Raw genomic sequence first — 140,432 nt, 5'->3', positions numbered from 1 at the left:
AGCTTCATGTATTGAAATCATGTACCGCCTTTTCAGTATACATGTATATGGCAGTGGTCCGATGCAACAATTTCTGCGTGATACCAATATCAGTAACACAAGGGATATTTTGCAGTTTCATTGAACAGTCTGTGTTGAAAGTGGGTTTTTTATTTAAAGCAAAAAGTTGAAAAGCTGAGATTCCAGTACTGATTGTCCAATAGTCTTCTTGCATGTTACGCATCCTTGATTTCCTTGATTGTTTGTTTCGTTTTGGAAAAGTGATTTTGTAAATTCTCAGATCTATGGGGAATGTATTCACGGTATACATGTGCATGATAATTATGTAATTGATTACTAGTAAACTGCAGGTGCCCAAGGGCAACAATCTAATTTGCATATTACGCGCGGCAAACCGCTCCAGTGTGCACAGCGTGCCGCTGCGGCAGAGTTTAGCGGCAAACCGCCGCCGCTGCCGCTGCCGCAAAACCGCTCCAATGTGAACGGCCCTTAAGACGTTGCGGTTGATGTGTACATAAACATGAATGCATCACACATACAACTAACTTCGGAGTTCCCGCATTACCCCGTTATCATAGAGGGCGCTGCTGCAGTCTATCCATTTGTATGTCATCGAGCGATCCGAAGTTTCCTTCATGATTTTTTTTTTTCTTCAATGATAATTTTCCTGTATTGTGGATGTAAAGCGGGAGAAAGAATGCAAACATTTTCAAGCAAACAAAACGAGTATATTCTCTTCGATTGTGTCATGGGGTGAGACAATAATTCATAATTGCATACCCTCCCCTTTTTATTTTTACTTTAGTTTTTTTTTTTCTCGATTAACTAAAATTATTATTGTATGTATTAACAGAGTGTTATCGCAAAACGAGCTAAATCCATTCTTGTTAAGTTGAGATATCCAGTGCGGATCCAGAAGGGGCGCACCCGGCGCACGCCCCCTTTATTTTTCATTAAAAGCAAAAGAAAGAAAAAGAAAAAAATAAAGGAAACCCGGAAGTGGCACCAAAAATATTAGTTCGCCCCCCCCCCCCCCTTTACAGAATTTCTGGATCCGCCCCTGATATTTGTGATTAAAGCTGCTAAAAAACAAAGAAATGATAAGAAGATACATGATATTCAATCATAACTCCTATAGAACATTTATATAATATTGACTGGCCCTGAGGGAGGTACCAGAAAATATTGCCCAAACTGAAAGCATATTGCCCGAGTCGAAGACGAGGGCAATATGTTTTCAGTGCGGGCAATATTTATCTGTTACCTCCCGAAAGAAAGGCCAGTCAATATCATAATTATTACCTATCCCCCTAGGGAAATTAAGAAAATATGTAAATACGGCTATACACTATATATGACACAGATCAAGCCACATTTGACTACCTGTATACACCATCAATATGTTGAATAATTGCAAATTGATTGTTCATCAATGTATATCATTCAACTCCAACTTCAAAGATACATGTAGTTGTAACGGGCAAACTTCAAACTTCTGAACGTTCTTACATTTTATTTTTACTTCTCTGTTTAAAGTTTGAGAGTTGTAAAACTGATGGTCACTGTGCAATTACTGATCACAAATGGACTAGTCATTGCCTAGTGCTGCTGTAAGTGTTCGACCTTGTATGACATGATTTATCAGCGTTCTTCTGCGGTGCGTGTAACTGACACCCTGGACGTCCTGGAATGTTTTCTTTTCGTGGTCGATCGGAATGTTTACGTTTAAAGCAGGGAGGTGGAGAGAGAGATTCCACTCTTTCTCTTCCCACCTCCCCAAACCGGAAGATTGCACTGTTTGCACATACTGTTACTGTTACGCAGCGACGTGGCGAAAAAGCATATTGACTGCTGACCTTTAACCCTGCAAAATAACAACTCCTGACCTTTAACCCTGCAAAATAACAACCGGAATTGCCTCGCAAAACTCCCTCGTAGAGGTAATAATCCTTGTTATGTTACAAGTGAGGTATTACTGGAGGTTTATTTTTGCTCTAATGGGCCGATGATGGACTTACTTTGAAATGTTTAAAAATGGCGCTTAGACCATTTTGCAATAAAACTCTTCATATAAAACAATATCGATGATCTCGTTCTATATGATGTATTAATTTCATGTAGGCCTATTGTACGATATGCCGGAGGAATGAAAGAAATTAGAATTTAAAACAATAAGAAATGCCTTCTGAGTTCGTTAGGGCTGACGTTCAATTTCAGAGCCCCGACAAGATACTCTTTGGACAGTTTGACGAGGCAAGTTATATCTTTTCGACATTCATTCTTGCAGACAGGGAAAAGGTGTGTGCGATTCATATTCCTGTGACAACACTACGAATATCTGCGTATTGACCTGTCCTTCGAATCATTCTGAAAGGGCGTTAGATGTTGCGGAAATGATTATTGATCGCATGCAAGAGAGTGTGGCGGACACAGCATCTAGGGGCGTTTCATCAACGAGTTCGTCGGAGGTTTTCACCGACAAATTTGCTATCGGCCAATCAGACGTAAGGATTTCAGTAGCTTTTAACAGTTGTCAGTGTAATTCACCGACAAAAAGTTTCTTGAAACACCCCCCAGGAGTGAAAATCATGGACCAGGACAATCAACATGACTTTCCGACAACCATTTAGATGTGCGGACAACACGAGGGAATAAAGTAAAGCCTTCATTTTCCATGGGATTTTTCTCGTCATAGTGTGGTTCCCCCTCCTCCACCTCCTCATGGGCACTATAACCAGCCTTGGAATGGTCAGGCATCAGGGCATCCGTCACCTCCACGACGCCGCCTCGTTCGAAGTCAATGTTGCTAGTTCCTGATGTGTCTATACGTAACTGTATAAAATGTCAATCATATTGATTAGTTCAAATAATGTGTGAAAAATCTTCAGTGAATGAAACGACTGTGTAGAGCAGATTTGCTCTTCAATCTCTAAAGTGAATAAAAACTTCGCAGGAGCTAGACTCTTGGTGGTGGTCTGCTTCTTCTTCTTTGTGGAAACTGTGGACAAAGAATCTCCGATCTTCGGACTATGGTTTGCCCCAGCCCCCAGGGAATGTTGACTTTCGCCGGTTCATCATCAGGGCCCCATTTCATAAAAAGTTGATATGATAGCAACTCTTGCTGGAATGACAATTGTAATAGTAACGACAAAAATCCAGCTTCCTGATTGGCTGTTGCTATACTGGAAGTTGCCATCGTCCAGCAAGACTCTGAGATTGAGTTGCCATTTTAACATCTTTTATGAAATGGGGCCCAGTTGGTCGGATGCAGGAGGGATTCTTGCCCTCACCCTCTATATAAACCCCCCCCCCTCCCCCATCCCCACCTTCTCTGACTTCGATTGTATTTTATTGGCATAAAATAAATGAGGTTCAAGAGATGGGAGTTCCAACTGGCTATGACTAATTCAAATACTAGTAGCTGTCAGTTGTATGGAACCACAAAAATGATTCTACACTGGTGCATTTGTGCCGTTTTAATGATCGGGGTTCAATGCCGCCATCTTTCTGAGCAATTTGAAGTTTCATTTATAACGCTTAATACACAGGCTGCTTTGCATGTATCTATATCAACTGCAGTTAAACTTCACCATGGATTAAAACAAAAGTCAATCCCGCGTCCAAAAGTAAACCGTGTGCAAAAGTGTACTCTGAGCCATATGTAGTGAAAGTGTTTGAAATAGTATACCTTTCTGGAATACCGATTTTTATCATTAAAGTCTTTCCCGATTATTTCCAACGAATTGAAACTGAAATGGTGTAATCTTCAAGTATAGTTCTTTTTTATATTTTGGCTGAAAAATCAATCCTCTAGTGATTGGTTGAAAAGCTTGACGTGATTATATGTATTTTCAGCTATTGCAGATATTGGTCTGTTTTTACATTGCACTCGAGTCCACTGTATAGGCCCTACTTTGGGAAATGACGTCACTGTTTGTGACATTTTCCAATACATTGTAGTGCACTATTTATGAAATTATGTCACCAAGCGATTGTGACATCACAAAGCAATTCTGACATTGCGCACTGCTTTGTCAGCCACTTTGTGCAATGGCACAAAATAAGCATCTCGCGCCTGCATAATTATGTTTCACGAGTTGGGCGAGGGTGGGGGGGGGGGGGGGAGCACTAGGGACCTATACCGGTTGTTACGTCTAAGGAGGCACAATCAATTCAGACTTTCATTTCATTTCTTTTCATTTTATTTTATTTTATTTTATTTTATTTTATTTTATTTCATTTTATTTCATTTCATTTCATTTCATTTCATTTCATTTCATTTCATTTCATTTTATTTTATTTTATTTCATTTTATTTCATTTCATTTCATTTCATTTCATTTCATTTCATTTCATTTCATTTCATTTCATTTCATTTCATTTCATTTCATTTCATTTCATTTCATTTCATTTCCAACAATGCAGAGCATTTACATACACAAAATGAGAAAATATCAATGTATAAGTGTAACAAAGAAAAACACGAGAAGTTAACATTACTGAGCATCACGTTCAGATGAGATTGAATTAAGATTAATTGCACGGAAATGGAGGAGACGTGATGAAAAGCCAAGCTTATATTTTGCAGTCTCCTTGTGGACATTATAGGGGCCTAACCGCTCAGCGAACAAAGTTAATACGTGTAGCACTAAGGAAGCAAGTTGCTTCGATATATGTATTGAAAAAAAAGCACGTACACACACATACATTACTTATACAAACAAACACAAAGATGGACAGTCAAACACAAGTAAGCTCTCTTGTTAAAGAGAAAGAGAGAAAAAAAAAACCCAGAGTGAAGAAAAAAAAAGGAATTGGAAGACTTTGAAAGTATAATGCATGTACTATGAAGACAAAAAGAAGTGGCGTAGATATGCCTGCCATGACTGGAGATACTCCTTTGTTCAAAAATTAAGTCAAGATTTGATCCTTACCCATCAATGATAATATTTATAAACATAAATTGCAGTATGAACCCTTTCTCTCTGACTTCTCTCGGTGTCACCGAAACTGCACATGGCATGGGTTTTAGCAGACAGGAAATGATGATAATAGTATCAACATAAATGTGGAGGTGTGGTTTACATCGATCTACACCTTAGTATGCCTACACTTGCAGTTCACCTGCATAAATGGCGTGTTTGATCATATGAATCTATGATGTATGAATGTTTTAGAATGTCCAGTTTTTCCCTTGCTTGTCATCATCATCATCTTCTTCTCCTTTCTCTTTTTGCCTTCTTCTTTCCTTTATTTCTTCTCTTTTCTCCTTCATGATCTTATTCTTATATTCCTCTTTCTTTTCTCTTTCTTCTTTCTTCTTCTTCGCAGTATTGTTGATCTCTCGTGAGGTTTTTCACTTCATGCATAATATATGATTATATATATATATATATATATATATATATATATATATATAAATATTTATATATTTATAAATATTTATATTTATATATATATAAAATCAAAGGTATCGAATTCTATGGTTCCAAGTACATGATACCTGACGCGTCCACTCGCCCCATGATGTGCCAGTGGGATGTGTCGCTCCAGCCTCACTCAGTGCTGGCCGGCCTGGCCGGCAGGCCTCACTACTAGTATTTGAAAGACGCCCTCTTTTGCCCAGACAGCTTGAACGCGAATCGAGAATGTCTAGTGAAAATGGCTGCGTCCTAGTGATTCACTCCGTGGCCCTGTGGCGAGGGATTGTACAATCGTCATTCATCCAGGTAAATATGCTTAAAAATGTTTAGTTCATAGTGTCATAACTTTTTTTAATACTTCATCATTTTACTAGCGTGAGTTTTCTTTGCAAATTGCTCCCGTCTGATGAGGCCACGTGATTGTACGTACAATGCTGCAGTAATCTTGAATCCCTTGCCTTCGTTTGTACATCGTCGTCGCATCACTGCATGCAGGGCGGCGCGTTACCAGCTACAGCACACCGCCCTGCACAGCATGTAGCACACACAGCAGCTCACACTACCACAGCACAGGGAGGCACATGCAGGCACAGCACAGCACAGAAAACTACGGTAACAAACTCAAAACTCTCTCAAAATCCTTTCTAAATCATCATGTTAGGCGCTAGTGTACTTTCACACCTGTTTGTCAAATGATCTCCAAACATGCACAATATCCAAGTCATTCCAATCAACAGTCCGGGAAACCCGCTCATGAGGACCGCCCCCGCGTACGAGGATGGTCCCTCCTCATGAGGACCTCCCCCCGCCTCATGAGGCCCCCCCGGGGAACGCCTCATGAGGCCCCCCATTCACTTCTTATTCATCTCCCATCTGACGTATAAATTGTCGCAACTTTGCACGGTGATTTTTTGTTACACACACATGTCCACTATCCATGATGAAAAGAAGAAAAAATCCTGTCTGTTTTTTTTTTCAAAAATCGAGTTTTAATCAACCGATGCAGAGCGCCCATCAAAACACGGGCGCCAGCGCGTTCGCACAATGCAAGACTGCCGCACCTAGCGGCCTGATCCGACTAAATATTTTCGATGCTTTTTTCTGCGGCTCTCACCTCTCCGCGCACGAATCAGCCTCGTGAAGCTGAAGTCTGACATCTTTTTACACAAATTCGTAACGAGAAAAATTAAATCAGTACTAACCTGATCTTGTCCATATATTCCAAATTACTATTCCACACTGATAGAGTAGGTGGGTAGATGACATACTCCAGTTTGTTAGCAAAATAATCACTTTGTAGGTATGACGAGTTCACTTTCTTCGTCAATTCCGCCCACGATTCCGCCGTTTGGGCGCTTTTTCTGGAATCATCCCGCGACGCGACGTACGTCGCATCACATCACGCATCCAGCACATACCAGACTGGTATGTGCTGGATGCGTGATGTGATGCGACGTACGTCGCGTCGCGGGATGATTCCAGAGAAAGCGCCCAAACGGTAAGCGGGCGGCGGAATCGTGGGCGGAATTGACGAAGAAAGTGAACTCGTCATACCTACAAAGTGATTATTTTGCTAACAAACTGGAGTATGTCATCTACCCACCTACTCTATCAGTGTGGAATACTAATTTGGAATATATGGACAAGATCAGGTTAGTACTGATTTAATTTTTCTCGTTACGAATTTGTGTAAAAAGATGTCAGACTTCAGCTTCACGAGGCTGATTCGTGCGCGGAGAGGTGAGAGCCGCAGAAAAAAGCATCGAAAATATTTAGTCGGATCAGGCCGCTAGGTGCGGCAGTCTTGCATTGTGCGAACGCGCTGGCGCCCGTGTTTTGATGGGCGCTCTGCATCGGTTGATTAAAACTCAATTTTTGAAGAAGATTTTTTCTTCTTTTCATCATGGATAGTGGACATGTGTGTGTAACAAAAAATCACCGTGCAAAGTTGCGACAATTTATTCGTCAGATGTGAGATGAATAAGAAGTGAATGGGGGGCCTCATGAGGCGTTCCCCGGGGGGCCTCATGAGGCGGGGGGAGGTCCTCATGAGGAGGGACCATCCTCGTACGCGGGGGCAGTCCTCATGAGCGGGTTTCCCGGACTGATCAATGTGTCCAACTCAACTGGTCACAGACAGCCTCGAAATGAAGAACGTTACGTCGTTAACGTTAGATCTAACGTTAGATCTATTTCAATTTCGTGAATTTGCAACCGAGTGAGATTTCAAGTGCAGTAACACTAACAGTTAGAAAAGGAATTTTCACTGTTTTGCTTTTGACAGTTTTACAGTTGGTCAGAATATGATGATCACAGCCAGTCCACTCTGCATTATCTGCACAGCGTAGCACCAGTTGTGCACAGGAGCAGATAGCGCAGCACGGTGTACTTAACACGTTCATGGCGCGGCAGCCAGCGTCACGGCAGATCCGAATGCAGCTATCTTTTTATTAGAACTTCACTTCATAGTGGTCAGAGCAAGTTCTTCTATGGTATCTTTAAAGAGATAATACTTTTTCCGCCTTTCTCTCAATCTCAGCTTGACCGAGTTGCGGTAGCGATTGATTGAGGATTTGTGTTTGTATTGTGTGTGTGTGTACATGCATGTGTATGTGTGAGGGTGTGTGTGTGTGTGTGAATGAAAGAAGATTGTGAAAAATGTGGTTGTAAGACAATGGTGAAAGAATCCATCAGGCTAGGAAAAGTGGGAAAAGGAAATAAAAGAAAAGATATTTAAGGACAAGTTCACCTTCATAAACATAATGCACTTGTCAATGTAATGACGCACCCCACTACCCCCGGACATGGGTGCGTCATGGTCATTTTTTGACTGACCACACAGGGTTTTTGACGGACACCACAGTCACTTTTTTGACGGACAATACGTTGAAAGTGACGCACACCTCTGTCACTTTTTTGACGGACATCCTCGGTACATTTGACGCACCCCCGTAAATACTGAAACGATTTTTGCATACGTTTTATTCAAGCAATTTCGTTTTCTTTTGGTTCGTACACATAATTTGTAAAAGTTTCGGCAAGTTTCCCTTACCATGTAATCACCGTATTGTCATTCACCGTACATCACGCTGCTGCTACGATATTCCGTACAGTAGTATGTATTCTGTGCATGCAATCCATACATGACAATCACATGTATGTGTGCAGAATGCGATGTGTGTGCGCGGCCATTGCTAGTGCGGTGGATGCATACTGCTGCATGCAGCGCAGGTAGGTACACACCACGCCACGGCATTCATATTCCCGCTCGAGTACTGCGTAACTACAGCCTAGTCGCGGTACGTAGAGATTCGCACAGCTAACAGCGTCGCGCGCGCGTCTGGCCAGCTGGTCGGGCTATCCCGCGAGCAGAAAATGGCATGCGGCAGGCAGTTCTTCTGCTGCCGTTTCGACAGGAAAGATTGAACTAAGTTGTTACATCGCTGAACAGTCCCTGGTTTGAGATTGAGTATGCATGATTTCATGGGTTTGTTGGAGGGAAAATGTAAGGAGAAAGGGTGGCTTTTAAATTCTTTGCTTGCCAGATTCTGGCAAGCATTTTTTCCTCTTATTCCAAAACGCTTCCCGACTTTGATTTTCACTTGCCGCTGGAAAGCGCTCACTGTAATTTCACTCGCGGTACGTGTATCCGGGACCGGTAGTGTGCAAAAATGCGTGCAGTTTTCCATAGCCAAGTAACGTACCATGACGCACCCCTCGGTTCAAAATAATGCGTGTTATTTTCCATAGCCAAGTGACGTACCATGACGCACCCCTCGGTCAAAATTTTGACCGACAATGATGGGATTTTGACGCACCCCTCGGTCAAAAATTTGACGGACAAAGCTGGTAAAGTGACGAACACCTGGGTCACAAATTTGATGGACCAAACGAGGAAATGACGCACCCATGTCCGGGGGTAGTGGGGTGAGTCATTACATTGACAAGTGCATAAGGATTGAGAGAATGTAGCAATATTAGTAGAACACATTGAAAGTTTGAGGAAAATCGGACAATCCGTTCAAAAGTTATGAATTTTTGAAGTTTTTGTGCAGTAACCGCTGGATGAGAAGACTACTGCAGTGTGTGAATAACTCAGATGTCACATGCGTACAAGAATATAAGGAAAATATAAATAGATGAACTTGCTCTGATCACTATGAGATCGCTAAATTCAGTGCTGCGGTGAACATGTTTGTCTGTTGAGAATGAGAAGGGCGTTAAGTTGTCTTGAACACTATGGGTTTTGTGACAACTTAACGCCCTTATCATTCTCAACAGACGAATTGTTTAGTATACCATGCTGCGCTGTCTGCTGCTGTGCAATGCAGTTATCGCAGAATGAACTAGCTGCGGTTGGCATATTCCAACAAGTGTAAAAGTGTAAAAAATGGTGAAAATTCCGTTTCTACTGGACTTGAATCTCACTCAGATGCAAATATTCATGGCTGTTTGATATTTAGAGTGAGTTTGTGCATGTTTTGAAGATCAGTAGATGAAGAGGTGTGAAAGTACACTTGTGCCGAATGATGTAGTACTACAGCTTGCTCTTGAGAGTTGATAGGACTTTTCTCACATTTTTTTTCCCCCATGACATCTTCAGGCACACTACATTGACAAAGGGTGTGGTTTCCTGCGCATCCTTGGGAACGGATAGCAGCCATGTTCCTCTACTCCCTGACCCTGCAGCGAGCCACTGGCATCGTCCAGTGCATCCATGGCAACTTTGCTGGCTCCAAGCAGCAGGAGCTGGTGGTTGGGCGTGGCAAGCTCCTGGAGCTGGTCAAGCTGGACCCCAACACCGGCAAGCTCTACACTGTGCTCAGCCACGAGGTGTTTGGTGTCATCCGGGCACTCATGCCATTCAGGTTGACCGGAGGGAGCAAAGGTGATTATTATACTGAAAAGTGCTCATGGTACAGTATTGTTATATATATATATATATATATATATATATATATATATATATACAGTACTGTTATAGCAAACATAATTGTAATGAAACTCTTGACAAGGAAGTTAAAATTAAGGTCCCAAAATTTTTATCTGTATCATCTTTATATACTTTATTGTCTGGCTATTACAAAATTTTAGCATGTAATGAATGAAGGCTGTCAGCCCGAGTATTTCATTATGACAATATGTCACCTGTAGTGTATTTTCACTGTTTACTTTTTATGTGCTAATCTGTTGCCACATGTGTGTAATGTTCCTGTCTTGTGTGTATGATTTCGGTACGACAGTGAAAATGGAGTTGAATTTGTGACTCATCAAATTGGCAACCCGAGATGATGTGGCAACGTTTGTTTAAGCACATGTTGTGTATTGAGGGCAAATGGTGTATCATATAGTGTGCTTTTTTGCTGAATGTAATTAAATGTTGGAACCTGGAACCTAGTTGAATATACTTCAAGATGACAAAGTAGATTATCTATATTAGCTGTGGATCATGATCACCTGAGAACCAGAAATCTACCACATTTTTTTTTTTTCATACAGAATATTTGGAGTTCACACCCCACTGTTTCATTATTGTTTTGAAGATGCATTATTAGTAATGTATCCATATACAGGTGAAAGCCATTATGTGCATAACTAGTTGAGGTATGGATGCATGATGTCACTGGTTTTCAATTTTACAGATATGTCAAGAAATAGGGTATGGTTGCAAATTTGCAAAGCATCACCACAATAAAACACAAGCCCAAGGTAGCAGTATTTATTGTTTGGAAATACCAGAGGATGACATCTCCACAAAGTCAATTGAGATTAGATTGTTATTTCTGATGCTGATGGCCTCACTTTCCTCTTATTGTCCTTTGTCCTCATCTATACCTTGCAGACTACATTGTTGTTGGCTCAGATTCTGGTCGAATTATTATCCTGGAATACAACCCATCAAAGAATTGCTTTGACAGGGTAAGCATTTTATGATGATCACATAAGGTACATTGATGACAGAAACACTACACTGCAGACTTTATCAGTAGCATGAAAATGAATAAAAAGTGATAATTTCACCATGATTTTTTTTTTAACATTAAGGGCACTCTATATTAAATATAATATGTTTCCCAGCTTATTACAAAATGATGCTGTAAAGGTGTGTGATGATCTTTGTTGTTTTTAATGATCACATAAAATAAGTCCATGACAGAAACACTACTTTTAATAAGACTTCTTCATTCTTCAACAATAGTGTTAAGATTGATAACTAGTGGTAGTTTCACAATTAATTCTCAACATATAGTGCCTTCTATTAGAAATAGGTTTGCTCAATGTTTTCCTAGCCTATAACAACCTGATGTTGACAAGATGTGTTAAAAATGTGAGAAGAGTAAAGAAAAGAAGAATATAGATAGGTAGACAAATATGTGTGCAGAAAAAAAAGAAAAGAAATTACCATGATATGTTCAATCGCATTTCTGCTGACTCAACCAACCAAAGACCACTGACAAGAATAGTTGGTCTGTATAATTAAGATTCCCAGGAAATAACTGCATATGCATGCAGAGATATCTGCCACAGCTTCAGTGTCTACATTGTATGTTACTCTTCTTTACTACCTTTAATAGATCCATCAGGAAACATTCGGGAAGAGCGGCTGCCGGCGCATCGTGCCGGGCCAGTTTCTGGCGGTGGACCCAAAGGGCCGTGCCGTCATGGTGGGGGCGCTGGAGAAGCAGAAGCTGGTCTACATCCTGAACCGAGACGCCCAGGCAAGGCTGACCATCTCCTCGCCTCTCGAGGCCCACAAGTCCAACACGTTCTGCTTCCACATCGTTGGTGTAGATGTCGGCTTTGAGAATCCCATGTTTGCCTGCCTCGAGATCGACTATGAGGTAGTAAACGTTGTAGAGTTTGCTTCTGAAACTTGTGTATTTTGAGCTAGTTTTTTAAAACACACTGAAAAACGATAAGAATTCAATCCAAATAAATTTTGAAATACAGAGATTAAACCAGTAGGCTATGAAACTTCCATTGTGTAGGACTTTCATCATTGATGAACAATTTCCAACAGAATTCACGGTGTATTGACTAGTCTACTTCAGTGACCATTGAAATAAGTTTGATGATTGTTAGTCTGAATAACTACAAGTAACTTTGAACCTTCTGTGTTCCCATGAGGTAGACAAGAATGTGATTAGACAAGTCCTGATTTATTGAGCTGAAGAAGATTATCTGGGGAGTAAGAAAGCAAGTACATCAGCATTAACAGAAATGCAGCATCTGTTGACCGGTGCCTGTATCTATGGAAGATGCTTACCGGTATGGGTTTCATCTTGTCAAGGAGAGCCCGTAAGCTATAAAGACTCTAATTCATGTGCATTTTTATTTATGCCATAAAATCCTCCATGTTCCTATGAAGTGCTTCAGAGAATGGTTGAATGTGATTTTAGTTTACTCTGCCTTCTGTGAACATAGTCTCATCTTTACTGTTACATAAAAAGTTTAAGTGGACATTGACATTAATAGTCATGATTTTTATTTTCTTCCATGTTCACCTTATGTCCAGGATGCAGACAGTGACCCCACAGGGGAGGCAGCCTTAGCAACCCAACAGCTCCTCACCTACTATGAACTAGACCTTGGCCTGAACCATGTCGTCCGAAAGTACAGTGAACCCTTGGAAGAACATGGCAACCTTCTTATTGCAGGTAATCTGCTCTATTTTTTTGCCAGTGCATGTAAGTGCATGTGTCTGCTCTTAAGGTAGCACTTAGTGTGCGGCTGCACTTGAAATATGTTTGAATGGTGATCTGGTTTCTTTGTCTTGAATGCAAAGTAATCTTTGTCAGTTGGGAGTGAATATGGTTTTAAGGACCTGGTAGTGTTGGGAGACATGGCTGGTCAGGTTGAGTCCATCTTCATTCGCTGTCCACCGGGGTACATTCAAAAACCACGAATAGAGCCCGTCAGCAACATGCCTGCAAATATATGCATCAAAGTGTACATTCATTGGTAATATTTGACTCAAGTCAAGACTTTTTATTGTGTGTATACTTACATAGAGATCAGTGATAAATCTGTACATAATTTGTTCCAGTGATTCTCAAATACATCTGAGCTGGGCCAGCTTTCTCACTTCCTGGTATGCCTATACTACTGGGTCTTTAATGTGGAAACACGTGTATGAGATGATGATAACCTCATGCGTGTCATTTGAGTTCTGCTCTAAGTGTCTCTGCTCTGTGCTCATCTTAAGCGTTTTGCTCAAGGTAGCCAGACTGGGATGCTGCAGTTGGACATATGATACAACATGGCATCTGATTATTTAATGGTAGTTTCCACTGGTGGTACATCAAATATGTAAGATTTACCCAGCATGCTTTAGTAATATGAGAAGAGCTATCTGTTTTCATGTGAATAGTAACATAAGTGTGTAAATGTCTGCCTTTTCATGGACTTGGTAAGTGAAACAACTTTTTTTTTTTTGGGGGGGGGTGTGCATCAGACCTACCAATGGTGTGTAAAACATTACTTTTTGTCAGTGTTCTTGGTGCATTTCATGCCTTAGGTCTTGTTATGTAAATCACTGTCATAGTCCTTGTGTTAACATTGTAAAAGACCAACAACTGTTGTCCCGAGTGCTTATTTATGGCAAGGTAGACTGAAGTCTCGACAAGAGAAGCTAATTTTTGGTATCATGTTTCAGTGCCTGGAGGCAGCGATGGACCGAGCGGCGTCCTCATCTGCTCCGAGAATTACATCACCTACAAGAACCTGGGAGACCAGCCTGATATCAGGATGCCCATCCCAAGGAGAAGAGTAAGCATCGGATGTTTCAATGTAACAAAGACCAATGTCATTCACATACACTCTGTGCCATTTGGCTACAGAGTAGCAGGCTGTGGGACATAGAAAATTTGATTGCTGGATGTGATGCAGATATGATGTGCATTATGCTTCCGTGTTTCAGCTGACTTCTTGTGATTATACCATCTTAGCATGCTGATCTGCTCTCTCTCCAGAAATCTTGTAGACAGCTTAGCTTTCTCATCATGTAATTGGGTAGATTTTCATTCTTTATCTATTAGAATTGGTCAATGAAGATATTAGATTCACCTCCCCCCCCCCCCCCAAAAAAAAAAAAAAATGGTAGTAGTCATTGTCTTTGCATCAGAGCAATAGATAAACACTCATAGTTACAATATCTTTCATCATAGAATGCTTGGTTTGTTTGGTTTTTCTTTCTTTCTTTTAATGCATGCTATATTTGAGTGATTTCAGAGAAATTCCAAAAATGTTACAGGGAAAATACTTCGCTACTGCTTCCTCGAATAAAAATTTTGCTCATCTAGTTTTTGAAATATGTGAAGATTTTTGTGTAGATTATCATGACATCTGGCTTTCTTTTCCATGTCCTACCAGATTACAGCTGCTACAAATAGCTTTTCTCTTCTCTGCTTTGTTCTATAGAGATATTATACCATGCAGCAGATTTTTCTCTCTACTGCTTTGCTGCAGAAATATGAAAACTGTCAAATCAAAGCCATCCTACATATCCATGCAGCTACAAGTAGCTTTCCTCTTCAATACTAGTTCAAGTATACATTTTTGTTTTGTTCTGCATGCCTTGCCTAAGCAGTTAAGCAGTGACCCGATATAGTACTCTGATGTAATTTGCTTTATTTGTTGATCAACATGCAACAAACATATTTCAAGAATGAAAAAAAGTAGCATATGACTGTAGATACTGCTCATACAAAAAAGAAAAAAGAAAATAAGAATTGTGTTGTTCATAGAAAGTGTTACAAGTGTTCATTTGTGTCTCCATACCAGAATGATCTTGATGATCCTGAAAGGGGTATGATCTTCGTCTGCAGTGCAACACATAAAACAAAGGTGAGTAATGCCTTGTGGGAACCTTTAAAGAGTTAACAGAGTGATCAAGTTGCAGCATCGGGCATCATGTTACCTTATGACCATGGTAACGAATGTATTTCAGTGCTGCAGAAATCAATACGATGCCAGTGGCATGAATGCATTGCCTTTTATCTCCTAGGCTTGCATGTGTGCCACAGGTACCAACACATCCCCTTGATATTACCCCTGAAATACCTTTGAGAAATTACAGCAAATTACCCTGCCTCCTGAATCTGTTACATGTACCTGTATCTTCTTTCTTATGTGTAACAACTTTAGCCCAGCATTTTGCTGTATTATCAACAATAAGTAAACTTTTTCCCATGAGGGGTACATTATTTTGAAAAATTCAATACTTTTAATGGCATGGAGGTTCACAGATTCAATCCAAATGCATTTCTGTTTCAGGTTTTCAATTCTGTCAATTACTCATGATGTCATACCTTTGCTGTCACATTACTTATGGTAAACTCTGTATGGGTGGGGGAGACGTCAAATCAATTGCAATGACTCAATCCACTTTAGGAAGCTCGTGTCAATCTTGCAGATGCAGAATGACTCTATTTAGTGTTTTTTTTTTTCAAAAATAATAGCAGATGTAGTCCTGAAAGATTTTAGGCAGTAGTCTCAGTTGGAGTAGCACCCATCACATGCTTTCTTTCTTCTCATCCCGTAGTCGATGTTCTTCTTCCTGACCCAAACGGAGCAAGGCGACATCTTCAAGATCACGCTGGAGACAGACGACGACATGGTGACAGAGATCCGCATGAAATACTTCGATACAGTCCCCGTGGCCACGTCTATGAATGTGCTCAAGACGGGGTTCCTGTTCATTGCATCAGAATATGGCAATCAGTGAGTATATTCTGCCCTGTGAGCCACCAAAGGAAAAGGCTGTATTTCTGTAATTAGGTGTGTTTATGCATTGTGAAGCTATGGACCATCTCTGTTGCACTCTATCAAACATCGCATGCTTCTATTCCCTGGCTTTATAGGAGAAGTGATGTAACAAATAAAGAAATTAAGCGGGAATAAAATGGCATAGGCTTTGTCAGCATTTTCCTGAGTGTGTTAGCAAGTCCTTGAAAACAAGGAACCCTGAACTCTGACTAATCATACTGTGCTTCTGCTGTGGAGACATTACCTTGTTATGAATCCCATATGGCAATATGATGTGATTGTATTCAGGGTTTTGATTGTGGACATACATAGTAATAATTTGGGATGAGACATTCTGTTACCTATTATACACTTTAATATTTTTTTCCCTGTTTATTTGGAGACTAGTGTTTTTCAGTTGTGATACAAAATCCACTTGATGTGTATATTTTTCTGATATGATAATAGTGTGGCTCTTGGAGAATAGACCAGGTTTTGAGAGTGAATTGTACAAAGGGGTTGTGTGGTAAGGGAAACACTTTCTTTCTGTCGGAAATAGATGCTTGTCCATCTCTCTGTGGTCAAAAACATTAAGGTTAATCCTTGTTGATGTTGTTGTAATGCTGTTATGGTCCAAAATACATATCTCTGTACCCTACTCTTTTCTCCAAACCTCTGGTTTACAGCTACCTCTACCAGATTGCACACCTGGGAGATGATGACGATGAGCCAGAATTCAGTAGTGCCACACCCCTGGAGGAAGGGGACACATTCTTCTTTGCCCCACGACCCCTCAGGAATCTGGAGGAAGTGGATCAGCTGGAGAGCCTCTCGCCGATCCTCAACTGCCAGGTACAAGACTTATACAACCCACTCACAGGCTGATAGAATTCTCATTTTTTAAGGGTACCCTCTCGTTTGAGTGGATTCTTATTCTAAGAGTGTTTTATTTATAAAATCTGTGAAGGTAGCTCTATGTTGTCTTGAGTTGACACTTGTATTTATCTGTCTGGACGAAGTCAGATGCTAATGGTCTTGAAATCATGTCCGATGGCACAATGTTATTTGAAATCATTTCATTAGATTACCAGGAGATGCTGGCAGAGAGTCAGAAGGATCTATCATTTGTAAAGAATTCATGTTTCCAATGAGTTTGGTGTCACCATGCACTCTTTACAAAGTGTACATATTTATCTATACTTGGCTCATTTTGTTAGAGAAATGATGAGGAGCCCATGAGGGAAATTTCATGAGGTAAAACATTAGAGTTTAAACTTTAGGAAAGCTTCCAACGTATCGTTTAAACTTTTAGGGTTAAAACTGAGAGACCTATAGTTAATGTGGTCTCTGAAGACAACTCTTCACTGCACTACATTGCATATTTTGACTTCCTCAGATTGTTGTACAAATCAAGCTTAATCCGATCAAATGTGTAATTGATAGACCTGCAAACTCCTCTTTCACTAACTTTTGTGACAGATAGCTTTTATTATCATTTTTGTGTGTTTTAATTGTTTTATGTCCTACACTAGTGGCTGATTGATTAAAACGGTGCATAGTTTTGAGAATGAATGGTCTTTGAATCTCTACAGAGGAATTTCAACGACGTTGCAAAATAATTTCTTGACATCAAGGTGGAAATCTTTTGAACAAGTTAATTCCTAAATTTGTTGCATGAGTTCTTAGAAATGGATTTAGGACTTATTCTATGTTGTTTTCACCAATGGTAGACTGTAGCTTGACATTTTCTACTTACCATTATTTGCCTCTTTTAATCTCCTAACCAAATCTGTCTCTTTCTGCACCAGATTGCTGATCTTGCCGGTGAGGACACGCCCCAGCTGTATGTAGCATGTGGCAGAGGTCCTAGGTCATCCATGAGGGTACTAAGGCACGGATTGGAGGTAAGTGGCCAGTGACCATCATTGGGCAGTTCAGACTTTCCTGCCAAAGTGTATATACATACAAGTGTTCATCAAACACATACTTTATGACATTGAGTACAGGGTCCACCATGTTTATATGCTGTTACTGTCTACATGTTTTGTGAGATACAAACAGTAATTGCTATGACGTGGTGTTGCAAGCTCTTCAGTACGAAAGTTATATTTATGCCTCCATTTTGTCTTTCCTCTGGAAGCAGGAGAGCTATATCTGTAATTAAGTGGGAAATAAATTTTAGGAAAGTGAAATATTCCCCCCCTCCCCCCCCCCCCCCCACCTAACATATAAAGGAAGTTATGAAAACGTAAGAGACCAGAAAGTCTGTATACAAGATTTCACTTTCATCTTGTCTTTCAGTGGAATATGCAAAAGTCCACTTCAGCAAGGTTTTTAGGTGCAAACTACAGTATAATTCAAAAGTGAAGTCCTAACTTTGGCATTACCACCAGGTTTATAGCACATAATGTCAATGGCATTTTTAGATAGTTGGTTGTGAGATAAAAGTCACTGTCATACTTCTCAGTGGCATTGCCGCATTCGGGCATCATGTTACCTTGTCACTGTGGTAATGTATGTGTTTCAGTGCTGCAGAAATCAAACAGGTAGGGAGGGATCCATTGCTTGCTTTTATGACTGAGCTTGCTGTTCTCTGCCTACCAACACACCCATCTTAAGGGGGATAGGGCAGCATGTTAATTATGTAAGAGAACTTGGTAAAATAAAGAACCTTCTTCTTTATTTATGCAATGTACTTACATTTCGACTGAAAGTATTAAGTGTGAATTTTTGATTATGTAAAGATATTAAGAGTGTCCATGTTCTCACTGCAGGTCTCAGAAATGGCCGTCTCTGAGCTGCCCGGTAGCCCAAACGCTGTCTGGACTGTAAAGAAGAAAGCAGATGGTGAGTGGAGCAAACCTCATCAAAAGAACTGTATACCTGTATAAAGATCCTTTTAGAAAGCCACACTAAATGACTTGCTAATATCAAAATTTTCACAACTTCTAAAGTACTTTTTTTTTTCCCCCTGCAAAGTCGCTCATAAATGTGTGTTAATCTACTTTGTTGACAGGACCTATTTCACCAAAAGCCATCCCCTCTTTGGGATGAAATGGCTTGCAAAGCTACTTTCACATTGTCAACTCCTCATCATTATGTATTTCAGATGAATTTGATGCCTACATCATTGTGTCCTTCGTCAATGCCACCCTGGTTCTGTCCATCGGTGAGACTGTGGAGGAAGTGACAGATTCCGGTTTCCTGGGAACCACGCCCACTCTGTCGTCCTCTCTTATTGGTGACGATGCTCTCCTACAGGTTAGATGGAAGAAATAACTTACTGTAAAACCACAAACAGTTGGGACATGAAACTTTCGCAAATTGGGGCTGATGGGCTTTTTTATGGCATGAAGCTTTTACAAATTGCCACTAGCATTCAATGCATTGTTGTGACCAAAAAAAAACTTTCACACGTATATTACTTCGGAGAATCTTGCCTCGTGCACATGTAAATCCCTGGTTTTACAGTAGCTCACAGTGAATAAGCTTATTTTTGTGTGTTTTATATGTTATTCTTTATTGTCTGATGAGGCATGTATGTGCACTGTGCTAAGTTAAGAACACTTAGTATCATACAGTGCATATATCAATGTCAGAAGCAAACTGTCATTGTTCCCCCAGTAGCTTTAAGTTTGCACATCTTGTTGATAGGGTGGCTTGAGGAAGCAGTCCTGTTTTGCAAGTCTCCCTCCCCAGTTCCACCCAATCACATGTGAAGATAAATTTTAGAAGCTGTTTGAGTCCCATGTGTCCAATTTGACATCAAACTAAACGTTTAAAGTAGCAGCTGTATGGAATTCCATTAACTTTCTATTAGAACTTAAATGAGGCAGGCATATTAGATCTTGAAGTTACAGCATCGAAAACTCTACAATAAGTGATGTTTGAACATTTATATGTATGCCATGTTAGTCATCTTTGTAAGTCATATTTCCCCCAAGTTTATTCATGATCCTCCCTCAGTGTTTCTGCATGAGGCCACCTACCTTGAATGTTCAAGTAATGATTGTCACATATTTCCCCATCCCTTGTCAATGTGTGGTCTCCCCCCCCCCCCCCCCCCCAAAAAAAAAAAAAAAAAAGCTGGATGTGATGAATGCATGTATACTCGCGCTTCGACTGAAGTGTATTAACCGTGTTGTGAAATCGCATGCACATTTCTGATCCACATAGCTATGTATGAATGTAGAGCACTGGCACCGAAAGAACAAGCTTATCCAACTGTACAATGTCACTGTGCTTACTGCATGTCATATTTGAAATAGGACAGTTGTAGTTTCACAGTATCCCAAGAGTTCTGAAAGTTGAAAGTTTGAATAAAGTTGGTAGTGTCACTGCATGGTGAGCAGTAGGTTCCAAGATCTAATCCCTGGCTAGTTCCTTCTTTGTCATGTAGGCCATTGTAAAATGGATTGAACAAGTGAACTTACAAGCTACAATAAGACCATCTATTCTTAAGTCAATATTTTTTTGCCTATTTCTCCTCTAAACTGGGGGTCAGATCTACCCTGATGGTATCCGCCACATTCGGGCTGACAAGCGTGTGAATGAGTGGAAGACACCAGGCAAGAAGTCCATCGTCAAGTGTGCAGTCAACCAGAGACAGGTGGTCATTGCCCTGACCGGTGGAGAGTTGGTCTACTTCGAGATGGATCCAGTGAGTGGACACTTACATTGAATCTGTAGATATGAAAACATTACTTGAAGCCTGATACACACCAGTTTGAAACACAGTCTTTACACTCTTGTACACAAATGAACCTGAAATTTTGAAATTGTCACCCTGAAAATAATGTTAATGAAACTGTTCATTTTAACATAGTACTAAAGAAGAATCTTTTGCATGATCATCAATTAGTGTTGATATAGTACACTAAGAATGTTTAATTGTTGATTTCTGTAAGTAAATGGCTGTGTGTTTTCTTTCTACACAGACTGGTCAACTGAATGAGTACACTGAAAGGAAGGAGATGAATGCCGATGTAAAGTGCATGAGTTTGGCCAGTGTGCCCTCTGGGGAGCAGAGAGCCAGGTTCCTGGCTGTGGGTCTGGATGACAACACCGTCCGCATCATCTCCCTGGACCAATCAGTAAGTTTGCTTCTTGTATGTCATCTCTTTGCAGGTAATGCTGTATCTTCAGGCGATGCCCTCCAAAATATTGGTTCCTGTTTGCTGACATCACAATAGTATATATCCTGACACTTTTTCTTCATACTACTTCAAGTGGTGTTTAAGGCCTTCCCTCAATGTTGGTGTTTAGTTCTGTTTTTTAGTTTGTTTGAATAGTATATATCCTGACACTTTTTCTTCATACTACTTCAAGTGGTGTTTAAGGCCTTTCCTCAATGTTGGTGTTTAGTTCTGTTTTTTAGTTTGTTTGTATAACAATTTTAATTACCCACTGATGTTATGTTACTAAATTGTTAGTGAGCTTGTAACAGCCTTTTACCTCATTAGACTCTTCCTTTGTAATAAAACACAGCAAGCAAATCCATATTGTTTATGTGCTTGGTGCCTGTAATGTGTATAGCAATGATGTTCTATCATTATCTGTCAATCCACCGAATGATATTGTGTGGATAACTTCATTGATACCTGAGCTATGCACAATAGGATGCTCCAATGGTTTATTGGGAGAATGCAAGAGTACCCAGAGCAATTATACTTTATTGATGGGCGAGTGACATAATGTTGACACTGGTTTGAATTGGCAAGCTGCATCTGTAATGGATTCATTGCACAGTGTTCATGTGATAAAAAATAAAGAAATACAACCCAACTCAACTACATGTGAGCATCTGTTGTGTCAACTGTAGTGCAGGAACTGCTTGCAAATGTACATACACCCACAAATTACTGAAATATCTTGTTTGTTTCAGCCAGATGACTTCAAATACAGGAGTTGCTTGCCATTGCCACTTGACTGATCAAGTATAATTGTTTGACACTTTGGATGTATTCACCACATGTCTCATATCAAACACAATGCTTCATCTTGACTCAATGGGTATAGAATACGAATGAAAACATATATTAGGAAAACAGAATGCACTGTTCATGTAGCCCAAGAATAATGTGGCAACATTGTAGAAATCTGATGTTATATGGTATAAGTTATGTAGATATTTTTATAATAGAATTATCATTAATAGAGATCCGCCACTCATATTGTTTTGCCCGATTAGATGACATATTTTTATCTGATGTTAAATAATGTAATACATGCTATCCTTGACATCTTGTGACAGGACTGTTTGCAGCCCCTGAGTATGCAAGCCTTACCAGCCCCTGCTGAAGCCCTGTGTATCATTGAGATGGGTGGGGCTGAGGCTAGGGAGGATACTGGAGAGAGGGGCAGCTCTGGGGGACTCTTCCTCAATATCGGTCTACAGGTGAGTGGAATTTAAAATCATAGTTCAGAGAAGTGAAGCTATTTTAGTATCCCCTGTGATTTTCCACATAAATATGTTCATGTAAAGATACGGTAAATACACTTCAGAATTGAAGTCCCTGTGAGCGCTTATAAAGTTCTCTGCATGGAACCTGTCCCATTTTCAGTTTTAGCATGAAAGAAGTATATGTCTCTTTAGCAAAGATTTTATCAGCCATATTTTAGGGTATCCTTGCCACCCATTGTGGGTTGAGTGTCTACTTGGAAAACTTTCTGTGTGTCCAATTGAGGAATTGAGCTCAAGATCTGTCAATGTCATAGTTTGCAGGCCGGCTGTAACATTTCCATCATTAAACAGCAAATATTGATCAGTCTTTGAATTTAGGACTTTCTGTCGTAAAAACACTGAAAGAAATATGAATGCATATACAGCTCCTTCACTTTGCTTATGATGAATCCATTTTATCTCTTTCCTCATGGAATTGTGAAGTACAAAGTGTGTTTTACAGATAGTCTTTTACTTAAGTGTGAATGGTGCCAAGTCAGTCATCTTGGTAACCTCAGATAGAGCTGTGCTTAGAGAATAGTTTGTGTTGTGTGCATTTGGTATGGTGTTGCCAAGTGTTTGGTTAATGTTTCATCTTGTTTGCATGCAGTTTACTGCAGTAGTAGGCATGAAAATCTGTGTAGTGCAGTGGAAAATGATGTTTGTACCATTGTGTTTTGTGGTTATGTACTCACATTGTTTTGTTATATAATAAAGGGTTTATAGTCTGCACCTTAGACACATGAGCTCCAATGTAGCTTCTTCACACACACACACACAAAAAAGAATAAAATTAATGCTGATAAAATCTTAGTGCATTACAAAGAGTGTGTCACAGCTTTCAGTCACATTACAGCTCTTGTCTTATGATGTAGATGTTTCAGCTTTCATGTAAATCCCCTCCCCCCCCAAAAAAAAGAAATGTAACTAACCCAGATGTGATGAATGCATGTATACTCGCGCTTCGACTGATGGTTTGTTACCAGTGTTGAAACAAGGCATGCACTGTTCTGATCTGAGATTGCCTATGTGTTGTGGCATTTCTTGATGTGATTAACAGTTTGAATTAACAAATTGTTGCAAAACAAGACATTGAAATATTCGTGTTTCTGTGTAGACAGGGCTTAGAATGATGTGCAGTACTAATATATTATCTTCCTGTCTTTTCTTCCTTCACTCTCTACATTTCATTTCATTTCATTTTGTGTGTGTGTTTGTGTTTGTGTGTGTGTGTCTCTCTCTCTCTCTCTCTCTGTCTCTTTTTGTGTGTCTGTGTGTGTGTATTATGCTACTTGTCACCCATTTCTCCATATCTTCATTTCTCCTTTCTATCATCCTCATCCCTCTCATTTCCTGCTCTCTCATTCCTCTCTTCAATCTCAATGCTATCTCAATCTCCTATCGTCATCCAACTCTTTTCACTCCATGCTGCTCGGCTTGATTAACTCCAGAATGGTGTGTTGCTGAGGATGGTCCTGGACTCGGTGACTGGTGACCTCTCGGACACCAGGACGAGATACCTTGGGTCAAGGCCGGTGAAGCTCTTCAGGATCAACATGCAGGGATCAGAGGCTGTGAGTGACCGACGCAAATTTGAAAAGTTGTCTCTTTCCATAGCCCAGGATGCTAAAGCAACAACTGGACTGTAGAATTTAATCTACCTGGCTGCAGCTCTTGAAATTAAGAGTCCTTTGCAATCTTGTTTTATGCTCAATCAAAAGTGCACCAACCCTTTAGTTTCATGAGTTACAGTAACATATTTTTCCCATGACAAATCAGTATGTGTGTATGTATGCATGTAAATCACTCATTCTTTTTGCCAGCAATATAAGCTGTAGTGATGGTGCTACTGTATAATGTTTTTAGCACAGCAGACACACTGTACATGCAATAAGTGTTTCACGTTGGTTGGGAAAAGAGACTCAATCACCTTTACGCTGACTTTCATACCTCTGCTCTGAGGTCATGGAGGATAATGATTCAAATCTCTCTTTAAAGCATTTAATAAAGCTGGATGTATATTTGCTACAGTTTTTGCGAATTGACTTTTTTTTTTCTTAGACAGGGCACCTATAGGAGATCCTCATATCTCCAAAATCTTTGGCAATAGAAATTGTTAACTCGACCTAGTTTAGTGAATATAGAAAATGTTGGTGCTTAGCAGTGATGTATATCATTATCTGTCAATCCACCGAAATCATTTGTGTGGATATTTTCACCTGATACCTGAGCCATGCACCAGAATAATTCAAATATGACTCTTTATACCATATTACACAAGATTTTATTGTCAAAAAATCACTTAAACAGCATTTCTTTAGCACACAGACTGGCTCTCTTTTGCCAGTACTTTTTTGACACCAAGTCATCTGAATATGACGCAAAGAGGAACCGAGATGTAGGAGCAATATTTGGAAAGCACTAGCACTATAGTTCAATCAAGCACAGATTTCATACCTGTCATTATTTCTGCACTCTCATATAACTTGTGTCCCATCATGTTGATGTTTTCTTTGCTGTGTATGGTTTCCTTTTGTTTCATCCACCAAATCCAGGTCCTGGCCATGTCGAGTCGATCGTGGCTGAGCTACTGGTACCAGTCCCGCTTCCACCTGACGCCGCTCTCCTACGAGACGCTGGAGTTTGCTTCAGGCTTTGCCTCGGAGCAGTGTCCTGAGGGTATTGTGGCCATCTCCACCAACTACCTCAGGTGAGGATTGGGGCCTCTCTTCTGTCTTTCCTCTAGTAACTCTACCACATGACACCTGGGGGGCATTTCATGAAGCATTTTTGTCCGACAACTTGTTGGACAAATTTGCTCCTAGCCAATCAGATGCAAGGATTTCAGTAGCTTTTAACATTTTGTCAGACGAAATATCTGACAAAATGCTTCATGAAATGCCCCCCAGATGTCGTTTCAAGGATTGCGACCTTGGGGAGTAGGCACTGCCCTGGCGGTCTTAAGGTTGCTGGTTCAAACTCCTGCCAACTTTCTCTTGGTGTGGTGTGTGCATTTTTCTTCAGAATGGGTGAAGACCGAGTCTTGTGAAATATGCCCAATCACAGTGTGAATAGAAGGAGATGTAAAATTCTCTCGTGGTAGTGGAAGTGATGCACACACTTTGTACCAAGTGATTACTGAAATACTATTTAAGTTATAAACCAAAAAACACAAAAACCCCATGTATTCTAGATGATATGATACAAGAGATCAAATGTATTATCATTGTAGTTGTTAATGTCAGGAGAAGTAATGACAGGAGTATTAACATAGTAGTATCATCATCAACATCATTATCATTTTATTACTATCAGATGGGGAAGTGCTGTTAAAGTGATTTTTGTTTTTTAGTCATTATTACTACATGTATTTTTCTTATAAATGGATTTGTCAGTTTTAGTGAAACTCACTTGTGGTTTTAATCATGCAGACAAGGGTATTTCTGCAGATCTTTTAACATCTGTAAAAAAAACCATATATACTTGTTGACAGTATGTGCGCTTTGTAGTTTCAATTTGAGCAATGATACAAATGTATTTCCTTTGTTTAGGATTTTGGCACTGGAGAAACTGGGTGCAGTATTCAATCAAGTATCTACACAGCTGAAATATACGCCAAGAAAATTTGCCATTAATCCAGAGAACAGCAGTGTCATCGTCGTGGAAACTGACCACAACGCCTACACAGATGCAACGAAGGCACAGCGAAAACAGCAGATGGCTGAGGTACAAAAACATTAAATAGATATTTTACGCAGTAATTTTTATTCAGATGTTGTGTGTCAAATTCTGTGCATGATAGAAGTGATAATTGTCATGTAGATACTTAAGACAGTTTGCATGAATCTGCTGCGTACAATGTATATGTCTAGTTTTTACTTGTGCTGGAGGACATTCTTAATCATTTTATTGGCAAAACAAGGCTTATGTCATACTGTTTTCAAAGCTGTTGCTCTCTTGCGCACTTCGGAATGTATGTATATAATCTTGTCGGGTGTGCATCTGTCCCTTTATATGAAGAGACTGAATTGAATGTGGTCTATGATGCTATAAACAAGCATATGTCTGAATTCATTTGAATGTCATACATGGATCCTGAGACCACAATGAAATGCATGCCCTCACAGGAATGATTGTTGTGCAATGATTAGTATGTCAATGCAGTTTCAATGTCTCTTATTACATACATACATACACACATACATCATAAATGAATAAGATACATAGATAGATAGATAGATGGATAGATAGATAGGGGCTTTGAAGACAAGTTTGCGTGTGGCTAAATTTGTAGACGAGAGCCACAGCGATGGAATTGTAAAGTTTAGCTGAGTGAGCTGTTTATAGGTGTCAAAATTATAGCTTTTTTAGCAAAAAAAAAGTGTTTGGATGAGATTGTCAACATTATGATCTCAAAGCAGCTCATTATCTAAACATTACTCTTACAACTCTTGTTATCATATTCAGTGTATTTCATATGACCACGTGTAAGTAGTGCAGGCTTGCATTTTTGCTTTGTTTGTTTGTTTGCTTTTTTAGCTTATAGAGTAAAATATCCCGTTTGCGGCAGTTTAAGCATTGTTAATAGTTTTTCCAACTTGTAAACAAATCAGGCAAATTATTTTCAACCATTTCATATATCATAGACAAGATTATTCATTAACGCAATTGTTTTCATGAAAGAAATTTACCATTGACCAACGCAGTTTTCATGATTTACCATGGCAAAACCCGGCACAATTTTCGCCGATAAGGGCGATATGCGACGTAGTATTTCTGCTTGCGGCACGATGTACAATCCCTATGCAATACGCGCGTGCTCCGCGATCTTTAGCTGAACGCCTTCACATGTCTCGCGAACATTGCGTAAGCGCCAATTCCCATTGCGAAAGCACGTGAAAATAGCGTGCGCACATGCATTGGCCGCAAACAAGATCGCAATTCTGGCGGTGTTGTTGATGTCTTTCTCGTGTTTTTCTCATTTTTTTTCGATGGTAACATCCACTTTCCGAAAAAAATGGCGGCCCACATCGGCTCGCGAAAATTCTATTTTACGTGAGGATATGTTTTCAAAATCCATGAACATCGAGAAAACGACAAAAAATCCAGTTTCTTGGACCATTGTTTCTTAACTGTTATGTTAAGAAGTACCGAAAATTTCATTTTGGATGCGATATGTTGTCATTTAGGTGAGAAAATTTCACTTTCGTCAGAGATCGTGCCCATTTTATCGGTTGGTTTTTGTTGATTGCTAGTGTGTTAGTATATGTGTAGTGTGCATGTAACAGTGCAATGCTGTGTTTAGCTGTATATTACCGTGTATGTTGTACCTGCCGCGAACGGCTGCACGGCCGCTGACTGACGCAGTTACTCTAGTGTGTTTCAGTGTAAGTAATGTTCAAGACATTATTTCCTCCCCCCATGTCAGGAAATGGTTGATGCAGCAGGGGAGGAGGAGAAGGAGCTAGCTGCGGAGATGGCAGAGGCTTTTCTCCATGAGGAGCTGCCAGAGTCGACCTTCAGCTCCCCCAAGGCGGGAGCTGGCATGTGGGCCTCCAACGTCCGGGTCCTGAACCCCGTGCAGGGCCAGACTCTGGACCTGGTGGAGCTGGAGCAGAATGAGGCGGCGTACAGGTGAGGCCCAGGGCTGAGAGAGTGAGCCCGCTTCCTTTGCCTGGAGGGATTGTGTGCTTGATGATGTCTTGATGCAAAGGAACTCTACTGCATACTCAAGTTTGACTTTAAATGAAGCCAGGTAGACAGTCAAGTTTCATCGAAATCAGACAAGTTTGCAGAATTTCAAAGTTTCACCTGTTTCCATGGAGCAATTATTAGTCACAATAACATATATAGTTAGACAAGGCAATAATATTATCTCTTTAGAGCTCTTACATAGGTTTGTACTTGATTTTGTTTCACTCAAATCTGCTAAAAGTGATAATTCCCAAGTATTTCTGATAAATCTTATCTCCTTAATCATAATAACTCTAGAATAATTTGATGGAAGTGATACATCTCTTTGAATTAGTTTCACAAAGGGTATGAAGTGGAGACTTAAATGGTAATGTGAATATATCAAATTTTTAATAGGAGAGCATTTTTTTTTTTGTTTACCAGTCCAAATCTTGCATTCATTCACAAAATTTTGTATCTTCTTCCGTAAGAGCTTTGTGCATATTTCTAATTTTGCCAGGAATGTATCATAACTGCAAACAAACTTAGAATACACAAGACTTACCTGCCATTGATTTGATATGATATGATATGATAGTTACTATATGTTGAAAATAAATACAACAGTCAGTATATTAATCATTACAAACTGGACATGAAGACATGATCAGCAATGTTGCGTAAAGAAGGTCTGAACTGGTAAATATAGGTCATCGCAATCTTTCAATTGTATCTGTAGCTCCAATTATTCTGTTCTTTTATCCTCTGTCTACCAGCCTGGCAGTGGTAAAGTTTGCCAACAGAGAGGGGGAGACACATGTGCTGGTTGGCACAGCTAAAGACGTCACCCTCAGCCCCAGGACGTGTTCAGGGGGATCCATACACACGTACCTTGTCAAAGAGGAAGGAGCCAAACTGGAGCTACTTCACAAGGTTCGTTTTGTCTTAGCACTGTCCTGTCTGTCTGCCTGTCTGTCTGTTTTAAGTTATGTCTCAATAATAAATTTCAACAAAGAGTACAAATGTGAAGTGTATGCACTTCTTGAATGAAACATGACAGATTATGTGCATATTATGTTACAGTTGTTTGGTCTTGAGGTCCCTTTAATTATATGTGTGTCGTAAGAATATTCAAAAAAGATATTGTGTTGATGGTGTGTTCTGAGAAAGCTCTGAAATCAGCTACACCTCATTCCCTTCAACAATGCTTTGTAGTCAAGTGTAACAAATGACCATATGTCAAGTAAAACAGGCTTGTACTTTGATGGACTTGATGCAATTCTGGGAAGTGTCATAGAATGACACATCTTAACACATGACTAGCTGAACAGGGACTGTCTACTGTGTATTGAGACGCTGGTTTTACCGTGTGCTTTGGTCCACTGTCATAGATATATTGTTTTGTGGCAAACAAAACTTTTGATTGTCCCATTTATTCAAATATGTGTTTGCTGCAGACGCCTGTAGATGATGTCCCTTCTGCAATATGTTCATTCCAAGGGAAAGTACTCATCGGCATCGGCAGGCTTCTCAGAGTGTATGACCTCGGCAAGAAGAAACTTCTCCGGAAGTGTGAAAACAAGGTGAGCGTTGGTGTCCAACCACGTGAAGCTGCTGTTCCGTCCCACCAGAGAGGCTTGTCCATTGCACAGTAGAGCTCTGTCTGAATGAAAGCTGGATGTGATGAATGCATGTATACTCGCGCTTCGACTGAAGTGAATTAACCGTGTTGTGAAATCGCATGCACAGATCTGATCCATCAAGTCAGCATTCAGATTGTACTCACTAATGGACATCTGACTCCCTTTAACAAATCTCTCCTCCACCTTTGAAAAAAAAATGAATATACAGCTAACAATGGCAAAGAAAGACACCCACTGCAGTCTTGTTGTACCCATATCAATGCAGTGTAGTACTAATCCTAAGCTGTAAGCTGTAGAAATATGCTTTCCTGCACGTGAAAAAGTGTGGTCATGCTTTGTGCACAAAGTGTAAGAAATATCTCCATAAAGATTGACAGTCTCATATTACAAGTTGTGTAAGTGCCTGTTAAGTTGAAAACTTGTCTTACCTTACAAGCTTGATGTAGCAAACACTTGTTTTATTATCATTGTGCTACTGTTACTTGAAGTTTGTCGTGAAACTAGTGCACTTTCTGTAACAAGATAGCATTGAAATAACAATGCACATAGAATGCTCGGGCTGAGTGTTATAAAATATTTATCAGTACTCATGAAAGCTATGCTTAGTGTGCAGTGAATTAAGAAGGTATGCATGAATAATCATATATTGGCAAAAACTTTTTGTGACATTATTGTTCTTTTTAAGCAATCCTTTGGTGTCTGATCTAAATGAAATCAAAGACAACATTTGTTACATTCCAACATTTTACATTTCATTGGTTTTCAAGATTTTGATTGTTCTACTGTTCCTGTACTAGAAACCTTTTTCCTCACAATTTTTCCCATTGTGTATGTCCAGCACATTCCAAACTTCATTACCAACATCCTGTCATCTGGCAACCGCATCGTGATAAGCGACGTCCAGGAGAGCCTCCACTTCCTCAAGTACAAGCGGCCCGAGAACCAGATGGTCATCTTTGCCGATGACTCTAACCCCCGCTGGATAACGGCCACCTGCATGCTGGACCACGACACCATCATGTGTGCGGACAAATTTGGCAGTGTCTCAGTGGTGAGTAGGCTCCACTCTGTATGGTATTTGAAATATGTTTCGAGGATGGCAAACATTCAGTGAGCAGTCGTAGTGTTGTAATGCGTTTTCTTCCTGAGTGACTGGCTTAAACTCGGTAAGACTTAGGATCTTCTTTGCTGCCTCATGATTGTTTTGTTCATATGCTTCTACTGTGTAGGGCATAGTATTCTTTACTTGAATTTGAGTTAGTAATAGCGTAGTATGTAAGATAACTGCCATCACCAGCCTCGGTGAATGTATGTCAACTATGCAATATTTTTCATCCTTTGTACATGTGATGGTAATGTCTTTGATTTCAGCTTATTTTGCTTCCAGAGATAGTAGTCATGTGTAGGCACTGCCATAGTGATCTTGTATACTATATTCATATCAATTTACTGTATACAGCGAATATTTCGCGAGGTTTTTATTTTTGCGAATTTCGCGAGTCGGGTGCTATTCGCGAAATTAAAGACAAGCAAAAATATTGACTCTAATCCTGATATGAATGTGACGTGCATGTATACATTTCTCCATTCAGTAGTGTGCTGCGCCATCCCGAATTTAACCACTTGCGAAATCATCGGGAAGTCGCGATTCGCGAAAATTTAGACTCGCTAAATATATGGCGTATACAGTATTCTGGCAAGAGGACCTCTGCTGCACGGACTCTTTACCATAGAGCTGAACATACTTTTTTTTAGAGCTTTGGTTAGCACACATTCCTGGCTATTAGCACACTTCTTTGCCCTCTAGTTGCCACTGAGGATGCCATAACGAGAATGATATTCATTTATGTCTATCCTTTGTACAATGCTCCGTCTCAAGTTTGGTTCCTCAGAACCTTGCACATCAGTAACATCAGACAGAATGTAAGGTAACCTGATTAAAGGGAGAAAAGAAGGATATTTTGCTCTATCAGACAAATGTTGTAGTATCGGTGAAATAACATTATGTGTTCATTGCTATACTGTATATGTAATGGTATTCTGCATTTTTCTCTGGGTGCCCCTTCTCTAGCTGCGTCTACCCACGAGTGTCAATGACAATGTTGATGAGGACCCAACAGGCGTGAAGGCCCTTTGGGACCGAGGCCTGCTGAATGGGGCCTCCCAGAAGACGGACGTCATCTCCAGTTTCTTTATTGGAGAGACGGTTCTCTCCCTGCAGAAGGCCACCCTGATCCCTGGAGGCTCCGAGTCGGTGGTGTACACCACGCTCTCTGGGGCTATCGGTGTTCTGGTGCCCTTCACCTCACATGAGGTATGAACCTGTGGTCATTTCACTGTCTGTACATTACCCTTGCATGTTGATGATGATGATGATGATGATGATGATGATGATGAAACAGCATTTATTTAGCACCATTTGTCTGTAGAAACATTCAAAGGTGCTCGGCTGCCACAATGTGTCATACATCATTCACAAAGTTGCTGTAAGTCGCCAAACTTTTTTTCATAGGTGCTGGCTTCATCTCCCCCCAAACTTAACTGAAGTGAAAGTTGAGATAGCGAGCTCAGATCAAATTCATCGACCATTAGTTGATCTGAGGCATTTGTACTGAGTAATGATGGAAACAAGCCAGCTAATTCAGTGTGCCGTCTGACCAACAAAGCAGAGGAAGTGTTGACCCTTGAAGGGCTACCAGGCCTCCCTCCATCCCATCTCCAAAATTTCTTCAGCTACCTTGCAGTGGCTCTGGCTGTAACATTTGCCTTTGCATGACTTTTTTTTTTCTGTCTGAAGACTCCCACACATGATATCTTGTCCCGATGTCAGAATAGAATAAGCAATCACAGTCAGTTAAAGTGTACTTGGTACATTGTATGTGTATACTCCTGTGTTATTTGCAAAGCAGTGCTTATTTCAAAGATTAGTGCCATTTCCAGTTGTTGCTTACATCCATTTGGTATTATTTCTCTACAGGATCATGACTTCTTTCAGCACCTGGAGATGCACATGAGGTCAGAATTCCCTCCCCTCTGTGGTAGAGACCACCTGTCTTACCGCTCCTACTACTACCCCGTGAAGGTGAGATGCTCTCCTGTAATAACTGATCTTCCATGAGATACTTTCACACTCTAGCCCCTTAGATCATGTGCTCATTTACTGTAGATGTGGTGCTCATTTACTGTAGATGTGGAGCGGGGGTCATGGTAAATTGATCCCCTTTACAATAGAATAGTTTCTTGGTTCTGTACAACTTGTATTGATTGAGAATGTGTGTTTTATATTTCATATTCATCTTGTGCAGAGTTGGGGGGGGGGGATGTTCCCCATTCTTTATTGAAAGAAATATGAACATACCAAAGAAGTTTGAATGCATAATGTAGTGAGTGAATTAGAAAGTAATGGTGTTGCAAGACTTGCATTGGAAATGTGCTGGATATATATGAAGTGTTGCTGAACTGAAGTAAAATTTATGAAGAACAAATTCCCCTTGAAGTCATTGCCATTTGCCGTGTGTATTCAAATGTAATGAGGATTTGTGCATCATTTTCTACTACATCCCACACAGAATGTGATTGATGGTGACCTGTGTGAGCAGTACAACTCAATGGACCTTTCCAAACAGAGAAGCGTGGCCGAGGAGCTGGATAGGAATCCAAGTGAGGTAGGCATTCTACTGGGCGGTACAAATGCACAATTGTTTGCTTCAGAGGAGTCAAAGATATAGTATGCAGATATACCAACTGTAAACTTTTTTGCGGTATTTTATACTGTTTTTTTTCTTTTCAAAATACTCTTTTGTCCCTATTGTATTGGCATACATGTCTGTTGCAGGAAAGGCAGAAATACTGTTTTTCCACCAAAACTTCACCTCTTTCAGCCCTCAGATTACTGCAGTGGTGTATACAAAGTTAGCATCCGTGAGTATGCTTCATTTGCAAGACAAAGGCAAGGGTGCGGAGATCAAGTATCATTGCATTTGATAAAGCAAGCATGCTGCAAAGAATAAGTTCACGAAAATAAGGTCATGCTGAATGATGAGTGATGCAATAATTTGGTTTGTATAGTTTTTGTTGTTTGTTTTATGATATTGTGTGAATGTGTGTGTGCCTTTGTGTGTGTATGTGTGTATTACTAGTAGTTGAGGGGAATACTGACCATGAATATACTTACTGGCAGTGCACACCAAGAGCCCCGTGCAAGGTTTCATGAAACCTAGACCACTCTGTGTGGTGCAAGCACCAGCGTGTCTGCAGTACCAGTAACATTCTTTCATCACGTTGCATAGCATGGACATGGAGGTCAACCTCCTCCTCCCCCCCCCCCCCCCCCCCATGGTTTCATGTTACTACATAAAAGTGTGGGTAGTGATGGAGTATGGAGATTGCTTCAAGTTGTTGTCTAGTTAATGTTTACATACATCGGACATGATACCAAAAGATATGACATTGTTGCCATTTCAAAGTTTGAAAAGAAATGATTGCCCTCAATGGTCAGTTCGTCGATAATGAATGTCCAAATACAAGGTAGAGATTTAGCTACATGTATGACATTTTCAATGGATGAGCCCCAACATGCCATGCTCTATTTGACCATTGTAAGTGTACCAAACTGACCACTCTCCCAAATGTTCTGAAAATATGATGAATCTGTTACTTTGTGTGGCAACATGATATTTCAGCTCAGGTAAACGTGTTTTGAAAAAAAGAAAAGAAAAAGTGTACTTCGTGTTTGTGGCATAAGTTGCTAAATTAGTTTTGAACCCTTGAAATATAGTTTGGCCCCAATCTTATTGGCCAACACCCTGTCATGTTATGACATTATACAATATGAAAACTTCTATCATATTCCCTGAATTATTGTTTGGAAAGTGGGTAGAATATCACAGTTTTGCCAGAACTTTGAGCCTATGTTTCTTAATATTATTAGTTGCGTTACATTTCATACGAAGCAGATTGTACTTATTGAAATATGCTGGAAATAAAATCAACTAAATTTCATGTCCATGTGGTTGGATACAATTCCTTCATACACTATGATTTCTCTGTTATCTTGTCAAAAAAAAAGAAGAAGATACTATGTGAAATGGACTTCATGGGCTAATCTATTATTCCATTTCAATTCTTTTTTATTTTGTCCTTTTTGTCCCCTCCTTGTGATTGATGTAGATTAACTCTCCGAGATATGTTTGTGCTTTCTTCCAAAAGTTTTCTTCAGCTTACTCTGAACTAGGTTGTAATGGGTTTCATATCATTTATTTCTTGCAGGTATCTAAAAAGCTGGAGGACATCAGGACAAGATTTGCCTTCTGAGTGATACGGTCACTGACAATTCTGTCCCAGTTTGGTGAAATTTTGTATGTGGTACTCGAAGCCTGAGGGATTTCCCCCGATCACAATGACCAACAGACATCTAGCAGTGGTTGGAAGCTCAATGAAATCATGAGTGAAACTATGAGGTGATCATGTAGGATGGAATGGCACATCTGTGGCAGTTGGTGTCAGACGGCTGAAGCAAATGATATTCCAGAGAACTTTTTAATGAGGAAGTTTCTTGTTAAAAATTGTGAAAATCAGAAAGGATCTTTTCTGGACTGAAGGTTTGAAGGTAAAGAGTCATGTTCTGGATGCTTCAGTATTTTTCCGTCTTTCCTGTCCCAAGCTCAGCAGTCAAGACTTTGAGCGTTCAGTCATGACAATGGAGGCAAACTCAGAGGATTGTTTGAAATGCTTGCCTGTGTATTAAAATGTATTGTTGCAAGTCCAATTGATCAAGGTGTAAGAGGCACCTCCAAATGCCCACCATCGTCTTGTGTGTTTGTTTTGTTGTTATTTTTCAGCAAGCAAATAAGCAAATACTTTCAAGCCTGGTGAAATGCAGTCAAAAAGTGCCTGTTAACGTAATCATGAGATATGACCTCTCTTATATGGCTACTGTTTGTTTCCTTGTTTTCCTGATATAATTTATCATCCAGCTTTTTCACATAGTAGCTTCTGTTGAAATCGTTGATTCATTTCAGAAGTCGAAGTGCCATTGTTATTAAATGAATGTTTGGAATGAATTAATGGAAGTCACTGAAAAACATTTACCCATCAATTTCAAGCTGTTGAAATGAGAATATTTCTGTTGAGATTTTGAGTTATATGTAGAGAGAATGTCAGTGGCATAACATTGTGGGTCTTTGCAAACTTAAGCCAAAACATAGTTTTCGTATGCTAGGAGAACTGTTGATTATTGCTATCAAATGTACACTTATGCATAAGAAATGTGTGAAATAACGTAATAAAACGATTCAGTTTGGGATTGATGAAATGCAAAATATTAGCCAAAAAGGTTCGCCAGAAGTCCACAATCTCAGAGCTTTCCCTATTGTGGTTACTACTTAATTTTTCATAATCAATTATCAGTAATCGACAAATAGGGCTACAGGATACCCATCGATCTTCTGTGCTAGAGAAGATCGCATGCAGCTTGTTGAAAAATATGTTTGTAAGGGCACGATTGATCATCACATCATGTTCTACCTTTCGACAATGCTGAATGTGGGGTTAACGGTGAGGGCTTTTCTGGAATAAAAGTTGTGTACTACGATCAAAATTATTCTTCACTTTTGATCTCAAAATACTCCAAAACAACTCATCATCCTGGCTAATTGCATTGGCCAGGTAAGTTTCTTGGTAGACCCTTTCGGTGTATTGGATGCAAATTCCAAATGATGGAAGATGAGTTTTTAGCCCCTCTGAGAACTATGTTTTGGCTTTAATCCAGACCCAGGGTAAACAAGGTTGACATGATGCCAGTCAAATGTTAGGATATTTTTCTTCATAATTTGTATTCATATTACCTTGAATATTAAATGGTTACCGTCTTTTTGTCAGTGCAGAAAAGAATGTGAAGATGGGAACCTGCCTTCTAATGAGAGTATCTCGATTATATGCTGGTCCCAGCATATGTGATATCAGACATGCTCCGCTCTGTAGGAGCAGAATGTTTTCCTTCAAAACATATTGACCTAAAAAATGTGGTGACCCTGTAGATTTACTTCTGCATGACTGCTGAGACGGGGGCAGTGGGAATGGTAACTAGTTTCTTTGTATGCCCTTTGCGTGCGGAGTGGAATCAATCGAATGTGTTAATAGCAGTACTTAAAGCGGTCATGTTCAGTGATTGTGAAAAGAACAACGTTCTTGTGAATGGTAAATACTTGGTGACAAAAGGAGTATTGATTTCAGGCAATGAATGCAAAGCATAGCAAGGTTTACCATGTATGCACTTTGTGTAACAGGTGTTTTTCTTTTAAGTGTGGAACCTTCTGTATTCACACTTTGCATAGATCAACCAACCCCCTCCATTGAATTAAATATACATGAAAGACATAAAATCAGGCTGGATCTAAACCTGCACTACCTTGATGGAACTTCTCATGCCTTTTACATCCATTGAGCCAGGCAATCCCAAGAATGTCTCTGATGTGTGTATATACAGTATTTATGTAAAAAAAAACCAGAAATTAGTGTACAGTATGATGTCAGTGAATTTGCACATTTTTCAGATTGTGCACATCTGCTGAAAATTTGTTGATGGACATATGTTTTTCTTTTATACATAGAAAATAAATTTGTACAAAATGTGTACTCCTGATGTTTAATTCTTTTGCTTCATGTCCATGTGTGTACTGAAAGTGGTCCTGTGTTGCATTTGTAGCCTTTTGCAATACTTACAGTTACCTTTGTAGCAGCTGAAATACTGTAGACTGGAAGACATCTTGTTGTTGCCACAGTAAGTGCAGTTGTTGGACAAAGTTGTTCAAGAAATCAGAACCTTTAGTGTCAATGTTCAATTTTTGTGAACAGTTCTGCTGTGATGTTGTGGCTGATTGATTCTATGTGAGTGTAGAGTAGCAGCTAGTGCAGTTATGGTGTGATATTTCTCCAGGTTAAATTTTTTCATGGTTAGCAGTTGAATAAGCTTGTTATCACACAAATCAAACATCATTTTTGCCGTAAGATAAATAACTTGATCTCCAATAAATTAAATTCAAACAAATGTATCAATTATGAACAAATATCAGCGAACAGACTTCATAAATCCAATTGCCTAACAATCCACGGAAATAGACATGGCCAATGTTAATCACGACATAAGTACATACAGTGTACATATAATATACAAATGATGCACAGGGTAGAGTGTGTTAGTGGACACTAACGCCACGAAATAATCCTGTGCATCATTTGTTTTATAAAATGGGTCGAAAACTAACAGCATTTTTCACGTACCTTTGTGGGTCAAGATGTCTGAAGATGTTCATCCCAAACATTTACGCACGTCGCCCTCGGAAATCCCGCACATATAAGTACTGTACGTATAAGAGTATACGTACGCCACACATGTTATGCACAAGAAAGGCCGGCCAGCCGGCCGGCAGCCCGAACTAGAAGTTGTTTACAGGATTGACAGCGCGTATGCATGCAATTCAAAGGAGCCGCCACGCGCACAGACGATTGGCAATAGGATTTAACACGCAGTGCAATGGGACTAAAATAACCAACGCACACGTGACTCATTTCAGCGCTTCCTATTGGCTACATTCTTGAACCCATTTTTTATAGTCTATCTATCCACTTGGGTACAGAGTATCCCATGTAATAAAATGACACTTGTCATTTTAAAATTTTTGATCATGAAGAGGAAATTTTAAAGCAACTCCAAAAATAATGTATGTCTCATTACTAGATGCAATATGCATGGCAGGCTTCAGACAAAATGTGCTAGACTCCCAAGAGGCCATAGGAACGCGGTCAAGTATCTTGAGGTTGAGAGGAAAACGCCAAAAATATTGTCCTTTTTTTTTTAAATTCCCGTGCTCAAAGTCATCAGACACAGAGGACATGTGAATGAGATATTGTTGCACAGGTGCATGTTGCTGGATACGAGTGTGATTCAACAAGATATATGTATATATATTCAACAAGATGTATATAGCAATGTAAACACTTCTCATCTGAAGAGAAGCTAGCCACTGCCAATCATAGCAGGTGAAACAGTTTTCTCTAAAATGAAATTCTACACTTGTACATTCAGACCACATCAGAGTGGGTCCTAAACAATCCTCATTTTCCTCTTTTTCACCCAAATGTAAGATAACCACCATCATCCTGCATGCACAAGTGAAAGATAAACGTGTGAAGAATTTGTTCGCAAAAACTGATAAGTCCATTTTTGAAGATTTTGAAGTATGGTCTATATCATAAAAATAATACCTTTTAAATGATATATTGGTCACTTCATATAAAGGTACATTTTTGAAGTTATGGTCAAAAGAAGCAAAAATTTTCTTATTATTCTCTTTATTTTTCTTGATATTGTTGGTAGGTCAGACAGGGTAATATCAAAATGTGCTACAAGTACATCAAGTTTTTTAAAAAAAGCCAGCATTTTGGGTTACATAATTAAACAATATACAACAGAGATGCTTTTATAAGTATACCTTCTATAGTAATTTTAGATAAACCTGGCCCCGTCTTATAAAGACTTGTGATTTGTTATTTATACTTGTAGCCGAAGTAATGGCCTTGAGAATTAAGCAGAACAATCATATACAGGGTATCACTGTTATTTCCGGCAACATAGCTCAACAAAAAGAATTTAAAATCTCACAACTGGCTGATGATACTGTTATTTTTGTTAATTCGATAGAGTCTGCTAATATAGCACTCGGGGAAGTTAAACGTTTTGGGCAAATTGCTGGACCAGTTTTGAATGTCATGAAAACAAAAGCAGTAACAATGAAATTTCAAGAAAATAGTGTAAATGATTTGAATTGGACTAGTGATCCTGTGAAATATTTGGGTGTATTTTTAACAAAGAACAGGAAGGAATCTGAACAATTGAATTGGTTTTCAAAATTAGAAAAGGCCAAAGCTATTTTAAAGTTCTGGATAATGAGAAATTTAACATTGTATGGTAAAGCGGTAATTGTCAAATCATTGATCATTTCACAATATGTGTATGTAGCCTTAGTACTACCATTTCCAGAGAAGTTCATTATGGAATTGAATAAATTGATTTATAATTTCCTTTGGAATTCTAGGAGAGAAAAGGCGAAGCGATCTATTTTATTAAATCCTATTGAAAAAGGCGGTTTGAATATGTTTGATTTACATGCTCGATTTCAATCCTTGTATTTGTCGTGGTTCGCAAATTACCAAAATTGTCATCCAGACTCGCCATGGAAGTTTATGTTCAAATTTTGGGTCGAGAAAATAGGTCCAAGTCCTCTGATAATGAAAACGAACTGTTCATGTAAAGATATGTTAGCACTATGCAAGAAGCATAAACTACCTCGTTTCTACACTCATTGCTTACTTTCGTGGTGTGAATTAAGATATATTGATTTTCTTCATGTGAGCAACATACTAGATGAAGTATTGTGGTATAACAGTAATATATGCTTTAATGGAAAAACCTTGTTTTTTGAAGAATGGTACAAGAAAGGTATCTTGACACTTAATGATGTAGTTGAAAATGGATGTTTTAAATCTCGCAAGTCAATTGTTGTGCTCTCAATTGTGATAATTTATTAGTGGATTTTAAGTATTCAAAACTTAAAAAGGCAATTCCAAAGATATGGGTGGAACATATATTAGAAGTAGATCAATGTGAAAATGCGCACAAAGATTACGATATTGATTTATATGCAATAAAGGACAATGAATATATCAGATTATCTAGAACATCGTCGAAACAATTTCATAGTTTTTTATGTGAGAGTAAGAAAAGTGATCTAACTATACTGTTATATTGGAAAGACAGATTTGATTTGAGTACTGATTTTGATTGGAATACTGTTTTGAAACAAACATTTCGGAAACTAAGGAACAACAAAGTTAAGCAATGCTACTTCAAGACATTACATCGTATTCTACCTTATAGATATAATCTCTTCAAATGGAAAATTGTAAGTGATAATTTGTGTTTATTTTGCTCTGAAACAGAAACCTTTAGTCATGTTCTTTTGGAGTGTCCTAAAGTGTCTATGTTTTGGAAAAAGATTACTGATTTTATTCAGTTCGCTTTTAGAGAAACAATCTTATTAAACGAGAAATTATTGATTATTGGAGTGGAATCAAAGAGTCCAAATGTAACGAATATAAATAAGATATTGATATATGCGCAGTATGCAATTTATAAACAATACATGATGCATTTATTTCAAGGGCATTTATACAATAGTTTGAAAATATGGATTAGTTTTAGAAATGAAATATTGTTAGATAATGTTTCTGAGATTGTAACAAACATGATGAAATCATTTATTTGATAACCAATGAAGAATCTGTACTTTTCGAGTATGTGCTCATTCATTGTTTAAAAAAAAAGAAAGAAATCGTTTGATGTAAAGCTTTGGAAATGAATGAATAAAGTACATCTGTAGAGGTTAAAAAAAAAATAAAGACTTGTGATTGATTCAAATCAATCACAACTTTACGATTGAATGCAAATCCATCTTATAAAAAAAGTTATGATTGAAATCAAGACGGAGAACTGCAATCGATCAATCACAGGTTGCGATTGATTGCAGCCTTGAAGAGATTTTTGATTGATTGATTTCTGTCACAAGTTTTATAAGACAGGGCAGTCGATCTACCATTTGAAATGCACAGGTCATGATTTTTACACAGCTGGATTAGTCTCAAATCATAATTATTGGTACTTCTTCTTCTTCTTCTGATTAAGTCTGCCTCCTTCAATAGACTGAAGATTCTTGCAGACTGGTGCTATTTACATTATAATACAATTTATTTACAGATATTTACAAGCACATAGACAATTTGACGAAAATACTAGCCACTGTGATCAACCGTTAGACGGTTTCGAAATGATCCCACAGATGGCGCTGAAACAATTTCTGACGACAGGGAATTCCAGTTCCTTACAGTTCTTGGGAAGAACGAATGGCGATGCGATTCAGTTCTCGAATATGGTACCTGATAGGAGTGTGGTTGCGAGGATCTCGTTAACTGAGTAGCCTGTTTGATGATATAGTCCTGTGCTGAAAGAGGAGTGAGATTATTGTGTATTTTGTACATCATAATTAGCCTGTCATTTTCTTTGCGCTGTTCCAGAGTGGTCCAATTAAGTTCTTGAAGCATTCTGTTCTGGTACTGGTAACATTATGTGAGGATTTATGCTGTGACTCAAAATCAAGAGTATCAGTAGTCTCCATGTTCTTGACAATCATTCTGGTGAAATACATTCAAGTTCCATCATGAAGCCACATCATACAGTACATCAAAATCATCTATTTTCCAGCCTTAGATCCAAGCTGGCCTGTCCAATCTATGAGATCAGTAATATCATTCAACAATTCATCAACTACATTTTTGGAAGAGATTCATGTGGAAAATACAGAAGGCAAAATAAAGCCTGGAAACTAATTACTTTCTTTACTATATGCTGTAGAATCATAAAGACATTATTCACAATTATCATCAACACCTTCATCAAAAATATTATTGACATTGGACAAGTTTGTTTCTGGATCTGGATCTGGATGAATACGCTGAAAAACTCTGGATAGAGTATCACTCAGCACTGTGGTGTGTGATGTGCAGCTAATCACAACGGAGGTGACGCTGGAGCGCTTCTTTGAATGTGTCAAATTTATGAATCTGCTTTATGTTACTCGGCAGATTATTCCAATCCTTCGCTGTTCTATGGAAGAAGGAGTTGGCGGGAGCAGTTGAGGAACCGTGTAGAGTAATTATCCGGATGATAACTTCGGGTTGTCATACCTCTCGGTGCTTGAGCAGGACTGATATAATCCTCGAGATTTAGATCAATATTGCCGTGCTTTATTTTATGAAATGTTGATAGCCTTAAAAGCTTGCGTCGTTCTGGGAGTGGATGAAGTTTGAGATCCTTTATCATTCCGGAGACGGAAGATTGCCACTTGTAATCATTACAGATGAATCTGGCTGCTCTATTTTGTACTGCTTGAATCTTGGAGATGTTACGTTGAGTGAAGGGGTCCCATACTGTACAGCAATACTCCAAGTGGGGACGCACTAGGCTCTTGTATGCTTGTAATTTAACATTTCTCGGTGCATTATGTAGATTACGACGGAGAAAGCCAATCATGCTGCTTGCTCTGGCTGTAGTTATATCAATATATCTATTCCATTTTAAATTGTCTGATAAGACAACTCCTAGGTATTTGTGACTGGACACTGTTTCTATCTGGTGACCGGCTAAGGTGTACGTGTGATGAATGGGACGAGACTTCCTTGTGAAGCGCATAACGTTGCATTTGTCCAGCTTGTATTTCATTTGCCATTTTTTTCCCCAAGCCTCTAAGGTACGTAGATCTTCTTGAAGTATGACACAATCTTTATGTGTCTTAATGGGACGGTAAACTACACAATTGTCTGCGAATAGGCAGACGTTGGATGAAACTTGTTCAGGGAGGTTATTAATATATGATAAGAAAAGCAATGGGCCCAGAACAGTGCCTTGGGGCACTCCTGAAGAAACATGAACGGGTCTTGAGGATGACCCTTGGACTACGACTGTTTGTTCCCTTTCTGTGAGAAATTGTGAAATCCATGAAAGTAATGAGCCCTGGATTCCAAGATACTTGAGGCGATGAAGGAGCCTCTGATGTGGTACAGTATCAAACGCTTTTGCAAAGTCTAACACAACAGCATCAACTTGCTTAATGGTTTCGACAGAGGAGAAAATATGATGAATTGTTGTAATCAGTTGGGACTCACACGACCGTCTGAATCTGAATCCATGTTGTGTGTTACTGAGGATATTGTTATCCTCCAGATGGCTCATAATGTGGCGATAAATGATATGTTCTAAGACTTTGCAGCAGGTGGATGTGAGGGATACCGGCCTGTAGTTGGCTGGGTCGGATCTACTACCATTCTTATACAGAGCATTTATATTAGCTTGTCTCCAATCTCGGGGTAGCGTGCCAGTCCGAAGACTTTGCGTGAATATGACTTGCAATATAGGTGCTACTTGTGCAGCACATAACTTGAGAAATTTGGGAGAAATGCCGTCTGGGCCAGAAGCTTTATTCACATCTAAGTTCTTAAGAAGTTTCATAATACCTTCTGTAGAAATAATCAAATCTGATATTGTGGTAAATGGAAATATGCGGTCTGTTATTGTTGCGTCAATGCGTTGAGGCGCGTTGTGTCCATGCCAATGGCGCAGTGTGCGTGTGGTTGGCATGGGCACAACGCAGCTTTTATTTTTCATGTGAATATAATGACGCAGATTTGATTGATTCTTGATTCTTCACTTTCACTTGAGAGAGAATGGACATACAAATGTATTCTCTACGAGCTCTGCTATGTTGAATAGTTAATAGGCCTGTATCTGTTATTCACTCTGTATTCGACATGTATATAGCTGAGGATAATGCGGATGATACGGAGTTTATACATGTATCAGCAGACTGAGACTGTTTGATTTGTTCAATAAAATCTATGCAACGTCAACTGGAGACTGTCAGCGTCATCATTAACCCGGCTTACAACAAAATGGTGTCAGGAGTGGGATGATGACAGCCTGGCGGATTGCGACGTTCATCCAGTTGAAGAACCCTGATCGACGAAGAACAGCCTCGAGTATGACGGAAGAACGATCCACGTTTCGCTCCGAGGAGACCTGCTGTTTTGACTACACTTTGGTGGCGGACAGGAGTATGCAGGAGTGATCTTGGTGTACGTTGATCAGCCCTGGTAGAGCAACGCTGCTCTGTGAGGCAACTTCAAGATGATCAGGCTCGTCGGTAGCAGATTGAAGACTGGAGCAAACGGTGCATCGAGAGTTTGCCGTAGATGTCTATCAGCGCGAGTGTACCACAGGAGCAGCAGAGTGTATATCACAGTCGAGCAGCAGGACATCGATCAGGATGTGACAGTTGGAGCTGATGGCATCTCACGCACTGAATAAGACGGTATTTGATAACTTTCGTTTAAACCGATTGGACTTCAGGCAGATTTTGACCTATGATGCCATTTGGGCATTACGTTTCATGTTTGAAAATGACGTATCTTAATTGGTCAGTTTAACTGCGTAATTAGTCATGTGTGAACAGTTTGTTTATAAGGATGTGCAAAGTGATAATTGCTCTTCGTCATCATATCGACAGGCAATAGATTTGTGTGTAAATCTCGCTCTAGGCCATGCTCAGATTGAAAAGTTTAGTGGGTATTGTGAAGATGGTACTGAAACACCTTTTTCTAACTGGATGGAAGGATTCAATTTTATTATTGAACCTTTCCATTTCAGTGATGAGGAGAAGGCTTGGGTTTTGGTGAGCAACCTTACGGGGCCAGCAAGAGAGGAGATTCTTTATTGTCTGTCTGACGCGAAGCGGAGGAGTTTCACAGAGATTGTAAAAGCTCTCCGTCTGTGTTTTAGTCGAGAGAATTCTCACTATTTGCGGTGTTTGTTCTATAAACGTGTTCAACGTGATAATGAAGACTTGGCAGACTTCAGTAGGGCTCTCATGCGTCTTTATGCCAAATTGGTAGATGCTGCAGACGATGAGAAGGAAGCTGCGGCTCTGAGGCAGCTTAGGGATGAAGCTGTGTCAAATCAGTTTGTCAGTGGAACACGGGATGAGAGAGAACGAATTTTGTTAAGGCGTTTGCACATGAGAAATAGGGGAGACCGATTTGAAGTGCTTAGGAGAGAGGCATTGTTAGTTCTCCGTGAAGACTGTATGCTTGAGGGAGATGGGCTGAAAACTGGGAGTGCTGATACTGGAACACAAGGAGTGTTCACTGACCCGGTTGCTCAGCAGCTAGATCTTTCCTCAGACATGTCAGATACAGCTGGACAGGAGAAGGAGGATGCCATATCTACTCTTTTGGATGGGGGATCGCAGATTCTGGGTTGCGTTGATGTAGATGAGGGTGGTGCAGAAATTGATGCTGGGGGACATGGACATGAGTCATGTGATGAACAGGTTGATGCAAAGGATTTAGATGCTGGGGTGCTTCTAATTGCACAACCTGTAGGAGAGGGTACCAAGAGGGTTCCCGAATTATCACTTGAAGGTCAGGATGTCCAAAAGCATGCAAACGTGCAGCCACAAAGAACTAACGTAGCGCCAAAGGAGAGGTCAATTCCAAAAGGGGAGAATATTTCTCATGGTGACATTGTTGTCAATAATGTAATAGCAAGAGAGGCATGCATACCTAACTGTAACGTGTGGAAACATGGATGTCATGTTCAGGAAACGGTATGGGGGCCCTGGGAGTCAAATTGGAGACCGGATTTGGGGTTGGTCGCTGCAGGTTAGAAACCCGCTGTCCGTTCATGCAATTTGTTGTGAGTTGATTCGCTTACAGTGTATACGTTCATGACTGCAGCTGAAGCTTGTGTACCATCTCAAGTAGCAATGGATTTAGGAACTATGCACATTTAGAGATGCAATATCAATGCGAGAAATGATTATCAAGATATTGTTGTTTTATTATTGATATGTGATTGATAAGAAGTTTTTAATGAGATATTGGAATAGTGATATGAAAGTATTTTAAATCACTATTACGTGGAAAAACGAAGGAACTATATAATAACCATTGTTTTAATTGTTTTGTTGGCAGCTGAAGAACATGGCATTCTGACAATATTAGTGGTTGTTCAGTGAGTCAGGAACGTTTGATAATGAGATATAGTTAGTCGAGAATTCATGCTTTGAATGATTCCTTAATTTGTAAATGAGCAAATCGCTGACTGTGACGATATGACACATAAAGCGGGGAAGCTTATTTTTGTTAGTAGTGAATTCTAACATTCTGTGACTTCACTTTGTTTCAACTGTGAATTTCGTGGTATGTGTTATATTGATTCATTGAGAAATACATTACTTTTAGGAAATCGATTATTATCATACGGGTCGTATGATATAATCGCGGGGAAGTTGTTGTGTTGTATGCATTTGGCATGTGTATTAAGAGACTTGTCTATATATTGCGTCTCGATAAATTTGAACTATACACATTGATGTATACAATGTATAGGACATGTTCTGTTACGGCATGTTTGACGGGTTTTTATGCATTGTTTTCTCGGATATACATAACTGACAATGTGGGACCGCTGAGTTCTACATCGAAACGGAACTGAAGAAAATTGTAACATATTGATGTGTTATTCTCTTGGCGCGGAACATTTATGCCATGTATCAAATATGAGTTTGTATGATTTACTGTAAATTTGGAAGATTCAAGAGTTTCGGCTCTTGGCAGATTTCATGTATAAAGTTCAATCTTTTAGTATTTCGACGTTTGTATATTTGACCGGAAAAGCGGGGAACACGCTTTCCTGAAGTATATTTTTGTATATGTGCTGTTAATCCGCTCTTATATGGAATTGCTGTAAAGTGTAATGATTTGACATGAAGAGCGGGGAATTTTTTGTTATGTATTATTATGTATAATGATATGAAAATGATATGATGTAATTGGGATTATATAACCCATGGTTGTGTTATATAATCGCGGGGAAGTTTGTGGTAAATGGAAATATGCGGTCTGTTATTGTTGCGTCAATGCGTTGAGGCGCGTTGTGTCCATGCCAATGGCGCAGTGTGCGTGTGGTTGGCATGGGCACAACGCAGCTTTTATTTTTCATGTGAATATAATGACGCAGATTTGATTGATTCTTGATTCTTCACTTTCACTTGAGAGAGAATGGACATACAAATGTATTCTCTACGAGCTCTGCTATGTTGAATAGTTAATAGGCCTGTATCTGTTATTCACTCTGTATTCGACATGTATAGCTGAGGATAATGCGGATGATACGGAGTTTATACATGTATCAGCAGACTGAGACTGTTTGATTTGTTCAATAAAATCTATGCAACGTCAACTGGAGACTGTCAGCGTCATCATTAACCCGGCTTACAACAATATTGTTGGGATTTGTCTCTGTCCCATATGAGGAATATTAATCAAATCTTCTATCTATTTCTATCTATTTGTATGCTGCCCTCTCAAGACGACTTTTCCTAAAGGTTTTGTAAGAATGACTCTGATTGGGCGACACACCACACTTGTTAGCCCATCCACCAATAAAAAAAGCGATCGATATGTTCCATAGTTTTATTATGTTGATTCTATCTCGTCGCACTGACTGTACTGAAAAGGGGAAAGCTGGCTGTGTGTGTATGTAGTCCATGTTATAGAGGTTCTGTTAGGAGCCGGTAAATCGGTACGGTAGAGCCGTAGCTAGACGATACGGCATCGCATCTGCGGCTGGCTAGCTAGCTGTGTGCTGTCAACGGATGTAGATTCTACGACGTGCTGGTGAAGGATCGAAGATAAGTTGATAGCGAAACCCGAAAACCTGACGGGTGTGTAGTATTGTATACGGTGGGGGAACCGGCTGAGGTCAACTGTTTCGTATTTCAGACCGTGCTAGTATAAATATTGCATATTTTCAGGGAGGAGAGGAAGCAGAAGTATGTCTTAAACAGCAGATAGGTAAGATCCTATCTTGACGCTTTCAATCTTCTTTCCCGCACCATGAGTGGGGCATATTTCAAGCACAATCATGACGCGAAAATCGTCGGCCTGTACGACCTGGAGGAGACGTTGGGACGGGGGCACTTTGCCATTGTCAAGCTCGCCCGGCACATCTTTACGGGTGAAAAGGTAGCGGTGAAAGTCATCGATAAACTCAAGCTAGATGAGGTGTCGCGAGCTCACTTGTTCCAGGAGGTAAAATGCATGAAACTAGTGCAACATCCAAACGTAGTCCGTCTCTATGAAGTCATCGACACACAGACGAAATTGTACCTGATTCTCGAATTAGGAGATGGCGGAGATATGTATGATTACATTATGCAGCATGAAAATGGACTTGACGAGGAGTTAGCAAGAACTTACTTTCGCCAAATTGTCGAGGCCATTTCATACTGCCACAAACGGCGAGTTGTCCATCGAGATTTGAAGCCAGAGAATGTGATATTTTTCAAGAAACAAGGAGTGGTGAAATTGACAGACTTTGGATTCAGTAATTGCTTCAGGCCAGGTGAAAAGCTAGAAACATCATGTGGAAGTCTAGCATATTCTGCCCCAGAGATTTTACTCGGAGATTCTTATGATGCACCTGCAGTTGGTAAGATTTGTAACCACATAAAACCAGACATTTTTGCATGTATGAGACTGTCGTGAATTTCGCGAGGAGCCAAGAAAGAAAAACACACACAAAAGTTTTTGTCTAGTCTCTAGAGACTGTACTACACAGTGTATCATTTGAATGCTAGTCATCGATTTGCAAAAGTTTAATTCCACAAAAAAGGCCATCGGCTCCAATTTTGCAAAAGTTTCATGCTGAGAATCATACATGTATTTGATTTCACAGTAATTTCAAGATAGGTGCAGACGTGCTGGGGCGCTGTTGGATGATACTGCTGATCACCGTTAGCATGATATGAAGATTGCTGAAGTTGAGCTGTCATCAAGAGTAAAGTGTGTACATGTGTAGGTGTTGCTAGGTAACATTGCCTTCGTTGTCTTCTGCACGTCACGCAGTCTGTTGTGATGCCAGGGTGGGCGCTTCTTACTTTTACATCGCAGAAGAAGTTTACTATTTAAAGCTGTCATCATCAGCTGAATCATGAACCGAATTGTGATCGGACCACTGACTACAGTGGATCAGACTTCTTTGGACTCGTGGAAATGGGTCACAGTGTAAGTGCTAAAGAGGAGTCGATAGCATACAATTGTAGGTCTCTGTAGGAAACTTGTGCCGTGCGCCCGCGTACGCATTCGACTAAACCACCGGGTCTATGTGCCTTTAACTGACTCAAATCAAGCTCCAGAACACTGTCACTGACAATCAGATTAATGCAAGCAATATTGATCAAAATGATCAATCCTCAACACTTGTGACACACTGTTGCCTGCACACGCTGCGAAGTTGGGCAGAAATTGACAAAAGAAAAAAAAAAAACCCACTTAATTGCATTTTGCTCAAATCAAAATACACGTACAAAAAATGCAGACTCAAAATCATTGAAATGGATGATATTATAAAGAAGAATTGAATTGCCACAAATGTCCTGACTTTATGTCCATAATTCTTAATTTTGCACCCAGGCATAGATTTTAATGTGGCCATGTCTACTAAGTTAATGTACCATACTTTCTACATGTGACTGTTGCATTGTTTTTCAGCATAGGCTATGCACATACACATGTACAAGTGACTGGGGATGATGTGCATCCATAGACTTGAAGTTGGGTCTTGAACATACAGTAATTGTAGAGGCAACGCTAACACCAGCATGGAATCAAACTTTATGATTTATCAGGGCTGGTGTATGCCAATAGGTGAAAAAACAAAGCATTAGGAATTGTCAGCAAGAAGACTAAGAGCGGAGTTCAGTTCAGCAGACGACATTCAGCACCAGACCCAACACTACTATAGCCATCAGACCTACAACGTACCTTCATGTACAAAGTATGTCACAATTTTTAGGTTAACCAGCTACAGACTGATTACAAGTTCCGGATTATTGCTGGTGCTAGCATTGAGATACAGTAGCACTTACAAAACGTACACCAGCACGAGTACCAAACTTGAAATCACTCGTGTTGGAAGAAGTTGACACCAAAGGGAAAAGTGGTATGCGACAGCATGAATTTCAAAGCACCCCTCATCTGCAATTGGATTCTATATTATGGGACACTCAAAGTTTTTGTTTTCTGTTAAATAGTAACTCTGAAATTTCAGCAAGCATTCCATATGTACAACTACAAGTACGTCCCCTCAGTATCAATACCTCACCACATGCCAAATGTGTGTCATGCATGCATCTGTGCTTACAAAATGTACTGTAGTGTAAGCAGACAAGGGAGAGTTGGGTGGAGTGGTTCAAATGGCAAAAATACTACAATGGTAGTGTGTTGGGGGGGGGGGGGGGGAGGGTGTGGATGTATGGAAGTCTTTCCGAAGTTTCTTTTGGATTGCTGTAACACTTGTCTAATATCTTGACCATTTAAACTAAAATACATTGCATGACTTATTTGCCCTAATGAAGGTATGTTGTACACATACGTTCTCTAAGAAGAGTATCTAAGAAGAGCCTTATAGTTATATGTACCTTGTACACTGTACAAAACATGTACATGAATGTACACAGTGTATGTGTATGTATGTTGTACCTGCATATTGTATGTCAATAGTGAAACTGTTATAAAATTTGGTGAAAAGGTGAAATTTGCATATATTTTATACAAGCAATACGCTCTGTACAAAACACAACCCAGTTGCTCGACCATGGCATTGTTTTCTGCAGAGGTCAAGTGAGTGCTAGAGAATGTGAATTCTGATCTCCTGCCTTGCCGTACAGACACACTCATACACTCATAGTATGTAAAAACATTGTACAACTGTACGCACAATATACCGGTACACACTTTACACCTGAGATACAAGCACAAATCATGTTTACATGTAGTAGATCTTCAGATTGAAGGAGACAGAATTTGAATTGAATAAGAAGGCACCTTATTAATTTTAGTGACTTACAGTGTACTGTTATCATTCCTTCATAGTATACAATGTATTTGTTTGTTTGTTTGTTTAAAACAAACCTTTGTGCAAAACTAGAGCTGAATACCAGCATAACATGCGGTGTCCAGTAAATTCACCAAGCTGCCACTGGTGTTCTTTTTTTGTATCATGATGGATAGACATGGAGAGACATTACATGTTGTTTAAGAATGAGAATAAAACAAACGGAAATCATACAGTGTGCAAATTACAATTGTAGGTCATTACCAATTACTCTTAATTCCTCAGATGAGTACATTTAATCAGGAGTCATTCCGATACTTACCAAGTCTTACAGTCATCACTATGATCCTGCTTTCTATACACATGGATATACATCTGGTTGTATACACATACAGTACAATAGTGACACTTCAGGGAATGTAAATTGCTTGCCAGTTCAGTAAAATTACAAGTTTGGTACATTTGTCAATTACATGTACATGTATATCAGCTACTGATGTATACATATGATGTATAAGTATAACATTGTCACAATCCATGTGTCATACAAATGTAGTGTGTACACACAGTTATCGGAGACATCATTAGATATCTGTTTACATGGTTTCTGTCTTAAAACCTGAAGTCTTGGAATTACCCTTTTATGTGAAACAAACAAGAAAGACACATAAACACACACATGCACAAATACACACACACACAATTTATTAATCTATGTGTGATGGACAGAGTTTTTGAACAAGAACAATACCCAAACTCTGATTCAAAGGTGAGACAATGACATCCGAATATGAAATTTTGAGTGGGCACAGAAATAACAAGTTAAACTTAGTGTACAGTGTATTCTAATAGTCCTTCTCTCCTTGTATAAAATGAAAGCATCACCATGCCAGACCTACTTTACGTCCTCTATACAGTCTTGTAGTAAGATACGCGGCATATATAATGATGTGTGTGTAATTATTAGTCATGATGTTTCTTGTCTGCTGTGGTTTGCTTGCTTGCTGGCTCGCTTTCTAGGCACTAGTGCATTTATGAGCTTCCACATCTTGAACCGAATGGAGAATCAAAGCTTAGGAAGGTCAGTGACTAGAGCTCGTACTCTCTTGGTGCACATTTAAAGGCACGAGGTGAGCTAGATGCACTGACACTGCGGAAGTACCACGGTAAGCGCAACCCATTAGAATGGTACAGGGTACCCTTTTATGTCTGCCTGTTTTGGGCTGATTACATAATCGTATCATCCTTTTCTATGACTGCAAGCCTTATGGCTACACAATAGACCCTGGATTCTTTTGTCGAAGACTTCTTTACAGACTTTAGTGGGTATGGAGGAGTGATTGTTCAAAGGCCAGGTGAAAATAGCATTGTTCCTCATTTATACACAGAAATGGCCAGAGGTGACAGGAAGTGTTGTGTTGATTCAACACCCTGTCTCTCTCAGTGCTTGTTGACAACCATAAAAGTCAGCAAAATATAGGCTTTGACAGTTAGTATCTAGTGTTACTCCCCTAGTGGGAGTGACACCAATATGCTTGATGGGCACCATTATCTTGTGCAATCAAATGATCAAACAAAAATTGGAAACACTTTATTTGTGCAGAAGATGCAGCCTGCTCCCCCTATATGTTCTCTTTCAAGACTTGTATCGATTTCTTTTTACATTGCGTATGCATCGCTTTTCAATCAAGGGTAAACTTTCATAAGAATACACATGTACTGTACATGTATGTAGCTACAATTGTATTGTACAGTGTGTACATATTATGTACATATATTTTGTAATTGTAGCTAACAGTACAGAATGTAGGCCAAGATTAGAAACACACACACACACACACACACACACACACACACAGGCACAAATAATAACGTGGGTACGTAGTACGTAGTCGAAGGCCTACATCTCGTACTTGACATTTACAGTCATCTGCCTTAGACTAATACACTCGTAACAACTAACATCTTCAATGAAGCAAAGTCTTGTGCCAAGACATATTTTGATCATGGAATTTGACCTCAACATGTTTATAAAACTGAGTCCGTAGTCCAGTGACATTAACTGGCCCAGATAAGTGTACATGTACAGCTGTATGCAGGCCTCTGCCTTCATATTGGGGCCTGTGTCACGGAAGATGCCACTATTAATAATAATGTGGACTGAGCCTGAATTAGAATCTTACCCATCCTGCTCAACATGACTCACGTGTCACGCATGTGGACCTTGTTTATATGGAGCACTTTGCCTTAGCGCGGGCAACTACAACTTGTAGTTCATTTCAAGGGCCACTGCAAAATCATGCCATAAAAAGTCTGTGGGTATATGTACAAGTACCTGCTATATTTTCTTTGAGCCGTGCCATTCTCTACACTGTACATGCTGATACTGATGGCATTGTGCCAGCGTTGTCGATTCCCTTGACATCAACTAAATAAAATTTAAGATAATGGTCACAAGTGAACTCTTCATCTTCCCAGTTTATTTGAAGTAGGGGAATATTGAAAGCAATCATCATTTTATGAGCACTTGTTCACCTTTATAATGTTTACAAAATAGCTGTACTTGTTATCTACTTTTTTTTTGTGTGTTTGTTACATTTGGAATGCAGGCCAACAATTTTGTTTTGACATCTTTCAAAGTACATTGTACATAAGCGTTACAGCTGTACTCATATAAAACATTGTATACCCTGTACCTGTAATTTAGAGAATTACATTTTGCATGCCGTTTCAAATGCAGGCCTGTGAAGATGGCTATGTTAGCACTGTACAGCTGTACATCAATGTACATATGAGAATACAGTTTCTCCTGAAATTGATAGATTGATCATTTAGACTAGATTGAATTAGGGTCCTTGTGGTAGGATTGGGGATCAGTGTGTACACATACAAAATGTATACAAATGGTGTAAGTGAGGGAATCAGCATGAAGACAAGAGAGTCATGGCATGCCAGTATGTTTGCACATTTCATGTTTGCATACTGGTGCAAAACACTAGCTACAGCCTGTACAATTGTACATTGTACATGTAACATGTCTGTTCTACAAAGATGGTGGGGGGGGGGGGGGGGGGGGGCTAACAGCTACGAATAAAATTGTCCCTTATGTGATCAGACCATGCCTGTGCCCTCTGGACAGGAACTGGGGCACGAGGGTGACCTTTCAAGGATCAAGACTTGGTCCCAGGGTAAAGAATTTATTTTTAGTAGCTGGCCAGGGGTTTCTTTTCTCTCATACATCTACTGTTCAAATGTACCTACACCTGCTTCTGCCCTGTTTGTTTTGGTTTGTTCTCTATGACAGTTACCCTGAACAGTTGCTTGTACTTGTGACAGATGAGCTGCAGAACATTGCTGAAATGTGCCTGAACATGTACACTGTATCACAGATGATGTATTCAATATGTTTCATACCTTAAACATTGTTTATTAAATCAAAATGTTACACATACATTGTACGTGTAGGCCCTACACACTGACTGTGATCATATCGGGACGTTCATAGACATTAACTTTCGGATCACAATCTTTTTTTTCAATGTTCAATTGTATGGTAGTTGGATTTTTGTGTGATATGTATCAAATTATTTTAAACGATGTCATGATTGAACCCCCCCCCAAAAAAAAAACAACAAAACAAAACAAAACAAAACAAACAAACACAAAAAAACAAACAAACAAAACAAAACAAAACAAAATAAGAAATAAAAAACAAAACAAACAAAGCCCATCGTTTAATTCAGAGCAAGCAGGTTAAGAAAGCCAAAATATATAGGGGGGGGGGTCTTTTAATGGCAGGATCAAGAAAAATAGATTGAGTTGTGTAGAATAACAAAGCAAAACAGTGATTAGAAGACAACCAAGCAAACATACATGTAAAAACTGTTCTAAATGACACCTGTTCTGGTGCAAAGTGATGATAAGAGATTAAGAATGTACGGATGTAGTGCAGGGCCTACTGTAAGCCCAGGCACGTACAGCTCCTGAAATTTAAGTCATATCCTGACTCTGAAACCACTTTACTCATGTTTGTAAGGTTTCTTCAAAGACTCATTATGTCATTGTGTACTATGCATTCAGAGAAGGAGATGACAAGATAATTGTGCAGTAAGATTTAGTAAGAACTATGGAAGCAAAATATTAATATTTCGTGTGGTACTCTGGCAATCTTCTCTATTTATAGCAAAAAAAAAACAACAACAACTAAAAGTACAATGTAGCCTTTGTCATCAGAATATCAGGTTCTAAGCATCATCTCTATTAAAACATTGTATAAACGTGTACATGATGTACACACTGCATGTACATGTATGTAGGGTATACTGTACTTGAACATCTGCATGTGAAGGCACTGTAATTGATACGTTGTATTTGTAAAGTGACAGAGCATTATATACTGTAGGTTGTCACCAGCCATATACTGTAGGTTGTTTTTATCAAATGTGAATGGCTTGGCACAATTAGGAAGGAAGTATATGTGAACATGTTACATACAATGTACATTGCACATTTGTATGTGTGGTTCAGATAATAGAGTACATACTGTACATTATGTATATAATTCACCTACCCTACAACTAGAAATCAATTACCAATATTGGGAAAGACACATATTAGAAGACTGTGCCTTTAATGCCACATGTGTTCTAGATGTACAATGTACATATGTACATGTGTAACTATCTCATGTACAGTGTACAGGACACTTTGTAGTTGGAAGTCAGAAACAAGTCTGCCTGGTCAAAGATTCGAGGAACCAGCCTGAATGGGAGGTAGCGATTCTGAGGGATTTTGGACCACAAGAGAACGTCTTGTTTATATTCATGTTTTGAGACATACGGTAGGTGTATCTCTGATGTGTTTAGAAGCTGAGGTGTTTTCACTACAATGGGTCTCAGCATACAGCTGTAGACTGCAACAATAACAGCAAAAAAAGATTTCATACAAAATCTGTGTCGCAAAGTCCATGAACTGTCAATATGCAATTCTCAATGTACACTATCAATGTAAGACTTTATTTCTTTAAGTCCCATGACAGAAACAAATCATGCCTGAGGGGTCAGTCTGTTCAAATGACAAGGGTTCACCCAAAATCAACAGAATGTGATTGGAAAACACCATGGCACCATGATTTGTCAAACATGTTGGTAGAAACATGTTGGGGGTGAATGTTTATTCTAGTTTGCTTTTTACTTACAATTGTATATGTACAACTGTACATTGTACATACAATGTACAATTGTACAAATATATATGTACAGAAACAGAAAATGAGTTTCTAGTCATAGATGCAAACAAGCTCCTTTGTAAGTGTGAAGCCATCTATAGGCCTTATTAAAGAAAAGGTGATAAGATACAGGAGGATAGAGAGCTAACAACTAGGTGTATGCATTCCACACCATGATCAGATTGGTTTTAGATAATAGATAAAGTAAAGTCAAATGAACAGAATGATAAAGCGGTTTCATCAAAAGTCCATCCAGCATTAAGGAAGTGAAGAAATATTATAAAGTTTTTGTACATTTCTCCGAAAACAGTGATACTGAGGACAAGCATATCGTATGCATTTCTGAGAGGAGGAAATGTTGTCATCATTCCACAAAACCTCGCTGTGACATATGTATTCATAAATCTTTACCAAGTTTCCTGTTTTGACATGAAATCAATAAGTTACCAAACTTCTCATCAAGTCATTGGCAGTCTTTAACAACCTGGCAATTATGTTTGTTATCAGAAGCATCTGATTGTTTGCAAAATTAAATGATCGCAAGCATAATTTTTATCTAGTATTTTGTGTACATACCAATGGAAGAGTTACAATGTATTAGGTATGACATCATTGCCTTTTCTGTGTGTGTTTGTGTAATTACGACCATCATCACTACACTGTGATAACATTTGCACTTTAGGATGGTATACATGTACATTGTAACTCTTTATTTCTTGTCCAATTTTGATCAAATCGTTACATACTAGATTCTGATTTTACTGTAAAGTCAACATAAATGCACATCATGACATGGAATTGCACTTTTGATTTGACTTGAACCTGTGAGACATTACACAAATTTTGGCCCGAGTGATGAGGAAAAAAGCCACAGATGTTCATATCATCTGAAGTCTGGTCCATCGGATGTTTGAGATGACTCAGTGGACGCCACTGCAGTGATAACAGTATTTTATAATCTGAAATCTGATCTTGATAGATAGCTTCAATGTAGCGTGCCAGGGGAGATTACTCTCGGCCGATTAGTCCTGACACCACATGAAAACATCGAACTAAACTGGCATGAACTTGGAAAGAATTGTATCTTTCAGACCATCCTTGTTGAAGGGAGCAAGATAACTCCATAGTATTTGTGGTATTCAGTTGAGTGTGAAATGCTAGAAAAACAAACTCAACATATAATATACAGTTGTTGTACACAGATTGTACTTCACAATACATGTACAAGTTACGAGTATAGAGAATTATTTACTGCAGTTGAAAGATGACAATTTGATGGATTTCGGAGTCATATCAAATGCAAGTTTTACACAAGTGCCATGGATGTACAGTGTAGAGGTTTGTATAATGTGTACAATGTAGGCCTACAAATGTACTTGTATGTGGGACCATGGTATAGGAGTTTTGAACTTGGCAGTATTATCTATTGGAAGGTAAAACTTGTTATGCCGAGCATGCAGATTTTTTTTTCCTCTGTTGTTTACTGTTTAATAATTGCTTATAAAATCCACATACAGTTGTATGCTTGGAATTGATACACTGTATCTTTGAAACACTAACTGAGCGTCTACAGTTGTACATCATGTTTTGTACTTGCTGTATAGGCCTAGTTGTACATGTTGTTATATTTTGCATTGTAGGTATACTATCAAATGTCACATATTGATTTTAAAAAAGATAATAGTAATGTTATGATTCTGCATTATTTCAGGATCTCTAGTAGAAAAATCTCCCTGCAATACCATACCTCTGAGTAAAGACTGCAGTGCCAACTAATGGTGAAAGATTGTACAATGTATGTTGCGAGATCAAATTTTCTGAGGTTTACAGCCAAAAGACTACACCCTGACCACCAAATGAATTACCTCCTTTTCAAAATATCAGGGGGATGTGAGGATAGAATGGTGTCTGTTGGACAAATCAAAGTCTGATGTGTTACAATGTGCATGTTCCATTCATGTTCACTTTACACATGTACAGTACATGTAGACAGTTTGCTGGGTTGGCTACAAAAGTGTATGATATGTCAAATGCGTGCTGAGTTTGGCCTTGTAACAACATCAACCGTGTCTGTCACACCATTAATTTCAATCTGTTATGTGTGAAATATAAATAATCATTAATTTGCAGCACAATGAATTTGTAGGACTGCGCTTGGGTTCATCCAAGATCATATCAGGTTGTGATATTTGAATGACATTTTTCCCCCCTGTTTTTATTTATAAAAAAAAAAGAAAGAAGGTAATAGCAGTTTGATAATTGATAAAAAAAGAAACAAATGAAAGAAAAAAACATACACGTATCATGCAGCAATGACATTGTTCTGATGGCCTTCACAAGATGTGCACATTGTCCAAGCCAATGTTTATTAACATGAGGCAGCTTTCAGTCATCACAATCAATCACTTGACCTATAAACGATAAGGAAGAGGGAAGGGGGGAAGTGGGTGGTACTTCCACCCTGTACTTTCAAAAGGCAAATCTACAAGTTTGTCTCGTCCATTCGCTGCATACAGTCCCACCACTGACTGCACATTGGGGTACGTGGTTGTACTGAACCAGCTAAAGCACTGGAACATTCCTACCCTGTGTGTTTGTTGTGGATTTCAGGAAGCCGGGCCAGATGTCAACAAGATAGCTCCATGAATGTAAACCTGTGTGCCCAACCATGGGAATGTTCCCCCCTCCCACTTCCTGATTCCTGATGCTGACGTAGCCTTGATTCCAGACTCAAATTCCAACTCAAATTCCTATTAGGCTGTGGAACAAAGACACCAATAATCTAGATTATAATGTGAATGCTTTAGGGCAATAAAGGCAGAAATGATTGGATGTAGAAAAAAATTGTACCAACATTTTCTTTTTTCGGGGGGGGGGGGGATTGAGGGGAGGAAGTTGTTAAGTTTTCATGTGTGTTATTACTTTGTAAGCCTTAGGCCTATTAGTACAATTATAGAGACAGTGCCTGTAATAGCAAATTTTGCTTTCCTAAAACTTGAGGCTATAGTGCATTTATAACAAAGCACTAGACAATTCAAAAGAAGCTCCTATTGTACATGTACTTCATATTGTGAAATGTCACATAGTCAGAAATGCAGTGCCATGTAAACTATTACATGACCAAATCAATGTCATCTCCAGACAAATTTAATGAAGTTATGAGAGCTTGGTAAAAAGAATCACTTTAGTCCATCAAAGTAAGCATGGTCAGGGAAGCACGTGAGAGAATTCGGTGATCACCATAGCTTAAAGCAGTCTTCATACTACAGTACTTTTATTTGTGGAGCAAAGTTGGCTTTTCAAATGTGTTTGAATACAATGCAGACCTACATGTTTCAGCATACAACTGTAGCTGCTATTTAATAATTTTTAATTTTTATCCACAAAACTTTGTTAACTCGTTCTATACTGAATTCTGAAATCCCATAGACTTAATACACAGGTCACCAGGTTCCCGTAGGAAAAGGGTTAAAAAGTGCACTGAGAAAAAAACAACAAGATGAAAATAACATCTGTATTGTAGATGTGTGTTAGGCTCTTTCATTTCCATAAATATTTTTTCCATTTTATTTTTGTTTTTGTTTTTTCTAATGTATGCTCTTGCCACCTTTGCGCACACTGTCACACACAAAAGCTCGAAGGAATGGTAAACCATCATGTACCCAAAAATTTGCATGTCCTGCCCCTGTGTTGGGATGGTTGACATACTTGCAGAGAGCAGCAACATGTTGCAAATATGGACAATTTTGATACGGAAAATATAATGTACAGATGAGTCAGTGAAAGTCCCACGGTGTTGTTGTTACTATTTTTTTTTTTGTAATGATGTTCATAAAAAAGGCTGTTTGCCTTTTTTCTGCAAATGTGTGTATTTGTGTGTTTTTTCTTTTATTGGGTTCATGCCAGTGTAAAACAGCTATTTATTCCTACATCCTTTGCAGTATTGTGTATTGTACCTACAAATGTACATGTATGACAGAAAGTTGTGGTACATGTACATATGTAGCTTGTAGATTTGCAAGAAAAAGTAATAAAATCAATCTTCCCTTTTGTGCAACTTTTCCCAATCTCCCCTTTCAACCCATGCGGGATGCAGCTGTTCCTTGGGGCCAAATTTGCCTTGTATCTCTGTGATCCAACCATTCTCACCTAGAGAACTCACAACACATAATACTGACAGTAGAGTCACACATATTAGTAGATACTTGTGTGCAACTGTTTCAGAAGAGACTCCATGCTATAAAATGTTTTATGATGCAGTTGTTGACACTGCAGTTAATGAATCTGTCAATGTGCACCTATCAGTAGACAATTAATCTTATCTAGGAGCATTCATGTTTGTTTGTTTTTTAACATTTAGGGCCTAGTAGTCATGCTTAAAGCTTATAGAAGATCTGCAGTTAAAAACAAAACAAAACAAAACAAAACAAAACAAAACAAAACAAAACAAAACAAAACACCCCCCTCAAAAAAGATGAAGAAGAAAATGTTAGCATATCACAGATATAGAAGCTGCATTGGTACAGATAAATGTATTTTGACATTTTTACTCTGCTCTTTATGTCAGTCACGTACGTGTAGCTTATTGTACCATGTACATTGTACAGCACATTGTCTGCACAGTGCAGATCTACTGCAACTTGCGTTTGAACTTGCATGCTTTCACACGTTGTGCCAAGATTTAATTAGGTTCTTGGAATAGCTGTAATGTGATTTCCCATGGCCTAATTCATGTCAGATATGTCCAGAGAAATGCAGTATGAGTGTGCAAAGATGATTTTTTGGACTAAGGAGAAAAGGGGAAAAAAGAGTACCGGTATTAATTTCCTTTTTGAGGGTTCCCCCCCCCCCCCCTTTCTTTTCTAAAGCTGCACTGTGCTGAAAAGCCAAATTTGATTTTGGTTCTCTATGATTTCTCTTTCCTTCCTAACTTGTCTTTATTCTTTGTTTTCATTTTAAGAATCTTGTAGGTACAGTTCTGTATGCAGTGAACTTGAAGTAATTTACATTAATTATATCATAGACAGTGCAGAAATGCAGTGGAGTAAACTGTACCTATGTGTACAGTGTAATTTATGGCTTCATGAAGGTACTACATGTACAAATTGTATGTACATGTTCTTGTGGCAGCAGATGGTGGTGCTTTCAACAGAGGTAATGTACATATATGTAGTTAGGGGGAAACACCATAATTTTTAGTTGCACACTCTACTGGTGTGATTGAACAGACTGGATACATTTCATATACACTTATATAGTATCTAAAACACTTGTTGCAAATGCATGATTAGTTTTCCTCCCCTTCTTCTTTTACACCTCCTTTTCTATTAACATTTTCACGGCTGGATACATGAATTATAATTGTGTAATAATTAGTGATGATAATGATACAGTGTACATACAATTTCTATAGCGCCATTTTCCATTCTGATTACACGTAGGTGCTCAAGTCGCTTTACACCAAAGCAAAAGACTGAAAATATGTATACCATAAAAGAAGAAGAAGATGAAAAAGAAGACATGAATGTGTCTACAAAATGTATTGTCAAACACTTCAGCAGGATTTTTACTGTAAATTTTACCGTAATATTTTTTTTTTGGAATTACACTGCATGGGCTTTTAGCTGTGGATCTCTCAAACAGTGTTTAGGTTGTTTCCTTGGCAACCACTTCCCTGTCAACCTATCAACAATTAAAGGGACACAGTCCTCACGAAATTTAAAAAAATATGTTGTTGTTGGTACCTCCAATTAACTACTTTCACCAAAAACAAACTTTAAAATCACCAAATAAGCTCGTACATTTTGGTTGAAAAAGTGTGACTCTGCATGGTGAATATGCTAATGAGCAAGTCTTGGTGGAGAGTCATACGTCGTCGATGCACAACTCTTCCCAGCCGTGTTCTGCTCGTTATCCGCACGCTCCCTAGTTTACCCGGATGCATGAAGACGTCGGTGGCTACTCCGACTCGTATTTGACATTGTTTCTACGTTGTGTGTGTGTGTGTGTGTATGTATTGTGTATTATATTCGCACGTGTGGACGGTACAACTAGATGATAGATCTACGGTAGATACGCGTACGCACCCCGTACGCGGTTTGCCCTTCGCACTTTTCCAGTCTCAAGCGCAGCTGCAGCCCTACCTGTCGCCGCTCATGCATGTTCTATAGTAGTACGTACAGAGTGTACATATTTGTAGGTAGAAACGATTCTACACAGGCCTGCTAGTACACACTACAGGGGCGACCGCATTCAGCGTCGTCTGGTCAGGCTATCTTACATCAGTAGTTTTGCTCGAATCGTGCAGAAAATTTCCCAGGAAAATTCTTTTTTCCGTCCCAGACCAACAAAAGTATCATGAAAGGTGAGCTGTATGGCTGGGAAATATCGGTACAACGATGCCGAACATAAGAAACTTAGGGCCTACAAAATCTCGAAATCGTGTTGTGACCTACCTGTGCGTGGACAATTTGTGAAGCGATGTTTTTACGTGGACCGGCAGGCTGTGGCCCTCGGTTATAAACCGAGAAAACTCCTGAAACCAGATGCAATCCTGACCATTTGCTCACATGAGTTATAAAACAGAAACACCTCGAGCATCGACTTCGAAGAGAACCGAGGGAAAAAAGCGTAGAGAGGTAAGGAAAGTGGCTAGCTATGTTTAATTTACCGTGGGCCTGCAGCCGGGGTTGGACTGCAGTACAGTGCCACTGAGCTAGCTGCGCTGCCAGTGCCGACTGGACATGCTCGGCAAAGTGGAGCAAAATCATATCCCTACGACCCCTGTGTTTACCCTTCCCGGCTCACGTCATATTTTTTTTTTTTCGAGGAAAGGCGATTATCTGACTACTTACAGAAATATTGAGATACAAACAATATTTTCTTTGAAGAATTCGACTCTCTCATGCACAGGTTATCTTCGGTTTGAATGCCAAAATCGACTGGACGGAGTCGAGTGTATACTGTGCATGTGTATGTACTATACATTGGTATGGTAAGGATTTGCGCGCGAGAGTGGTTTCTACGCTAAGAAGTATGCAACACGGACGGAAGCTAGAAAACGACCGTGCCTATTTGATGTCAAGTTCATGGTATATTTGGTTTAAAAATACATATAAATTTATGTTTACAATATTAATTTTTCGTAAATTATATATATCTAAGCTTGAAATATTTTGTTTGAAATTATAAAACCACAAACTTTCACATTATATGATAAAATTGCAACTAATCATTTGAACACTTAAATTGGTTTTTAGAGGCACGGCTGTCAACTTGGTGAGTAGGGCATGCACTACGTAGCATCTTTTTGCCGGCTCTTTCACGATCGCTTGCAAGAATTATTTTTCAAAAATCGCGTACGGAGACAATTTTTGATGTCCAAGCGTATAAATTGGTGAAAGTTTATATTTTTTACTCTTCTTAATTATCAGTACAGTGAAAATCTCAGGACTGCTTCCCTTTAAAGTGAAACTCTCTCAATGCAATATGCTTGACCGCAGGGATACCATGCATGGAGTTTGAAAATGGGGGCACATTTAATAGCCATTTATATTTTCTTTTAAGTAGCTGGCCTTGGTTTAGATTGCATTGTTTCACATGCTCATTTTTGTCTATCAATACATACATGTATTGGCATTGTAGAGTAAAGAGACTGGAAAGGGTCAAACAAGCTACAAGTTTCATAATGCATGTAAGTGTTTGCATACTGTGAAAGCGGAAATTTTTAGAAACCCTGACCATAGAAATTTGCGCATTTCGCACATCACAAAATTAGCTCAAAAATAAAAGTACAGTGTATGTGAATGTTCTTGAATATGATATGTCATACTTATTTTATCTCTTTGATTCCGCAGAATAAAGCACATACATTGTACTATGTGTATATTAAAGCAAATTTTGTGTGTGTATTGAGTGTAGTATCATTAAAAAAAATCTCTATTTGATGATGACCTTCCTTTATACATATTAAACATAACTTTGAGAATGGTGTTTATGTGTTTTTGCATTCAAACTCTTTCATATGTAGGCCTACATTGTATGTGGATGCATAAAGCCTACTTACTTAGACTGTAGTGTACACACGGTTTGGGGAATCGCGTCTTCGGATGTTTGTTGCGCAACCTTCCGATTGCTAGTGCATGCGCACAAGTGCATTCCTGTGGATAGTCGCTACCAGCCTGATAGTGCATATGCTAAAAGCGTATGAGAAATATCTCTGATGCTTGTAGCTCTGTCACCACTGGGGCGGCAGCACGGAGGAAATGTCTGCTTTAGCTATTAGAGAGAGGTAATGGGATTATGGGACATTTTGCCCTGCTGTATGCTAATCCAGATAGGCATATCAGCAATATTGAGGTGCCGGAGATTCACGGTCTCCCCCTTATGGTTGCGAGTACACATTATGCCGCTATTGGAATTAACCCCATTAGCGAGGAATCAACTTTTCTCAGCCAATTACCAAAAGAGAGAAAACTCATTGTGGAGTCACGGAGCGACCGCATGCCTAAAGTTTGAGACTCGCTCATTGCATTTTAATGTAGCTTCGATTCTAAAGGTCTCGCCAAAATTTTAGACTTGCATGAAGCATAATGTTGATGCTGAAGTGGAAAAGCCACATGGTAGTACAACCTACATCTTGCCTTTCCTGTTCAAGATCACCAGATTGAATCAGAAAAAAAAAGTGACCTTTGCAGACTTTAAGGCCTTTTGCAACTGACTGCACACAGTTCACAGTTTTAGGTTTAACAGATTAACATGTACCCCATCATCCTTCATATGGCACGACATGTCCTCATGCACCCTTTTAATTCGTGCTAGGGTTGCATGCACATTTCAATCAAAAACTTATGGGTTCGTTATGATTCAATAAGAAATCTTCTTTACAAACTCCAGTGTGCACTGATTCTCGTATCCATAGAAGCTGTCAGAAAAATTTGCATTAATCGTCAATTTGTGATAATCTTGTGAAAGTGATTTGACAGTCACGCAAAGAAAACATGCAGGCCAGCCATATGAGAAGTGCTGCACATTTAAAAAATGTGTGTCTGTCAAGGAATTATCATGCAACTTCGGTGTGCGCTGCTTGACTGCCAAAATTGAACAAAACATCTTGTTTAGATTTTTTTTAAAAAGAGTCTTGCTCCAGAGTATAATTCAGAATGTGATCACGATCAAGCTTTACCATAAAATTTTTGGTGCTGCACTGCATATTAAAAGCAATGATAGCTGACATGATGATTATCATCGTGTTATTTTGGGAAGTGTACTGCTGCCTAATGATTCAATTTAATGCACGCATAAAATAGCTCTCATGTTGGAATTACCCAAAAAGTTGATCTACTGTAGCAAGCATTCCTTCAGGGTGTTTCTGGAATTTTGCTGTTTTTTTATGTTCATCGTGATGAGTGTTTGCCACAATGTGGCAGTGGATTTGTGTTTATTTTGTGATGAATATAAAGGTGTATAACTTTCATGTAGTGGTATCCTGTTTAATACCTCTTGATGGATTATCTTTTGTAGTCTCTGTCTTTTTTGTTTTATGTGCTTTTTCTACATATATGGATATATATGTAGAATCAAATTTCATTTCCTCACAAAAAAATGAAAAGAAATTAAAAAATGATTTTATGCAGTAGGCAATACAGCTTATTTTTGACCTTGACTGTTAGTTTATTATTAAAGTGGTCTGACTCACAGCAAATGTCCTATCTTCACAATTAAAGTCACACACACACACACACACACACACGCACGCACGCACACACACACACACACACACACACACACACACACACACACACACACACACACACAATCAATTATCCACAGTCACAGTTGTTTAGCATGCCGTGAGAGGCTGCATTATTTACAATGGACTATGTAGCAGCACACTTTGAAACAACAATTAGTGTAAGTGTACATGTACATTCTATATTCATAATCACACAATGTACAGTCTCCATTTACACATAACCCACATTGTGATGTACAGTACGTTATCCAATGTACAGTATGAGGACTTTGAGTGTCTGTCTTAAAGGAACTTTGGGGCAAAAATAGCAATAAATATTGATTATTCACTTACAATTTTATGCATACAATGTACCATACTGCATACGCCGTATATTTGGTGAATCTAACGTTTTCGCAGATCGGACTTCCCGTCAAGTTGGCGAGTGGTTAGATTCACGATCGTAGAGTAAAGCAATGGGTACATAGAAATCTACATGCATACACCTCAATGTTGCATTCATGTCGAGATCAGAGTCAATATTTTTAGATGTTTTAAAATTCTTGAATAGCACCGGACTTGCCAAATTTGCAAAAATAAAGACCACGCGATACTATTAGTTATCCCCTGCTTGTTCACGAAATACGGGCAAATATCTACGGTCTGGTGCCATATTCCATGAGGCCGAAGGCCGAATGGAATATGGCACCAGACCGTAGATATTTGCCCGTATTTCGTAAGAACAAGCAGGGGGTAATGATTTTATCTTTTAGTGTAAGTGCTAACCTTCTTCTCGCTGATTTCCCCTCGTGAATGATGTTGAAATCGCCGGCTGTCAGCCATGACCATGTTGACTTAGGCCTACGTCTCGCGAGCTGATTACTGCATGCGATGCGCGCATACAAATACATACACGTACATGCCATAAGATACTGCAGTGCAGTAGCCAGATAAGTTGCTGTTGTTTATCAAGCGTCTAGTGGTCTCAGGTTATGTGCGCAATAAGCTTGAGGACCGCGCGCTGTCCATTTGTTTTGTACAGGATTAGCGTGCACTTTCCTATAAGCGTCTTTGGTTCACGCGCAGCTGGCTGTGTAATACAGTATCATGACGTCATATCCACGTAATACGGGATACATTAAGTGGTTGATTGACCAATGAGATTGCAGAATTCACGATCACTAAAAGATAAATGTATATCATGGTGTACACAGTATCAGTATGTCTTTCTGTGCAGTGCACAATCTACATTGTGAACAAATAGCTTTCATGGCAGTTGTTACAGTACGGGTAGTCACGCTAGAATATGTTCAGTGCTGTGTATGTAATTGTGTCATAATGTGCTTTCAATTCCCTGTTATAAGCTGAATGAATAGGCGTCATTAGTTCGCAATGTGGGCATGCTTCTGGGTCTCTCTTGATATGGGTAGACCTTTCAAGAATTTCAACGAATAAAAGGCAAACTGAATATTGTGAAAAGTCGTGTAGAATACTATAGTCCTTTTTTTTTAAATAGGCCTAGTTATAGCACGTTAGATTCTACCATTCAACATATTTGCAGGTGAGATGAAAGCAAAACAGTATACTTGCAAGTGCAACAATTTCCAACTCGAATGTAATTGTAGTTCTCAATTCCTCACATGTTCTTTATCACTTCAAAAGTAATGCAGATGATATGCATTGCTACACATAACATGATTAATTACCTTTTCATTTTTTCATTGTTATGAACGGAGCGGTGTACAAATGTATATTAGTGAATTGATATTTTCATTCTGGTGTTGTCTTACACTGATAAAGGAGTGCTGAATGCATATACCTTTCTTTTCATCCAGTACGGAGAGACACTTTATAATATGTACGTATTAAGCAGTTGTTTTAATCCTCCCTTCATTTCTCCTGTATACACTCCCATGCACCACTATCTCATCCATGCATCAATACATCCAGCTGAAAGAGCTTGCGTCTTAACTTGAGTATGGCTGGTTGTGTGCTGCATTGATCGATAATGCTGCGCTGTCCCCCCAAACTGCCTTGTACACTATGCTGTGCAGCATGCATCGTGCCAAAAGATTCCGTCAAAGGATTCTTGAAAATCTCAACACTCTCACACACATACACACATGAGCATGCACGTAATCGTGCTCAAGTTCCCCTTCGCAGCATTCTGTGCCCACCCCTAGCAATCCTTCAGAATATGCTAAAAATAAATCAACACAAAGGAATGCTGTCTCAGATTTTAAGTTTGTCAATTTCTTCACAAAAAGTCGCAACAGCAATTGGTCTCCAGTCCACATGGATTTGTTTTTTCTTCCCTATCTCTTTCTCCCCCTGAATTATTGTGTGACTGCTCTAAGTGAAACGTGCTCTTGGAATTAGCAGAGGGGGAAAGTGATGGTTTTTCTCTCAATTTTCAATCTACTGGCTCTCTTTCACGGTGAAGCCTGACCTAATTTTTCTGAATTTGCGCAATTATGCCTGTGTTGTACGCTTCGGGAAGAAATTAGATTATGATATCTATTTTGCTGTTGAGGTCATGCGATGAAAGTGTAGTTTATTTGCATGTTAACCTGTGGTATGCAAGCTATGCTTTCTGGTTAAGTTGCCTTCCCTTTTACCAGTAGTTCTTCCTTCTCAAAGGGCCATGTCAGAATAACTCAGTGATATCCATGGTCAGCTCTTTTAAAGACAACACTACAAATGAATTGTATGTGTACATTATACCTAAAACAAAACTACAAAAATATGTTTGCAATTTGTGGGATGGCAAACTTTATTTCCAAACTTCAATGCCTGTGGCGCCACAATCATTGCTGCTACATAAATCCGAGCGTTCATGTTTCCTTTATAAAGCAGTGCAGGTCGAAGGAGGTCAATTTGCGGCTTCACTGTACAGTGTGCGCACACTCTCGGTAAGTGCCAACCCCTTGTTACAACATGTGATGCAATTAATGGTGGTATTGCAAATGCACCATGATCAGTTTTAAAATGATAAGGGCTACCACGTAATACCGATACCAAGGGACAAAGTGAAAACTCTCAAAGCGTGCTGATGTCGAGAACACTTGGTACTGTACATGCACGTGTAGATTATGTGTGTTACTAATGAAATCGATATCATCGTCATCATCATTAATCATTATTACTGGGCATTTGCTTTGCTCAAAACATCAAATGCTAAATTAGACCATGTAGTTTTAATGTTTGATGTGTACACAACTGTATTTTTAACCTGTTGAGGACAAGTCCCGAGTATACAACTTGTACTTGGGCCAGCGTCTATGGGAAATGCGTGTTGCAGCAAAATCCAACCGTTCTCAATGGGTTAAGTATTTATTGAATATTCAAATATCTGCCAGTTTCCCCGTACGTTCATTGGTTCCTTGGGTAGGTCCTCTCAATTAATGCAGCTAACTTTCTTTGCAGAGGATATTATCTCTGTGGTTCCATGACAATTTGCTCCTGCGGCAATTGCTCCCATGAAATATCTGCATGCTATTACACCTGTATTTGGTTTCATTGAACAGTATGAAAGTAACGTTCCCGAACATTAGTTTTTAGGTCTGGTTTTAATGAATTTTCTACCTTTCTGCTTAGTTGATTTTGTTTTGCTAAAATCAGCTTGAATAATACTACATCCCTCAAATAAAATCATTCAGGTGAGCATGACATTGGTACAATGAAACAATTGCAAATTGTCAGTCTCTGCATATATGCTGCCATTGAAGAGCTTTTATTTCAGCATGTTTTGAAACCATTGCAATGCTTTGGAAAGTTGGGGCTTCTTAGGCCTACATGTATATGTTCATGTTCCATTTGTTATCAAATGTGACTTTCTCACAGTGAATTGAACGCAGTGTATCAGGAAATGTCATCAACACACTTTATAAATGAACCAATTTCTGTAGAGGAATCCAGCAATCATGCCCAAGCAGGGCAATTACCCTCAAGAAACAAATTTTTGCCATCAATATTCAGGATGTTTGGCATAGCAATGTGCATTAGCTGCAATCTGAGTGTTGTTCTAGTAGCCTTGAGGTCTGGCAACATCTTGATAGGATAGTTCTGCCCCATTGAACTCTGTCACCATAGTAGAGTGTTGAGTGTATGGGGGGGGGGGGGGGGGGGGGGGGATGATGCATTGAGTTGGGAAATAGAACATGGCCTGTACCACTCAAGCTGAGTTTGCGGAACCGAAAACGTGCAACCCCGTCGTCTCCCCCTCTGCCCTCGCGCTGCAAGTCGTTTCAGGCTATCACACGCCACGCATTCTGACCATCAGTCACGCAGCATGACAGACGGGACAAGCCAGCATCGTGACGTAATCAGAGTGGAGCGGCGCACAGCGTAGAGATATATATATTGATGATATCTGCTGTTGCATCAGGCTACCCCCTTCCCTCCCCCCTCCCAGGCTTCCTCCGCTATGCTGGCTTCTCCGAATTGTTTCTCCCTCATGCCATTACCATTTCCTCTCCACTGGGCAGTGTTGTGGAAGCATCTGCCAATACCACAAGCGCTGCTGTGTATGACGTCAGGCATGGCTGTGTGGGATATTACTTCTTGTTTTTTATCCTTCATTCATTCATTCATTCTCCCTCAACCATCTCCAAGTCTTCCTCCCTCCTTTTTATTTGTCTTTTATGCTGTCCATCCTTCTGTCCAGTGGGATGAGGTGTACAAATGCCTCCTGGGCTTATATTGCTGGTGGGTAGGATGTGGAAGGAGCTATATTTACTCCGACCCCTTGATAGGTCGTTGCTATCATTGCAGTAGTGTGGCCAAGCTGAGCGTGGTAGGAAGAAGTGAATGTCAGCTGCTAATGACTTGGCAAGCAGCCACGTCAAGAATCGGGGATTCAGTCGTACGATACGTGTGCTGTGTTGGTGTGAGAAACTTTAATATCTAGTCTAGCGTATACGTGCATTCAAAATGGCACAGTTGGGTGAATTTCAGGGAGTTCATTGTCCTTTTCATATGTCAGTGTGAGGATGTCAATCAATTGTCACTCTGCTGAATATCTAATGTTTTTATTTTGTTTTTGGCAGTGATGGTGTGTTATTTGTCTCTGGTTATGATATTGCAACATATTGAAGAAGGGAGGTAGTCGTCGTGCGAAGTAAAAGATTTAATTTGTCATTGATATGTTTTTTGATAAAGGAGGTCAGACTGCCGTGGAAATGTAAATCTTCTATAAAAATGCATTAAACACACATACCTGAAATGCTGAAATAATGCTGAACAATGCTAAAACTTTTAGACTAGAGCTTTGTATAATCACTGACTATACCAGGATGCCTTCCTACATGTGGTAGGTGGGTATGTATTGATAGACATTCTTCTATATTGGGAGTTAAGCAGGTCTTTTTCAGTCACATATTGACGTTTATGGTGGACACGTAGCAGTGACGCATGGTAGATGGAACTCTGACAAATTAGGGAGCCGAACACCAGCCCCTCCCCTTCGCCCTCAGTCGATGGCCTGCCCTGCTGCTGCATTACATGTTATACTCCAAATCGTCCCAGCGAGCCTCGTTTATCCACGGATCAATGAAGTGATGTAGCCTAAATGGCTCCGGGTTGTGCAATGTGATTTGCTGCTGGGCCCACTAGATTCGCTAATTGGGTAATCCCCCTTTTCCTGTATGGTCAGTAAATGTGGTGGTGTGATGTGAAAGTGGCGGTGTAACCCCTGGATTGGCTGTGTGGACTCACTTGCTAAGCCTCCACTTTCTATTGTACATATATCAGGTCACCACAGTGACATGTCTAATATAAATGTAGAGCTATAATCTCGCTTGTGCCCCCCCCCCCCCCCTCCATGATTTTCCTTATGAATCAAACACAAGTGCGTAGCAGTGCAGCATCCTGATGTGGAATTGCCATTGATGCTCTTGTATTGGGCTTGTGTGTAATTGCGTATTGGACCATCAAATTATGACGATATGCTGGCCTCAAAAATAAATCATTTCGGGTCAAGGCTATGGGGGCCTAGAATATCCAATCATTTTGTCTTTTCTTTTTTCAGTTGTTCATTTGACAGTGTTCCGATCGAGATGTTAGGAACATGACAGAGTGATTGGCAGGCAGCTCTTGCGTGAAAGAGGATCATATAATGTGTGATGGAAGATGTTGGCTTACTATCACCACATGTTACCCCTGTCTGTACTGCTGCTGAGCAACCTGTACCCGTACCCAATATCAATGACATTTTGAGCTTGTGTTCCCAGGATGGTTGATATTGTAACAGTGCACCTAATATCATGGTACGGTACTGTGCTTTGGTTTAAATGAAAATCACAACAGGGCGTACACACTTGTGTATGTGCAGTTCTGCCCCCCCCCCCCCCTCCCAGAAAAAATGCAGTATCTGCATGCAGCTGCATTGGGTTTTCCCCAGGGACAAAAGTATAATATATCTACATTTTCACTAATAGCTTTAAAAAAACACACAGAATTATATGTATCCAGGAAAATTGGTAGCTGGATAGACTATAATTCTATAATGAAGGAATTTTTTAAAAAGAAAACATTATGTTCAAATGGCTGTGGCAAAAACTTAAAATGGCAAATATCTCGGTTTTGGAAAAATGCAGATCTGTATGCAAATACTGCATTTTTCCATGGGGGGGGGGGGGGGGGGGATTTATGGGATGGTGGCCACCAGGGTTGGAATAATCTACGTTTGTACTTATGGCCTACAGTGCATTAAAACACATGATGATGAAGAGCATTTATATAGTCCTATTCATCTGTGAAGATCATTCAAAGTTGATTATGGTGGAAAGATGAATTATCTCAATATTGATAGTGATTAGTCGTAATTCGATACTTGTGCATACGTGTCTGTAGTGTCAAACACAGCATACTCATTAAAAGTGAGTGGTGGCATAAGTGCGTTTGTCTTTGTACCGTTGAGTTTCACTGATACTTGTGTTTACTTTTCATTTCCTTGTGTCCAGCTAAAGTATCTCTGTCAGTGTTTGTAGCTTTCACGATGGATGATACTTGACACCAACTTTGTCAGAACGTTCGGTGCTCAACTCTCTATATGAAGGTTGCGCCTTTAATATCTTGAGTTGCATCACAGTAATACCAAAATACCATGTGGCTGTTTATAATGAAAACATTCGTGACGTCTCCATACATACGCGGTGAAGCTTTTCAAAGGGAAGCATTGCAATTCCATGAAATAGTGTAGGACATTCACACTGTGCATGCACTGCTTGTGGTTAATACCCGTCAACTTGCATAAACCTCATATAGTGGTGATCCAAAGCTTGCTGATACATAGTCAGCTTTAATGTCATATGATCATGAAGGCATCTCCTTTTTTTAAAATTTGATTTTGCTGTATTTCTGCAGTTTCCTATAAATTCAATAACCAATGAATGGCAATTTATATGAATGTAACATGTGATATAGTTGATGGAGGAAGACTCAATTTAACAACATTATTGATCTATGTTTATGAATATAATGATCTATCTATTCATCTATTCATAAATGTTTCTTCTCATAAATATGCCCTACAGTCTGTGCGCAATTGTAATCAGAATTGATACTGACTTAATACGATTGGGACTGGGTCTGCAATTGTAACATACAGTTGTACTTCTTGCTAAGTACTATTCTTTTTAAAAATTTTATTTCCATGGTAAAGATGCTATACTTTGCATGTGTTTCCTATGGTAAAGGTACCATGTGCTATGTGATGAAATACCTTTGATTGAACACCTTGCTGGCTGGTTATTTTTGTGTACAGAAACGTGCAAGATTCAAATGTAATAAGAGGGTTTCCTGGTGAAGATGAGGATTGTGTAATGTGCTGGGATTAGGGGCGTCTTAAATGGGAAGAACATCAATTCTGAAATCACCACGCCTCCAGAGAGGACTAGCCAAGATCAAATGAGGGATGTGGGAAATGGGATGGAGTAATCCGATCTTCCGCTAATGCTCCTCCAAGTTTGTTTGTCTCTCCCCCCCCCCCCCCCTTCTGCATGCTTGCTTCATGCACTTCACTTTTCTCACTGTAATTATTTTCTTTATCACTCTTTTTCATCAGGACACCATGTAGGCTTTCAGGGCATTCAGATGCAAAAAATTTATACTAGAACGGTATAGCTATACCGAAACGGTATCGCTATACAATGAATTTATACGTCTGAACGCTGACTAACGAAACAACGTATAACAATACGACATATAGCGAAACAACGGTCAGAGCATCGTTTCGAACTAGAACTCGATAACGAATCAGCATTCCCTGTGCGTCTGAACGTATGGTGACCATAGAACGGTATAACTGGGCGGGGCTTAATGGGACCACGCACGAAAGGTGACCCCACAGCTGTCACTCGCGCAGTGGGAAACTGCACATCTATACGACGTTTACCAGAACGGTCGAAATAAATGTCTGAACGGTCTGTCGGCTATACGATGATTCTTCATACGTCGTTTCGTCATCGAGTTTTGGTATAAAATGGCATGCGTCTGAAAAGGTTTTTTTTCATGGCTTGGTGATCACCATGACTTGTTTTGGGTTGTTGGTCTAAAGTGAAGGGGAACCATTTTATTTTGTTTTTTTGCCTCCGCCACGAAGTGGTGCCGGAGGCATTATGTTTTCGGGTTGTCCGTCCGTCCGTCCGTCCGTCCTTCCGTCCGTCCGTCCGTCCGTCCTTCCGTCCGTCCTTCCGTCCGTCCGTAATGAATTTTGTGGACAGGGTAACTACCAAAACCTTTTGAGGTATCCTAATGAAACTTGGCATGTATGTGTATTAGGGGGTGAAGTTGTGCCTATCAACTTTTGGGTGCACATGCTCAAGGTCAAAGGTCAAAAGGTCAAGGTCAAATGCTTAAAATTTTACTATTTCCCCCATATCTATGCAATGCCTGAAGATATTTTCTTGAAACTTAGTGTATACATGTACTACCCAATTAAGATTCTCTGGTGAAAGTTTGGGGTCATGAGGTCAAAAGGTCAAAGGTCAAAAGGTCAAGTGAAATGTTAAAATTTCACTTTTTTCTCTGTATCTTGGAAATTGTTCAAGGTATCTTCATGGAACATAGTGTATATGCATCTACTGACTAGCAGTGGTTATCTAGGGAATTTAGGGTTCATGGGGTCAAAGGTCAGGGGTCAAAGGTCAAGGGCAATACTTCAAAATCTTACTATTTTCCTTATATTTATTCAATGCCAGCAGGATATATATTTTTTTAAACTTGATGTATGCATGTCTAACCCAATAGAGATTCTCTGGGATTTTTTTTTTTTGCCAAGAAGGTCAAAGGTCAAAAGGTCAAAGATCAAGTGAAAGTGCTGAACTTACTTTTTTCTCCATATCTCGGAAGTGGCTCAAGTTATCTTGAAACTTAGTACATATTTATGTATGTTCTGCCTGACAGTGCTTCTCTTATAAATCAAAGGCCAGATGAAAATGATAACAATTTACTGTTCAATACAGAAATTGCACTTTTTCTCCATACCTTGAAAAGTACTCAGTGCATAAACTTATGAAATGGTCAAAGTCAAGTTAAAGTTCTTAAATCCCCAAATACATGCTCTCCTATTCATCCAATTAAACATAGGTCAAGGAAGGTAAACATTCAATACATTTGTGACAAACATGTCATTTTAATATTTTGCCAATTTTGTGAAAATGTAATCACACAATGTCCACATGTACTATAGACCTATTAGGAGAATCATGCATTATGGCGGAGGCATACCAGTCGCCATAGCGACATTTCTAGTTGATTTTTTGTTATGTGGAATTCTCCGAGATCGCAATAACTGTAAAACTCAAACAGCAGCAGCGCTATTCAAGCTCTGAAACAATGTCAACAATGCTATGCTGTTGCACGGCCAGAGCTCTATTTGACAGAGCACTATCTCTATCTCCAAACTACCATTGTTTTGTAGATTTTTTTCAGCAATTGTTTCATATTGGAAAAAGAAATATGAAATTTATAAAGTGTGAAGATGTGTTTCACTCTGAAACGATTGTGATTTAATCATTATAAAAGGGGAAAGGTCACCCCAGTAGATTTCATTACAGCATATGTACGCTCTGCCAGTGCCTTCTGCACAATAATTCTGCATTTACCGACTCCGCTTGACCTCCTCGTTTTGTGCGTGGGTGCGTATGAGATCACCTCATTCATTTGCACACAGCGTACCACCAGGGTACAGACCTGGCTGCTTCGGAAAAATGTTTAGATTTATATGCAGTAGGGAGAATTGTTTAGGTAGGTGATCAAGGGGACACATCCTGAAGTACAAGGGCAGCAAAGTCTTCATAGTTCCGCTGGAGACTCCCTGAAAACTTTTCTATCTCTTCATGTCCCGACAGCAGAATAGGTACTGTAAAACCAGACATTTTCATTTGCATTTGACTTACACGGTCTTCACAAGGAGCCAAGAGTCACAAAAGTATTTAATGCATGGGGAAGTTTGTGTGTGCATGATGCTCATAATGCCAGTACAATCAAGGAGGTACTAGTACCTCCTTGGTACAATGCTGTACTGCTTCTGTTCAGTTAGATGTAGCACCCGATCTGTGACTGCTACTGCACTTTACAAACTGCAATGTATGCATGTTTAGTAGTGCATATTCAGCTTTGTTGTGTGATTTTAATATCGACCACAAGCAGTGTGTGTTCAACAAATTCCTGTATTTAGTACGCGTATATATGTAGTATACTCATAATTTTGTCATGGTCAGCAATTGACGAAAAGTTTAATACAACATACAACAAATGATTCTGCATGTTTCTCAGTAAGCCTCAGGGATGTGAGAATCCTTTTCACCAATAAAGATGTATGCAACACAGCACAGAAGTATCTCCCTGAGTGCTCTACGGAACTTCCTTGCTTTTGATGTGGAAGTGTTGGCAGCCCTGTGTAATAAATGTTTCAAGTTTTAGTTGTGCTGCCCAGAGAGTAAATGCACTTTTTGTCAAGGCCGTAGAAGTATCACACTGTGAAGTGGAAAAGAGAAGGTAGTGAAAGGATTGGTTGTATGTAAACGAACAAATACAGCGTAGCTTTACAATGCCACTTATAGGGGGGGGGGGGGTGATGTGTGTGCATTGTGTGTGTTTATATGTGTGTGTACGTGTATGTATTCTCGTAACAGACTTCAATTGGGGATATCGTAGTGTTTCATGTCAAGCAACCAGGGATACATTTCACACAGGGCATACAAACTATATGCTTGTTTGTTCGTAGTATTTAAAAGATATAAAAAAGCACCCTCTTATGGGCCTATAAGGGGTATCTTAGGGATAGGAGTCCTATCATGCACCTACCCATCCTGCATGTTTAGTGCCCGCTAATGTAGGCGAATAACACTTCAGGTAACGGCAACACAAGAGAAAAATTAAATCTGTGACTTGATCCTCTTGATTCTAACCTTGAGTGGGTCAAGAAAAATCCCTGTAGGGTTTTTATTTTACACGTGGATTGCCACGCATTGCCGCTTTCACATGTTCAATTTTGATCGTCTGCACCAGCAGGGCACTTGACTTCCTGTCTCGCTCATCCATGGGGAAAGGGCAACCCACCCATCCTAATGACCTCCTTCATCACGACTGTAGTACAGAGTACACTATACGGCCAGAGATGGACGGTTGAGAGAGACATCGGTACTACAGTCTCGGCATAGTGGGGTACTGCTTTAATTTTAAATAGGAGCAATACCCTACTTAATTCATGTTCAGGCCGAACAAACAATTCCGATGCATATTTAAACTTACCTGATAATCGGGTAAGCATTTTGATGTAAATTGGTAGAAATTTTCCAGAGGAACCAATCTATTTTCCTGTTTTTCTTGTAGAAAATTTCTAGGATGGGTGTAAAATATGTAGATTCTTAAGAAACTCTGAGATGCTGAGAGGCAACAGCCTACAGTGTAGTTTCACTTTTAAACATCAGCAGGTTAATTGCACAGTGTACAATCAGTTCGCCATATCATTACAAGGTAGACACTATGCATCAGCACCACACACTATCCTAGTGACGCACTAATCACTACTCCTGTCTAGCTATGGTAGATCTCAAGAAAAGCAACTGAGGTTCTAAAGCTAGCTCCTTCAAGACTCTTACCTTTCTTTGGACCGATCATGGGAAAATAAACTTAGATTCGCTATTAAAACTAGGAGGACAGAAAATTTACTGTAGCACATGGCTGCATGCCTGACATACACTGTAGGAGTCTAGTTATGAGAAGTCTTCAAGTTCTTGGAGAAACCTAGAGATCAGTAGCAAAGAAGTACAGTGTATATGTTTAAATATTGTTTTCCATTAAAAAAATCTTGTGAAAGAGTGAGGTTTCTACTGCGAAGGATGTTGTGTAACTTTACTTTTTACTAGTGCCAGACAGATGAACTGTGGCCTGCTGTAGTGATATACTGTGCTGTGTGTGTGTGTGATACAGATACTAGCAAGTGCATCATTAGTAGGTGGTTATCTATGACGTGAATGAGTGAACATGCTCTCCAGTAAACTGGGTACATGGCCTAATTGGGTAAGAAATGCTCTGCCCGACACTACCCAATAATACAGAGACCCCGACCAACCAAGATTAAAAGAAACTTCTACACAGCTTGCATGTTATTATCTACTTTATAGAGTCAGCAATTTACGACTGTTTTACTGATTGTGATCAAGACTATGATTGTGATGATGATGATGATGATGCTTGTTATTAATGTTATTCTTGTTCTTGTTGCATTGTTGTTATCAATATCATTTTCATTATCATTATGTAAGAACACGCCATAAGCCGCAGTCACACTAGCAAAAGATTGAGAAATCTAAGATCTTGAAGTTTTGCCAGTGTGACCACAAGAAACTGAAATTTTGCGATCAGCGGTGCCACTGAAGCATGTAGCCATAGTGATGCTCAGTGTTCATCGTTATGTCACAATAACTAGCCATTAGATGGTATGCTCTTTCTTTTTTTCTTGCCCATGCACACCAGTGACCCAATTTTCTTCATCCAAAGATCGAGAAGTTTGGCTGCCAGTGTGACTGCACGACAAAATATCAAGAAGACTTCGCGATCTGAAACTTCTTGATCTTTTGCCTTTCTGACTGCCTTTTGATACAGTGGATGAGACTCTTGCCTTTCAAATTAGCCTCCCAAGTTCCAAATCCTGCCACGTGCGCTGACGTCCTTGGACAAAATATGTTTACCCATCATATCCCTCTTGACCCATGTGTATATATGTGAATACTTCAAATACAGATTTGAAGTCATAAACAAATGTCATGATCCAGAATGGCTCTGTCAGTGTTATTGCATAAATGGCTGTCATTTACCATATATACCAAGTGACAGAAATTTCTTGGTAGCATAGATATATGACACATCTTGGAACCCATGAAAGAGATGTAAAAATATCACACAGTACGAAGGATATCATATGTTGTACATGCAAAATTTATCCTACCAGACATCCAGTGTATTTCCATCACCGCAATTATTAACAGTGAAACAGAAGTCTTTCCAGGAAAAGAATACGACAATATTCATGGGAGCTTGAAACATATACGATTACAGCCCCAAATTCACAGTCCACATGCTGGTTTCTTTTTTTTCGGCCCGGAATATAATATGGTGAAGTAGAAATGATATGCGAAACCGCCAACTGAGAGTGAACAATAAACATGATGGGCATGATATACAATAACATATTTTGGGTGCCAAGGGGAATCAAGCGGGAGTGAAATGAAATGTTACGGCTCTGTCAGGTGGAATTAAGTTGTTGTTGACTTGCAAGGCAGTGTGTTTGTGTCATGCAGTGTCTTTAGCAGCGTCGCCCTGCTGATATTTGTGTTGTTAAATGTCAAGTTCGTGTCAGAAGAGTATATTGCATATATTTCGCTTCCCTGTCTCTCTCTCTCCATCTATCTCCATCTATCTCTGTCTCTCTCTGTCTATCTCTGTCTCTCTGTCTTTCTCTGTCTCTCTGTCTCTCTCTGTCTCTCTCTGTCTCTTGCTGTCTCTGTCTCTGTCTGTCACTGTCTGCTGCTTTTTTTTGTCTGTCTGTCTGTCTGTCTGTGATTTTGTCTCTTTTATTATTTTATTATCTTCCTCTATCTTCGATCTCTCTTCCTCGACCCCTTTCCACCCAGCCAGGGTGTATGATCTGATTGTGCCCCATAGTGTGTTGGTAATGATTTTCAAGTCAGCCGCAGCTCATCGACGTACATATTGAAATACAGGCTGCCAAATGTCCTATCTCTCTCTCTCTCTCTAGCTTGAAGTCCCAAATTTCTGACCACAGAAATAGAGGCTGTGAGGGTATAATTCACTTTAATAAATGGGTGCCATGCACTTAATGTTGTATGTGGTCTGGTGGATAAATTCAGGCTTTTGCCTTTGATTTTTACTTAGCGAAGAATCCCAAGTATGGTTTTGAGACATAAGTATATCCCCCCCCCCCCCCCGAAAGAAGAAGAAGAAGAAGAAGAAAGAGAAAGAAACAAATAAATTATCTGTTGTAAACAATTATGATGAAGGGAGAAATTATTGAGTATACATGTCAAATCATGGTGAGACAACAATTGTTTTTTATCTAATTTTTATTTCAGTGTTTTGAATGAAAAGAAAATCACATCTTTGGTCATAAATGCACTGTATGTGTGATTTGCCACTACTGTTGTTCATTTTTTTCTCTACTATAGTACTATGAATTCCGGACATTTTTAAAATACCAGTATGCATCTATTATGTGGTGATCATTTCTACAACTGTATGTATGTTATCATGAAATCAAAACAAAAGGAAAGATGTGAATGTTTGTTGATTTGTCATTAAAAAATGGCAAGCATATTGGCAGCCTTCCTTGGTTCCACAGGCCAATGCACAAAGTATGTATGCAAGGTTAGCATTTCTTTCATCATTCTATCCAGTGTCATTGGCAGGGGAATGAAATGCGGGATTATCTTCATTGGGAAGATAAAAATAGTTTGCATCGTGCGATGAAATAGGTATTGATCATGGATGCGTTATTAGGGAAGGGAGGGAAATACTGGCTGAGAGGAAGGGGGTGAGTGGTAAACAGGCATTATATTTAGAAACACAAAATGAATCAAGATGAAGGAAATATCTTCAACTGCATCATCTGAAGTATAATATAGTGCCAAACTGATCGTAGATACCTCACTCGTCGCTAAACTATTCTCCAACTTCAATCTTTCTTTTCTCTGGAGAGTATATCTTTTTTTAAATGGTCGCATTATGAGCCACGTTACCGAAAATAGAATGAATAGGCAGCGTGGATGAATTAGCCGTAGGGTCACGCAAAGGCCAGTAGGACGTCTCTGATATCTATGCGTTCGGCCCCCCTCGCTACAGAATTAGAGAATTTTGTCGCCAAAAGTATTGGCCCCTGTCATACCCTACATTTCCTGGCAATGACATCCTGTCCTTCCGCAGCTGCCCCATCATGGCCGAAAATAGTCAGTTTAAAGTGAACTTTGGAAAACTTTTATCTTCACTTGCACCGTTAAGTGCTAGATATTTTACTTTTTTCCACTACACCCACTATCACATTTTGTCCTCCATTGTATGTGACAAATAGAGAGACAGAGCTTGTCGTTCCTCTATTGTGGTAGAGGTTTAGACGGAAAGAAATGGGACTAGATTGATATTGATCATTGAAACAGTGAATTGTGATATTCGTACTCTGAAAAAAGAAATGGGGGGGGGGACTTTAGGTCTTACTAAACTTCTAGATGTGGCTTCTTTGTTGTTGTTGTTGTTGTATCGTGCACTTGAATATCATACAAAGCTACCAGTGCATGAATATCGTTTTAGATTTAGATTTTGAACAAATATACTCTCATTCAGAAGTAAAGTGCAATGGAAGGTATTAGTCAATTGGTTAAAAAAAAAAAAAAATGTTGCATGAAAATCTGTACGTTGACAGTATAATTGTCCAGCTGGTTTTGTATACATCCAGGGATGCTTGGCTTGTCTGGGAATCGCTTGTCATTCAAATAAATCATCACAAGAATTGATTTTATTGATTCTATTAGGAGTGTCAACTCCATGCAGGTCTAATCATAGGTACAGTATACTACATGTGCAGTCAGAATATTACTTGAGGTCAGTTTTGTGTATAGGCATCAATAGATTGGTGTTTATGAAGGAGAGTAGAAGGCTGGTTGGTATTATATACTGTATATTATTCTGAGTGGATGTACAGTCTGCCTTCATTGTCAGATGAATATTGTGTATGCGCTCTATTTCACTGCATTTTTATTTTCCCAAATTTTGTAAGTTGACCGATACTTGTGAAATTACTACCTGTTTTGCCTCCGGTTACACAAAGTTGGAAAAATTACTCCTTTTTTTTTCTCTCTTTTTGTCCCCGCCGAACGAGTTCGAGCAGGGGACTATGAAACGGGCTCCGTACGTGTGTGTGTCCGTGTGTCCGTGTGTCCGTCCGTCCGTCCGTCCGTGTGTCCGTCCGTGTGTCCGTCCGTGTGTGCGTCCCTGTGTGATCAAAATGTTCAAAATGCTACTCCTTCGCCATTTCTAACCCGATTTTGATTCTGTTTGCTTTATATGATAGCACTACATGGGAGCTTTGAAACTTCTATACAGAATTTCAGTTGTGACCTTTGACCTTGACCTTTGACCTATATTGTACATTTTGCTTCAAAATGCTACTCCTTCGCCATTTCTAACCCGATTTTGATTCCGTTTGCTTTATATGATGGCACTAGGTGAGGGCTTCAAAACTTCTACACAGAATTTTGACCTTTGACTTCTTTGACCTTTGACCTTGATTTTTGACCTACATTGTACATTGCCTACAAAATGCTACTCCTTCGCCATTTCTTACCCGATTTTGATTCCGTTTGCTTTATGTGATGGCACTAGGTGAGGGCTTCAAAACTTCTACACAGAATTTTGACCTTTGACTTCTTTGATTTTTGACCTATATTGTACATTTTGCTACAAAATGCTACTCCTTCGCCATTTGTAACCCGATTTCAATTCCGTTTACTTTAAGTGATGGCACTAGGTGAGGGCTTCAAAACTTCTACACAGAATTTTGACCTTTGACTTCTTTGACCTTTGACCTTGATTTTTGACCTGTATTGTACATTTTGCTACCAAATGCTACTCCTTCGCCATTTCTAACCCGATTTCGATTCCGTTTGCTTTATGTGATGGCACTAGGTGAGGGCTTCAAAACTTCTACATAGAATTTTGACCTTGACTTCTTTGACCTTTGACCTTGATTTTTGACCTATATTGTACATTTTGCTACAAAATGCTACTCCTTCGCCATTTGTAACCCGATTTCAATTCCGTTTGCTTTAAGTGATGGCACTAGGTGAGGGCTTCAAAACTTCTACACAGAATTTTGACCTTTGACTTCTTTGACCTTGATTTTTGACCTGTATTGTACATTTTGCTACCAAATGCTACTCCTTCGCCATTTCTAACCCGATTTCGATTCCGTTTGCTTTATGTGATGGCACTAGGTGAGGGCTTCAAAACTTCTACATAGAATTTTGACCTTTGACTTCTTTGACCTTTGACCTTGATTTTTGACCTATATTGTACATTTTGCTACAAAATGCTACTCCTTCGCCATTTGTAACCCGATTTCAATTCCGTTTGCTTTAAGTGATGGCACTAGGTGAGGGCTTCAAAACTTCTACACAGAATTTTGACCTTTGACTTCTTTGACCTTTGACCTTGATCTTTTTACCTATATTGTACATTGGCTACAAAATGCTACTCCTTCGCCATTTCTAACCCGATTTCGATTCCGTTTGCTTTATGTGATGGCACTAGGTGAGGGCTTCAAAACTTCTACATAGAATTTTGACCTTTGACTTCTTTGACCTTTGACCTTGATCTTTTTACCTATATTGTACATTTTGCTACTAAATGCTACTTCCGGCGGGGACATATATTACGCACCGCGTAATTTCTACTTTTCCTTGTTTTTTCCGTAAGGGATGGTATTTTATTCTTATCCCATCACTGTGGCTCTCTGTTGTGAATTGAGCCACTTGTTCAACTGTCCCAATTTACACAATATCATTCGTGATGGCATCTTATACAGTTCCTGGGTGTGATGACAGTCACTTACTATTGGGTACTCAGTTTTGAAAGTCCCTAATACAACAAATTAAAGCACCCTTCCAGTTATGCCGGAAGTTCTGACATTTAAAGTATTCCATTTCCCCATGCAAGGTACTTCCCCAGGCTGATAGGTTTCCTGGAATTAGAAGAATGCACCTCAAAAATATTGAATACATGGGATGTGATTTCAGTGGATGTATTGTTTCTCAATAAATGAACCCTTATAACAGGAATATTTAATTCATATTGTAGGTTTGTGTGTGTGTGTGTGTGTGTGTGTGTGAGTGTGTGTGTGTGTGTTTGTGTGTGTGGTTTTTTTTTTGGTTTTGTTTCAAGAGCATAAATGGATTTCTGTCTGTATTGGGGTTTGACATTCAGTGGGACCACCCACAGATTTATTCCTTGTGCTCTTTCAATGCAGTGAATGTCTCCGTCTCAGTTCTACAGAGTATGTGTACATTTATTCCATGTGATAGCTTGCTGTTCGTCTTGTTTCTGAAAGGTTTAATGGTATACCACTTACACTTGGCAGAATATATGAGGAGTTTGATTTTAAAAAACTGTTTAATCACATTCTTGTCAAGATTTGAAATGTTTGTGACTGAGCCTGTGGAGAAAAAAAAATCCTTAATCCTATTTTAGGAATATTTCTTGTTATGTAACTAGTGGGGAATGATGGAACTTGCTTTAAAATGTTCAAAAATGGTGCTTAACCCAGTTTCCTATCAAACACTTCATATTGAACATTAAAAAGCTTCAAAGACAAATGAGACGAGCCCTATAGTCTGCTGCTTCCTTGTACAAACATTCCACCTAGTTTAGACTGGTAGGCTTTTACATAAATGTTGGTTCTCATTCCTTAATTACTGTAATAAAAAAGGACAAAAGAAATTGAAGAACTTAAGAAGACTGTTGCTGCCTTCAATGTTTTGGCTTTGGACTGGAGTATCTTGCAGGGTATAGCTTCCATTTGTTGTCATTTCTGTTCACACATCCACTCATGGATACGGGAAGAAGAAGCAAAAGTTACACTGCTCTCACTTCTGGCTGTCATTTCCTGTGGCAATCCCTCCTCCACCCCCCCCCCCCCCCCCCCCATCATGAGGTCAGCTATTGTCTTTTGTCCCCCGGATGTTCGCCCAACCGTGGTGGTGTCTGGACTGCGGTCTATTGTTTTCCACTGTCTGCTGTTATGGTGTTTATGTTGTTGGTTGTTGGAGTTGTTAAAATGTTGTGTGTGTGTGTGTGTGTGTGTGTGTGTGTGTGTGTGTGTGTCGGGGGGGGGGGGGGGGGGGGGGGGGTTGCTGTGACCAGAAAGTCCAAGTTGTACATACATGTGTTAATTACAGGTCCTGATGTGTATACGTAACTGTGTGTGTTCATGTGTATGGACCTTGCCTGAAGACAGATGCAGCGAAAGTTTGTTGATCTGTGGTAGTGTGGGGGACGAAAATAGCCTGCTTCGATCAGTAGGGAGATAGTGCATGATATTGATTAGTAAGGAAGGATGGTGGTTTTATTTTTTTTTTTCCCCAGCCAATATGGTTTATTCACCCTGGGCCTTCAATTTATGGTGATTTGTGGCGCACAGGTTTGAATCAATATTCAAGCTCGATACATTTGGTATGACTTATGAAGAACACATACCCCAGCCTACTTTCAGGAACCTCGATATGATCTTGAATACAAAGTCAGTATAAAGGGAGGTTGAATGTTTACCTCGGTATGGGGAAATGTTATGTTTCCTTTTGTGTCAATGCCTCTATTTTTGTAAAGTCTTTTTGAATCCCTTAAAAACAAAAGAAAAGAAAAGTGAGACTGAAACAAGCAGAGACATGCAAACAAAGTTTGGAATGCAGTGTACAATTGTACATATTCAAAATTTTGCATTGGTAAAGGGTATTGTTATGTTTTCTACTTTTTGTGTCTATTAAATATGTTAATTTTAGTACTTGATTATTGCTGAAGTATATGATGCAATGTAAATTATTGTAGAGTTTTGTAGTTATGTTGAATATAAGATTATGTTTTGGTATAATTGTGATATATGTAAGGCGCTTAGAAACTGTGTATTAAGCGCAATATAGATGGTAATTATCATCATTATCATTATTCAACCACACACATGTAGTATCATCATCTTAAGGTTATTTAAAGGTTGATCGTAAAGAAATTAATTGACTGATATTATTGTTTTTATTAAACTATGTGGAACCTGGTTAAAAAAGAAAGGGCTATGAACCTACTCATCCACTGAAACTCACTCAAAATACCATGGCAATTTATTTCCTCATTCTTAGTGACAATTCTTTTTGTTTTTTGAGAAGTACATGGAAGCTGGCAAAATATGCAAGGTGCTACGAACCCACTCATCCACTGAAACTCACTCGAAATGCCATGGCAATTTATTTTCACCCATTCTTATATTGACAAACTATCATACCACAGTATTTCAGTTGATACCATTCTCATTCCCAAAATACCACGGTATTTCTCTGGCCCAAAAGTACACCTTATCCGAGATGAGCACTATGCATATTGGTATGCAAAAAGATAGGAAATGTGTTACATCATAGGTCACTTTGGAATTACACTGCGATGTGGTTTTTTGTGACATGCTTCACACACAAAGCTCACTTACGTATTTCAAGTAAAGTTTGAATGACAGTCCTAAATACTGTCGACTGAGAGGGATAAGGACGTTACAGACACTATGGCTTTAGTGGCAACTTAACACCCTTATCATTCTCAACCGACAAGTATTTAATGCAAAGTTTGAATTACCATTCTAAATACCACAGTGTTTTGCAATATATTTTGCGGTGTATTTGCATTCTTCTTACAAAACTAGAAAAGAACTAGTAGAGAGTACAGACCTCCGCCAAGCAGCTTCTTTCCACTCATACACGCATGCTGAAAATTGCCCAATTTTCCCAGTGATGAAGAAGCCTTGTGTTTACCGGGTACCTCATCAGTTTCCTGCTGCACGGCGCCTGAGCAGCAGTGCATGCGCTTTTAGTGCGCTTATTCAAGCCTCAAATACGCGCAGCTTGAACTCCCAAGTTCACTGACCCTATTTGCCAAAACATTAAAAAATCCTTCAAAAATTCGTAAATATTCCAAGATCACTACCAAAATTTCATCATCTGTTCCTTGTGTCGTAATTGTCTTTTCAGATGAGTTTGATCCAAATCTGTTTGCAACTTGAGCTGTTTTGCAAACAGGCAAACCAAGGACAACAAAAACATAACTTCCTTGCCCTCAGCGGAGGTAATAATGTCCAAAATACGGAGCAAAAAAAACACAGTGTTAGCGTCAGGCTCACGAAATTTGCGAAATATTGGCGTATACAGTAACATTGAGGATTGAAGGAAAGAAGTGACACAGTGATTCAATGTATGTACCTCATCATACACTTACTATCCACTGATTCGATGATGTCAGCCCGGTTGCTAAGGGGGAGGCAGTATAAATTGTACGCAAAGGCAGCCTTCAATAAAGCACACTGAGCCTACTGGCCTTTAGGTAAAGGTCAAGCGAGCAGTGATGGCGGCGGCCGTGACGTGATGAGATGGACGGAGTCGATGCTGATAACTGATGTCATGAAACATTCATATGTCGATGGGGCCGAAGCAGTTATATACATGCATTTAACTCCTTGTTCTGTAATACTCTACCTTGTTTCCAGGGGTACTACCCAGATGTAACATCTTTCTTCCTTCCGCCCACCCCCCTCCCCCCCCCCCCCCAAATCTGATCAGCCAATCAGATGAGTGTCCGCTATTCTTAACACACAAATATGGAGTTATTCACTACCATCAGCAACTTGACTGTGTAAAGTCAATGGCATTTTACAGTTTGTGGTCCTTAGACATTTAACATCTCAACAGTGGTTACCGGATTCAGGGGGGGGGGGGGGGGAGGGGGGGCAGGGGGGGGGGGGGAGGGGGGGGGGGAGGGGAAGGGGAGCAAGTGGTCATATGGCTCCGTCAATCTATAATCATGCTGATATTGACTATTTGGTGTAGGTGTTTATCTCCACATAGCGGGGTTTTATTAATTTAAAAAAAAAAGAAATCATATTTTGTTGACTTCAAAAAGTCACTTCCTGGTAACCAGCTGATGTGGGTGAGAGATAATTTAAGAACAGAACTGCTTCATCATTACAGTTGCTACACGACTACGTGTTGGCCCTATCTGTACTGTGGTCTAGATAGGCCAAGTTCATCACCTCGATGAATCTCAGTTTCTAATTGTGTCAGCCAAATTGACTTGAATGCTCAAGGTCTTTAACAGACACGTACACAGATCGTGTGGTACCATGTCTGCTACTGACATAGGCTGTCATGGCCCTCCTACCTTGTTAAAGTTTTCTTTTTTTTCTGCAGTGTGAAGAAAGTTTGTGAAGAAAGTTGCTTGTTTTAAAGCCCAACTGTTTTTACTCTAAAAGATGGTACTTCCTCTGCTTAATTTGTCGAGAATACATCATACTGCTTATCTATTTCATCTGTATTGTGCACGTGTCTAAAAGATTTCAATCATCTCCTTCTATATTGTTTTGATTTGTAGCAACTCCTGCTCAGCTCATTAGCTCATTTTTTATTACATAATCAATCTGTGATGCATACAGTTTCCTTTCCCAAACCACATCCCGACCGACTCCAAATTCCTCCTCATACCTATGCTAATTGGCCAATACTTGCGACCGCATAGAAAGATTGACCACACATAACGCTTTGTTAACAGGAACTCTGGTAGTTGTGTGTTAGGACATATCATGTTGTTGTTGTTTTTATTGAGACTACATAAAGATTACATTTCTTTTCTGCAAGAAAATAAATGTAGAGTAGTGATTGATAGCCTGCTTTCCCAGCTACTCATGCCAAAGATGAATCTGTCCCATGCCAGGTTCTAAAACATGAGAGCATTATCATGTCTATCCTATCAAACAGGTAGGTTTAAGCGAGTAGGAAAGGAATGTTTGCCGCTTGAAGTGAGACTATGCCAGAAGTCCGCCTGACTATAACTTAAATATAAAACAACTATCTCCTATAATTCTGTATAATATGCGGATTGGCCTCTGGGGGTTTCTATGAATACATACTGCACAACTTTGATTATACTTGTTTCTGGGGTCGCTATTGTATTGTACGGCTGCCAAACTAGGCAGTGAAACTATGCATACTTCTCTTCAATACTCCCTCCTCCTCCCCCTTCGTAAAAAAAAAGAAAGAAAAAAAAGATGAGAAATAGATCACATGGTTTATATATTGCTATGCACAACTACTCTCCTCCCCCCCCCCCCCCCAACCTAGCTGTCAACTTTCCAGGAAGTTGTTTAGGTCATCACTATGAGTGGCATTGTCCGGGGATGAGCATCAATTCGGCAGCCGTGCATTGTCTCAATTTATTTTCGTCCCACGCCGCATCTGCCTCGCCTCAGACTCTTTTCCTGCCTTATTGTTTGTGACGGGCGCCAACTGCAGTTGTAGCCAAGCACGCGACAGCTGATGTGGGCATTTTACGCCGTTCCAAAGCAGGAGAGAATGAAAATATATTGGCTGATCTTGCTTGTAAATCAATAGTGCTTCTTATAGCACTGTAAGTTTGTGTTATGAATGTCAATAGTGTGTGCTTTGTGGCTATATCAGATTTTTTTTTTTTTTTTTGGGGGGGGATAAAGATAGATGTACTGTAAGAGCAATTTTTCAACTTAATTTGTCAGTAATTGCCAATATTACACAGAAATAATAACTGAATTCATAAATTCTTAAGTTGAGGATCAGTTATAAATCTAGTAATTGAGATCCTTTTGAAAAATTCAGTACTGAAGCAAACAATCATATTAATATGATGAACAAAAGACTCAAATGAAACGGAATTATGTATTCTCCCTCATAAAAATTAAACACTATAACAATGAATAATCCAAATTGTAAAAGTAAAAATCCATCGCCAAAGCACAGAAATTTGTTTGTAGAAGCCATTGGTTAAATGATCCATGGAATATACATTTACGTACATTTCTATGTTTTTCCATGTGTGACATCGGTGTTTGTCATGGTAATATATGCCAGATTCTTTAGTACAATAGAATCAATGTGAATGTGACAACCCTGCTTGCGATAACAACCATTAACAGTGGGACCCGGAACTGACCTAGAACTCACTGCCCAATGATGGGAGGCTGGGTGGGGAAAACATTTCATACAGCCATGCACCATTGGTTGGTTAATCGCAAACACACTATAGGCTGCCGCGATAAGGAGATAGTTCGGGGAATTCTGTGCTTATTGGGTCACGCTGATAGAGTGATTAAAAGTGCGACTGGGGTCGGTACATTTCACATCGACCATCTGTAGGAAGAGGGAGACCGAATATTAGTGGTCAACCCACTGGAGCAGAATGTTGATGTATTCATGAGAGGTGCTCCAAGGTAGTCCCTCTCACTTGAATTGCTGTTGGTTTGTATTTTTTTCTTTTCAAAGATTGAAATGAAGTCTTCTCAATAACCTGATAGGATGACTATTTCAGTCAATAGCTTACATCAACACTTCTTATCTGACCTTATGACAGGGCTGTATGGCAAAGATAAACAAGCAAACGTACAAACAAACAAACAAACACACAAAAAATGCTACAGACAATTAAATTCTCACTCTACAGAAACATAAAGGACCTGCTTTATTGTCATTCTCTGTCCAATAGCCGCCTTCTTGTTCTTTTTGTACCTTTGACATTTCTGAAACGTGAAGAGCTGAATCGTAAAAATAGAGAGAAGTTACTGCTTCTTTCTAATCCATGTATGTCTGCTGTGGGAAAATTTCAAAATCAATCTTTCATTGATTTAATTACATGCCTCCCATGGATATTAATGACCATCCATAAACCAGAGATGTGGGTTTATGAAATGCACCAAAGAAGAAAGAGATATTGCCTTCAAATTTGATTCTTATAGAGTAGATTGTATTTCATTGCTTGAAAACTAAACCCTCTGAGGGGCTGTACAATTTGTATGATTGTTTTGCCCCGCAATTACGGAATATTCCATGTGCAGTGCGGCTAGCCACATGAACAGACTGAGTGAAATGTCACTTGACGGAGGAACAGTGACCTTTCTTGATAGAGTTCATTGAACTCTCTCCATCCTTTGTTTGAGGCAAAGCATGCTGTGATTACTTTGAGCTGTCACCAATTTTAGAACAGATTTTCTTCTTTATATCACAGACTTTATGTGAAATTTACTGTATTTTTTTTTGGGGGGGGGTGGGAGGGGAGGGAGGGGTGAGATAGTATTGCTCTGCAGCTAAAGTATAGAAAATGATGGAGAAATCATACTTCATGATATCCATGTGCATGTTACTTGTCGCTCATGATGAGTAATTTCATTAAGATGCTAGAAGTGCTTTCACATTTCTGCAGATGCTACAATGCTTTCTAAATGTCAGATAGTGGCAGGGTTATCCTCGCTTGCTGGGAGAGTGCGTGTGTAGCTCAACTGAACAATTACACCATGCATTGTGCATGATGTTGTTCCAAAGTACTCGGCATCAGGAAAAACAGCGCATTTAAACAACTTGTAATGGATTGATTACAGCTGAAATCCATGGAGTTATTTTTTTAATGTCTGTATGATGCAATAGTGTGGAATAACGTTTATGAGATTAACAAATTCCTTTTTTCTAAGAAATATTTTTACTCTTTTATGCCGCCTGTTGTCAACCTGTTTTACGTGATACATTGCAATCAGAGAGAATTTGGAAAAACAGCAATGTCTGTTGTCTATTGTGTGTGATGTGAATGCATTATATTCTTCATGTGCCTCGAGTTACCAAGAAACTGTTCGGAACTGTCTCTGACGCAGAGACGGTTCTGTCCTGCGTCAACATTTGAAAGTAATTCTGACACAACATGCATAAACACACACACTCACACACACACACACACACACATACATGTATCATCTAAGCTTGTGAGTTATGATAAACTCATTTGCTTGAAAGGAATGTCATTGGAAGGATATACATTACCTTTTCTTCTTCAACTACAACTGTGGAATTCCACACCTGTTAACACAGATGACTGCCTATGTGTGAGGTGCATGATGTGCTATGTAAGAAGAACTGAGGGTATCATTCTCTTGTTACCGTTGGCAACCCATTTGTGTACAATGTCACCGCACTTTGTGATGGTGCTACAGAGGGTCAAAGTTCACTTCTTACTGGCTGTGTGAGACAGCACCTCTATATACAGTTATTATAAAATGGGCATTAGAATCTCATTAATCTGATTGGTCAGTTATCATGCCTTAATTTTTACTGATCCACACTGAGCCATGTGTCCGATAGAATTTGAAAAGTCTTGTACGGTATTGAGAGTGTACTGGATGCATGATGGGGAAAAAGGTTGAATTTCATGAATTTATGGGCCCATTTTATAATATGAATGATGCACAGGTTTATTGCATGGATCAGTGAGAACTGGATGTCTTGTTTAACTTTGGATAAAACCCACTCGCTGCGCTGCTGGGTTTTAAACAGTTCTAAAGTTAAACTTGCGCATCCAATTCTCACCTATCCACTCTGTCCTGTACATCATTTGTATGCCAAACGTAGCATATACTGTATACGCCATATATTTCGCGAGTCTAAATTTTCACGAATCGGGAATTCCCAACAATTTCGCAAGTGGTTAAATTCGCGATCCAGGAGTCCTGTACGGAACAGAGTAGTGTACACGCGTACGTCACATTCACATCGGGATCAGAGTCAATATTTTCGCATGTCTTTAATTTCGCGAATAGCACCTCACTCGAATTCCCAAAAATTAAAACCTCACGAAATATTTGGCGTACACAGTACACAATTTTCCTGTGTTAGCACCTGTAGCATCAGATCCAGAGGCATACAATTTGTAGTTCCATCAGACTTAACTTCCCCCTCAAAAAAAAAAAAAAAAAAAAAAGATTTAAAAAAATCTTCCCAGGCAGCATACAACTGCAAATAAGAAGAGAATTTGTACATCATTAGCTGGGAGATTTTTGTCCTCGATGGGAGATTCTGGTGAATGAGACTCTCTCCTCTGACATAACGGCTGCAGTTTGATGTCCAGGCATCCGTGTGATGTCTGGATGCAGAGCTCTGTGACGTCAATGAGATGTGCTACCTTTGTTGCTTTACCTACCTCTCCCCTCCCCTCTCCTCCTCTCCATTGTCTGCTCTGCCCTTCTGGGTTACTCTGCCAAATGCTATGAAATGATAAGAGCTATTGAAGAGTACCAAATTGTTTTGTGTTTTGTATTATCATTTTCTCTCTTCCATCTTTTTTTTTTATAATGGGGGAGTTCATTCCATTCCCCCTCTCTCCTACCTAATGATATTCAATTTCTCCTAGCCTTCTTTTCTTCTCCCAGCTGTGACTCTCTACTCTGAATGCAGTGGGGTCCTTTCTTCTCTGCACTGTGTACAATTTATTTTCTTGTTTAATTAATGTTTATATAGTACAACACATACACATTCATACACATGGATATATATATGTATATATTTGTACTTGACAAAATATTTCTGTTTATCACATGATTGCTTTTAAAGAAGTGATGATAATCCTGGTAATCATAATTATGATGTCAATTATTAATGGTAATGAGGATAATGATAACTATGATCATCATTATCACAATAATGGGAGTGGTGATTTTAGTTGGTATGTAGTAATCAAAAGACTGTCTACGTCAGTGTGAACCTTGCACCTACTTTGTAGAGGTAGCACCATGTACATATGGTGAGCTCTAGTTTTCTGTCATAAGAGAATTGTTAATGATAGATAAATGGAAGAAATGATGCCAGTGAATAAAATTTTGTCACTGACAAACCATTTTGAATGGTTTTTGCTCAAGAGTAGACACTACCCTTGATGTGTAGCCACGCCAGAACTACCTTCAGTCATGTGAAAACCCTGCCTCGTGCATGCGTCTGCATGACGCAAAAGGACCTCGTGCAACATGCAATTAGCTCATTAATGGACTCTCTGATTTTTCTCATTTGTGTTCCAACAAGTGCTGCAGCTTTTGTCCCTCCATGCGTCACATGCTGCGGGAGCTCTTTAGTTAGCTGTCATTACTGTCGGGTGTCATTACCTGTTCTCGTTCATTCTCGGCTTTTCATTTATGTTCAAAATCATTTCCAAGACTGATGGCGCTTTGCTGCAATTTGCCGCAATTGTTGACGTTCCCTGCTCATGATTTATGCTGTGCTGCCATCATTGCAGCAGTGATAATTGATGATGCTCAACTTTGATACAGTGCAAGCAAGCTTAGGTTAGGTACAGTTGAACCTCTCTTATCCGGCCTCCCATTATCCGGATCTCTCTATTATACGGACGCAATCTCGCCGTGATTTTTTTTAAATAATTACGGGAGGAAAGGGGGATTCCCCAACTCCTTGAGAACTCCTACACAAACACACATGAATTACATATTACTTCCAACATGATTAACATACATTACATCAAATTTCCTTCCAAATTGCTTACCTTCAGACATTTTAACATCCCCAAACATCCCCAAATGTAACAATGAAAAGGTTGCAGTATACACATTACTACATGTGGTACTACAATGGGCTACATCAGTACATGTGTATGTATATGTACATGTATAAAGCATTGAGTCTCCCGTATCCGGCCAAATCCCTTATCCGGATGAGCCCCGGTCCCGACTTGTCCGGATACGAGAGGTTCAACTGTACTTGAAATGTCTGAAATGACTGTGATCAAATTACTAAGTCTTGATGATTATTAAAGCCATTCTCATGTAATGTTGGATGCTCATGAGCCTTTCAGACATGCTACATATTTTCTGTGTGTATTACATTGTATGTAAGCTGCTCTTATTGTTTCTCAAGATCTTTTTTGGAACCATCTGCACAGCGATGTACTAATAGTCCATCTTAGTTTATTTGCCTTTCTATTTTAGGCGTGTAAAATATCAAGGCATCTGTGAATATACCACAGGTATATATCTACTTACATCCAATTCTCCTAACTTTCTTGTTCATTTCAAGATTGTTGGAGGTAAGAATTAGCAATCAGTCTCTAGTATAGTACTGGCATGATTTGAAATGACACTCTGTATTTATGAGTACCTGGTAACCTTTATCTACGTAATGTTCAGAAGCTATCTTTTATGATGCAATTTGTGGTGTAATAAAGCATCATGCGCTGAAATAATTTTCCCCAATGAAGAATGCAAAGGACGTTCAAGCTATGTTCATATCTGTTCACGCGTGAAGTGCCGGGCTTCCTCAGTAATGCGGAACAATTGAATTACTATTCTCTTGACCTTATTGATGTCGGCGAAGAATTTGTGGCGGTAAGTCTCCGACGAATATATCCCCTTTTCAGGCTCCTTTTCTCCAGCAGAGTCGTTTGTGCGGACTTGCAATCTCTTTGCCCTCCCCCCCCCCCCCCCCCCCCCGACTCCCTCCAGTCAACTATGGACCAGCCGCTGAAACCTGCGCCAATATTACAGCGAGCACTCTCTGTGTGTACCAGGGGCAAATTTCAATTAGGATGCACTCCCGATCCCCGGGGGGTTACCATTCATACGCCTGTTTGATATCTGGCTACAGTCATTGCTAGCTAGTGTTGGGTTGGTGAAGTTCTGTACTTGGTTCCTACTCTGATATGTCATGAGGGCATATTCTTATTAAATTTTTGTCCTTCTCTCTCTCGTATTTATTCCTTCTTCTTTTTTCATTATGCCCAGTGACACAGGATGGAAAGTTCAAAATAAGTCACGTAATCAAAAGGGTCCAGAGGGAAAAAAAAAAAAAACTTGGTCGTGTACAGTGTACAAAGACACCATTGTCTTACCTAGAAGTTTGAATGTCTTCTTCAGCTCTTTTGATATTTCCCTTTGATATGTGATGAAAGCTTAACATAGAACGAGCAGAGTTGGTGGATGAAATCATGAAAATCTGATGCTGTTATTCAGTATGTCAAGAATACCTAAGCGGGATGTACTTTATAAAATGACTGGAGTAAAGTAGTAAACAAAGATTTCAAATTAGTTTATTTCCACAAGTTCAGTTAAAAAATATACAGATAGACAATCAATCAAATCAAACATATTATATACATATACAATCCAAAAATTATTTTGGGTAAATACATAATCATAGTTAAGAAGTGTGTGTTGAAGATTGACATAACAATTAAAATAAAATGGTGGAGGAAATCAGCAGTAGGCCATTGGCCTTTCGAGGCTGATCCCATAACCAAATTTACAATGTTGAAGCTGTATGTCATTATACACTGTGTCATAAAACACGAGTCACATAAAAAAAAAAAACACCCCGATTTGCAATGAATAAAGACAAGAAAAGAACATCCAAAAGAAAGGGACCCAGACATACCAAAAATAACCATAGGGGAGTGGGACAAATGGGCAAGAATTATGATTAGATATAATTAAATAACAGTTTGTGCAATCAGTATTCTAATAAAAATCTGCATAAGAGCAAGCAAAGTTACATGTCGTGACAATACTAAACAAAAAAGTGTTGTTCTTCAGATTTTTGCATCAATTTCTTACTTTAAAAAGGCCATTTAATCTACAATAAGTGTAAGTCTGTTCACTTGTGGTCAGCTTCTATGAAATTCAAATACTCAAGTATGATGTTTTAGTATATGGATTCGAATCAAACTGATCTGTGATACACTAGAGTGAACGTCAAGTTAAAGATTCATTCTTTTAGAAAGTGCACAGAAGTATTGAATGTGTTTATTTGGCTTTGATGTGTTTTTCTTTCTTTTGTTCAAAGTAAAGTAAAGAAACAAACAAACACAGGTGTGTTTTGATGGGATTCGTAGAGTGCTCCAGTTAGATAAGTTTGTAAGAAGTATGGTCCCTCAACACTTTTGTTTTGTGGATATGAGAACTTTAATAAAGCAATCAGTCACTTTCTAATGGCCATTATGGAGATGCTTACGTAGAAACTATTATTTTGCTGCAAGTGCTTTCTTCTTCAGCCATAATCATCTTTTCTGGACAGTAACTGATATGTGTTCATGTCATCCATTGAGACATAATTATTGAAGGAGATGGTAATACTTATTATGGTGTTCATGCATTTTTCCTATCTGCACTCTCTCTTTTACTGCAGATATATGGAGTTTGGGTGTGTTACTGTACATGTTGGTATGCGGGGAACCCCCATTCAACGAAACGAACGATAGCGAAACACTTACCAAGATTATGGATTGTGAGTATCACATGCCGGAGCACCTGTCCGAAGAATGCCAAAGGTAAGTGATTTTTGTTGTTTTTGTTTGATACCTGATACTGGCACACTCCTAAATGTGCTATGATAGTGTGCTCAGATAAAATGTCACCAACGAGATATTCGTTTCTTTGGGTATTTGAACAAAGCGCATGAATACCAAGAAATGAATTGCACTCTCTTGATCTTAATGAGGAATTTACTCCAAAATACATTATGAATTTATTTGCTTGGCACTCTTATAAACATTGTACAGGTGGAAGTGAAGTGTCGAAAAAAATGCCCAATATACATTTAAGGCGCTATTTCCTACTTTTCACAGAGATTCAGGCATGGCCTTCACTTGCGGTGGGCTTTGTTATTGTCTTTATGTCAGAACGGCAAGCAGCAATTTGCGTCGTGTGTGAGTGTACATGTATGCCACTCGTAGCTAGGTTTGTGGTGAAGTCTTGATTTTGGACCATTGATGTACAGATGTGTACAGTGCAAGAAGATCCAAGCAAATAATGAAGGAGCTACACTGGTTCTGTACACTGTCAAGACTCCTCGCACTCTATATGTATACACACACACACACACATAAACACACACACACACACGCATAAACACACACACACACACACACACACACACACTAATATTCAATCATCAAAATGCAAGTTGGCCTAGTTTATATGAGAATGACCCATGGGGTAACATCACAATATCCAGTTGATAGTTCATTATGTATCAGTTACCCTGATTAACTACTTTTCCACATCCGCAGACTGTCCCTTGGGTGTCGTACAGAACTGTGCTCACTTTTGCGTGAAATGGCAACCCATACATGTCATAAAATGAATTGATTTTCTAAACTGCTTCTCGCAACGTATCGTTTGCTTGAAGAATCCAGACTTTTTTTCGCTTATCTCATGTGAATGGAAAGACTCTATAAGACTGAATAAAAAATGGCTTGATCTATGAGGAAGACTTTTAATTCTTACCACTTACCCGTGGACTATCATAGCTAAAATTTGGAGCATGCTATCATTATTGTGTGTGCTGTCTTCAGATTATCTTCAAGTTTATCACAAAAAATGTCATTTTCAAATAAAATGCTGATATGAAATTGCATCTTCAGATAAAATAAAATGATATATTCAATACGATTTTCACATAATGCTCGTTGATGCAAAATACCATTCTCAGATTGAATTACATGATGCTGGGAAATGCCATCTTCTGCTAAAAATTCAGTTATAAATGCCAAGTGCCATTTGCAGACAAATTTTTATGGGCGTGGGAAGGGAGCCCAACAGAAGGTAACTCCATAGTGCATGTTAGATGACAAAAGATGCCTCAAGGATTAAGAAAAAAAAAGATAACAGAGTTAAGGATTTCTTAAAATCATTAGTTGCTGAGCTGAGATGGTGGTTTGGGCTTAGCTTCAACAGATGCAGAGTTGACAAAGTGAAGGCAAAATTTGGTCGATGTTGGGATGGGATGCAATATGCAGATAATCTAAAACTGGATTTTGGTTTGATGAAAAAAATTGTTCACATTAGCAGCAAATTAGTTGAAATCAAAGAGAAGTTAGACAAAGTATGAGCCAAATGCTGAGGAATCACAGCTAGTTACTGAGCAAGTTCTTGTAACATGCTGTATCATGGGCCCAATGTCAAAAGAGTATTCTAGAACTGTATCGATAGGTAACATGACTACAATGTCTGCCAAGTACCAGTAGAACCTGTTTGCAGTTTACACGTAGCTTCCTTTCAATTTGCACAAGAACCTTGATTTACTGTGTCTTGGGAAATGTATAAAAGCATTATGTGCCAAATATATCGCAGGCAGGGTCTTGGAAATTGTTGTTTTTACCCCAAGAAATAGAGAAATCAAGGACTAGTTGAAAAAAAAGAAATGTGGAGTGGTAGGCTAGAGAAATCTCAATCACCGTACAATGGTAGGTTGTTTAGAAGTGATCACAGAGTATACTGTATACGCCATATCTTTAGCGAGTCTAATTTTTCGCAAATCGAGACTTCCCAACAATTTTGGGAATGGTTAAATTTGTGATCGTGGAGTACGATACTGAATGGAAAAATGTACATTGTATGTGTGCATGTTACGTTCATGTCAGGATGAGAGTCAATATTTTCGAGAGTCTTTAAATTCATGAGGAGCACCTGCTTGCAAAATTTGTGAAAACAAAAACCTCACGAAGTATTTGCCGTATAGAGTACACCATGCTATTCCTAGTTGTCCCTCAGCCATACATGTTTGCTCTAATGTGAGTTCCATCATGTTACTCCTACTTTTGTTTTCTACTGTACAACATGATATCAATTTATCATAATTTTATAGTAATGTTGCATAGCATTTCTTATTCTTTTCAGGTTTTATCATAGATGCATGTGTATTACATTATAAAGAATAATTTCTCTATTCTTTGAGAAAAATGAGAAACAGGTAATGAATTTAGTGTGATTTGATATAACTATTGAGTAACTGACTTTCTATTGATCTTAAAGTTTGTATCAATAAACTTTCCTTGAATTTTTACAGATGATTTTAAGTCATGTCTCTCGAGATAAGCTTAGTCTGTACTGTTATATTAGTTTACGATACAAGTCTGATTTTAAGTAACATATCTTGGCATCAAGTTTCCCTCTTTGGAAAGTCATGTGTTCCAACATGTGTTGAGTGGGTGCCATTGAAATGATTCAGTTAGCTACTTCTTAATTTACTGTATCATTTGATTGATGTGTTGTGATCCGTCAAGGTTTCAACTGCAGATAGGTATGAAGTGATACATCATTCTGCGCACACGCACACACACACACACACACACACACACACACACACACACACACACACAAATCCAACAACAACAAAACTGTAGTTATACAGCGTGTACGCTTTGTACCAGCAATTCCAATGTACTTTTCCTCTCCCAGGTCAGTGCAGGTTTTGATGGTCGATTAGTTGATCTGTTGTCTTACTGTAGGTCATCTAGGTGATTCTCTTACAGCCTCTCTGATGGCTTACTTTCGACATGGAAGTGCCCCGTCCTTTCCTGCAAACCACAGTCAATGTCTCTTTCTATGCCATTGCCTCTTATTCAGCGAATAAAAATATGTACTCGTAATGTGGTTGATAATATAATTCGTCTTTCTAGTTTTAGTGTAAGAAAATGTGCAATATATGAATTTGAGAAAATTAGAAAAGACAAAAAGTGTGTAATGTGTATGCAGTTCCTACCTGTGCTAAAGCTTACAGCCCCATTCCCCCCCCCCCCCCCCCTCTCTCTTTCATCTATGACAACAATATTATACTTGGCCTGGGCCTAACCAGATACTGGAAATGACAAAGTGGGCTTCATTAATACAACTTATGAATGTAACTTGATAGGTAAGGACTCTCTAATTTGCAAGCCGCTCTAGTTTCTACCACCATCAATCATCTCAAGATGATTCTATTTCAAACAGCTGATAGATTGAGACAATTAGGACAGAAAGTAGACTTTAATGTCCTATTTCCTTATAATACAAGGAGAAGTCTTCTCTAGCCATTGCAAGGTGAATGAATCTTTGATGTTGATCACGCTGATGATCCTTCAAATACTGTATAAGGGTTAAGTTTTGACTTTGTGAAATATTCTCTGTGGTAAGAATTAGTCCAATCTGTCTGTTTAGATCCATCATTATTGCGAATCAAATTTTTACAGGTGTACAATGTACTTCAAGCCATAGCAAAGTTTTGTAGGGGATTCCCATTAGAAGGTCCCCATCCCCATTACAATTAAGGCTGTGTTCCCCCTTTATGTTAAAAGTCATATGACAGTAATTTTACATATCAAATGAACATTTCCACAAGGGGCCTTGCTCACTCAGAAGGACAATTGTTAGATTGTGGTATTTGTCACTCTCTCTTTTCCTGAGACCTAAAGCCAGTGCAGTGGTTTATGTGGTGAGCAAATGAAGCTGCACTCTATTCATGTAGGTCTGCTATACCCTCTGCTGCTTGTTCCCAGAGAAGAAAAGAAATACTGTACAAGCTGAAAGTTTCGCGGTGGTTTTACTTTCGCGAATTTCGCGAATTGCCTTTGAACCACGAAAATAACAACACACGAAAATATTAAACGCGCAAATAACTACGCCGAGTTAGACCCTTGCAACCGCGAAATTAACAACACGTGAAAATGTCCTCCAAGTAGTAATTCGCGAAAATATCTGTACGCGAAAATTTCAGCTCGTACAGTACAGCTATGGATCATGCTTCTTAGGTTAAGTAGGCAAATTTTCATAACATTCTGTGCTTTTCTGATCAATAGGACAAAGTCGACAAAATTATGCTGCAAATTGAAATAGTACATCTGTGGGACCAGCATGTAGGGATATGAATATGATTCATTTTCAACAAACTCCAGGATGTTTTTATTTGATCATAGTTGATCAGGTCTCCATTTTCTTCTGGTGTTTTTGTGCAGGGCTTGCTTTTGCACTATATATCATTCACTGTCAACTTTCATTTGATTTTGGGCACAAAATTTTAAAGTAATTTAATCTTCGCAAATTACAAGGTCTTGAAGGGGCAAGTATTTTGCATTGTCATCCAGTCAAATTTTAGTGCACATGTACTGAAATCCCTATTTAAAGTCATGCTCATGGGAAGAATTGAATTAGGACAGCATGGACTTGTATGCAGAGTGACATTTTGCTGTTTCAGTTCACCTTGACATTACCATCAGTGTTAGATACGTATGAAGCATGACTTCCAGAAAGCCTGGTAGAGCTCTGAAATGTTGTCGACGAGCAACGTATATTTGTCTCTGGCTGTAAAAGAAATGTTGTTTACTACCCAGTGGAGTCTTTAGGGATGAGGATGGAAGATGGTCTTGGGGTAGGATTTAGCCAGAGGAATTAAGGTGGGGGGGGGGGTGGGGGGAAGAGGGGGAGAAGGGTGGGATGGAAGAGTAGAACAAAACTGAGAGGAGGTATCACTCAGGTCTGTTCTGCAATATGTCTGGTCGTCCGTCACCTCATCTTGATTTGCCCGCCACCGGAGGAGGCATCAACGGAGGGAGGCGTGCACACAAATTGGGGATGAAATGTACGCCATCTGACGGGACCGACTATGATGCGCCCCAGGGGCATGTAGAGCTGGTGTGAGCTTCCGACCCACTGCCTTCCCTCGGATACTTCTTAACCCATAATTTGTCGCTGGCCCGCCGGGGAAAGGGATGGTTTGGGTGTGATGGGGGTGGCGTGATGCGCTGGAACCACAGCAACAGGGGTATCTCCTCTCGCAGCGACGGGTAATCTTATCCATCATGCATACTACATGAAACTGTGATTGAAGATGATGGGTGCATGGGATGAAGCTGGTAGACAGCAGAGATGGATAGATTGAGTAGATACCAAGAGAGTGAGAGATTAGAGTGTCATAGAGAGAGAGATGCTGGGGGAGAGAAGATCGTGCCATCTTAGTTGTTATACCCCTAGGTGCGGATGTGAAAACACGCCCCACAGACCCTAAGAGATGCAAGAAAAGCATGTCTGGCCTATAGTCTCAGTAACATTATGTTTTTAACTCTTCGTGTGCCAGGTTTGCACACCCAACTCAGTCAATGGTGTGCCAACTTCACATAGGTTTGCTCAAATGCACAGCCACGCACAAACCAATGTGTTTTGATTCCTGGTTATTTTCGAGATAGATAGCCATAACTTTGTCATAAGATTGACATCACAGCAAAAGCTTACAATGTTTTTGCTACAATTTTGCTGTATTGCATTTCAGCAATAAATGCTCACAAAGATCTTTAGAAGCAGACTATCCCATGATTGCCATTCTATGTTTATCTTTCATTGGCTTGAAAGCTGTTTTGTCTGCAAAAGTGCTATATTTTCTTTGAGGTCTAAACCAAGTTTAGATGAAATATAGTAGCATTCACATGTTCTGCATCAGCAAAACAAGAAAGTAGCTCAACCACAATACAGCTATAGATACATAGAAAGGAAAACATATGACAAAAAAAAACAACAAACAAACCAAGGAGCTTCATTGCAAAGACCCAAAAAGTCAGAGAGAAAATAAAAGTAGATCTAAAGAGATAGTATAGAAAAGATAAAGAATAATATCTATATAACTATGTAGATATAATGGTCAGAATGAAGATGTGATTGTTGTTATGGGTTTAAGTATTTTTTTTTTGTCTTTTACAGCTTGACAAATTGATTTATATAGCATCCTTTTCCATAATGAGTGTTTGTTAATTCATTTTATTCTTGCCAAATGTGGTTGAATAAAGAAAATGGTTCTAGCTAAGAAAACGAGTAGAATTAGTGAATTTAAAGCATGGAGAGGGCTTGTTGTACATAGTGCAGAATTCAAACCATAAAACTAGTAAAATAATGTATGATAAGCTGTTATCTTTTGTAGATATTCTACAAATGATAATAGAAATGATCTACAGTTTGAAAAACAATAAAAACCAGCAGAATTATATTGTGGAGAGCAAGTATTTGCACTTTACTATGTAACTTTCCTAATATAATATATAATGTGTAGATGTAGCATGTGATTTTGAAGGTTGCTGTAACGTATAGTCACAGTGCATAACAAATTGTACAATTTGTGCAAACCAACGTAATTTCGATGTAATGCACAATTAACACAAAATTAGCAGTATAATTCATTGTTAAGACAATTCTGACACTGCTGTGTCATATAATATGTAAAATCAGATCCCCCCCCCCCCCCCCCCCCGTAAGGTTGAAGAATTTAATCTGTGTGCTGTAAAGTTATAAGAACATACTTGTTGTTTGGAATGAGAGAGAGAAAGAGAGAGAAAAAAAAAAACAGATATTTACCTGTATTATATTGATTGTGGCTGAATTTATGGAATACTGTATACGCCATATATTTCGCGAGTCTAAATTTTCGCGAATCGGGAATTCCCGATGATTTCGCGAGCTGTTAAATTCGCGATCGTGGAGTCCTGTACTGAACGGAGAAGAGTATACGCGTACTGGTACGTCACATTCACATTGGGATCATAAGAGTCAATATTTTCGCATGTCTTTAATTTCACAAATAGCTCCTGACTCGCGAAATTTGCGAAAATAAAAACCTCACGAAATATTTGGCGTATGCAGTACATTGATCTCTGTGCAAAATGTCAGTCACACAGTTACATTGTATCTTTCAAAGATGTGAAAATACTGCATTGATTTTTGGCCAAGATTTTGAATTTGACCTGTGAATACTCTGGGAGCTGGTGGGCCTCGTGTGAGTAGGCAAATATTGGGGTAATTGATTTAAAGCAGTTGATGGCTACATAATCAATGGTGTCATGTTAGTTACTACATTGAATGATTACTTACTCGAGGCAATCTTGCAGCTTTTTTTTGTTGAAGGTCTATAAAAACAATATTTCATGCACTACAGAGTGTGTGTCGAAGATGCATACACTGCTACCTAATCGATTGACTGCCCTCTGCCTGATAGTGAACAAAATGCACTGTATTGATGTTATTGTTCTTTAACCCATCAAAATCTGTTAAACCACTTATTACAGATTTTTGTATATGTTGTTAAGTATTTCATCAGGCAGGATTTAAAAAAAAAATCATTTCAGCCCTTTGTTGATATTTGTAATTGGTTGTTTTGGTTGCAGAATTTTCAAGAGCCTGTTAAATGCTGTATGTATCAACTGATTCTGAATTTGACAACATTTTTTTTTTTATACAATCAAAGTAGATTATTGTTTCTCTCTCAAATTGGCAAATGATTGTAAATTTCCAAGCTCTGATTTTGAGCAGATCTGACATGTTTAGCTAGTGCCATCTAATCTTTCTTCAGTTCAAGATATGCAATGAAATTCAAAGTTGCCAATTTAGTGATGGCAAAATTAGAACTTCTGCAGAAAAATTCCCCCTAGATCTGAGGGGTGAACAAACTTTAGTGACACACACACACACACACACACACACACACACACACACACAAAACAGATCATTGTGAAAATTGACTGAAAGTGCTGGCTAACACTACCTCATTGGCAAAACAACCTCGGCCTGGTTCAAAAAATTGAGGCCAAGTTCGCCCAGAGGGCTTGAAGTGATCATGAATGGATGTGTTTGTTCGTAGAAGAGGTTTTTTGTTGTTGTTGTTGTTATGTAATTTTTGCAGAAGTGTGACTCGCATCTTCTTCAAATTGTGAGAAATAGATACTAATTTGATGCAGTAAAAAGAGGGCAGTATTAGAGAAAGAAAAATATACAGTTTGAGGCCTGTCTGATGTATAATGTTTAGCTATTACTGCTTGCAGTGTGATGTATTACTATGTCAGGCACCACACTAAAAAATGGGTTGCACGAAGTCAATTTTGATATGAAGAATTATTGCTCCTCGTGTAGTGTTGTGGGTTTTTTTTTTTTCATATCAGAGACAGAATAACAAAAAAAAAATAGGGCATCTGAAATCCTGTCAAATTGACTTCTGTTTCATGAAGACTAAACTGGGTGATCAAGAAAGCTAGCTCAGAGACTGATAAGCATTCATGGCACATTACCATTGTAGAGTAGGTCTTTGGATCTCTGAAAGACATCAGTTTAAATTTGCAGGTTATCCCCCCACCCCCCACCATAGGACCATTGAAGCTTCATCCTCTGCATTCATCACAATCAGGTGAAGTAGTAGTGAACGTGCTTCAAATGTTTCAGATTAGGCTAAGGGGGCGTTTTTGCTCAATTTCTGAAGGCAGAATCAGCGATTTGAAGCCCTGATCCAAATCACTGTTCATGGGGGTACTGTTTACGCTAAAAATGTTCGAGCACTAGAAAGAGTCAATTTCACAAACATGCACTGCGCATGGTTGAAAACCTATAAACCCTTATTGTAGCGAGCTGTTCGGTGTATACAATTTGGCATTTATGTCTCCCCAGTAGATGCGATTAGGGAGAATCACCAATCGTATTTAAACACAACTTTTTGTACATTTTGAATTGGCGTTCTGGAATAGCGTTTGAGGTGGGGCGTAACCGAGTTTTGCACTAATTACATTTCAAAATGCTGCTTACGGCCCCCCAAAAGTTATTAAGTACAAATGCACCCATAGTGTCTTTGGCTAGTATGTAGCCACTGTCTCCATCTTTTTTTCAGACGAGGAGATTGTACTGTTTCCCTCCGTGGAATGCGAGCTTCAGTGGCAGATTATTTCCAGTTTTTAGCACTCCACTTGAAACGATGATGGCAGTTACATTGTTCTTCATTTCCCTGGAATACACTCAAAATTGTCTAAGCCTCCTCAAGATTTGCTGAAAAGGAAGAAAAACATGCAGACTCGACAAGCTCGTATTAGAACTTGCTACACTTGAACGGCCTGGGATTTTATCCTAGCATACAAGATGTTCTCATCTTATACCACTTCCATTTTCTGAGGTATTCAGATTTGTTGTTGTTGGTTTTTTTTTTTCATTTTAATTTGGGTAAGTGTGTGTCTATTTAATCTGTGTGTGGTTTTTCTGTGCTTGTATTTTGCAATCTTAGGGCTCCCCCTCCCCGTCATAGTCCCATTTTTTTTAAAATAAAAAAAGAATGTATAATTGGTTTTGATGTTGTGTGCATTACTTTTCACATTGTGTGTGTGTGTCTATGTGTGTGTGTGTCTATGTGTGTGTGTGTGTGTGGTTGTATGTCTGTCTGACTGTTCAGTCGTCTTAGGATATTCTTTTTCTTTAAAAAGTGATTCACACTTTACAGTTATGTGTATATATATGATGTGCATTTGTGAGACAAGAATTATTATAGTCAAATGTATTCAGTTAATAATCCTCAGTTCAATCATGAAGAATTCTTAAAGGTTATGATATCAAGGAGGTAATCTGACAAGTGCCTCTAGTCATCTATATCTTTCTCCTTGTTGGTGTATGGTGTATCTAGAACATGTTAATCTTGTTTTCTAGATGAAGGAAGTATTGATTACAATTCTGTTAGTTTGGTCACCAAAACAAAATCTTCTTGATTGAATTACAGGCCAATAAAATGTCCTGAGCTTATGAAGTATTGCATCTCTCTTAGCTTTGCTCAGCTCCTTGTAGCCTCCCATCAACCCTACACTGTACATCCTCACTTTACTACATCCATTTCCATGAACTGACAGTACAACCCAGGGTGCATATTAATTGATACTCGCATAGCATTGATATTCTTATTTTGTCCGTTGGATGAAACATTACGACCTTTAGTGACCCTCACATATACCCACCCCATTCACCTCTACTGTACATGGCCTCAAGCACCTCACATTTAGTGTGTCAAGGCAAAGACTGATCACATAATGTAGATCATGTCTGTCCAGCTTGATATCATTGCATAAATCGATGAACTGCAGTGGGACAATTGTCGCTTTGGATGCCCACATCATTCAGAGGTTCACTGATGACTTCTGGAGGGCATGGAAAGGTGAGATCTTACACGGGGCTCAGGGCGTTGCACCCTTTTAAATAAACGATGTCCGACACCACGGGCTGGGCAGATGCGTGCCGTTGGACCCCCAGACGATTAAGATATATTTATGGGCTGTTGCTGCCAGACTCGAGAGAGTATCGGATGGCTGTGATACAAATTAGATCCGTCTCTGGTGTCCACTTGGCAAAGAATCGAACAGGAAAATCCTCCATAAGCCCGAGCCGCTTGCTTACGTGCGAGTCCGTTTGTTGTTCTTTATGTCCACGCACCCTTCTCGTGAGCTGTTGTGATGCAGGTTAATTTGCGGCAATAGCAGTGGTATTGTCTTCTCTCCTAAGTAGCTTTTGCTGGCGTCCAGCTTGTTTTTAAAATTGCAACAACACTTTGTGGATGATGTACTGGCTTTCTTTTTCATATCAGCTTTCTGCAGAGAGGGTTGGTTTTTTTTTTTGTCATTTGTATGAGTGCCTTGAAGTTTGTTTTGTTTTGTTTTGTTTTTTCTCCAGTGGATACCATTCCACAACCAGCTTTCGAGATATTTCTTGAAGGAATTTAGTTGTGAGCCAGTTGGTGTGCCAATTTTGTAGACTTCATACATCTGTATACTATCCATGTCATTCCCAACTAATGACATCTAATACAAAGCAGATAAAGGAAAATCATTTTCACTCTCAAATGCAATCTTATTTTGATTTCCTAACAAAACCGTAACATGTTTGGATTGTGCACGACTGGTTTAGACAGAGATTTCAAGGTTTTGGTGCACTGAGTTAGATCTCAAAGGTTTTTCTTTGTCAAATGTTGCTTACAGATGGTGTATGTTTCAGGAAAAAAAAAAATGGTGTTTGAGTTCAGCTAAGAGTCCAAATCCATACTGGCAGTAAGAGAAGTATTTTCTGGCATTTCATGGATTCTGTGTGAGCACTTAAATCACCTTCTCTATTTCACCTGAAAGCACAGGAATCCTAGTAACTGGATATGTTGCGACTGAGCAATGACAGTGTTCACATTGTGGGTTCATTTCTTTTCAACATCCTCATGGTACTTTGAAAATGAGAGCTACTTCTGCTTTTGTCATATACATGCATGTATAGAGAGAAGTGTATTGTCTCTGAAAAACTTTTCGTGCATCCAAAAAAAAAATTAAAAAAAAAAAATCCCCCCCATGCATTATTGTGTTTCCCCAGTCATGACTTCTATCCTTAAACATGGTATGACTCTGCAGTGTTTTGTATGTACACAGGGAAGTCTTGGCATTTTGGAGTTGACATTGGGCAAGCATATCTCTCTCTCTCTCTCTCTTTTATTAAATATTATTCATTCTTGTTTTTCTATTTTATGCCTACCCTGAAGTGGGCTTGTGGCTTTCTTTTCTCTTCCCTGCCCTGCCACTTAAGGGGATTTGTGGCAGAGAAAATGTAAAAGGGCGATGCATGATAAACTTTGAGAGACTGTGGGAGGAGGGATGCTTGAGCCTACTGAACTATGCTTCGTGTATATGTGATGATTTGATCACCGTAGAAGCCAACGGGGACTTCAGACTGCCTGGGAGAAGATCAGACATTTGCGTCCGCTTCTAAAGTTTGACAGAATGGTTTCCAACAACCCTCCCTCTTTTTCTTCCCTTCTTATCCCTCCCTCCCCCCACCCCCATCCCCTTCAAGCCTCAAATGAGTCTGAAGTGTGTGGGAGACAGAGCGGTGATAAATAAGGAAATGCACTTTTCTTTTTTTTTTGTATGTGGTGGTCTCGCACGTTTGATGACGTCACAATCTCTAAAAATACATGTATATGTCAAGTGTCACTCATTGGGCATATAATGACATGGATTACAAATGTTTTGTGAATCCATGCTAGTGAGAGAGAGAGAGAGAGGAAAAAAAAAGAAACACAGGGAAAGCATATGGAGTTTTTTCCAATATATTCGGAGTGTTGAGTGCCTGTTCGTTAATATCATAATATTCTCATTGTAGATCTAACTAAGGCATTAGTTTGACATCTGTTTCACCTCTATTTTGTATGATTTGGACCTCAGGCTTCCTTTAATGATTTTCATCCAGATGTAGCATTTTGCAAGGGATAAAAAGATGGTGTGTGTGTGTGTGTGTGTGTGTGTGTGTGTGTGTGTTATGATCTACCATCACGAAGAAATTTCATTTTGCCTAACACATTGCCATCAGTTGTACAAAGAGGCCTGTAGAATACTTTCATATCTAATATAGATCACCTGTTTTTCCCCCGCTGGTATCTTCCTACTCTGAAAGTAAAGTGATCTGTACTTTCTCTGTTCCATGCACAAAATGCAATCCTTCCATCAGTGGGTGACTACACCCCACCTTCAAGGGGGGTTTATGTTCATCCGTGCGTAAACAGTGCTGTGGGTGAATTGTTTATGTGATATTTGATGTTAAAACAGTATACATGTAGTGTATTGGTCTTGGTGGCCTGTTCAAAAGAAAATGATGATACAAGTCGCTGTATTGCTTTGACTGCCTTGGGTTTTGAAGTTAGGAAGAACCTGAGGTGTATGGTGGAAGGATGACATCAGAAGTAATTTAGTCTATTAATCTGCCTTAGTTTGCTTTGTGTGTTTCTGAGATCATTTTAGATAATTTTATAATCTCTGAAGGTGAGGTAGATTTCTGTTCCCTTTATGTACGAGTTTGTAGATAATCACTATTCTAGAGAATTCAAAAAGATTTGATACCTTCCCATCTTGTTTAAAAAAATGCCACACCACACTACAAATTTATGTCATAATTAGTGATGCAGAGCTACAGAATAACATAGAAATAACTAATTTGTCGAGATTCATGTAGAAAAGTGTCATAATGATATTTGCTGATGTGTAAGCTACTAGTATTGTAGGAGTCACATCAGATATGATGCCCTTTGGCAAATGGAATGTTCCTGAAGGCCCTAGCCTGTGACGCAAAGTCCAAGTGGTGTGTGTTTGTACTTGTCTGTGTTCGCTTACAATTGTTCAATGCACCCACCCTTATTAAACTCGATCAAGACTTGACTGAAAAAGATTTAACATCTATGTAGGTACAAGATAAACATGTGAGAGCCCGTCAAAAATGAGGATGTACATTGTAGAATACATTCCAGGATTGCAAGATCTGTGACACAAACAGCAATGAAAGAGGCTTTGAAATTTTGATTGTGATGTAATACACTGGTTTAGCATTGCAGAAATGGTGTGTGTAAAATGGAAGGTAAGTAATGACTGGCATTTTAATGATTCTTATACAAATAGATTATCATTATGACAGTACACATCATGTGTGGTTGTATGAGGTGACCTGATAGATATTTGATGCTCTGACTCATACCCAAAAATAATCTTCCCCTCTTTCTTCATTTTCTCCCCTGCTAGCCTCATCTCAAAGATGCTGGTGCGCAAGCCGGAGAGGCGGATGACCCTGCGGGAGATCGAGAACGACCCCTGGCTGCACATCGGGAGGCGGACGCGGCGGCCGTCGGACCCCGTCATCACGCGAGAGCAGATCTCAGAGCAGCTTCATGGCAGCATCATGGACATCATGCTGAACGGCAAGATGGCCGACAGGAAGTCCATTCTTGAGTGAGTAGAGAGCCTCCGGAACACAACGGTCCTCTCGGCATCACGGCAAACCCCTCACGATTACAACTTAGTTCCACTGCCAACGGCAGTTGACAGCAGAAAAAGTGTGGGATATGTGGAAGGAAATGCTGCTTGAGATTCCAGCTCTGTACCTTCTCTTGTAAACCTTCCCACGTTCAATCTAATCTTATCAGAAGACTTGCATTTGGCATTAGTGTGGTAAGAAGAGAATAGATACCGAATGACATAGGCAACAAAACATCCGGGATACAGTCCATCTTGTATCTATTTATACGGCATTGTGTTCCCAACTTTTCAAACGCAAATGACGTATGACGGATGAATTTCAATTGAATTACACAGAATTCTTCTGAATCGGAGGGGATGACAAACAAAATGTAGCATCAACAAATTACAATGAAAGCTTTCAAATTGCCCTTAAATTTAAAAATATAGATTTTCACCCAAACATCTATTTCCACTGTAAGCAAATATGGTAAATACACCCCCTCAACTTGTCTTATCAATAGCCTGTGTAATTAATACTTTCTCACAACAACTTTGCTATACTGGTGATTTAACCATTCTTTCACGCAAGCCGATGGTTCTTCAAAAGTCACACTCCGGATTCACTGTCAGTGATGCCAAATAACGTATCAAATGTCGGGCTCCTGAAACCAGCAATTAGGAGTTGAGGCATTTGTAAGGCATTTGTGCAATGCAATTATCCGTATTACTTGCGTCATCATCGTGAGAGCTGCTACATGGTGTCTCACTTGTTTTCCTGTGTGGACCATCTCTCATACTTATCTGTGCTTTTGACCATTTTATTTTCTGTTTCTTGTAGACTTTATCAGTCAAATATCCTAAATGTGTTGTTTTAACTGAGAACCTCACAGCAACCACCTCTGGCAAGTTGTTTGCATCATTTCCTCAAACTAAAGATAGGGAGACTTTCTTTTTAATGATAGATAAAAAGCCTCAGCATCTGACATTTTCCCTATTTTTATGCTGACAATGTTTACAGCACAGTTGAGTTTTTAGACTATTGCACCTTTACATTATTTACATAGTTTACTCAAGTGTCAGTTTTTTTTTTTTTTTTTTTTTTTTTGGGGGGGGGGGTTGTTGTTGTTAGGGTTTCTCCCTTTTAACTTTATTGATTTGTTCTGTTGTATCCATTGAAACTGACACTGTATTTCCATTTTGTTACGACATTTTGATAACTTGTGTAGACAAAGTGAGGGGATATTGAGTGCTTTAGCAAAAAAAGAAGTATCCTGGTATTTGAGAGATATTATTATTCTGAAACTTCATGTTTAGGTTGTAGATATTTGTAATTCATATGCTTTAGTAACAATTTATTTTGTCATGAACATTTGTGTTGGAACAAGTTCATTTATAGATGGCCTACATATATTCTCTCACATATTCAATTGTTTATCTATGTTTTTTTTTATAATTCTTTCAGTTAATATATTATATGCGCTACAAATACGTATCCAGGAAAAGATTGGAAACAACATGGAAGTATAAAGGGTGATATGTGTATAAATATGGCCAGATAAAGATAAATTGAATCTCTGTGCATGCTCCAAGATTAAAAGTAAAAGGTCAGAGATTTTAATTCCAGACTTCAAACACTAATTTTGACAGTTTTTTGTGCAATTTAAGCAAGCTGTGCCACACGAGAGCTGTGACAATGCAGAATAAATGATGACTTTGTTTTCAAGAGTTTTGTGATTGTTAAAAAGCAAAACTGTCAAGTAAACATGTTCTCCATGTGGAAGTACTTGACCAGGCTGGTCACATGAGTCTACTGGTATAAGTACTAGTACAGGAAACCACTGATATAATTGCAGAAAGGTAGATGATAAAAAGTTACTGTCAAAGTGAATTTCTAAATGATAATAAGTTTTTCAATACCTGCAGTAGTAATACCTGCAAATCAAGATACTGGCACAATGAGCAACATTTTCATAAAAGCTCATCCAATGCAAAATGTGCTGTGACAAGATTGCCAATAGAGAGTATGGCATTCAGAAAACAACAAATAAAAACAAGAGATAACAATACCTGACATTGCTAATATTAATATATAAAATGAACTTGTGATTGCACTTTTGGAAAAAATTACAATTTTGTCTGTTTATCTATAGGTTATTATATCAGTTATGTATGTATACATAAGCACAGTTGTGTTCCGCTTTGTGCAATTCTTGAAACTGAAGAAGAGCAACCATGAACATAAAGTTTCTTTGATAGCTCCTCTAGATTTTAATTTTCACTCACAATTTCAAAGGATTCTGAAGCATTAGGTTGTATTCCTCCTCCTCAACAGGTCGATAGAAAAGGATCGCTACGACCACCTGTCAGCCACATATTTCCTTCTGGCGGAGCGCAAGCTAAAGAAGCAGAAAGAGGAGAGGCTCAAGTTCTCGGCCAGTGACATCAGGAGGACCATGGGCAGTCCCCAGCCCCGCACAGGAAGTGGGGGTCAAAGGTGAGGCAGAGACACTTCCCCTCCATCCCCCTTCATCCCCCCAACCCCAACCCCAACCGCCGCCCCCAAATTCTTGTCTCTATACGCAAGCTTGCATGCCCACGCTTCATGACACCATGTCAATACAGCGCTCGCTGCATAATTGTGAAGGGTTTGGCAGAACATGGCTTTCCACAGATTTAGGAATACCGGCATACCTGATTTGCCAGGGAGCACGTCGCGGGGGCAGAGAATCCAGACAAGATAATGCACTTACAGCTCACATGACATGCACAGTAATGCACTGGTATACACAGTGCCCATGTTAGGCTGGTGCAAAGTCACAGAGTGGCTTTATGCAGATTCTACCAGTTTATCAATATATCACAGTTTCTCTAAAAAAGTAGATAAAATTAATGTATTGGAAACCTTTACATTACCATTTTACAGATAAGTAAATAGTATGCAGACAGCACATACATAATTAATTTGATACACTGTAGAAGCAAACTTGGAGACCTGCTGTACCGTGAGTTTTAGTAGCAAGGCATGTTTTAACCCATTGAGGGACTGAGGACGAGTCCCGAGTATACTCGGGCAAGTGTCTATGGGAAATGTGTGTTTTATAGAGCCCGTCTTCAACAGGTTAATGGTGTTTACATGATAGAGATGGTATAGTTTTGATTGAGATGGGGATTAACTTTTTCTGAGATAATAAGGAACCACTTTTATGACATATCAAGGAGCGTGCAATTCTAAGAGGAATTAAAAGTTTATTTGATATTTGACTCACCTTTTATGAGGACCACTTTAATTTGTTGTTGTTTGTTTTTTTTTAAATTTTTTTTTGGGGTTGGATATTTCAGCCATTTCAAAACCGATTTTCATCTAATGAACTTTTAATTCCTGGTTGAATTACATTGCTTTTTGATATGTCATATAAATGGTTTCTAATTATCTCGCAAAAACTTAAAATGTGAATCCTCATCTGAACCAAAACTATACCATCCCTTTGACCAGCATGAATCTCGCCCAAGTTTTGTGAATGACTTCCTTGTAGTGTACCAGAAATAGTAAAACACATAATTAGTTTAAAATATGGTGGCTCCTGCTTACTTGGAAGGGGTTGGGAGACAAGTTTTTTCTCCCATTTAAGAGAGAGAAAAACACAATGCCTTCCTATTGTGTAGTCCCACAAACTACTCCTACTACCCAATGGCAAAGGCTTAGAGTATAAAAGTACAATGGGCAGAAGCTATCCAGGATTAGTCAGAAATTCATTGTTTCTGTAAGAAAATTAAATCACGGTGATCATAATTGTGTATTTCGCTATCATTCAAACATCAGTGAGGGGAAATAGAAGTATTTTAGCCACAATATGCCCTGATAGAGTAGATTGTGGTTCTGATTAAGTGGTAAAAAGAACATGTACAAAGTTTGTTACAGTGTACATTACAGAATTGAATTTTGTTGCACTTTATCGGTTGAGCACTGTATAGTGTGCAATGGCTCATCATACCACAAATTCTCCAGTACTTGCTGTGCAAAGACCCACACCATGTGCATTACATTAGTACATGATTCAGATCCTGGTGCATACAATACCTCAAGGGATATTGTTTTCTGGGTAATATTTTCTGCACACTTTGGTAGTACAACAGTATTTGTACTCACATTGGTGCATGAAGCACTGATGTGTGTGTGCAAAGCACCAATTTACAAAGGCAGCCAAGCACCAATTTGCAAAGGCAAATGAACTTCAATGTTTAGATCATGTTCCATAGTCGTGAAAAAACTTGTGGTTTTGTTGATGTGCATGTGTGTGTTTGTGTTTTTTTAAATGTGTGCATGAATGCATTAATTCTGCTGTTCCAGTTAAAGTGTTTTAAAAAGTTTAGGGGGTAATGACCTCACCTGTGGACAGGCACAGGATTAAAGGCCCTGATTGGTACTTAATTGTGTGTGTGTGAATGTCTGTGTGTGCATGCTCAAGAGTATGATTATGGTGTCCATGTGAGTGTGTGTTGGGTGTCCTTGTGTATTGCTATGACTGTCTGCATTTGTGTGTTTGTGAATATGTGTGCATCATTTGGTTGGGAGCATACTACACACAACTAAGCTGGAGTAAGTGTGTGTGAATAATTAAGTATTGAGCTGTGTGAGAGTGGCTGTCACAGACGAGTTGGTATGGGAGGAGGAGAAGGAGGAGGAGGCCCTCTACTGACCATGGTCAGTGACATCGCAGTGAGACCCATGGGGTGTGATACTTGACCATTCAGACACGAACTGAGGTAACCGACAGATCACAAGCTCTGCTCGGAGGAATTGATGAGATTCCTTTTTTTTTTAACCTATCTTACATGATTCGAGGATGATGTATGGATATAATTGTTGATTGCCTCATTTATACAAGTGCTATACAGAAAAGTATTTTTTATGATGTTAGATTATTTATTCTGTTTTTGATAGTTATAAATCATGTAAGTTGACTGTGATGCATGCATGCATGCATTAAAATAATGTGTGTTTTGAAAAAGAAAACCCAAACCTTTATTTATCTATTTAGTCACATGCCTAATGGTAATTGCACCCCACAAGAATTCATTGTTCCTGCTCATGTTCACCTAGAGAATATGTATAGGATTAATTCTTCTACCAGAGCTATCAGGGGACCTGGATTCTTATATGCACGATGCGACATTAACTTCTTTTTTTTTCTGTGATTCTCCGTTTGGATCACTAAGATCTTGAAATGTGAAATTATGGTGGCCCGAAGCAAAAGCAAATGTAAAAGTCCCCTTTGAATCTTAATTGCCTGATTTGGCCACCAAGAGATGGCCTTATTTTAAATTTGATGGCCAGACATCTATCTTAAGTGGGCATTAAACTAATTTTGAGCCCTGTTATGTGTGCAGATATGTTTGTTAGAACGTATGTACGTGTTATCCTTCTCTCACATTTCAAATGTCTGTCAGATTCTGTGTTTTGTTGGAAGAGATAACGTCACCCCACATCCCCCCTTTCATTATAGTTGTGAGATAGGCAAGTTCTGCTTTATCTGGTCCTGTATATTGTTTGGAGAATGATATACAATATAATTTTTCGCCTTTATCTGTCCAGCTGTTCTCCCCATGAAGTGCTGTATTCCTCAAAAGGTCAAGCCAGGGGGAGGTCACTCTCTACTAATTGCTGTTCTGCCCTCAGCTTGTAGGAAACAATTAAGAAGACCTTTGCAGAACAAGAAGGGAATGTGTCTAGCCCTTGTATTGTTTCCAGTAAACCTTCCATAAAAAACAAACAAACAAAATTGGCAGAACTGTTCTTTCAGGGAAGGTTAAAGGTGACGAAACCAGGATATGCTTGACGTTTTACGATCACTAGAAACAATGTGTATGAATCTACTTTTGCCCTTCCTGTACACACGTACTAACCTGTCTCAGATACACAGATGATATAATCATGAATATATGCATACAGTGCACATACATACATACGTGCGCATATCAGCTTGCATGGTTTTCACCATTTTTTTTTCTATTTTCAGTGTGTGTCTTTAGCTATCAGCCCAAACATTTCAATGTCAGCACTTTCAGAGTTCATGTTTGAAAATAGAGGTGCAGACTTACATCTGGTATCAATTTCAGGAACTGAATATCATGTTCAAAAACCACTTCAGAAATCATGGTACATATATGTTTATCTATAATCACGATCAAGTAGTATAGTCAGAAAGTAATTGTATGTCGCCATGCTGAAAGAGAGTGAGAGAGAGAGAGAGAGAGAGAGAGATACAGATGGTATTACAGAGTGTACCTACACTGACCAAGAATACACAGATTAGTATTTATTTGTGTATTAACGCGTTAAATGGTTGCTAATGGCTTATTGCCCTCAGCCAAACTATTCTACCACCTCCCACACATAACCTGTTGTAAACAGCTTGTAAATTTCACCTGTCACCTGGATACTGGAATTTACAGCTTGTTTAGGTTTTCCATACATACATCCTGGAATCTTGGCATGTGATAAGTGTTAATGGGTCAGGAAAAGCTACACCACAACTTGGAATTTGAGGCAAGTGCGAAGAACAATGAACATGTTTGTCACTATAGAAACGATGTAACGTGATTAAAGCATTACATTACAGGTGTGTGTGTATGTGTGTGTGGGGGGGGGGGGATGGGGAAGATGTGTCCAGAAAGATTTGGTGATTGATATTTGCATGTAGTTGCATGTTACTTGACCCTGGTAAATAGTGTGTTTATGTGTGTTTTGTTTTGTTTTCTGAGCATGATCAAGAAGCTTCTACTAGTTCAGACGGTGCTGCTAAGTTAATGTTTAGTGAGCTAATTTAGATGATTGTGGTTCCCCTGTTGTTAAGGCAAGGCTCCTAACCACAAGAAATAATGTGGTTTGCACACACGCGGTCGATAATGAGGGCACCAATTGCGAAACATTAGTAGTTAGTGCTCCCATGTGAACACAATTAACAGCGAACTTATAGTTAGGCTTGGCCCCTGTAAGTGCTAACCGTAAGCGAACATCTGCATAACAGAAATGTGCTGTATAATGTTGTTTCAAAGGCAGAGATTTTCTCCCCAAAAGAGATGATATTATTTTTTTTCATTCCATCACCTTTTTCTTGATGATAACTTTATCCATCAGTCAATTGTCCAACAAGTACAGATTCATGAAATATTATTCTCAGCACTGAAGCAAAATATTTGGCTTACATAGAATTATTCATTATCAGTCTTTTCTTGTAAAATGATAAGAGAAGAGTCATCTTTACTACAAAGCAACTTAGCAATGATGTCTTCCACTCAAGATGTGTTGTAGCAGTCCGTGGTTGTGTTTGTGATTTCAGCTGTAATGCGAGAGAGATGAAAACTGGGTTATATATTTTTCCCCTCCCTCATTTACTCTGAGGGTCGTCGGTCATTGCAGTCCATGTGCCTTTATCGAGGGAGGACCGAGACAAAATCAAAGTAGCAACGTTGCGTGATTGTTTGACAATGCGTTTCCAGCATTTTGAACTTGATTTGCAGGATTTAATTGTCTTCATGGCATCACCCGGGGTGTCCGCAAATTGTGTCAAAGACAGAACCATTTTGCCTCCTGTTTTGTTTTTTCCTACTATGCAGTACAAAAACAAACAAAATGTCTGCTTTAACAACACAGGTAAAAAGTAGAAATGGACAATTTCTGATGAAAGCCAATGAGAAATGACTTACATATACTGCATAAGCTGTTATTTTTGCATACAGATATTTTTCGCGAAAGAGGAGGTCACGGACATTTTTGCGAGGTGTTGTTTTCACGAATTGTCACGGAGGCTACATGTATAGTAAGTGTACTATTACACTAGTGCATGCCGACATTTTCGCGTATTAATTCATGGTCCAACAGTAATTCGCATAAATTAAATCCTCCCGAAAATAACAGCTTATACAGTACCTTGATATAACAAAGAAGTAAACAAGCCTGCATGGTGGTGCAAGGAGGTATCTTCCTTGGTTGATATGAGCTGGTTCTGAGGCTAAATATTAACAGTGATCACTGGCTGCCCTCATGATGACCATGAAAGATGGCCCATGTCTTTCTTTCTTTTTTTTTCAATGTGCAAATACGCCTATGAATACATGTTGAAGCGTTATCTTGCTTGGCTTCTTCTGTCTGAGATCCAAAGTTGCCGTTTAGTCATAAAAGTGGGTCAAATTCAGACCTAATCGTTGACGGGGTGAGCAGTGTTAAACATACAAGATTTTTTCTCAAATTTCCATTTGTTTTATCAAGGCTGTATTATACCTACTTGTACCATTCATGCATAGACAAAAAGGGTTTTCGATCCTGAGGCTAGTGTTACATTGTAAACATTAGCTCAGTTACAATGTAAACATTAGCCCAGTTGCAAATTTTCAGTTAAAAACCATGTTGCTTTCGATGATTATCTGCAAATGCAAGAGACCACAGCTAAGACCCTCTTTTCCTCATTTCTTATTTCCAGGAGAACTCAAGAGGAGATCCAGCCAGATAGCGCCAAGCCAGGTATCAATAATAACGGCAAGCAGGCAGCTCCGGTCCAGCCCTCAACCACGCCCACCTCCTCTAAACCGGTGGCCATTCCTGGCGCCACCGGTGGCAGCATGGGCGGCGGCGGTGGGGCCAGCAGCGTGGGGTCGGGAGGCGGTCGCTACGACGCCCGCCAGCTGGAGGACTCGCCCCTGTCCAACAGCCCCCGCAGGCACCTGATCGAGAGGGAGCACCTCACTATCCACCCCAGGCATGGCAGGAGTATCGTCAAGGAGGGGCTTGGCTCTCTAGATGTGAGTATGAGGCTCGGATGGGTGTGACACTGTATGATAAGCAAGAGGTTTCCCCCACTGGCACCTCTCTATTCATTGTAGGCTAGGGGGTTCCTAATCTAATAATTTAAGCAAAACTGCAGCAACAACTACCCCTTAGAAAAAGCAAAGCCAAGCAAAACAAAACAGTTAAAACAACCCATAATAATGATGATAACAACAAATGTGGGACCCTGATTGTTGTAACTCTTTGAACGACTTTCTTAAATCATAACCCCCTCCCCCCCCCCCCCCCCCCCCCCCAAAAAAAAAAAAGAAAAAAAAGAAAAAAAAGAAAGAGAAATGAAGAAAAATACAAATAAAAGTTCTGGGAGAAAGAATTGATATGGGCATAAAGATACATAAATGAGATGACACCACAAATGCATGCATGACTATGAAATTGATAGATGGCGTTTTTTCCATTGCGTTAGATGAAAGAATAAAAGGAAGAGTAGTATGCCTTTTTATCTCAAGAAGCTATAATATTGTGCTTACTTTGCGTAAAGATGCAGAAGCACACATTTGTAGGAGAGGTGAAGGATTTGCCGAAATGGTTCCAACTTTGAGTCGTTGTCTTTGCTCTGTTATGATTGTGCGAAGTGACTGTTCACTTGCTTCATTGGTCAGCCTTCAGAGGTGACCGGATATAGCGCCAGGCTGACCAATAAAACACGCCGCAAGATCGCTTTGCTTGGACAGGTGAGGGAATGGTGTGCAGTATTCTGAACACAGTAACATGGTGCCTCACTGCGTAGTTCATTCCAAAGTATTGTGGAGTGGATATAGCTACCCTAATCATCAAAATGCATGAAAGAGTTCACTCATAATGTATGAATGTGTTCATAGATCCTTGTGTGAAACCTCACATTTCATAGGTTTTGTGTGAATCGTATAGTCTTTGTTTTACATGGTCGAAAATGAAATTAAACTAACAATAATTTGCCATTGAGACAGTATGAATGCCATGATGAATATCCCATGAAAACTGTCGTCTTGTTTTTGTTCATATTTGTTGTAATGTAAATTGCCAGTGATTTGCAACAGCCAGTTATGCTACCCAATGTCAAAGTGTCATTGCCAAGACCAACAGACATTATCTTCTGGACCATCATTATCATCTCATTCATCCATTGCAGCATTGAAATGACAGATGCCAAATAAATTGCATGTTTTGAACATCAGAAAGGTTTTGCAACACACTGCAAATTGTTTGAAGTCTTAATACAGGGCATGTGTTTTAGCATGGATAATGAGTGTTACAAGTGATTTGAACTTACAATTCTTTAAAGAAAGCTACAACTAACAAAGAAAAAAAAAAGATCAGCAGCCTAGAATACTTTGACCATCCTATCACAGATTTGATGATATAGATCATACTAGAGGAAGAAATATTATCAAATAGTTTCACATTTTTGACCATGCAGATGACGTAGTTGCAGTATGGGCTTTGATGTACCAGCTGTACGAAAGTATAATCTGCGAGGCTAGCATGAGTGTGATTGTGTAAGGTGATATCATGAGAGTAAGCCTGATATTTTGGGTTCAGAATAATATTATGTGATATTTTAGACATACGATATGCCAAGTAGAGGTTTGCATGTACTACATTAAAAAAAAAAAAATCAAAGGAATCATATTTCATTCATTTGTTCACCAGAATACAATCTAGATACATTGTCATCAAAGCTATACCATAGCATGTGCTTGGTGCGTCATCAAGTTAACCATATTTAGTCGGAGATCATATAAGGAAGAAAAATGCCCGTAAAGCTGACTTTGGCCATATAACCTTTGTACAGTTCTGTAACTTTTTTTGGGGGGGTGGGGGTGGGGGGGGGGTGGGGGATATTTTCATTGTAATGAAGTAGGGCAAATATTATATTAATGTAAAGCTTATCATGAAACAAATTCATATCTGCCCAAAACCAATACAATTATTTTCCCCAACATTATATGGTTTTCGTGATGACGTATCATATATACATGTATCATGATGTCTTTATTCACCTTTACAGTGTCCTAGAAATTTGTATGGCTAGTGTCAATATTGATATGACATCTCCCCAGTGTCTTGATTATTTGAAAGTTAGTGAGAAGGTAGTGCTGAATGTCCACCATCAAAATTCCTTCTATTTATGTGCCCCTCCCCCCTCTGCATCATTATCATCATCATCATCACTACCACTTTCATCATGATTCATAAAAACTTACATTCCTTATACTGTGTCAGTACTTACTTTTGTTGATTCATAGTGATCACATTAGACAGAGATATTGTCATGGGTGATCTTTTTACAGCAATGACTCTGTTTGATTGACTTAATAGGAATTTATCAGCAGTACCTTTCTGTCCTATCAATGATGACGCTTTTGCCAGCAGTACACCTTCTTGTGAATATCACACAGAATAACCAGACTTGACAAGGCCTCTCACGAAATGTCCTCTTATAACTATTTAAAAAAAAGAAAAGCCTATGGCATTGCTGCCGTAGTATTGTATGTCAATCAAATCATTCTCGACAGGTAAATCCCAGGGAGAAGCTATTACCATTCATTTCAAAACTCTGTACTCATTTATAGAACGAGGTTGTCTCAAATATGTGCATTTACAATATGCATTGCCAATATAGAATGCCATCAACAAAATTCCCTCGCCCGATATTGAGGACAGACCGCAACCTTGGGCGGACGTCCATGAGATGTCATTTATTATGTCCACTGTCGAAATTGCCTCGCTGCTCTGACATTACCGCCTGATGGCTGTTATGGTACAGCTCCCCACGAGAGCGTGTCGCCGTGTTTTTCACCCTCGGTACTAACGTCATCTGTGGTGTGTCGGCATATCTGGTTCATGGTCGAGATAGGTTGTGACTAAGAGTTCAACCTTTTTTAAAGGTGTCAGTCCTCTTGTGCAAGTTTCTCCTGATGTCCCTTGAATTTCTACGTGAGACTGCAGAGGTTTCATAAACTCAAATCAATAGATCAGGACAGGAGGGACAATACTAAGTCATATGAGCTTTTTTTCATGTGCATATACATCAGTTGTTGTTTTTAAACCTCCAATAGTAGGTGTAAACATTTGCTTTGCCCATGTAAATATTTTCCAAGAAGCAGTAGGGATATCACCTCTTATCAAATATGAGATGGGCCATTTCTATCTGTAATCATGCTCATCCATTGAAAACGGCCTCAGTGATCCGCTGAAAAGAGGCTCGTAAATTATTCGAAGTGTCACACTAATTGTGGGGGGGGGGGGGGGGAATTGCTCCACGTGAAAATAGTTGGCATTAATGTAACCAGTGGCATGGAAGATGACGAATAGCTAATGCCGCCATGCATCATCTGAGAACAAACTTCTTGATCGGAAGAGGAGATCGAACAGCTGGATGACATACGTCAAAGTTATTTATTTATTATAAATGCACACATTCGGACATACAGGCAGACAAACTAACATTCTGATATACATGCACAGATGAAAAGATGGAGTGATGGATGGGTGGATACGTACGTGCAGACATAAATGTGTATTTAGACTATCATCGAATCAGATTCCCTGGCAGTAACGCTGAACTCATAGAGGCGGAAATGATCTTGATAAGTAGAAATGATGGTGATGGGTCATGAACCCTAAATTGTCAGATAAATCTCGTAATACTGCAATCACCATGATACTGCACAGTCACCCTAGTTGGCATGCGTGCAACTAGACAGCTATCTTTACTTGGAGTGTCATATTCCCCCCTCCCCCCTCTCTCTCTTGCGTAGAGAGGGAATAGTGGTGTAATGATATTCCCGTAATGATGGCGGAGCCACGTTGGCATCACAGGTTACAGTTTAATGTGTCAAGCCTGGGATGGATGCCAAGCTGGCTGGGTTAATGTGTCTCGTTCATTTGTGTCTACAGGAGAAGTTGGCAGCAATGCAGGGGAAATGGCAGTGATTAATGATTCCGAAAAAAATGTGTTTCTTCTGACAAACCGTGCAGTGCTGGTGATAAATATGCTAATGATGGTGATTATCCATGTGAAGCACAACCAAAACAATTACTACTACCACTTTTAATTCTAATAATGATTAAGGGAATGATATTGATAATAATGATAATGATGGTTATACTGATGCTTCTACTAAGTACTGCTGATGCTAATACTAATGCTACAATTGTGTACTCACATTTAAGTGCTTACAATACTGCTAATTTCATTGATAATTTTAATTCTATCACTGTAATTATCAACATGCTTATTACTATCAATTGTTACGATTAATTGCTATAATATACTAATTGTTGATATTACTCATAGTAGTACTTGTACAACAACTTGTAATAATGATTGTAATTTCATTATTATAATAATCTTCAACATCTTAATTTTTATCATCAATTGTTATAATAATAAGGGTCAGAAAAGGAGGACAGCATAAAATGTGTCATGTAATAATTCTTTATGTTCACATTAATACCAAATCCTGGCAATGGAAAAAGAATAATTTGAGGTAACAAGGTTTGCAGATGAGACTAGTCGACCCCTTGAACCAGTGAGTGATGAATGTTTTCAGCAGATAACTTGTACTTTGGCAGCAGAACATCATCGTCATGTACAATGTACAACATATGTTCACATGAACAAGGAAGAGGAACACAACCGTCTGTTAATCATGACAAGGTTGACAGCATGTGATACCCACAATGTCATACTAAGTTCGCATACAACAAGTTTTTTTTTTTTTTTTGTGGTTTCGTTACATGTGATATTCAAGGAAACTTCACTCTCTGATTGAATTGACTGAGGTATTAAAAAAAAAGGTAGTTGAGCAAACAAAACATTTGAATTTTCGTATATTTATTTATTTTATTTATTTGTATATATACATGTATATATATCTATTGTATATATATATATATATATATATATATATATATATATATATATATATATATTGCAAATCAATAACATCCAATATACCACCATGCAGGACAAATATATATGGAAGAAGACATATGATATTAGAGAGACAAATTCAAGGGAATGATGACATCACCTGATAATTCTACCATTGGCCCGCACGCAAATGTTTTCAAAGTTTTCTGTTTTTTGCTCAAGAGAATTCAATATAGAGAGATCTTACATCCTTCAGTGAGAATTATTCTGTAGTTGCAATGGTTTTGAGAGGGAATCATAATGCTCTATGTAGGTGAGAGTTATTTAGTTTAAATTAATGCTCAGTAGGGCCTATAGGTGAGAGTTATTGAGTTTAGATTTAGACTTCCAAGTTAATGATTTTGAAAGAGTTTTTATACAAAACAAGGCAACCGTCTTGAAGTGATAGCTTTCATCACCTCGTCGTATTTCACCATGTGACATTGACCCAAATCACATTATCATGAAAAGTGTAAAACTTCAGCATAAAAGATATTACAGTCAACTTGAATGTATGAAGGTGTCAAATTTTTGCAGTCTGGAGTCTGGTTCCACAAATTTCCTTGTGAAATGTTTCTATTGTATGGTGTAGGGGAGAGTCCCCAAAAAGTGTTCATCAAGGTCCAGTCATGTTTTGGCAAAACACATGAGATTATGTGTCAGCTGTTGTCTAGCGAGTGCTGACGATTTCATGTGATATAACATCTGTCAGTGATATATATATTAAACTGTTTGTTTTTTTCCTGCTTGTGTGGAAGAGATATGACTCCACCATTTTGAAAACTTTAAACTCTTTATTTCCCCCTGATGCCATTTGCCATAATTAGAAACCAGAAAAAAAGATGTGTACTTCTCAGAGATTATAACATAGAGGACAGGCCCGTAAGTGGCTGCTTAACCAGTTGAGGACGAGTCCCAAGTATACTCTGGCAAGGGTTTATGGGAAATGCGTGTTGTAACAAAATCAGTCCATCCTCAATGGGTCAATCAGAATTTTCACTCAAATGATGACATGAACAGGTGGCCTCACTAAATTGATAGTTATTTATGCAGACGTCTACAGATATTTCTGCTGATGTTTGCAGCAAACATCTATAGTTTCCCCCAATTTCCTTGAGCGGAGTTGTTAAAGAAACATGGAACATGAAAATTTCTCATACAAAACAATTTAGGTGCGTAATGCTCTAACATTGACAGCGACATGACCAAGAAGTCTACAGTGAGGGGAGCAGTTCATACAAGATGTCAGCTCCTTTTACACCAGTATATTAAACCAAGGAATTAAATGCCCTTAGAAGCATACTCAGTCATCATATGTAATTTATTTTTGGTACATTTTGTTTGCTCAGGAGGATGAGTACCAACATGTTGCTGAGGATGAGGATCAAGACCCGATGGTGAACTTTGACGATCTTTCCGACCCCCACGAACCCACCCCTCCCTCGCCCTCACCCCAGGAGGTCGTGGTGGGGGACCCTGGTCCCAACAACAGCAAGGGGACTAGCTGTGGGGGCAGCAGCAGTGGTGGCACCAGCAGTGGTTGCAGCAGTGTGGGAGGGGCAGGAGGAGGAGGAGGAGGAGGGGGGAGTGGAGGGGGCCGTCAGTCCAACAATAGCAATCGGTCCACCCTTCAGTCCAAGATCTGCACATCAGTACTGAACCAAATCACAGAAGAGGAAGGTAAGAATGGTTTACCTGGTCCATCTGAGGGCAACAATATACCCACTTTCCCTCTGTTTGGATTTCAGCATATGTTGTATTGTGTCACACATCATTCATTCATTCAGATATACACACATATTACTATAAAGGTGCATGCCAACATACACACACACTGTACATGTACATGTGTACATACAACATGCATATATACAGTATGTATGCAGATACATGCATATACACACACTGCTTTCATCAGCTGAGAATCAGAAGGGCGCTTTCGCATTCTAAGATTTGAGTATCAATAATAACGGAACAATCAATTTTCATGAAAAAAAGTTAATTCAATCAAAAGTGGGTAGATTTATAAGCATTGTTCCAAATACAGGGCAAAAAAAGTGTCCTTGTGGTTTTAATTTTTAATATTTTACTGAAAATGAAAATAATTTAAGATTTACACCATAATAATGTAGAGGAGATCAAGCTCTACAATGTGATACCGTTAACTCAATACCCCCCAAAATTGAGATAAAGCTTTTCTAGTTCTCAGCCGACGATATAAACCTGTATACTTGTACATACATACATACATACACATATACACATGTGCATATTTTCATTGAATCACAATACATCCTGTATGTAACTGGTATCGCTACGTAGCAGTAGTATCTTGACATGGCCCTATTGTGTCCTCGCGCTGTAGGTCAACAGCATACTGTGTGTTGTCATCTTATATCCATTCAGGTCATCCCAGTGTGGGAATGCTCAGAGTTTATGACCTGCCCTCAGCCGTTGTTTGTGTTATGGCTTCACAAATTGTTGATTCTATTCCAGTACTGAGTTCTTGCCTCAGTGAGTGTTGGATATAACAATAGATGGCAAGATTAAAAGGAAGAAAAAAAAAATACTGAAATGCATGCTCAATCAACTGCTCTATGCCCGCCCTATTCCACCTCATTCTACAAAATGAGATTAACACATTATTTTCATATCTCATGTAGATGTCAAACTATCAACACAAGTGTACACCATTGGTGTTTCACATTGTTGACTGTAAATTTGGGAATTCACATTATGTAGATGTGTTTTGCGAGACATACTTGTAGATATTTGGCAGCTTGCACTATTTTGATTGTTTAAAGGTCCTGTTTATCCTTGGGAGCAGTGATTTAAAAAGTGTTACAGATATCACAATTAATGCATATGTGTAGGTCAGTTGTATCACAAAACATCCTACCATATAACATTTTCGCAATAAAGCCTAAAATATAAGGAGATATCACTTTTTTTCTCAACAGACCATAACTGTAGATGGTTTAGTCTAGAAATATTTTCATTGTACCTATTGTTCACATTTTTTATATTTAACAATACTTAACATTGGCTGTACTGGTTCAAATTTTTACATTGGTTGTTTCTATCCCTAACTCACATATTAGAACTATTTTGAAGTACTTAAGCTGGGTTTTTTTTTTCATCTGTAAATGGTAAATAATGCCTTTAATCAAGGAGAAAAATATCTGATGACATGTGGACTTTGTGTGTGTGTGGGGGGGGGGGGGCAGTTGGAGGGGGTGGACATGGTATGAGAATGAATCTTCCTAGATTTTCTGTCGTTATATATTGGTTGCAAGCGCCCAAATATCGCTGCCTTGGAAACATCGTCTACAGGAGTGCCCGCCGCTATGAATTATTTCCATACATTACACAAACACCCCAGCTGCACTTATAGGAGCCAGTGAGTGCATTGGCAACATGGATTGTTTAGCAGTGCTCCTCATATTGAGTCATAGGAAGGTCTTATGAAGCTATGAGCTGTGCAGCATACATTGGTACAGACCCCTTGTCTGTGAGCTTTGCAGTGCTGAGCTATAGAAGTAAATAGATATGATTATTTATGCATGGCTCTGATCATGGGTACCCTTCATCCAGCAATATTTTTAACATCCATAGAATTTTGCTGACCGCACCAAGGTGCTATTTTCTGATAAAGATTTAACAAAATAAAGCTAAGGAAGCTGTAAGACTAGTTTCGTAATATTTAAAATAATATTTTTGTATTTACAGCCATTTTTAGATTAAAAAATGCAGTTTTTTTTGGCTTTTTAAATGTAACATTAGAAACAGCACAATTTCATGCCCATCATTAAAAGGAAGGATTGTGCTTTTGTTGGGCATTTGATGAATGAAATGTATGAAGTAGTATAGTACAAAAATGTTTATATTGAGAGCATGCCATGTGCTCTTCAAATAAAAATATATAGATGAATTAATATTTAGGGTTTTGTTCATAACTTTTGGTGTCCACCAAACATATATAAATAAATCACACAATTGCAGTTGATATTGCAATAGCTGTTTTGTAATATAGCATTCAAAAGAGATCAGAGTAACGGTCCAACAATTAAAAAGGTTTTTATTCCCCATTACTCTGATATTAAAAATATACTATCACTTGCAACATCACTTGAATTTTTAGTGTCCACAGTTATGAACATAATACAGCCCTATTCTGAAGTAATGGGAAATCATTTTCTAAACTTTTGTATCACCAGGGATTGCTTTCATAAAAATATAAGAAAATATTACTTCACATAAGCATTTCACATCTTCTTTTGAATTTTTCATCAATTACGAAGGTGGACATGGTTATGAACAAAAGAGTTATGAACGTAAGATTCTGTTTTTATTTAATATCAGTGTCAAAGTTATGTAGCTATTTCTTAACAATTCTGAACTATTATGTCTTTTTCAGTATAAAAACACAAACTACTAATGATTTTATGTGAACTGTATTGTATACTACATATTGTTGTACTTCCTTTCATCTCTTCCTTACATGTATGTTCATAACCTGGACACCACTGACTCTTATGCGTCCAACAGTTATGAACAAAATGACAACTTCATAAAATTAAAACATTTATCTTGAAATTAATCTTGTCAAATTAATTTGATTTTAAGTCATCATTTCTTTAGTCTTAACAAGTTTCTTGTAAGTTTTGATGCATAAGAGTAATCTGTTTCTTTGAAATAACCATCAGTAGTGTCCTACAGTTATGAACATAATCTTTTTTGACAACAGCAAATTCTTACAGTGAAAAAGAATAAGAATGATTACAACTTTAGTTTTGTTATACATGTATGTTGGTCCACTCCATTGCCTTTGTTTATTGAAATGTTGTTAATGGGGAAATGATATCAATTCAGGGATGTTTGCTAAATTTCTTCGGCACAGGTCACAAAATCTTATGTTCACAACTATTGTCCAAAATGGATTCAATCACTATGCTTTGGTGAAGATGCAAATCCCTGAATTTCTGGTATATGATGAAAGTCATAGCATTTATCAACTAATATATCACTGAAGTTTTTCTGAAACTGCTTCCATAAATGAATCAAAAAAAAAAAGGAAATGGACATGGAGTTATGAACAAAAGACACTTGATGTTTTGATGTTTGATTTCATGTGCACTGCCCATGGAGCAGCTCTTAAAATTGGTGTGTGAGTAATACAGGGTGTAAGGAAGATTGTAAGGAGAGAATAAGTTTCATTCCAAGAACTTCATTTTTGACCCCATATGTTACACTTTGGGTACCCATGATTGGAGCCATGCACATTTGCATATTAGTGCTTGATTTTGTGTGATTTGTTTTCGATTAAATGAGAATTTCTTGTAGCTTCTTGTCAAACTTCCATGTCTGTTCTCTCCCCTACCCTGAAATGAAGACTATGACATGTTCTATCATTTTCACAACTTTTTTTTTGTAAAGGGGATGGGGAGGGGAAGGAGGAGTGTTCTGTGTGAATATTGTACTTAACCAAAGCTGACTTCTTTTATGTAATATTCACAACTTGATACAAATTGATGCTGTGAATATAAAGATAGCTGATGGAATACAACAAAGAGTCCAAGTAGTATGTAGCTCTGGAAACAAAGTTTCACATTTTTGTCATTGTTTTTCTGCCTCAGAAATACCGTCAACTTGAATTCCCACGTCCTGAGGTGAATTAAATATTTGAATATGTAACAACATTCAAAATGACCCATTCTGTATTACGGCACTGGCCCTTGTTTCCTCAAATGCTCCCAAAGCCTTTGGGTCTTTTTTTTTTTTCATTTTCATTTCAAAACAGAAAAGAGAGGAGAGAGCGAGAAAAGAAGAGAGTGAGAGAAATACAGCCCATTGTTACAGAAAATTTGTTTAAATACTGATGATATATTTAAAGTCACTGCCATTGACCTATTTCTCAAGTATGAAGGGAAAATGTAACATTTCCATTGCCAACTGCTATATCAGCTCATAATATGTTATCCTAAGGATAATGGGGCATGTTCTGCAGTATTGATTTGTTGTTCTCTTCATTTTCTGTGTGTAGATGAATATGAGTCGGATGAAGACCGAGGGATGCTGCGAAGATTACCGCCCCGCGACACCAGGCAACACAAAACTATCACTAGTACAGACAATGTCCGTCAAATCAAACCCAGCAGTAAGAAGTTCACGCCGCCCCCACGAGGTGGCTACAGTTCCTCGGATGCCAGCGACGACGACTCGGAGTCGCGGCGGAGGTCGGACAGGTTTGATCTGCCAAACATGTCACACCGGCGAGGCAGCAGAGATGGCCCACCTAGCTCAGGGAGTGAAGGAGGCGGGGGGAACGCCCATGGGGGCGGCGGCGCCAGTGGTGGAGGGAAGCAGAATGGAAGTGCGGGAAAAGCTAGTGAGTCAGGGACGAGTGACGGGAACAGCAAGTCGGGGAGCGGGACAAAAGGCTCAGGGAAGGAGCGCAAGAAGAGCAATGAACTGCGAGAGAGCTTGAAGATGAGCAACCTGAGTGTGAACTCCTCCAATTCCTCCAGCTCCTACAGCATCAGCAAGTACGCCATCGACCCAGCCAACAACACGCCCAGCGACTCAGACGACCCCAACGCCGACTCCAAGACGTGGTCGCGCAAAAACAACCTGCGCAAGGACAATGTGACGCGGTCGGACAGCAACCTCTACATCATTCCAAAGAACGGGGAGAAGCCCAAGCACGTGCACGCGTCGCCCTCCAAGGCGAGCCTGAAGCGGGACAGCTCCAACCTGAGTGAGAAACTCAACCTTGACCTCAACAGCAACCTGCCGCGGCGCACCTCCAAGGAGGGGCGCGACATCCGCAAGAAGCGCAACCGCATCATCAGCACCAATGGCCACGACGGCCGCACCAAGAAAGACCCAAACAAGAAGGTAGAAAGCAACTGCTGTCGCCTGATCTAACAGGAAATTACAAAAAATGTGACAAAAAACAACCCACCAGCCACTGTGCATGCCAGCAGCATATCTCTATACTGCAGCGGTAACATGGTATCAGTTCATTAAGTTCTCTACTCAATGAATGCCAATTTCCTCAGATGCCGAGGTACATGTACACCCACAAGCTTCAACACACCATTGACGCACTGTCTGCACTCACCAGGTCTAAACACTGTGTGTAGAATCGTAGTTAGCTCAGTTGTGATAGGTAGCCGTCACGTTGTGATGAGTGCTGGTGATATGGTACCCACACATGGAGGTTTTAGATTAGAGTCAGACCAGGAAAACCTTGACATTGCACACCTGACCACACAGAAGTGTCCACCTACCGGTTGACCCAACAGATTTATCACTGTCAACAAGATAAGGGTACGAGGTTTGACCGGTAAGTGGACATACTATCCTGTACCACCCATTCACATAGCAGGACACCAGTGAACACAGAAAGAATTCTCTGTACACTATGTCAGGAAACACTTTGATTTATGCGGTGGAGAAAGGCCTCACCTAAACTCGTAATCAGATCAAAACTAGTGATGAGTGCTCAGTGTTTATCAGATCATTGCTTTACTTATAGCAACACATATGTTAAACATCAGCATTGATACTTGTTTTTGATGAGATTCAAAATTTAAGTTTATCTGCACAGTTTTATCAAGTTTGTAGGCTTAATTGATTTATGTTGTGGAATAAACTTTTTTGAAGTTATTTATCTAATTTATAAAGATGAGTTACCAATGTAAATCTCAATACCTTGTTCAAGACTGCATGAGTATGAATGTTTTCTTTAGAAATCATAGTATTATTGCAGATTTCTCTTCTCCCCCCCCCCCCAAAAAAAAGCAGCTGCTTGTATGAGCACACATTTCAAAGTATGACTGTGTGCCAACGCACGTTCTAAAACATGTTCACCTACAGTGTTCTACGTATGAAATCACACATGATTCTTGTGAGTAGAGTGTACACCATGGAAAGACAAAGGAGAAACCGTTTTGTGCATCAATTTGAGTGTTGTAGTTATGTTTGTTGACATAAAGACTGTTTTTATTATGTTCTATGCTGCTTTCGTGATGCAAGAAATGGTTCGATTCACATCACACAGTTGGCATGCATCGATTTAGCACCAATGTTGTTAATGGTATGCCACTTTTTGTGTTAAGAGCTGCCCATTCGTTTGTGCCAGTAGCAATTTGGTGAAGAAAAAAAATGTTGGCGTAATTCTCGGCTGCTTTCCACACTGATGAGTGTTATTCTGCTTTTTTCATTTATGGCTGCTGAAAGATGTGGTTGTGTGTATTAGCTATTGTTGTGTGTCTGTGTGTCTGTGTGTGTGTGTGTGTATTTTGAATGGGAAATATATTTGCTGGAATAAAATGCTGAGCATTCATAAACTTTGTCCAATACACAGTTCTTCTTTGATTTTTTTTTTAATGTGCACGTATGTGTATGACAATCCAACACTGAGATTTTATCAGGAGCAATTACATGTATGAAGAATGTCACCAGTATTTGGTTTGTTTCAAAAAAGTGATGTAATCTTTGCCATAGTCATGTTCACTTTTAAACAATAAGAAGATAATTTTGATAATTTTTAACCTAAAAAGTACTAAATTCTAACCACCTCCTGCTGATGCAGTTATGCTAATTTAAACAGCCAGACATAAATCTGCCACTAAGATTACACTGAGGTTTTGATAATGTCAAAGCGGCTATCTTACCTGGTACTCCCCAAGGTCATGTGAAATAATATCACCCCCTTTTGCCATTTACAGTGTCGTAAAAGGCGCCGTGCCTAATTGCTGATGAGTCTTTTTTCACTAAATGCATCATATACCTGGCAGGGCCTTGTCATAATAGTAATAGTAATGATGATAATAATGATAATAATGATATCATCGTGATACAATAAAGGTATTGTTCATGGAGCAGTTGGGAATGCTTACTTGAGAGTTGGTGTAGCAGAAAGAGGAACCTTGCTCTGGATATTGAATCTCACTGTTCCGTGTGAGGATTGACTTTAGAAAGTTTATCTTTACCCTCGTGAATTGTTCTTCTTGCGCTCCGTGGCAACCTTTGCGCGCCGGTGTGTTTTTATGCTGGATATTCGATAATGAGGTGATGTTTTCAAAGGCATAAAACCACTAAACCCTGCTCACAGTACGTTCCCTCATTGGTCACCACACTCACTTGGGACGAGTAGCGACAGGAGTATTTTTCACCATCTGCCACCTATGTCCTTGAGATCGTGTTAATTATGCTAGAAATGTAAAGAAATGAGCCCTTTGTCTTCTATGCATAACATGCTGCAATGTGAATCCTATTAGTAGGATAGCGTATAAACAAGACAGAGTACCCACAAAGAGTAGCCCCACATGTACGATTCCACTGTGGATGATGCCGAGTTGCGCTCACTCAAACTGCACTGTAGTCTAGAACAAAAGGAACAAGTAACTGATTACCAGCTACTAATGAGCAGCCTAAGCATAGGGTTTGCATCTTACATATCAGTACGCTTTTGATATGCACAGCCAGTGGGATCTGTTATAACATGAAACAGACTCTGAGACCTTGTGCTCATGTGTCTCTATGAGAATGACCAGGCATGTCAATCTTGCAAATGTGAATTAGGTTATTCTGCATTGTGATTTAAATGTGATTATGTAATGGCACCCTCACCATCACATTGCAGTCCAGGAAATAGCAAGAATGAAACATCTTTCTTGCTTTTTTTTTTTTTTTTTTTTTAGTTTTTATCTTTGTATTCTTTAGGTGGACAGGCAGTAGTGTGGAGATTGGGCCATGGTCAGTGCATTTTATGCGGCAGATCTCGTTAGTTGTGCAAATCTAAGCTGCCTAGCATTGGTGCAAAAATGTCCGCCCTGCACATGCTTTTATGACTAAGTTTGGAGATACTGTTCAACCCAAAGCCATGTTGTGTTTGAGTGCTAATTACTGTAGCAGATTGCACATGAAAGTGTTGGGTTTTTATGCATGTATTTAAGCACAATGCATTAATGCCAGCCTGTCCTCTTTTTTTTTTTTTTCATTTTTCAAACATGTTTCCTCATCTGTGAGGTTTTGTAAAACATGTCACATCATTATGTGTGCCAGTAGGAGTTGCCAACAAGACTCTTTATATCTGTGTTCTCAGCGGTGTTTGTATGTTCTCATTGAAAATGTCTTTCTCACTCTGGTGTCTGTTTCTAATGATACCTTTTAAAACAAAAAAAGTCATATTCTGCCATGATTGTAGATATTTGGGTTCTGCTGGTCCAGAGCTTGAAAAAGATACCACAAAACTGGAGAGAATGCTGTGTGGTTTCCTACCATATATTCCTCTGAAACGTTTTGAAAGTTTTGTCGAAATTCTCGTGTTTCTCCGCTGGTGCACATTATCGAGTACAGCGTGGTCTGTACATTGTTTCTGCTCTTTGCTGTCCCCGCTGTGTCGAGTTCTTTTACTTGTACGTGAATCTATGTGTATAACAGAAAACATTAATATATATTGATGCTCAGAATGCAAAGGTTTTTATTTAATGCGATGATATGAGTGAAGTATTTGGTGATCAGTTTTTTATGTGGACATTTTTGAGAAATGATTGTGTAAATTTGTGTTTATGACTGCAAATTTCACACCTTTACCTGATGTCTCGATATTTCTTCTTCTTTTTTTTAAAGATGGTTTTAAAATTGTACTCATTGGTTTGAATCACAAACAGATTTCTATAATAAGTTGGTCAATCATTACACTGATGAATGACAAGGTTAGTGTGTTGCAGAAATTAGATGTAAAACATGATATTATTCCTATTTATCTGTGGCCATTTCTATCTGTTTGCACAAATGTAATGGCAATGTATGGGGGTGGCACTTTAGGATTATTAGGTCTGCTACTGTTGATGCACCATTTGCTTTTATCTGTTGAGAAGAGAGAAACCAAAGCAGGGATCACTGTGGTACCAGGGTTTTCATTTATTTATTCATTTATTTATTTTTTTATTTTATTTTTTTTTTTTTGGGGGGGGGGGGGGGAGGGGAGAGAAGGGGCTATCAATGGCATTAATCCATCTTTGTTTTTTATCTTATATATGTGTTTTTATATATATATATATATATATATATACTTTTTTTTTGGGGGGGGGGGGGGGGAGGAGTTGGTGATTGATGGAGGAGGGTTAAGGGTATATTGCAGATATGGGTTAGGGTGAGTTTCTGGGATGCAGACATGCTGGTGATATCGTTCAGGATCCTGCGGTTACCGGGGTAATGTATTTAGAGGAATGAAAACATCAAGAGGATGGCAATGTCCATGAATTTTTGGAAAACAAAAACTGACCAGTGGGTTAAAAGCTTGGGCAGAATCAGACAAGTGGCTCAGATTTGACAAATGCCAGTCAGATGGAACACCCCCCCCCCCCCCCCCCCCCCCTCCTGTCTCTCACTATCCTGGCACTATATTGTGCTGTTGACTGTAGGGGAAAAAAAAAGAATTTGAAAAAACAAACAACTTGAATTAAACAATCTTAAGGCACACTATACAACTTTTGGTTGCACAACTGACCGACTTTGGATCTGAAATAAACAAGTGTATTTATTCTGAGGCTGTTGTGATATATTTTGAATCCAAAGTCTGTCAGTCGTGCGACTGAAAGTCGTATAGTGTGCAGTGGCCCTATCTAGATCTCTTCTCTCTCAGGCGTGGACAAGGGACTGTGGTTAAGTCTTGTTTGATGGTTAATCTTTGAGGACAGGAGGGGACTGCTCTACACCCATCCCTCGCTTTTCTCTCTCATGCCCACCCCCCCCCCCCCCAAAAAAAAAAAACAACAACAACAACAACAACAACAAGAACCCACCAAACAAACAAACAACCAGACCAATGAAAACACAAAACAAAACTAAACAGGAAACTTAATCACGCTGTTTTTGTATGATGTATGTCCATCTTGTCTCTCTCGTACACACCTCCACTTCACGATGTTTCAACATCACAAGTCGCGCGTGAGAATGCTGTGGTAATTATCTCTCCATTTTCTTCTGCTCACATTACAATCTCACAGTCACTGCAATCACACAATCAAAGATTAGCAGTTGGTGTAAGCACTGCACAAGTGTTATTGTCTCTGTTTTTATCGTTCTGAGCTCTTTGTGAGCATATTGGTGGTTTATTTCTAGAAACAGAAACAATGTGACTGTAAGTCTTCCCTTGTAGAATGAAAATGATGTGTGTGGAACTCAGTTGTATCTAAAGCTCAGAAAAAAACAACAACAGTATGAAATGTAAAAATGCTGTTTTTTGTCGATGTATACAGGTCCAATATATATACATCTATATATATTTCAACCCTCAACATGGTCAACCAAAAGAGATATTTATATTTTGGAGAAAACTTGGATGGATCATAATGTGTTACAGTGTGTCGGTAGTTGGCTTGTACATGTTGACATATCTCAGTGTTTATTAATGTTACTGGTTTTCTGAATCTTCATCTCTTTAGTATATCTTTGTTCACAAGGTTTCATTGATAGTTGTTTGTTTTTCTCTTTCTGAATTTCAGCTTAACTTACTTTTTTTTTGGGGGGGGGTGAGGTTGGATTGTCAGGTTTTGCTTTAAAAAAATATCCATTTAGCAAGATACAGAATTAGTAGATTGGATGGCAGTGCTTAATTTGTCTTTAGCTCAAATGCAATTACTTAATTATTGTGATTCAAGTTGAATATTTTATTATATTTTAGGAAGAAATTTGTCTGCAAGGACACCTAGCAATGTCCTGAAAAAGGAACTCCATTAACAGCTTGTGAAATTGTTTTGCTGTGATCGAAGCAATGTCGATGTCATAGGATCAAGGAAAAGTTTGTAAGCAAATTGTTTTGTGTTTTGTTTTTACGTATTAGCAATGATCAGCTGTGTTTTCTGTTGTTTTTTTTAGGGGGGGGGTGAGATTAAGGGAGGGTGGGAAAAGTTTATCATACTTGCATAGCAGTGTGCTCCATCAACTTTGACAGTGGTTGTCCGTATGGATTCTGCAGCACAAACTTTGTACATGGAAGTAGAATCAGGAGATTGTATTGGAGGGTGAAGCAATTCAGGGGTATTGTCTCTGAGTGCACTGGGTCATGACTATTCTCCGATGAAGTGATTTAGCTGCATGGACTATCATTCATATGGCACAAATGTAACAGGGCACTTCCCTAGCCTCTGACAAGTTGTTACAACAGTTTTAAACTCTTGTGGACTTGCTTAGTCGGTGAAACCTAATATTAATTGAGATAACTAGAAGACGGAAGTGTGTTATCATCTTGCAATATGTCAATAGGAATTGAAGGGGATTTTTTTTTCTTTTCTTTTGTTCATTTTTCTTTTCTTTTTTCTTTTTTTTTCAGATTAATTAGTGATGTTGCTGAAATATGGCATTCGGTTATCACTTCTTTTTTTGTTAGTTATTTCTTTTGCCTCGACTTTCTCAGGGCAAAACTACATTTCAGAGCTTTGTGCTGATGGCTAGGTATTGCCGATGTATTTCAGTCGATTCCATCCAACTCGTGAAGTATGTAATGTTGTTCTCGGCAGAGGGTGTGCATGGGACAATGTGTGAAGACATGTTCCATCAGCTAAAAAGCGGCATTGCTGTGTGAGCTGTTCAACTTTTGAATGCATTATCTATGCTGCATGTGTCATTCAGGCTGCTAGAAATGATACATGCACAATCCCTCCACTCTAGCTGAGATGGGTCTCTGCGTAGGATATTGGGGGGGGGGGGGGGGGGTGAGATGAAAATTCAAGAGGGATTGTGCCATCCACTGTATTGGTTTCACCATTTGTTTATTTTGATATCCATTTTTTTTTAATGTACCATTATGTACAGGATATACATGTATGTACTTTTTTCTCCATAGCCACCAAAATTTTAGTGTTTCTACCTACTCATATTATAGCATTAAACAATTCTTATAATCCCCCCACCTAAATTTCCATTGTGAAGAATGCATGGTATGACTGATGCCACATTCCAAATTTGATGCAAAAGTTCCTGCTATGTATGTTTGTGTTTCCAAGTTACAAAAGTTCTTTTTCTTTGCTGACAGGTGTACATTTTCTGTCATTTAAAAAAAAAAAAAAATTATGCTGGTGTTACATGATGCTACAGGCAAAATAATCTCATGATTTTATTTTGTTTGACGGTGAGCAGCAAGGAAAGTTATTTATGTATATTCATCAGCTCATGATTGGAAATATACGAGAATTGCAATGGAGCTTTACTAACCATATCTTCAGATATTTTTACATAGTGTTATGGTGTTTATTAGAGGGCCTGGAATGAATGCTGGGAAGACCTCACAAAATGCAGGGTTTTAGATATTACATGGTTATGAAATATACTGTCAGTGCTATGTAATCATTTAAAGTAATGAATTTTTATGTCTGTGCCATCTATGGCCTGAGAGACTAATACTGGATATCATTACAATAAATTCTTCTGTATTGAGAAATACATAGTTTTTTTTATTTGAGTCAGAACTTTTTTCTCTCTCTAATCACATCAACTGTAAAAGCTACAAAAAGCTTTTGCATGTCTTGATAGGTGCGAACACGTTTTGTAGCAGGTCAGTCTAATACTAGTACGTAATAAGGTGGTAGTGCATTGTGTTTAGGTGATGTTGAAGTTTTGTGGCTCTACCTTTACCTTATAGAGCGACGAGTGGGTGAGAAGAAACAAAGTGTCCAATGCTTCGCAGCTGGTGTGAAGTTTTAAATGGCCATTTTTTAGATGTGCAGTGAAATACGGGTCATTATTTACAAGCGTTGTGGTCCTTTTCTAGC

At 39.1% G+C, this 140,432-nt stretch overlaps 2 protein-coding genes and 1 non-coding gene across 3 annotated transcripts; all 3 read left to right on the top strand.

Annotated features, from left to right (window-relative positions):
* The first annotated feature begins 10,062 nt into the window (after positions 1–10,062).
* LOC139721481 (splicing factor 3B subunit 3-like) lies at positions 10,063–37,506 on the top strand. The gene is made up of 25 exons (XM_071632797.1): positions 10,063–10,310; positions 11,265–11,341; positions 11,998–12,264; positions 12,939–13,080; positions 14,079–14,191; positions 15,206–15,268; positions 15,966–16,144; positions 16,855–17,020; positions 17,977–18,072; positions 18,943–19,015; positions 19,278–19,429; positions 20,673–20,828; positions 21,106–21,261; positions 22,422–22,565; positions 24,062–24,184; positions 25,166–25,320; positions 26,162–26,336; positions 28,039–28,244; positions 29,060–29,216; positions 29,741–29,866; positions 30,765–30,977; positions 31,998–32,240; positions 32,904–33,008; positions 33,496–33,591; positions 35,195–37,506. Exons 1-25 carry the CDS (start codon positions 10,085–10,087, stop codon positions 35,237–35,239), a joined length of 3,654 nt encoding a protein of 1,217 aa, XP_071488898.1. The 5' UTR covers positions 10,063–10,084; the 3' UTR covers positions 35,240–37,506.
* On the top strand, positions 13,556–13,697 carry LOC139721485 (small nucleolar RNA SNORD10). The gene has a single exon (XR_011710235.1). It is a non-coding gene; the product is annotated as a small nucleolar RNA SNORD10 (small nucleolar RNA).
* A 10,698-nt stretch (positions 37,507–48,204) lies between the features above and the next one.
* On the top strand, positions 48,205–133,430 carry LOC139721480 (uncharacterized). Its single transcript, XM_071632796.1, has 8 exons — positions 48,205–49,085; positions 97,738–97,879; positions 111,686–111,892; positions 114,234–114,395; positions 120,382–120,700; positions 126,996–127,090; positions 127,181–127,326; positions 131,690–133,430. Exons 1-8 carry the CDS (start codon positions 48,491–48,493, stop codon positions 132,571–132,573), a joined length of 2,550 nt encoding a protein of 849 aa, XP_071488897.1. The 5' UTR covers positions 48,205–48,490; the 3' UTR covers positions 132,574–133,430.
* Positions 133,431–140,432: the final 7,002 nt, after the last annotated feature.

This window comes from Diadema antillarum, unplaced genomic scaffold (assembly GCF_040938485.1).
Source record: "Diadema antillarum isolate AM-2024a unplaced genomic scaffold, OU_Dant_1.0 scf00000143, whole genome shotgun sequence".
Classification (NCBI taxonomy): Eukaryota; Metazoa; Echinodermata; class Echinoidea; order Diadematoida; family Diadematidae; genus Diadema; species Diadema antillarum.
The sequence above is the reverse complement of the archived record's forward strand: the minus strand, read 5'-3'. Positions and strand labels throughout refer to the sequence as shown.

What these genes read in the sequence shown, in the direction of transcription:
- LOC139721480 (XM_071632796.1), top strand. Translation starts at nt 48,491, where the DNA reads ATGAGTGGGGCATATTTCAAGCACAATCATGACGCGAAAATCGTCGGC. An exon ending in CTGTCCGAAGAATGCCAAAG is followed by an intron (nt 97,880 to 111,685) that starts GTAAGTGATTTT and finishes CTCCCCTGCTAG; the next exon opens with CCTCATCTCAAAGATGCTGG. An exon ending in ACAGGAAGTGGGGGTCAAAG is followed by an intron (nt 114,396 to 120,381) that starts GTGAGGCAGAGA and finishes TCTTATTTCCAG; the next exon opens with GAGAACTCAAGAGGAGATCC.
- LOC139721481 (XM_071632797.1), top strand. Translation starts at nt 10,085, where the DNA reads ATGTTCCTCTACTCCCTGACCCTGCAGCGAGCCACTGGCATCGTCCAG. An exon ending in GCCTCGAGATCGACTATGAG is followed by an intron (nt 12,265 to 12,938) that starts GTAGTAAACGTT and finishes CCTTATGTCCAG; the next exon opens with GATGCAGACAGTGACCCCAC. An exon ending in TGCCCTTCACCTCACATGAG is followed by an intron (nt 32,241 to 32,903) that starts GTATGAACCTGT and finishes ATTTCTCTACAG; the next exon opens with GATCATGACTTCTTTCAGCA.